The 144,179-nt window shown below is 42.1% G+C and overlaps 1 protein-coding gene across 1 annotated transcript; it reads right to left on the bottom strand.

Annotated features, from left to right (window-relative positions):
* Positions 1–50,736: 50,736 nt before the first annotated feature.
* On the bottom strand, positions 50,737–114,000 carry EFHC2 (EF-hand domain (C-terminal) containing 2). The gene is made up of 15 exons (XM_014938050.1): positions 113,878–114,000; positions 104,390–104,578; positions 99,989–100,139; positions 90,849–91,072; positions 88,134–88,385; positions 86,413–86,523; positions 85,949–86,087; positions 78,165–78,330; positions 77,023–77,165; positions 71,729–71,925; positions 66,749–66,882; positions 61,695–61,892; positions 61,024–61,116; positions 53,459–53,564; positions 50,737–51,026 (listed from the first exon to the last, which is right to left on the bottom strand). The coding sequence occupies exons 1-15, from the start codon at positions 113,917–113,919 to the stop codon at positions 50,931–50,933; spliced, it is 2,241 nt and encodes a 746-aa protein (XP_014793536.1). The 5' UTR covers positions 113,920–114,000; the 3' UTR covers positions 50,737–50,930.
* Positions 114,001–144,179: the final 30,179 nt, after the last annotated feature.

The raw sequence follows: 144,179 nt of genomic DNA on the forward strand, positions 1-144,179 counted from the left end.
AAGAAAAGGAAGAAAAGAAAGTGCAGGCTTTTTTATAACCCTGTTTTAACATCCAGTCTGAGCCAAACCTGTTTTACAGAATATGTTTCCTTGGGGGCTTATAATGCAACTATTACAGAGAAAGCAGCAAGATCTGACACAACATGAACTATTCAGCAGCCTGCTAAAAATATGAATAGCTCACAATGACAGGAGAATCAAACTGTAACTGCCTGGAATGTGAGATTATAAAATGTAAGATTATAAAATATTACGATCCAGACTGAAATTCAATATATTTGTTGAAGTTGTCAGCAAAGGCACACAGACTATTGAAAAAGAGTCCGTGCATTCCCTACAGTCGCTAACAGTGGCTTTTGGGCAAGGCAAGAAATTACAAGTTTAAAATAAAAATAAAGAATCAAAAAAATTACATATAATACGTATATTCAAAAATGGAAAATGCAACGGGAACCAAGTAGTGAAAAGCCAGCCCTGGAGGGGTGAACAAAGGCGACTGTAGCCTGTACCACTGATGTCTCGAAGGCAAAAGGTACATTACCCTTACCCTGCAGGGTCTTCAGAAGGTACTTTGCTGTAAAGCAATGCCCTTGCAAAGTCTGTGCTGCCTAAGGATTGCAGTATTTAAAGGTATTTGATATCAGAAACTCCTGGATTAGGTAATTTTACATGCACCAAGTTAAATATCAAAGAGAGAACTAACCAGGCTGCCAGGCCATTCACTAGTGTTAATGAAGGTAAGTAATAGCACTAAAACATCCCTAATCAGGTAAGCAGTTAAACAAATGTTTAGACTGAGCACATGACTTAAGCATTTACTTAAGCAATTTAATACACTGAAGCTAGATTAATGAAATTCAACTGCTATTCATCTCACCACGGAGAAGTGTCTTCCATAGCACAGATATGAAAGCAAATAAGATAAAAGGAAAGATGAAATAAGAAAAGAGGTGCTACTTACCTGTGCTATGCATTTTGTCTTTTTTATGGAGCCATTTGTAACCATTCCTAAGCATGGTTTGTATTAAGGCTGGATCACAAATGACACCTACCATGCAGCTGTTTACATCTGGCTCACAGGTGTTTGACTGGTGTTTGCCAGGAGCAAATGAATGCCTGAGAGGGACTTTTCAGGACTGAGATGCCGAGCCAGAGAGGAGGAAGGGAGAGGGTCTTTACTGTTCCCTACCTCTGTTAGCTTCTTATTAAGCCTCCTGTTATGAAACGCAAGTCAACTTGAATAGAAGTACTGGTTGGAAAACTCTCCTGATTTTCCTCTAAGGTAGTGACAAGTGCAGTAGTGAATACACAGTAGTGAATACAATACTGCAGGAGTGGAGAGCAAGTTGACTAGAAAAAAAGAGAGCATGAACAATATTGCGTGGTGATTCAGGCAAAGCCTCCAGCAAGAGGAACTCAAGGTACAGGCCTCACCAGTGCTGAGTACCCGAGTGAGTAGGACCTGAGAGGTGATCGTCCCCCTGTACTCGGCACTGGTGAGGCCTCACCTTGAGTGCTGTGTCCAGTTTTGGGCCCCTTACCACAAAAAAGACATTGAGGTGCTGGAGTGGGTCCAGAGAAGGGCAACGAAGCTGGTGAGGGGTCTGGAGAGTAAATCTTATGAGGAGAGGGGGAGAGAGCGGGGGTTGTTCAGTCTGAAGAAGAGGGGGCTGAGGGGAGACCTTATCGTGCTCTATAACTACCTGAAGGGTGGGTGTAGAAAAGTGGGGGTTGGTCTTTTCTCCCAAGCCACAGGAGATAGGACAAGGGGAAATGGCCTCCAGTTGCTCCAGGGGAGGTTTAGATTGGATATTAGGAAAAATTTCTTCACGGAAAGGGTTATCCAGCATTGGAATAGGCTGCCCAGAGAAGTGATTGAGGCACCATCCCCGTAGGTGTTCAAAAGACAGGTTGACATGGTCCTCAGGAATATGGTTTAGTGATTTATGGGGTTTTTTTAATTGCTTATTTCTTATTTATTTTTTTGTTAGAGTTAGGTTGATGGTTGGATTAGATGATCTTTAAAGTCCCTTCCAACCTAGACAATTATATGATTCTATGATTCTACAGCCTTTGGCTACACTGGGATTGCAGTGTGTCCCCTGCCCCAGGGGCCAGACATCGGCGCATTAGACAAAAACAGATGTCAAACGCTCCCGGGTGCCCAGCAATGTGATTTTGTTCCCACACCAAGGAGCATGAAAACTCTGGATAGCCCCAGTGCTTCCTTCTCTGAGTCTGTAACTGCTCTCCTTTTCCTTCATATCCTGGAGGGTCAAAATTTTAAGCATGTGTTGCCATTCTCCGAGTTGCTCCTGTGGCTGCAGAGAGGAGACGGGAGGAGCCTCCCACTGAATCCAGCCCGTGTTAAAAACCTTCCTGCATGATGAAGAACTCAGCTCTCCAGTTCCCCACGGGCTGAACAGCCAGTCCTGTTTTTGAAAGCCTGTTCACCATCATCTGCTGGGAGGCCAGTTGCCAGGTCTGACACCAGGCAAACCTCTCCAAACCTGTCTGGACAGCAGGACTTTTGCCCACTTGATAATGTGAAGCTGGTGAAAGACATGGGCTGCAAGGAGGATGCGCCACCACATCTTGCCCGCATTCTCCTGCCCTCTCTAGCAGGAAAGAGAAGAAAGCTATGGGGCAGGAGGGTGCAAGAGGCAGGACACCAGGAACAAGCAGGAATTCTCTCCCTGAGCTACCAGCATGGCACTTTCAGAGCCAAGCATGCCAGGGCTTTGGCAGGGTAGTTTCTTTTGAGAGGAACAATGCCACAGACATGGGTGTAACAAAGAGACCTTTGTGAGCACAACTGGCCCTTAGCACAGGATAAGGACTTCTTTTCAGGCTGGCTGCCTGGAATACTGAAACAGCTTCCCGAGTCCGAGTAATGCGGCTGAAAAATCCCGGGATATCCCCCCTCACTGCTCCCTGCCTGTGCAGCTCCTCGGCCCCGCAGCAACTTCTTCCTCTGTGGGAGGATTTGAGCCCAAAAAAAAGCGGGGGAGATGCCGGGCGTCAGGCAGCCGGTGGAACAGGCAGCTCTTTGCATGCGAGCACACATAGCACCCACAGCCAGAGCCTTGGCTGCTGCTGGAGGCCCATCAGCTGCCCGTCTCTGCAGGGTTTGGGAAGCCCTGCGGCACACAAAGGTTGCCCTGAGACAACAATTCTGAATTCAGTGCTTTTGCTCCCCTGAACCAACATCCCACAACCCCCGCCCACCACCACCAGCTTTGGTGGCAGATCTGCTTCCAACTGTCCATCACAAGGCGGAGAAAACACCCTCAGCCCTTCCTCATACAGAAAGCTGAGGATTTTTTCCATGGGCTGGGTAACACAAAGCACCCCAAATCAGCACCATTCATGCTACCACTGCCAAGCACCGCCTGCACAACAATATCCCCAGTGAGAGCATTGTAGCCTCTCTTAAAAACCTACAAAATACAAAGTTGTCACAGATTCCCAACCCAAGCATACCACCAAACTTACCCACTTCATCCCTGATTCCACCAATATTTTTTTTCAATAAATTCAAGCCATAGGCACCTAGTTTACCCAAAAAATATACCAACTTCTTTGTAACTAACTTCACAGAAGATTTTTTTTAAATAACTATGTCACCAAACCTATGCTTTAACCAACATTCAGCAATCACATGCTCACCATCTGGATTGGAAGCCTGTACTTTGTTTTCAACTCCCATTGCAAATTCAGTAATCAGCAATGCCATCAAGCTGTCTTTGAAATATTCTTACACTTCTATCAGCTTCACGGGCACTATCATTAGAGAAGTGACACACTAAATCTTCCATGCACAGGCATGCCTGAGGTCAACGCATGTATCTCCACCGAGCTTGGAACTGTTCAAAACATACTACATTGCTGTACCTTAGAGCAGACACTCTGGGACCACCAGTCACTTGAAGGAGAGCAATGATGGTACTAACTTCATTAGTGTAAGACTGGGTTTTGCTTATCAAAGAAACTACTCTTACTATACAGTAAATGAGCAACCAGAAGTTTACTTCCATGCAAAAAAACCAAACCAATTGACTGGCTCTACCCCTCAGTTTCACATAGTAAACTCTAATGGGATCCACATGGAAAATCAGCAAGCAACCACAACTAGAGTTAGAAGACCATATGTTTTGAAAGACATTTCTCCCAGTATCTATCTTCCTAACTTTTAAATAGCGCCCACCCTCAAAAAACTCATGCTCAGAAGCAAAACAAACTGAACCCCTCCTTGACAAATGAACAGGAACAACCAGAAAAAAAATCTGTCGGCAGCCCCTGCCACAGTTGCCCTCCAAGCAGCCCCATTGCAATCCAGGGAGCCTCCACATGCTCACCATGAAACGTGACACACACACACTATACCCATACACTACAGGACTTATGGAAACTATGCAGTTGGACAACACTTATGTGCTGGAGTGAACTCTACTGGACAATTAATAAAGGACCATAGCATCCAGTTACCATGCAGAGAATATTTTTTGCTAAACGTTCCCTCTGACCTCTCAGAGGGTCATCCTGAAAGGTGGCTTCTGATAGAACTCCAAAAGACAACACTGAAAAGGAAAATGCTTAACTCTACTAGAGTTAAAAAAAAAAAGCTATTGACAAAACAAAGTCAATGTATTTAAGGCATACTTTGATCTTCTTTCTGTCTAGCTGAATGATGCTCATTCCACATGGGCTGCCCACCGACCTGTTTGCCCCCTGCTTTGTTCTGAAGAAGTAAACATGTTATCACTTTCCCCTTGCTAAAACCCTACCTTGACCCCACAGGCTATAGCCACCCTTTGTCTCTCATGTTGACTGGTCAGCTAGTAAAACTGAATTATTATTGAAGAGTTATTGTCTCTAACCTGTGTTTTGTCTGGAAGATGATGCTGTTGTTTTCTGAATCCTGAGGAAAGAGCTGTGTGTTCACCAGTTTGCCATCACATCTGTCCATAAGCCTGGTGAAAAGCTGGTTATTGCACTAACCTTGTGTGCACTTGAGCCCTTCACCCCATGACAGGGTATCCAGGGCAGCTGTGGGAAGCACATGCCATGTGTGTGCCACAGACCAGCTTCGTTGGGCCACAAGAAACAAAGGTCAGGTAGTTCTCATGCCTACAGGCCTGCACTCAGCGAGAAATGGAAGATACGCTTAAATCAGATAGAAGTGGCTAGATATCCTGCCAAAAAACATTTGGGATGAAAAGCAATCTGTGACTCAGAGGGCTGGGACAAAGTCCCTGCTCCCATCCCTTGGTTCACAGGGAAGCTCTGCCCTCCTCCAGGGGCTTGGTTGCACTGGCTGTGCCTTGAGGCACCCATGGCGGTGGCTGCTGTCCCCACCATGCCTGTCCCCGTGTCGATGCTTCCCATGCAATGCTCAGCTTTGCCCAAGCCTGCTCCAGGAGCACGGCAGCCCCTCACGGCCAAGGCTGTGTGCCCCTTTGGCACTGTCTCGGCTGGTGGAACAGCTTTCCTGAAATGCACATCCTGAGATGTGGTGCTCTAGTTACTTTCAGGAATGTGCCTCTACCAAGGATTAAATAAAATAAATGTTATCCGGTTTTGTATCTGTGTTCATGTTTACATATGCATACCCGCCTCTAGCCCTCTCCAATGCTTAGACCTGCCAACTGCTCCTTGTTATTAGACAGTGTCTCAGTTTTACAGGGTCATTCTTCACTTTTCAAGAGCCTTTTCTTTAGAGGATGGCTACATCTGCCTGCTTCCATTCCCTCCCTCAGCTCACAGATACCATATATAGAGTTACAGTTTCCTACAGAAGTGCTTCAGAGACCATCTTTGCATCACAAAGAAGTAATGCCCCAAAAAAGGCAGTCATAACTGAAGAAGAATGACTCCTGCAAGACTTCCTTGGGTATGCTAGTGAGCTAAGGGTGTCCAAATATTTTTTCTGTGAGTCTTAAGTGAGCTGTCGTCTTATTCATTTCATTCTTATTTTCTTGCAGCATATTTTCTTCTCAGTCATCATAGCAGAGCGTCATTAAATACTGCTTTTCCAAGTCATTTTTCTTTAATTTCCAAGGAAAAATGGTCCAAATTTTCCACTAATTCTCACTGATGTTGCCAGTGGTATTTGCAGAAAGGTGCTGCCCCAGAGTTCAACCTCTCATCATTAGCAAGCCCAACAGTGCTGATTTTTAGTGGACCACATTCTTCCTCTTCCCCCACCCAAAACTTGCAGCCAGGACATTTGCTAGGCTTCTGCATATGAGAAAACTCCTGTTGGCCTTATGGGAAGAGACCAGGTTTCGAGCTTGGAGAGATGGGGACATGTACCACAGCCTCCCTTGCAAGCCCATTATGGCAATCTGCAAGGGAAGCACGAGGGCCTTGTGGCTCCAAAATTAGGGGTCATCATCTTCAGTCTTGTCCAATGGTATAAGTTCTATCACTCACACAACTGATTTTGTTTAACTGGATCCTTGACACTCTCTTGGTTTATGCCAACAGAAATTTTGGTCCAGAAAGTGCACATTATTTTAAAAATCACAGGCAGCTCTTAAGAAATGGCTATACCTTGCTTACCCTGGGCATTTCTGAGAAGGGTTCAGAAGTAGCTCCTCTGCAGCCAGGGAAACTTTAGAGTGGCTGCATCACCAGAGAAGCAGACAAATTTGCACATTAAAGCGTGTAGCTCTGAGAAAAATCCCCAGATGTTTTTTGCACAGGAGGTGTTTGACAGTGCTTGGGGCAGGACATTGTAGGTGATGCTCAATGAAACTATCTGCCATTGTTTCCCACGGAAAAAGGAGTTGAGGAGACACACACTACCTCAGTTTCCAGGATGGAGTAGCACCTACAGTTCACTACTGCCCAGACAACTTATTCATGCAAAAATAACTAGATTGTCACCTTTTGAATATTTATAAACTCTGTGTGTCAGGATCCAAATGAGAGGTATGCGGGGAATCCTGCAATTATGAGACCTTAATGAGTGTGCAAGGGCATTTGTTGGCCCCATCACTCAGCTAGCAATTTTGCCAGCAGCTCAAACAATGGTGCTCCAGAGTAGATTATTTCTTAAAAAAGAGCTACTGAACCTTTCAGTGGATGGTACTTTCAGCATGGCACTTTTCAAATGAATTGCAGGTGCAAACAAGACCATTTGAATTTCTCTTTACCTGCCTTGCACCAAGCTCAGCTGTGGGGACAGCCCTCGGAGGTGTTGGTGGCTGTTGCAGAGGGCCAGCAGTCCTCAGCACAAGAGTGGAGTGTTTGCTCTCCTTTCCTTTCACTCCCTCCACCAGGCTGTCTTCATTTCAGGGCGATGCATGTCAAGACCAGTGCAGAGGAGGGGACAAAACCCTTCCGTGTGAAAAAGGCTGCTTCATGAGCCCTGAGGAGAAGATTTGTACCAGCCAAGGTTGCAAGGTGGAGAAAAAGTAAAATAAAATAAAATAAAATAAAATAAAATAAAATAAAATAAAGCCATCCAGTGGATCTTGAGAACTGTCACCACGCCATTGGCAAGTCTCCAGAGCTGTGAGAAAGGTTTTCAGCCCCAGGATGTGGCAGGACATTGCCAGGCACACTCGGTGCTCTTCGGCCACGCACTCAGAACAGAAAGGATCCCAGTTTCTGCCAAACAAGCTGTGGGCAGGGTGCCAGCCTGCTGGTTTCTGAGTGCTGAGAAGGGGGAAAGGCTGCTCCTGGGAGGAAGGCTGGACCCAGGGGTGTGAGTTGGTCGCTGGTGATGGAAAGATTTAACCCTTCTGGGGCTGCTCCTGCAGAGAGTCGCGGGGACAGCGGGCACGCCCAGGCAGGTACCAAGACTCACCAGAGCGACAAATCCTGGTTTGCACAAGCCAATGAAGATCACTTCTGCCAGTCTTTGCCATCAAAGGTCTTTGTGCAGTAACTTCAGAGCAGGCAGCCATCTATTAAATAATCTGCAATATGGTGCCAAATGAAAGACACAACAGCAATTGTACTATCCCCAGACATTTAACCAAAGGCACTTACCAAATTTCACATGGCGGTGTTGCAGTCTCTATAACTGTTATGCAACAGTGTGGGCGATACTGCCCAATGGTCCTTTTTAACATTCCTTGTTCCAAAAGCTATGCATCGTCTTGAAAAAAATTCAATAGCCAGCTTGTGTAGCGCTTGCCAATTTGCTTTTCCTCTGCAGCCAAATGCAATTGATGTGAAACTTCAGATGTTAATTTTTAAGTCTGTTTTGCCCCCCTAGTTTGTTTGTTTCTTGGATGTGTATGGGCTTGTTTTGATTTTCTTACTTCTTTTATCCATCCACAGACCACCCGTCTGCTGCCTTACAGACCAGCACAATGTGTGCACCACAGAGTGAAAAGTACTTTCCTCTCCCTTCCAGACCCTTAGTTTTACATAATGCTAAGAGTTAAACTACAGCTTTATATTAAGAAAAAGTAACTGTAAAAACCCAAGAAACTACCTAGCAGGACACCTTTAACTGATTATAAAGGGAACAGTAAAAAACAGAGGGGCAAAAGAACATTGCTTACTTCAGAGAAAATGCAAAAAGAAACTTTTTCCCAAATTACACGTCCTTTGTAGCAACTTTATACATGCAGGAGGGCACTGATGCAGTCTCAAAAGATTGCACTATGTTTTACTAAAGGTATGGAAGGAAACGCTGAGAAATAAGGAAAAATTATTACTGGTCAGTTTGTTGAGTCCTGCTAAGGTACATGAGCCTCACGCAGTTGCTACAGCTATGAAGAAGTAACTTGGATAAGAGTCAATCCTTGATCCTTGGTTGCATCCTACCATTAATCTAGCCCCCTCAGGGCCGCCTGGGTTCCTGACCTACATCTCTGCTGCTCCCTGATGCACTCACACCATCTTTTCACACTGCAGAAAGTCAGCTCAGGGGTCGTCCATGCATTATGGATGATACATGCCTTCCTGAGCTGTGCTTAAGAGCCTCGGCGTTTGCTGCTCAGGAAAGCTCACTACATGACCCCGTGCCCTTCTGCGACTACCCATTAAAACATTTATCCTTCACATGAAATTATAGTTATGTGGCTCCAGAAATAGGCATTGGCGTCTGGTTTGGAGCTGTGAACCTTAAAGCATCAGCTGAGTGAGCAGGGAAAGCACTGTTTTTCTCCATTAATACGAAAAATTAATTGCCAAGGTGGAAGCTTATGCAGAGTAACTTGGCCTAGGGATGCCCATGCTTTCCTTTTATTTTAGAAGCAGATCATTCTGCTTTGAGTGTTGCCAACACAGCAAATTTGGGAAGAATTAAATACCAACGTGTTGTTTCATCCTCTTTTTTTAAGTAGTTGGTAGAACAAAATTTCAAATTACTATAGCAACAGGCTTAAACAATACTCTGGAACTTGTCGATATTTATCCCATGATCTAATAGTGGTTTCTTGATTGTGCTACTCTGCAAGGCTACGGCATTAAGTCAGAGCTTTATTCTTTTAACATATGGTCCCCAGGAAAGAAATCTACTCTTGCTCTTTGTACTCTGCACTACAGTTAAGTGCACCAACAGTAAGATTCATAAAGAAAGGCATTAGTTACCTGTGATTAAATCCCACAGCCTAGGTATGGATTTAAAATTTATGGAAATAAAATTATAGACATAAAAATGAGGCTGCATAGATCCAGATGAGTGTTAACGAGTATGAAGGCCTGTAGGAGTAATGTGTTATTTTACTATTATTATAACATATGTTTATCTTTAAAGAAGGCATCTGTAAAAGGTATTGCACAGGGATTTAAGTCAGGTGGGTAGGTGCAAGTAGCACAGGATTAGGTGGCTGGGGGACCAGACTAAGATCAAGGAAATTACATCATTCCCAAATTCAGAAAACTCAACAGTGAATCTCCAGGGAATAGGGGAGAACTCCACCAAAAGAGTGGTGAATGCAAGGATGTTGCACTATATATATATGTGTGGTTTTTTTTGTTTTTTTTTTCAGGAGCTAACTCCCTGTGATACTTTCCAAAAATACAGCAAAAGCCAGTGGTTCTGTTGGTCAGCTCAGGCATTGCTCCTGGACTCAGGTATGGAGACCCACCTCTCATGGGACAAATTCAGCTCCCAGAATTACTCAGCAGATTTTGACTTGACTTATTCGCAGCAGCCTTTCTTCCTATGACACCATTTCACTACTTTTGCTGTGTGGTGGAAAGCAGCAAACTGCTTTTTGGGAACACATGACTCACTGAATACTCTCCAGTAAGTATGTGTAGATCTACCTACAGAACTGGCCATGTACTCATTGCATGCTGCTGGTGCTCCTGGCAATCCCAGGGATAGTGATCCCTGTAAGCCAGGTTTGAATGAATTTTGAGATGCAGGATTCACTAACTGAGGGCAAAGCATGGTGCCTGGCTTCAGAAAGGAAGAGAGGACCACCTGGGGAATAACACAGCAGTCAACCAAAGTCTGAAACTCTGGAAAATACTCAGCCAAATTATTTGACAATCAGTCTGTGACTCTCAGAGGATAACAAGGGGAGGGAAAACAGCCAACACGGATTTGTGAAAAGCAAATTATGTCAAACCAACCAAATTTCCTTCTCTGGCAGGGTCACGGGGCTGGTGGGTAGGAGTAAGCTGTAGATATAGTGTATCTTGGCTTCTATAAGATTTTCAACAGCATGAGGCTGGAGAGACCCGAGCAGCACTTTCACAGACAAAACTGGAATCCAAAGCAGTCCTGATAAAATAAAACAAAACAGATCTGAAATCATCAGAGTGAAGCTCAGTGAGATGCATGTGGAGGGCGGCATTAAGGAAGGAAGACTTGGGTGCCCAAAAGTAGGACAAGCTGGCGAGATCGACTGGGCTGCTACGCAAACTGGTCCGGGGGTCAGATAGAAGCGGGGAGTGAGCATGAATTGACAATGTGATACTGTTGGAAAAAAGGCAAATGTCACTCTGGGACATGCCAGTAAGCACTGTAAACAATTACTCTGCTCTGCTCCATGCTGAGGAGCCCTGAGCAGCAGCCCTGTGCCCGGACCTTGGCACCAGGCTCTGCAGAGGATACGGGCAGCGGGAGCATATAGGAAAGGGGAATGAGAAAAGCTGCAAGGGACTGAAATGCATGATTTATGGGGAAAAGATGAAGGAATAATTCGTTTAGGCTAGAAAAAGAGGAGTTCCGACATAAATAACAGTCAAAACAATATTAAATGCTGAAATTCACAGACTTGCTGGCATGGGGTGGCTACATTGGGGATCTCTGCAAGACTTCAGGCACAGAAACGGGGAGCTGGTCTAAAATGCTTGGGAATGAGCAGGCTGCCAGGGGCGATGCGGATACACTTGGGCTTTCTTCAGAGCAGGGAATGGTCCCACTGACTTCCCAGACCACCCACCCACCCTCCCGGACTATGGCTTCACAGTCCCACCCTCTTCTTGATGAGATCCAAATCCACCAGAGCTACCAGCTTCCATGAAACCCCTCCTCTGAGCTGACACTGCTGGTGAAAGGAGCAAAGGGGACTGAGTCCCATGCCCTGCATTTCAATGCATGGATTTCTTAGGCAATGCTGAGCCTTCAAGGGTGCTGTGATGGGCTTTGGGAGTGTAGGGTGGGAAGAACAGGACCCAGCTGTCAGTTTCAGCCACACGGCACCCATGGGATCTGGGAGGGTGTGAAGAAAGCATACTCTACTGCAAAAAAACAGAAGACAACAGCAAATAATTTCTGGCTGTGGAGCAAAGGACGTCTGTGAATGGGTTAGCTCCATCAAAAGGGTGAATCTGACAGCTGAAAGGTTGAGCAGGTTGTTACTGCTGTTGGTCAGGACTCTGTTCCAATGAACAGGCATCAACTTAAAAGGTGAGGATGGGGTACCTTCCCCCAGCATCACTGACTGGGGTTGTCTTTGCCAAGTACCATTTGTTTTAAGGTGGGAGGGTTAGGGGGAGATCATGAGTGTCTCTGGCAGTTGCCAAAAACATGCTTGCTTGCCTTTGGAAAATCAAAATCCCACTTACTTGCCCTGTGCTTCACATGACATGCTTCTCTGTCTGGGTCTTTTTGAAAAATTGCCAAGTGACTGTGAAGTTTTTTTTACTTTGTTGCTCATGATAAAAAGTGCATGGTATTGAAGTTTGCATGCCATGCTGTTCAGACAGAAAAGCCCAGTGATTTCCTTACTCACACACTGAACCTTGGTTGCTTTTATGCTATCCTTCAGTCTTCCCTCACCCATACATTTCTTTCCCTTATTCTTCCTATGGAAGGAGATTTTTGATAAAGGATTCAATACTCCAGCCACCCTGAGTGATGAGGTGCCCTAGCCCCCAGAGATCTCCAGCATAGACATTGCAGTGCCATAGGAAGCCCAGCAGGGCTGTGTGGACCATCAAAGTCCTGGTGACAGGCTCAGGTCCTCATTTTGCACTAAGGTACACATGAAAAAAATAATAAATCATTTTTCACATACCACACTGTGATAGTGGTGCCCAGCGATAGGACAGTGGTGCCCAGGGATATGACAAGAGGAAATGGGCACAAACTTGAATATAAGAAGTTCCATCTAAAACTGAGGAGGAACTTCTTTACTTCAAGGGTGGTAAAGCACTGGAATAGGCTGCCCAGGGAGGTGGTGGAGTCTCCTTCTCTGGAGACATTCAAAAACCGCCTGGACAAGTTCCTGTCCAGCCTGCTCTAGGAGGACCTGCTTTGGCAGGGGGGTTGGACTAGATGATGTCCAGAAGTCCCTTCCAACCCCACATGATTCTGTGATTCTGTGACTGTCAGTCATAGCCTTCCTCAGCCAGGGTGAAGACTGGAACATGACATGCCAAAATTGTACCTTGAGCAATTTTATACTGTAGTATGTTACTATGAACCAGCAAGAGCTGTTAATGGTAACAGTGGTACCCTCTGCATCTGTTTTCTGTACTCTCTGCTTGACTGCTGGCCACAAGGTCACTGCAACAGGTTCTACTTCTGATGTGCCAGCCACATCGGGCTACTGGCATTCAGCAGGACCTGCAGGTAGCAACACCATGCAAATAGATTACAGGAACTGATCTCCTGCAAGAGCTTAGACTTCTCTGGAACTGAAAAGGATTATTTATTTTTTTTAATCGGTTTCTGGGTTTTTCATCAACTTGCTGTTTCCAGGCTGATTTTTTTGAGTAGCTGTCCTCTATAGTCCAGAACTGAATCATGTCAGAGAGATACACTGCTCTCTGACAGTGGACCAGCCCAAGGCAGGTGTAAACCTTCCCCACCTCCGCAGCGCAGCTCATACCAGAATACTCAGGACTTTCCATGAGCCCCCCACAGCTGAGCAGTAAATCTGTAGAACCAAAGACATGATCTTACACAGGGTAGAAATGTCTTTCCCACCAATAGACATGATTTAACGCACGTCTGCTACATTTCTTAAGTTGTGCAAAGAGCCGTATTTTACCAATAACACATCCTTCTGGGACTGTGCATCCCTTTGGATTCTCTTGGAAGTCTCCCATTCCTACATGGAGGAGGGCAGAGAGAAGTAATTTCCTCAGTGAATCGAAAGAAGCCCCCCCTGCCCTCACTCCCATGACTTTTTCCTTGTAGAGAACAAGCAGAGTATATAACCAGGGTTTCTGAGAATGGAAAAGAAGCATGTGACAGTGCTTTTAATGTCTGCTGCTTTTCCATGCCCTCCTCTGTGTTTGTTTCCTGGCGCTGTACGCAATCTCCAGCAAAGAAAAGATTTTGAGTAACCCTCTGAAAATCCTCCTCCACCGTGTCCAAGGAGCTAGTCCTGTGGGACAATACCAAGAAACAAAAAGCGCTATGGGCTTCCTACTCAAAGGAATATTCTCTAGCTTGAGCACACGTATCCATGGATGATAGAGATCAAAAGAAAAAAACAGACAAGCATCTCAGTTATTCTAACAACCACAAACGCTGACTCTCACAAACTTCTTATCTCCATTGATCGAGGTGCAACGTCAAACTCCCCGGGGGTCGGGAGTCTGCACAGCTGCTTTGACAGTCCTGGCAACACCACTGTGTTCATGTTGTGGGTTATGAAACACTGCAGTTGCTCCAGGCTTTTAGTGGGTTTGCTTTGTTGTGGCGTTACAGCCATTGGACTTCACAGTACGCTATACAGAGGAAACACACAGGGGCCCAATATTCAGCAACTGAGGATCTCACCCCATGAAATGCATTAATACACCAGAAAGGAATATGAAGTTGACAGATATATTCATTCCCCATTATATGAGTCTTCTGTTCCCATACTGGCTCGCAAATGCAAGGCTGTCACAGACAGGAGGGCACTGGCTCTTCAACAACCATATACATTGCAAATTAAAAAAAAAAAAAAACACAACGAAAAAGAAAAGTTACTGAGGTCAACATATGTTTTACTGCAAGTCTTTGCAGAGCAAATAACTTAGAATATGTGCTGCACATAAAACATTATTATGTAAAATAGCATGTATTATGTGTTTTCAATAGCTTTCTGCATAACTTCAGGATTGAATGGTAAAAATCTGTTGAATAACGTATTTTAGGTAAGAGCCCATTAAGAGATGGAAGATTTCCCACCATTGAGAATGCTAGTTGACTACAACATTCAAGAACTTGTTCACTTGGGGTCTACAAACCTATTCATGCCAGGCAGCCTTAGCACATAGCTGCAAGGGAGATGGAGTTGACCTTCCCGCAAAGACATAGCAGAAACTAGTGTCTTCTTTCATTTTTTTTCAATACAATATTACCCTAAAAGGACGAAAAACCAAAGGTCTGCTGGAAGACTGAGAGCTTCTGATAATTTCCTAACAGTTGCATGTAATTAGTGAATCATATTTATTATACAAATTAGAAGCAGGTAACATGGTTTCTGGCTGGACAGAGGAATGGCATTTCTGGCTAGAGATTTTTCTTGAAAATGTTGACTCAGATTGAAAAAAAAAATTCTAAATTACGTCCAATGTTGCCTAGTTGGACTGGTCAGAAAAATAAGACCTTAAAAGACCCTGACAAAGTGAAATAACAACTGAATGTTTGTAGTTTTAAGATTAAATGCTATGGTTTTGTCACTGGAAATAGGGTTCCAGCTTCACTTAGATACTTGTGAACTTTGATTTCAGGCACAATAAGCCATTTTGTTCAGCCACAAATGATTTTTTTTCACTCTTCCATTCATTCAAAACACTTTGTATATTCTCATTTTGGGGCAACCTGAAACAAAATGTGTTTTAGTTCTTTCAGTACTGCCAATGAACTGAAAAAAACCCCCTTATTAGCCAAGCTCTATTTGCAGGTCCCATGCTCTGTTTTAATCCTTCAAAGCCTTTCTGTGTTTTCTAGAAATTGTGGGTGTTTCAGGCAGAGGGTATGTGTACATTTATCTGTAAAATAAATTCTGGCACAAAGCTTTAGTATGATGGGAAAAGCTTTTTGATTTATGAGACTGAAAAGCTGCTTTGCTTTGTTTTGCTTCTTCAGTACCTGACTGAAATGTGGTAAAGACTAACTTAAAGAAGACTTAGGAAGGATATTTTATTTTAAACTAGGATTATAGTTGCTTTAGCTAATGATGTATAAAAAGATCCAAGTTTAAAGATGAGTTTTCTGTTTCTGTCTGAAATAAAAAAAATAATTCAAGTCTCATCCTTGCCCTAGAAGTTTTACTGACGCTCTGTATTTTTTATTTCTCATTTTTTACACCTATCTGTGGAGTGTCAGATGGTTTAAGTCCTTGATGGTTACTTCTACAAAGAAGTAGTCATTGACTTATGTGGGTGCTGACAGAAGCCAAACCCAAAACTGTCTGTCACCATAACAAGAGACGTATTGAATTAATACCAGGATGCCTTTTCAGCAGGGGAGAAATTCCGGCCCAGAGAAGTGCAAACCATCTGACTAAGCATCTCTTCCCTTCCAGATGCCCTGTGGTCACCCTCTGGTTTTTGTAACGTCACCACTTTCTCAGCTGTCCCATGACTGTAGCATCTTCCAGGAAAGCAAAACGTAGGTAATTTTTTAATTCATCAGCCCCAGCAGCCACATGAGAACAAATGCAGCACCGAGGCTTTGGGCCCAAAGAAGCCAACAAGCACCAGGCCAGGGCTTTGTTCACCCAAGAGTTATATACAGATGAGCGAAAGCTTGTCTTTACATCTACAGCTGAGTGAAATGGCAGCCCACGTGTGCCCTGTCCTCTCCCTGTGCCCCAGCAGTGTCACACCACAGCTCGGCATTGCTGCCCCTCTTGGTCACCCACATCAGAACTGATGCTCCAAGAAGTGGAGAAGGAACAGACCGACACCAGTGCAGGATTCTGTAAAACCTGGCCACACAGAAAAACATCCCTTATGAACCATAGCAAGGATGATATTAAATGAAGAAGTTTGGAGGATGCTTTCTGCAAGAGGGGAAGGGTAGAAGAAAAATTAAGTATGGTTGTGTCTCACCTAGCCCTTGACCCTTCTAGCACATGTACTTTTTGCAGGGTATTTTGTATGCAAAAATAGAAGTTGAAAGATAAGCAGTTTTAAAGTGTTAGTGTCTGGCAGCATCTGTGAGGAGGATGTGTGTATGGGATGTCCATCCCACCCGGGCAGCACTTCTGGGAACATAGATTCATTCACTCATCTCTTTCCCTAACAGATAAAAATGAGTGCAGAAAAACACAATGATATCTCCTAAATGGTGATTCTGACATGGAAAATACCTGATGTGCATGTCAGGTATTCCCAAATACAGCTCACATTCCCTGAAATAGCTGACAGAAGTAAAGGAGCAGATTAAATTGTGACGGCAGAATAAAAAATCCACATACACCCTTTCTCCTTATCTTTTCATAAAGCTGCTTTCATAGAAGTTATTTGCTCTAATACCCTGCAAACTCATACTGTATGGATACATGCTGTGGACAAGCATTTTCTATCTGTCACAGCTTCAATGACTGTAAAGGAAGCAAGAGCGTATTTTCTTTTAATCCAGTTCTTCCTCCAGTTTGACTGCAGGGTTTACAGAACTTAAATGTCTGCATTTGTCTTCCAAGTACTTTTGCTTTGGCAATATCAACAGCTGTATGAGACCGTAGGCTCCCAGCAAAATATGGTTGTTGCTCTGAGCTTGCTATGTCAGAACTAAGAACCCATTTCAGTGACTTAGTGATTACAGTGGAAACCGTCAGATGTAGGTGCAAAATTTGCTTAATTTGTGTTAAAGGTAGACAAGTTTAATCCTGATCTTACTAATGTCTATAGCAAAGCTCTTGCTGTCTTCTAAAGGGCCAAGCTTTCAGTCACTGTGGTTTTTCTAATGAGTGGACTGACAGTGTCACTCAAACAGGAATCTTTCTGTCCTTACTAACTCCTCTCCTAGGAAAAGTCCTATGAACATCCTCAATGTGCTACACAGCTGGCCACAGATAGAGAATTTATCTGCCATTTCTTTTGATGAGGCATAAAATATAATGCATAATATAGTTCATTTTACTGCCTCAGAATTGCGCTGGCTGCTCGGGGGCAGCAGAAGAAAAAGCCATATTGCCAGCCAACTCAGCAAGCCCGGCTTTGAACCAATGCAGCAAGAACATAGTGACTTCTTGGAGCAGAACTGCACATTATCATTTAGCTGGATGAACACATGAGACAGAAAAGTTGTTCTTGATTAAAAACAAATATCAAGCATGGCAAGAAAATGAGTAAGGATAAACAGATTAAGTGTGATATGTCTGAAGGCTTCCCACAGTATAAAAGCCATATGTGGGAGGCATGAGCCTAAAATTAAACTCCTAACAGTGTGAGTTAAAGTTTTTGAAAGAGGCACCTGACTCAGTCAGAGGGGGAAAGTCTGAGTAATTGGCTCATTGAGGGAGGTTCTCACCACTTTCCCATGATCTGCAGCTTCTTTCCTCTGCTGTGCGCATCCAAGAAGGAAAACACCATTCAGGGGTCAGACCAGAGAAGCTGGCTTACGCCAGCCCCGCTCATCCGAAGGAGTCCCCGCGCAGTGCCAAAGCAGGGAAGCAGCTGTGGGCAGCCCCAGCTAAGCCACGGCCCATTCAACGCCAGCCCAAGCCCCGGCAGGCTGGAGCTGGGATGAATGTTAAAGTCCATCCAACCTACTATCGGCTTCCCCTCCTTCTGCTCAGCCAACTAAAGCCCTGCACCACAAGCTCAGGTATGGGAGAAAGAGTCTGTTTTAAAAACTGGCCACAGATTTTTTTAACCATCAGTCACAGAGCACTTGCAACAAGCAATTGCTTGGGACAACAAACAATTAACACAGGGCCTTCCTCGCAAACAAAGAGCTACTGGTTGCTGTCTCTGTGCTAGTCATTGTGGGTTATAACCCCAACATGCTCACAAGCAGTGTGAAAAGGCAGTGGGGCACGTTTCTAAGCAACATAAATCTTTTACCGACTTCATTACATCCACCAAATTGTTTTCATTTGAGGCTGCCACATTTTTGTTTGCTTGGTGGTGCTGCAGCTTTGGCTTCCACAGGGAGCCTGCGCTGCTGAACGCTGGCTGGCTTTCCCACTGCCGGGCATCCGGCGGGGCGGCCAGCATCCTTGGGGTCTGCATCATCCCCCCAGCCTTTGGCCACGCAGCTGGCATGCCCGCAATCCCCCCTGCCAGAGGCTCCCTGATCGCCAGAGGATGCCAGGGAGCCTAGGGTTAGCGGGAACCCAGAGCCTCCCAAGGCTTTACGACCAACCGCTTTGCGCTGCCGCTCAAACCACATGTTTTTCAGTAACTGCACGATCAAGCAATCACTCACCCAGCCCAAGCTCAACAGCTGCGTGCCGCCTTCAGCTTGCAAGATGCTCAGCTCTGCTGGTTTCTTCCCGATTCTTCTTCTTTATAGACCCAGTCAACAGCATCTTCTCTTTTCTTCACTGAGGAAGAAATAAAAAATAATATAAATTGGAAGAAAAAAGATTCAGATTAGATCTCAGGAAGAAATTTTTTACTATGAGGGTGGTGAGACACTGGAACAGGTTGCCCAGGGAAGTTGTGGCTGCCCCATCCCTGGAGGTGTTCAAGGCCAGGCTGGATGGGGCCTTGAGCAACCTGCTCTAGTGGGAGGTGTCCCTGCCCAGGGCAGGGGGGTTGGAACTTGATGATCTTTGAGGTCCCTTCCAACCCTAACCATTCTATGATTCTATGATTCTATAAACCAGATCCAGCCAAGGTACATTTGTTGGTGACTGAGAAATTCAGGTGTTTTGTGCTCTCCCCATAACGTCGAAAGCCTGATCCCTGCTGCCCACCACCTCATCCCACTGCCAAGGCCTTTGCAGAGGAAGCCTCACACAGTAGCCTGGAGGCTTTTCCACTCCCTTTGGGCAAGTGCAAGGAGTGAGACTGCAAACATTCCCACGGCCACCCTTGCTCCTCCAAGGACCTGCTGTGACCACAGAAGAAATTCCTGCTCAAGTGGAGCATACAGGAGGGCCTGCACGTAACATTGTTTGCAAAACAAAGGTCTAAATTAACTCCACTGAGAGACAAACGGTGGGGAGACCAACCCCGAGGTGCCACTATGGCTCCCAGAATATGAGCAAAACTTGCCAGCTTCTGTCACCAAACCCTATACCGGTTATGCAGTTTTTTCCCTAGACTGTCTACTTAGGCAGGTGCAGTGCACTAAGCCCATGCCTGGCTACTGTTTTGGTAGCCCCAGGATCCAAGCTGTGGTGCTCGGAAGGATGCTGCACAGCCAGGGGAAAGGCACACAGAGTCCTGGTCCATGCCCTCTGGCAAATCAGTCATTGCAATCAGCTCCCATAAGCAAATGTAATGAATAGATTTGTTATTTAAAGCTGTCTGCCATCCCATGTCAGGCATGAAATTAGTAAATGATTGGGAAAGGGAGCTTTTCCTCTTCTCTCTCTGTGGAGGAGCTGTCTTCATCCAACTCTGCACTGCTCCAAGATGAAGTAATTTTGGCTCCCTGCATTTTAGCTATTTGAGATAACAAACTCAAATTTCTTAGTCATCCAAAGGCAAAACTGTTTAGCTCTTTGCTGGTGTTATGGCTTCATTTTTGCTGTAACCCATGCTCTGGGTGCAAGCATGTGGGTCAGCAAGACACAGAAGCTGCTCCTACGTGAGGCAAGTTTCCTAAATATGGTGGAAGGGCAAGAGGTGAAAGTCAACCATTATCAACAACATTTCCGTGCAGTGCCCACACAACCGTTCCTGGGAGGATGTAATTGTTACAAAGGATAACCAAGAACAGAGTGCTACGTTTTGCATTGTTGCTCACAGACTGCACTATAAACAGGGCCTGAAACAACGTGTGCACCTATGTTTCCTCCCAGGAGCTACGGGACATTCCAACCTGAGGGTGCACCTGACGGTTAGTAGCACAACTAGGAGATATTCTTCTCATGGGTGCCCCAAGAGTCACTCTGCAAGGTAGCGTAGGTGCAATTTTAAATATTAAGAAGTGAACCCTGGATGACATTTTGTACATATCTTCTTTTTTTCTTTTCTTTTTTTTTTTTTTAACAAGGCAGGGAAAATCTTGCCTTCAGAAGCACTAGGCAATCATAAGGCAATTTGTGGGTATTTCTGACTGGACTAAACATTGGGGAAAAAAAAAAAAAAACGCTAGCCGCTTACTACGTCTGTGTAAAATGGCTGTGCTCAGCACCACCTGGAGCTGGATGCTTGTGGCTCTTTACAGGGGCATCCTTTTAGGTTTTTACCTTGTGATCACAATCAAATGTTAAGGATAAAAAGTCAGGTCATCATGAAGAGTTATGATTTCACACACCTCTAGTCATATCTGTTTACCGAGGCTGGCCACAGCAAGGGGACTAAGGGAAAGAACTTCCCAATATTTAACTGTTACTAGGAACCAGAAGCCCCAGGATGCTCCAAATGCCGAGGGAACATGTCTTTTTTACCATCTATGTTGCACATAAAATATTCTTATACAGATGAGTGTACCTTCCTCTATGCTACATCATAGATACAGCTGGGCAATCAACATAGTTAATAGAAACCTTATTCTTTAGGCTGCACTTCCCTATGCAGATAGTAGAAGCATGCTAAAAGGCTAAGTGTGCATCATAAATATCTATTACTCACTGTGACCTGCTCTAGGCCAAAAAGATTAAGAAATATTTTTCAAAAGTTATCCAGAAAGTGTTGTTGATTAATGAACGCATTCAAAATAATGAGATCTCTTGGAAACACATTAAAAAGAAAAAAAAGAGATTAAATTCATCAGATTGATTTTTGCTGACAAATTATTACCCCAGCTTTGTCAAGTAGCAGTCTAACCAGAAAGGACTGTATGATCTGCTTCCCTTTAATTGACCTATTATTGCCTCTTGGTTTCCCAATCGTATAGAGCACATTTTCTCTTCATTCAAGTTTCCAAGAATCCTTCTTCATCAAAAAAATTGGTCTTGATTTGGCTGGTGTGAGGATGACTAATTTCCATCTACCTCACTCATCTTAATCACAGCCAAAATTTGGAATCCAGAAGATTGTGTCAAATCAACAAGATAATAAAGCCAGTTGATTTATTGATGGCATCTGCTTATTTAAGGAACTAGGCAAAAAAAAAAAAAAAAAGTATGAAGACCTGTTCTCCTGAAGACAGGAATAATCAACATCAGGAAAGGAATTCCTTGCAGGTACTCCTCATAACCTTTCTGGCTGGCAGCTGTTCCCAGAGCTCTCGGTGAGAGTTGCATTACCTCTCCATCCTCATCATCTCCTTCCATGGCGGTTCTTCTGGTGATCTCTCTCATAAACCTCATTACTCACCAAAAAGCCCATCTGTCCATAAAGTTCAAATTCCTGAGGTAGCTGTGGCTCTACTGAATCTCATAATTGATATATCTGTTGTCTCCTAAAGAAATGATGTCACCCAAAACGTTTCTTGCTGTTCCACCAAAACATTGGCAGGATGAGCTTTATGGATATCTATTAAGTTACTTGTTTAAAATATCAACAAAACAGTGGTGCAGTTATGTGTCAGCTCAGACAAATTGAATTTGTTCAGATTTATTTTAACCATCTAAACATGCGCCAAAAATGTGCGTGTGTGTGTGTATGCACATGTATACACATATGCACACCCACACACATGAATGCACTCAACCAATATATACACATATTTATCTGAACACACTGAGCATATTTTCCTACACCCATATGCACAAAACAGCTGAGTTCATCACTCTTTTTATTTACTATTTTACCACCAGGCAGAAGTTTGTTGATGTTAAAAATGTGCTAGACCCAGAAGAGAAGAAACTGATGGGTGCCGGCCAGATTAAGATGAGTACAGCTGGTGAGGAACCTGAAGGTTTGTGGGGATGCTGCTGCCACTCAGAGCGTTTGGCAGGGCAGGGAGAAGAGGAGATCATACACAGATGTGCCCCATCACAGGAACATTAGTAAAAACTGAAAGATAACATTCTTCTTCCAACTGGACAAGACCATGTCTTATCAATACACTCTTAATCAAAACTGTCCTCTGGGGAAGGTCCTGCTGCTATTTCCCAGTCTGAGGTCTCCTGTTATGAGATAGCTATAAGATTTTATGACCAGCTAATGTAGTCCAGGATGGTAAATGCCCATATTCCTCACTTTCCCACCATTTCATTTCTCTGTCCTAAGGAATCAGAGCATGGACAAATCCCATTGACGTAAATGCTGTGGGGTAGCAAGAATGTTTGCCACCAGGCCATGCTCTGGAATGACAAGTATGCAAGAATTAGCATCTATAACTCTCCATAAACATTGGGGTTAATCTCCAGGGTTTACAAGACTCTTTAAATGTGTTTTAATAGGACAATATGCTTCACACAGGACCCATCCAACACTTTACATATCAGCAAAGTTTACAAGAAGGTAAACCGAGCTGGGGTAATAGTTCAGATGTACAGCCAGGGCTATAATGAGAATGCCAAAGTCAAAGTAATAAATGGATTTGCAAGTATAATACCTTCCCAAATGGCTGAAGAGCATTCCAAGTCTGGCAGGACAGTCGGAAGGCAAGAGCTGTGAAAATTGCATTGTTTTCTCTCTCATATTCTGAAATCTAAACAAATGGATCAAATCACCACGCATTCCATGCAAAATGATGGGCTGGCTTAGACCTGCACTCTGCCAATCTCACCCATCTTGGGCAGGATTCCACTCCTTGGGCAGTCCTGCTGCGGGGACCGGTGCTGCCCGCAGTTCTGGGCTGCTGAGAATGAGTAAAAGTGGTTAATTAAACCTGAAGACTCTGTGGAGACTTGTGTGGACACCTACTTTAGGAAGGGAAGCCAGAGGCCTTGAACAAAACTGCTGTTCTCCACTGATGACAAAAGCAGTCTGAGTGCGTCGCAAATTTGCAGGCACATACCTGCTAGCTTCCTAAAGCCAGGTGAGATGAATCATGCCCTGGGTCTGTGCAAGCCTTAGGTGTCTACTTACTTCAGGTAGACTCCACCTCTGTGGTCAGAGCAAGCCGTCAGCCCCAGGCACAACTTGGTTTCATTTTGGAGAATGATTTTCAAGATGACTAGTCTCAGCCTCACCATTATTATCCAACAAACCGATACAAAAAGCATACATTAGCCTTTGCTGATAGATGACTGCTTTGTTTTGAGTTAACTTACTCTTTTTTCACTTTTCACCCAAAAATGAGTACCATCAAGAAAATAAACCTAGGAATTTCAAGAAGGGACACATTTCCATTAAATCAATATGAAAACCAGCCTGACTATCCCAATAAATGTAACAAATAATAAATGTAACCTCATGTTTCACTTCTTTATCCTCACCCAAATTATCACGGAACATTTGCACAACCTAGACTCTCTTTCTCTTCTGCAAAGACCGGAGGGGACTTTCTGGAGGGAGCCAGCCAATATTTTAGCTGCATTTGCTATTGTCTCCGTTTATCGCTTGGCACAACCCTGTCAGAGTATGGGTAGATTGGCAGTAAAAGGATGATTGCTTCATTATAATAATTCAATCTGCACTGAGACAGGCTGTCTCCTGTGCTACGTGAGAAACAGCTAGAAACTTTATTTCATAAGCAAAATTACCACTGGCCGTTTTAAAATGCCAAGAGCAGCTATCATTAGATTGTGGTTCGGCTGGCTCTGTTCTCTGGTGCAGGGGCTGCAATGGGCCAGGGAGCCTCCATCTCAGGAAGGAACCGACCTTCCTGGCATGCTGGAGCAAAGGGATGACAACCAAGAGAAGATCCAATCGTTCCTTTAGCACAAAATCAGAAAGTTCAGGAAAAACATCTTTATAGACCAAGAAAAGATTTTCTGTAATTGCTTTTATAGTGAATTGGGAACAATTTTTGCTCCTTTAGAAACATAAGCTTGACCTGGTCGCTCTCGCCGAAATCTGGCGGGAAGATTCCCATGGCTGGAATGTTTAAATCAATCTTTATTGAGTACTTCAGGAGGATCAGCTGAGCAAAAGCTAAGAAGGAGTTTCACTGTTTCTGAAAAGGGTTTTGGCCTACTTCCAAGTTTTTAGCAACTCTGGAACAAATGTTCTCATATTGTTATGAATTAGTGTCCTCAGAAATGGTGTCTGAGATGGGTACAACCAGCATCAATTCCAAAACCAACAGGGAAGAGTGAATTTAGCTCCCTGGATTATGATGCATTGGGACAAAAAACTGCATTGTCGTGAGTGGTGCAGCCTGTGCAGTGCAAGAGAGAGACCTCCCATTGCACCTATCAACACATTTATGGCATGTCCAGACTACAGAAGACATAGCATAACTTAAATACATGCAGTGTATTACATGTAGTGTGTAAAATCTGGAGTGCAACATACTATCTGTACTTTCTTTACAGGCTACCAGCAGATCAGACAGTGCAAAGCAGCAGCTGTACAGATACAAGCCACCATGGTTGGATCATGTTTGCTGGGATCATCATCATATAACCCAAACCAGGACTGGGTATTTTGAAGAGCCTGGCTTCAGAAAACTGAAAATATCACAAGGGAGAATTTAAAGGGAGAAACGTGGATGACTGACAACTGCCTAGTGACAGCAGATCAGTGACAACTAAGATTAATGAATCCTGAGTTTGTGAAGAATGTCTTTCCTCACTAAGTGACTATTTATATCTGATAAGGCTTGGTCAAATCTTTGCTTATTGTTGGCTGTTCATAAGGGGTCTCTCTGAGGTGGGTCCTCTGATGTCTAATAAGTTGAGAACCTGTAGTAAAGAATTTCATCCAGAGGAGTCACTAATTAAAAAAAAAAAAAAAAAAAAAAGTAAATTGATAGTAATGAATATGAATTGTAGGCTCTAAATTATAGTGGTAGTAAGAAAGGACACAAGTATGTATCTATGATCAGCAGGAGTTTTAAAAGTATGTTAGTTACAAATAAGATCATCACAAAGGTACCACATTGTTTCTAAATGGACATGCTAAGACTGCCAACAATAAATCCAAAGAAGTAAAAATGTTGAGTAAATATTTCCCACTTGTATTTGGGGAAAAGCCAGATAACGCATTGCATCTTATATAAGAAAAATAACCCTTTCTTTTATAACAATAATTTCTAAACTTAGAAATTTTTAATTGGCAGTTCCTGAATAATTTGCATCCAAGAGACAAAGATGTTCACTGAACCCCTGCTGTTGATTTTGAATAAGTCTTGGAACACTAGAGAAGTTAGAGATGTGAAGGAAAGATAATGTTGTGCCAGCACTTAAAGAGAGTAACTAGGATCACATGAATAAATATAGGCTTGTCAGCCTGACATCAATCTGAACAAAATAATAGTACGGTTATTTGGGGACTCCATTAAGTATTAAGGGGGAAAAAATAGAATTACATTGAAATTACCAGGAACTTATTAAAATGAGACCCTATCCAAATAGTTTTATAATGTTGGAGCATGTACAAGTACAACTGGTAAAGGTAAATGATACTGTTGGACTATTTTACCAACTGATAGGTCCTCACATAAAACTGTCTTTGGGGAATCAGCAAATCTCATGAGATGGGTTCTTGGCCCGTCAGACTTTAACAACCATTCCCTGCTGATGGAGCTGTCAAATAAGACAAAGACTGGGAGGGACTGGCAAGTGTCGAAGATAAAACAGCCAATCTGGGAGACGAATCCGGTTTGCTCTGTAACCATGACACAGCACAAGGGACAGCAAAGGAGGCCAGACTTACCAGGTGAAGAGATCAGTGATTGTGAAGAGAATTCCAGATCCTGGTAGAAAGTTAGCTGAACATGAGCTCAGTGTCTAAGGAGATCAAGAGCCTTTGGCTGTGCAAAGCGGGGTCTGTTAAGGATCAAGCTATCCTCTGTGCTTCACAACGGTACGGTGGCTTCTACAATTGTTTTGGTGTTCAGGAAAAGGGTCCTGGGAAAAAAAAAAAGGAGATGATTCAGAAAAAAATCACACTAACTCAATTAAAGGATAGGAAAGCATGCCTTCCTCTGAGACACTCAAGAGCTCAATTTATGTGACGTCCAAAGGAAGGCTCAAGGATGACTTGATACTAATGAGTTACAGCCACACAGACAGCAGAGCTTTAACAAAGATGGGCTTCTTCACTTATTGGACAAATGTTTAATGAATCTCATGGTCTGATGCTGAAGTTAGATTAATTCTGACAGAAATGAGACACTGTTTTCCAGAGAGGAAAATAATTAACATCCAGACTTACTCACTAATAGTCTCTCTGTTATTGATCAGTTTCTAATAAAGCTTGGAGGAAATTGGAAAATTTCAAGCAGGGAGAAACCCAGGTAGGTCCCATGGGTTGTGTTACAATGAAGATCTGTCTAGAAGACCCTCATGTCTATCCTAAACTTAAAAAATCTGAGATAATAGACTGCCAGTGATGACACACACTTTTAATGAGTCTTTCGCCAGCAGATTGTCTCAACACTGCAACAACTAGGAAGACCTTTTTTACATAATAGAGTGCTCAAATATTCCCAAAGTTACTGTTTGCTTTTACCAACTAGATGCTTTTCCAGATAGATGAAAAAAAAAAAAAAAGATGTCTTGGCTAGTGCAGCCACCATATTTAGAACAAGCTTTTCAGCAGCTGTTCTTTTAACTCTGTCTTGAGAGTATGGCCATTTCCCCATGCTAAGAGGACTTACAGCTTTGTGAACATCTAATAGCAAGGAAGCTAGAGGTTCAAAACCATGTATCTGGTTTCTTTGTGCTTCCCAGCTCCTTTTGTGGCCTTGTAGAACTTCTTGCCCACTGATTTTACAAAGAAGCCGGATGCATCTCTTGCTGCTTATCAGCTAGAGAGCTGATCTGATGGGAAGCATCTTCGCTGCATTTGGTGGGAAAGTTTCCATTTGCAGGACTTGTTCTTTTGGTTCACACGGCCTTGCAGCCTGTCAGGTTGACCAAGTCTAAAGCCTTAAATCACCATTCAAGCAAAATCACCACCATTTTCCCCCTTTTCACATTAAAGATTTGTGAAACTACCAAGTTTTCCATGGCATTTCCCCAAAACCACAACCTGCTGCAAATTCGCTGAAAAGTAACTCCAAACTTAACCCAGATTAATAACACTTCCAATTGGCATGGCCAAGTTTTGCAGTTTAACAGATTAAAAATTGACAGATTTCGTGTCTCTTTGTGAACATTTTGTTCTACTCAAACCACAATCCCACAACAAATTATTTCCGCCAAACGAAAGCTAGGAAAAAAAGGCCACCTTTGCATTTTGAAAACTCTACACTTTGATGGAGTTCAGATCTGCAGTTTAATTTTGTCCTGTTGCATAAAGATGGGAGGAACCTGCTTCTAGATCCAGAAGGGTTTCCAAGTCATAACCCTGCCCAGATCAGGATATTTGGACCCATATGCTTTTGTTTGGATCCTTTGCTATTTTTTCCTTAAAATGGAGGGCGTGCTCAGATCATCTGCAAGCGTTTCAAGCTAACATGTTTTCAGTTGTTAACCTTGCTTTAGCCGAAGATCATTGCCTCTTGACTGAAGCGTAATATCTAGCCACAACTCCCTACCAGTGCAACGTGAAACAGGTTTGCTGGCCCACCCTCATGGAGAGGAAGGAGACAAGAAGGGAGAACACCTACAAAGATGCTAATTCAATTGTTTGTGATCATGCTGGCTACCCCCTACATTTTTCCAAGGTTGGTTTCTTCCTCCTGCTTCTACATTCTTCTCCCTAGGTACGATATCTGGAGACAGAAACATGGGCTGATGATGACTGAAACCACACTCCCCTGAACAGGATGGCCCTTGCATCTTCTAGACCAAAGTAGTCTCTGAGACTGTGCTGAAAAAAAGATTTATAGTTTTTAATCTCCTCATAGGGTATGACTTTAAGTATGCTATAATATATAGGACAGGAATTAATCCTGAATTTATTTAGTATTTTTTTCTTATTTCATCTGTCAAAAGATTGCCATTTCAATTATTTATTAAGAAAATTATGTTTTTCAAGGTAAATGCATTACTGTTGTTATCTGCTTTCAATTAGCTGGGAATTCACTATGTTCAGCCAAATGTCCATTCATCAACAAATTCCAGATTCCTGGCAGTCTGAACAAATTCCCAATTTTCTTCTTTTATGAGTAGAATAAGTGAAGATATTCATGCCTCATGCTAAATTATGGCTGGGGTTAGACTAGCCTGGAGGGAGGAGAAAACAACTATGGAAGGTCTTGAAATAAATTAATCGATGTTTTGATAGAAGTAGAGCTAAAATACTTCACAACTTTTTTCTTCAGGTGCTTTGTTAAGTTAACTAGATGCCCTCCTGCCCTCCTTCATGGGAAACTTAATGAACTGAGATGGTCACCTTCCAAAATGCGTGGAACAGGTTGATGAGACCATTTCTAGCTGCAGGGCTATGCCTTCCACAGGGACTGCAACTCTTCATGTCATGTCCAGTCCTTCCAATTAGTGAATTCACGTTTTCAGTGCAAAGGCTGTGCAAAGTAGCTCCAGCAACGTCATGGGCTGCCCCAGGGCCACCTGTGCACTCTGGAGGATTGAAGGAGCAGTGAGCAGGGAGAAGTACTTCCTCAACTGTTGTCAAAAATCTTCTGTCCTGGTCACCTCCTATGGGTCCCACTAAGTCACTTTGGATTTGTGCTGCTCTTCTCTTTCCCAGGTTAGCCATCACTGACTCTGACTACATTTGCTTCATCATCTCTTCTTCCTTCCTTTCCACTCACAGTGGTTACTTTCTGCTCCTTTTGTTTTCTCTTTCCAATGATTTGTGATCAGTAATGCTTTCCTTGCACTGTGGAGCAGGACTCTTCAGCCTTTCTCATCATATTCAGGTGCTTGTAGGTCTCTCCCTCTCCGTGAACGCTCTGAGATCGTGTTCTCCTGTGCACCGTATTTTTCACCATGTGAGTGAAGAAACAGAGTCACCGCTCTGCCTCTTGTTCCCCAGGTCCTGCAGAAAGCTAACCGTCCTTACGTGGGCTGATGACTTTCCCATCAGACGGAGGAGAGGCAGGAAGATGAGATTTTTTTCCTTACGTGACTTGCATGCATCTCAGCCAGATATTGGCCTCCTCATGGCAAGATGACTAGGCTGATGTTTTGCTGCAAAACCTGTGCCACCTTCACATCTTGGTGACGCAGAGCCCTGAGAGCCACCTGAGTCCAGCAGCCCTGACAATGGTAAGTGCTCCGGCTGAGAACAGGCAAAACCATCACCATCTCTTTAACATCTGTCTAATGTCCTATAGCCTAGGCAATTGTGAACTCATGTGTTTATTTTACTGGTAGAATACACCTGCAACTTAAATATTGTATGATAAGCAGATGTTCACTTCTATAAATTGAACAGCACACAAAGATTTATAGACCCCAGAGGTTCAGATTTAGCGAGTGGGAGCCAAGGTCACAACTGGACCTTCAGGTTCAATAAATCTTGACATTACTGGAGCATTGGGGGAGGGGAGGAACGCATCATTATAGACATATAACAATTTTAAAAGTATGCCAGTGATGATCTGCAAAGCAGATGTAAGTCAGGCTGATTTTGATATGCTAAATTGATCCTTCCAGGCAAAAGATGAAATAACTCAGGATTTTATTTGGAGTCACATATGGAATATAGGAGTGGAAATGGTGATAATAAGTCCCTGTTCAAATGAGAAGCAGAGGGCAAAAAAACTCCATTAAAAAGGATAAATGTTTTGTTTTCATGCTATAAGAAGGACACTGTTGATATCATCAGTGCTGGATTTATTCTAATTAAGGTCATTTAAATGACATAACTGTGTTGTATTTTTCTTTCTTGCAGTGCACTAATGAAAAACACTGGTTTAGCTACAGAAAAACCAAAGTCCTGCATGAGCAGAGTAAGTACCGACTGCACCTCAATCGTGTCTCCCAGCTGAGGAAAAGGTGTCGCTGGAAGTATTTGAAGACCTGGCAAAAAGAACAGGTTGATAGAATTAATTCAGTCTCTGATGTCCCTTCAGACCCTGGTCTCTGCTGGAGCTTTAAACACAGGCTGGCAGCAAGGATGGAGGGGAAAGGAGGTGATGCGTCATGGACAACCTGCACCAATGTCACTGCGGAAGAAAGAGAGGCTGGAACTGGAGAGAGTCAGGGAGAGTAAGAGCCAAGGAGGAAGGTTTTAAATGGGCATAAAGATATCCTGACACGGCTGTGTTATAAGCTCCTTCACAGGGGCAACTCAGTAGCCTTGTGACAGCTGCAATACAATAGTGCTAAGGGTGTAAATAGAAGTGGATAAAATCTGAACTGCTGGAAGCAGCCTGAACTGACCCCTGCCAGCCAAGAGCCCAGCCTGGGCTGTGAAGCCCACCAGAGAAGTAGCACAACTTCATCTATTCCACACTCCATGGCATACCCAGTGGCTCCCAAGTTAGCCCAAAGTGAGCTTTCATCAGCCGACATGCCGTCGGAGCCTGGGCTGAGCAGGGAAAGTGGGAGCTGCTGCCGAGGTACACGGGGTGTACGTGACCGGCTCCTCCTGCACCCCCTCCAGCCTGTGGGCACCCGGCCCGCTCCACACCTGCAGTTTGGAACTGCCAACAACGTTCTAAAACATACAGCTCAACCAGCCCATCCACCGGGCAATTCACGGTTACAACAAAAACCCACATGGAGGTTTCCAACAAGCAATCACAAATTACGCTGGTGTAATTTACATTGGTGTTTCTGCCTTTCTGTTTTGAGTAACTTACAGCAGTTTATGAGAACCGTCTAACTAGCAATTTTTAGGGACTTCCAAAACATGTAGTTCAGCCAAAAGCAAAGCAGAAGAAACACTACCAGTAAGGAATTCCCCAGTTACTGAGTAATAACTAATAAATACAAATACCCATTACAGTAGAAGATGATAGACACAGAGAACACAAGAGGCAGCTAAGAGAAAACAAATATGAAAATGTTGAACTGACTTTTTTCTCGTTGAGGAAGATATGCATGTGAACATCTGCCCCAGACTCAAATATCTGAAAGCAGAGCTGCCTGAAGCAGAAGCATTTGATGACTTCAGTGGCAATTGAAATGAAAAATTTGGAGCCAAATTGAAGTTATCACTAACTGCCAGATACAGTCTTTGCAAATGAGAGTGCTCTCTCAAATAAGACCGTAGCATATACCCTGGCTGCCAGTTGTAATACTGATAAATAATCTTATCATCCAAAAAGCATGACATGCTGAAGCACCAGCTCAAGATGCTGTAGACGTCCATGCACAGCTACCTGCATGCCCTCCTGAAAGGAAATCCATTGGGAAAAGCTGGAGTCAAGCCAGGGTGGTCAGGTCCCAGAGCACTACCCTCTCTTCCTCTCATCCTAGCTCCAATTTTTCACGTCTGGCACAGGGCTCACTTTAAGTCTCACACCCACGTGTGCAAGGTCGGGGTATATTTTGCTTCAGAGGGTGCAGTGAAGCTCACAGTAAGTACAGGCTTGGAAAAGGCTGCTGTAACAATCTGATGTACAACAAACCTTCTGTCAACTGGTCTTTCATGACTGATGGTGTGTTTTCTGCACCCAGCTCCCAAGTTGCAGGATGAAGGCACAAGGATTGATTACCTGCCCCGGTGCTACCCAGCAGCCCCCTGCAGTGATCCCAGTCACCACATCCACTTGCCTGGAGATTTTTTCCCCCATGACCACAAGCTCCAGGGTCATTAAGGAAAGGTATTTCTCAGTGGTTTCTCCTCTGCTCCTTGTGAAAATCCTACACAGCCGTGGCAATGGGGAAGTGTTCGCACCAGCAGGGCTTTGTTCCAGTATCTTTAAGCAGCAGCTTGAAAATAATTCTCATTTCCATACCAAACAAGCACATTGTGGTTTCTTTATGGTGAGGAACAGCCTAGGAATTTCCCTTCCTTGGAAGCTGCAAAAGACAGCTCTGGTATCTGCAACATCTTTTAAGGGAGCTGGGAGCTTTCATTTCCTTAATGAAAAACTCATTTAGGGTAAATCAATATTCGGCTTCATTGTCATCCTGTATCAGATGGGGCTGCAGGTGAAAGTGAGTTTAGTGGTTACTATTTATTCCCAGCCGACTACTAATCCCATTTCCCATTGCTGAAATAAGGTGTTAAAAATCAAAAAGTAATCTCTCATTGAAAGGAAAACATTCCTAACAGCTGTATCCTTCAAAGGCTTCGGCCTTTTCTTTCCCCTTACCGTCTCCCTAGGTAGCCCTCTGGGACACACGGTTATGTGGGATGCCAACTGCTCACCATTCATCATAGCCCTGCTCTCCAAGGGGCCATTGACTTTCAATAATTTATCACTTGATGTTTTGTATGTTGCTGCAGAAATAAATCAGAACCGGGAGCACCAGATGCTCCCGCATCCCATCGTGCTGCATTAATTTATTAAAAAAGGGTTTCCTCAGCCCAGCCATGGGGTGCAGGAATCTCCTCCACAAGGAGCAGTGAGGATGGGGGTTAAGGTCCACTGAGCCAAGCGTGAGGAGTGATGAGAGAGAGAGAAAGAGGGACTTCAACGTGGAAGCACATAAGCTTGGAAACCCTCGCAGGGTGAGCAGGCGGTCGGCTTTCCAAGCTGAGCTAGTGATGACAGCGCTCCAAGAAAAATACATTTAGTCCTTAAGCGTGTAGCTTTTGTTCTGGGCTCACAGGCTCTTTTTTGTTTCTTGGACTAGGTCTCACACCCGGATACGGCAAGTAAATATCAAGCCATAAATCACAAATTCGATGCTTGCTTTTCTTTCCTCAAGGTTGTATAATATAATGCAAAAGATCAAGCAAATGCAAAGCTATTTTACTCTGCACATGCAGAGTGCAAAAGGCCCTGGGTCTCTTCCAATGACCCCGCAAGAATGATAGGCCTCCTGCTAACAAGAAGATCTATTTTTCTGAGGCATCACACAAATCCTCTCATGGATTGAAGAGTTTCTCCTGTTCTTGTTTTCTTTAATGTTCTTGCAATACAGTTAATTTAACGTATAATGACCCTTCATTCAAACCTTCTGCACATATATATTATGGTAGTTTCATCAAATGTGCCTCTGGCAGAACAGGAAACACAAATTTCCTACGTCCCTTCCCAGAGTCCTGAATGCATGTCAACAGCTTTTTGGTACTTATCACCCTTGGTCATTTCTCATCTCCCCTTCAGAGGGGGAGAACCACGGCGGCTCACACACAATCTTGCCTCTGACGTTACCGCTGAAGCACCGGGTTGACCCCATCTGGAAGATGGAGGGTGATCTGACTTCTCCTTGAAATTCTGGGACCTTTTCCTTGAAATCCAGCCTTGCCAAGGTTACACACTCAGTTCCAGCACTCCCTAATGCAGCAGGGCCTGAAGTCACACCACTGGGGCTCTTATAAAATCAGTTTCTGGTTACCTGCGAGAGGAAGACCCAAAACAATAATGTATGATTCTTTCTATTCCCAAAAACATTGTTCAGGGTAATTCCTCTTCTCTGGGGTGGTGCTGCCAAATAGGAATTGTATAACGAGAAAGGAGCATTCCCAATACTGCTGACACAACAGCAGCCTCTCTGCTCGTCTCTGAGCATGCAAAAATGGGACTTTAGAGCATCGCACAAATAAATGACTGCTAGTTTTTGTGGCGAGAAACCACTTCCTTGACACCATCTCTTTTTCCAGGTTTCAAGTCTTTGCTGCACCTCCAGAGGGACTTAGCAGCCTTTACGGGAATGAGCTGGCAGGTGGGTTGTAAGCCCTCATTTCTGTCTCCCTTCCCTCCTCCTCCTCAGAAGTTTCAATTTGCATTGACATTTTCCCAAACTTGTAAGCTAGAGAAAGATGTGCATAATTCTAGCCTGAAGAGCTAAAGTTTGCCAATGTTATGAGAAAGCATAAGCAAGATCTTATAATGGGAAGTGTTGGGCAATCCTGTCTTTACTGGAGGCAAAATCCCCCGCTGTCCTGCCACCAAGATTAATTCCAGATTTTCTTAGCTTTTGTGACATGCACTGTGCTGTCCCAGCAGTTGCTAAGCACTATCAGGTCTAATGCACTCTTTTAAATCTCTCAGCCATGCTATCAAGAGCATTATTCTGATGAGATTTTTCCTGAAATCTTCATGAGACAACATTGGGAAATCCTTATTAGTCAGTAAGACCATTGTTTATCCTCCTGGTAAAACACAGCTTCCACTAAACCAGAGCCATTCTCTCCTTGAAGATAAGCAAATGTTAGCAAAATTACTGTAAATCTTGAGATTACTGGTTAAGGTTGCAGCAAAACACGATTTTGCATCTTAACTCTGCTTTCTCTCATTTACAGCCTTCTTCAAATGTCTTCTTTGGCACTGGAAACATTTGTCGCAACCTAAAAGTGAACTTTGGAGGGGGGAGTCTGAATAAAAACCCTACAGCTGTTTTTGAATTATCCAGGAAGAAAAAAATGCACATTTCCCAGTATAAACATGATCTTGGTTTTATTTTGGGGTGTTTTTTTTTGGTTTTTTGTTTTGGGTTTTTTTTTAGTTCAAGGAGAACATTCAGTTTATTTAGAGTTAGATTCTTTTATTTTATTTAGATGTTAGCACAGCACATCTGTATTTCTCAGTGGGACAGAGGAACATAAGAACGGCTCTGCAAGGTCAGACCAAGGGTCGGTCCAAGCCCATATCCTGCTTCTGATGGTGGCCAGTAGCAGATGCTCAGAACAAAGCACAGAGAAAACAGGACAAACTCCCAGGGACCCTTCCTGGTGTCCTTGCTGAGCTCCCAGTGCTCAGTGGTCGCAGGGCTTCCTGAGCTAGACCTGCAGCTGGACTGCTGTGTTTGACAGTCCCCAATGGCCTGGTCCTCTCTGAATTTGTCTAGTCCCCTTTTGAGCCCATCTACCCTCTTGGCCTTTGCAGCTTCCTGTGGCAAAGACACAAGCACAAGGCAGCTACGCTGCATGTGAAAGTACTATTTCCCTGCCCTGTTTTTAAACCTGATATTGTCCTTGGAAGACTCTTAGTTCCTACATTACAAGGAACACAGAATAGACTCTTTCCCTGAATAGGCCTTTTTTTATAAGATGTTTCATCACTCCTCTTGTTTAAGCTTGGTCATAGCCCTCCTCACTCGTTTTTCTTCTCTCTGTACCTCTGGGTCTCCTGTACCTATTTTAGGGGGACTGAAGCATGGTATGGCTTGAACTTACAATTCAAAAAACAACTTCCTTTCCTGGTAGTATCCAGTACTTAATTTGCTTATTTTTGTCTCCATTGCCAAGTAGCAGACAATGCTATGAGAGAAGTTTCCATCATTATTCCAAACTTCTTTGTAAATGGCAGCAGCTTGCTGAGAGCCAACTGTCGGGTAATCAGTGGTCACTTTTTTGCTTTCCCTCTATTTCATGACTTTGCACTGACTTCTCCTACCATTTCATCTCCCAGTCACTCAGCAGTGTGAGATCCTCCTGCAAATGTTTGCCGTTGGCTCTCCTGAAGAGTTCTGCATCATCTGCAAACGGAGTTAGCTCACTATTTATCACCTCTTCCAGATCTTCGATTAATACATCAGATTATGCTACATACATCTACAATGTTTTCTAGACTGGAGCAGCTCCGCAAGAAGATGTGGGCCTTTTTCTCTCAGCAGCTTGGCTTTCCAAACTGCCCGGGGCAAAGTAACATTTTTGGAGAGCTATACACACTTTATTGGTGACACCTTGCTTAGTCACATTCTTACTGATCTCTACAAAGGCTGCCAACAGATTTGTCAAGCCTGACTTTCCCCCACAGAAGCAACATTTCTCTCCTCCCACCATCTATTTCACACACATGGGACCCATCCATGTCTATCAATTCTAATCTGTGATATAATTTTCCATACCTTGCTCAGTATAGAAGGCCAGCACGTTAGTTTGCAGTTCTTAGGTTCATTCTTGAATTATTCTAGCTAATGTTAATACATCTGGAATAAAAGGTTCAAATGTGAGTTTTTATTAATAATTAGAAGGACAACTAATACTCCCTGCAGACAAGTTCAGTTATCTTTGCTAGTTCCCCTGTAAAAAGTGCAACTTCTTCCACAAACTGGGCCAAAGTATGCCCAGAACTAAAAGATCTGGAAAGTTGCCCTTGTTCCTTCAATAAAGTGTTGCTCTAGTTTTTGCACAGCAAAAAGCACTGGCCGTTTATTCCCCCATAAACTCCATTTTTGAATTCACAATTTTGCTCCTATAGCCTCTTGTGAGTCAAACATAATACAAGACATTCAGAAGTTGTCACATAGTTTGGCATCTGCAATTAACGCTGTGACCTGAGTTAGCAACTAGTTAGAGCCCTCTTGTACTAGGAAATGAAGTAGCATTATTTTCCTTATATAATTTCAGTTATATTGGTACAGTTTTACATGTGAACACTCCTTTCCTGGAATAGTTGTGCATATTTGCTGATGTTTCATCATATTTCCCCTCAGCATTATTATCCTGTTTTACAACGTGGAAATTTGCATACTTTTAAAATGCAGTCAAATGTATAACATAGGGTAAATATATGCAAGTCTGTATTTGACTTATCTGTCTTACCCACCTAGTGTGTGTACGTGCATGTGTGTGCATAACACTGCATGAGCATTCAAGTAGAAATTAGAGAAGGTGAATGCATAAACAAAGGTACGTGTACAGAAACTGTGTTTTCTTTCCAAAAATGCCAAATAAGACCTGAAGAGGTAGAAGTTCCCTATAGTAATGAGGGCAACAAGTATTTAGTCATGAACATAAGTACAAATATGAAAGCACTGACTGTGAAATTAATGCAACCTATCAGGCGCTTTAAAAATAGGCTCACGCTTAAATATTTCACTTACCCAGGGCTTTCAGGAGTATTATCACAGTACCATCGAGGTAAATAAATGCAGATTAATGGAGGGAGTGTGGGTGCTTTCACCTCTCTCCCTCAAAATTAGCAGCACCGCTGCACCGTGCATTCCCACATAATAATACATCAGGGCTGTGCAGCCTTGTCTCCACCCTTGAGTCAGTTCAGGGCTGTGTTTGCCTCTGTGTAATGTTAAATTTAGGGCTTGTGTTTCAGGACTACTCATCTTCACTTCGCAGCTCTCTCAGCTGCAGTATATCACTCACAGGCCAATACCCTTAACCCATAGGGGGGTATCCCATGTGACATACACTAATTTATAAATGAGAATGATATCTGAATGCGTCACATTTCAGTGAAGAAAAACAAACCTTATGCACTCTTTTAAGGCTGTGATAAATTAGAATGCGCGCGGTACAAATATTTATCTTGCACCCTTATTACAAGTATTTCCTTCTCACTGGTTAATTTAATTAAGAGGTGTCCCTTTGGATTTAAACTTTGTAAGATAGATATATTTTTCTCCAAAACATAATTCATTTTGAATGAAGAGAGGAAAACTCATAGCTCCTGAACTTATTAATAATGATCTGAATTAAAATACATTCCTGGCTTCCTTGAACACTTACGTATGTTAAGGGATAGTTGGGAGTGGAAGCAAGAGGGATTATTTTTGTTTTCATGAGAAGGACCTGATCCCAGAAACACTGTGGAACACATATGATGAGGAGTTAGTCACAATGATTTCTTTGGCAAGGGAGAAAGCAGCAGAAACAAAAACAACACTGGCCCAACTTTCTGTCAAAGAGGGGGATGGGGGTGAAGGAGCCGGTGCAGGATCATTCTTCTCTCCTGACGCCCAGGATCCCATCTCACTCCAAGAAAGCCTCCTTGTACTTGGCAGCCTCTGGCTGTGAAGGAGACCAAGGACAGGAGCAGAAGTGGTCAAACCTGCCTTGAGCGGCTCATGGCCCAGAAGGGGTCACCCTCCTGCATGGATGGCCCCAGGAGTGTGGGGGCCTCCATCGTGTCCCCCTCGCCTCCCCTTCTCTGTGTAATGCAAATTGTCACCCAGCATGGGACACTGGGACTCCAGGAAGGCAAAACCACAGAAGACCCCATCCCAGTTCAGCCGGCAAGTTCTGGGCCAGAGTAACCATCCTCTGAAGATGTTACCTGGACTGTAGACCCAAAAAGAAAAGGGGAAACATGAATCCACTGGAGAAGGTGCTATTTAGGGGTTTGGAGGGTCAGGATTTTGCCTCAGGTCTCCTGTGCTAATCTTGGGTGTGCCACTTCATCTCATTTCTCAGGACCCTTTCCCAATTAGTCTGACCTTCTTCAAAGGCAATCTCTCTGGATCACAAGCCAGCTCCTGCTGTGTCTGTGCAATGAGACAACGAGGCTCCATGCACAATTTTGCTGACATACAGGCATTACAGAGAGATGATGACAAAACTGCAACTGTTTTTCCAAAATATCTGCTTTGCCTCCACTAAGGGCAATTCCTAGAATTGTCCATTAGAATGTCAGTCCCCAACTCAGTCCCTAGTGATTTCGTGCCTGATTATTTCTTCAAGGGAGAGTTTAGACATACAAATGTTTGGGAGACACCTATTTTGAGAGGCCTCTTCTTCCACAAAGGTTAGCATTTACAACTTCCATCGCTGCCTCTGTGGCATGCTGATGAAGGATGATTTTAATGACATTCCAGGTTGAATAACATAAAAAGGCTTGTCATTCCACTTCCTCTTTACAGGAGAATTTTCTGATCAGTTTTGATTATCATGTCAATAACTCCTCTCATATTTTCTTTCATTAAAGAGCTGACCAACACTAGCAGAGTTATTAACAAAACAAGGGGCATCACTGCCAGAAGAAAAGGCTACTCAAATGTAAATACAAAGTCTAGCAAAACGTCTCAAGCATATAAGCTTTAACTTGAATCATTGCCACAAGTGTAACTGAAGGGGTTTCTCAATACATTATTCAAATCCATGTCGATGCTGTTTTGCTTCCCACTCCCCTCCAGCACCTGCAGAAACCTCTCTGCTGACCCTAAGACCCTTGGTGAGATTCAAGCCAGAGTGTCTGGTGAATGCCAGCTCTTACATCAGTGACTGGCACCCCTTCATGGCTCACACGTCCCACTTTTAAAAGAACAATTACGGCCATGCTGTGAGTTGAATGACAAAACTCAAAGGAAAATGAACTTGAAGATGTTTCCCTAGCAACTGTGTGCAGCAGCGTTCCCACCAGTCCAACATTACAGCATCACACTTTGAATTGAAAAAAATAGAGATTTAAATCTTTACCACTTAAATGGCAAATGCAGCCTGGGAGAGACACTGCCTTCCTTGGTCACACCATCCCATACCCAGCTCATAATGCTGGCTTTCACCTTATGTGGAAGGCCACTCCGGATAAGGAACAGCAATGGCCATGAACAGAGGTTCAGGGAGCATAGCAACCTCAGGAGCTAACCCTGAAAATTAAAAAAAGCTTAATTTCAGTAGTGGTAAAAGAAAATAAATGTTTATTATCTCTTTAACCTTCCCTTCCTGATCATTCTCACTACAACATTACAATAATTTTCACAACTTTGTTAGATAATTTTGTTTAGATACTTTAGTTTAATGAGTCCCCTTCAGCCATCTGACACACATTGCCTTTCTCGAAACAAAAGCTGTGAGTTCCCAATGGGCAAAGCAAAACTTACTCACCTAAATATAATCATCTTCCTGTGGCAAATATTTCCCAGTGCTTCTGTGGTAGGTTTCTGCAACTGGGAGGAGCAATCTAGGAGGGAAAATAAGAATAAAAAGCTGAAACCTCTCCTTGGTCAGAAGGCAATCCTGCAATTGCTGGGCCTGCTTTGGGAAAACATCCCCCCGTTGCCTCCCAAGTTACACGCGGAGACTTGGGCAACCCAGAACTGGCACTCACCTACAGACTTCAAATGAAGAGTTTCCAACCTGAGAGAAGGACCCTCTCCCGCTCCCTGTAAATGACCAGGAACCTCTCAGAAGGCTTTGGAGCATTTCTTAACCACACAAAATGCATTCAAAGCCTGAGAAGTCCAGTTTTCTTCTCTATTATTCAAGTAACGGCCCACCCACATACTTAGATTAAGGTGTACTTTAGGATAATGAAAAGTCATTAATTCTCTTCTTATGAGAGTTTGTTATGAAAATTTCTCTGTTACTCCATCAATCCCCTTTGTTGACACAAGGCGATAGAGATGTGGTAGATCAAGCAGACAATATTACTGACATTTTTCCGTGATGCAGAATCTCAGATCCTGTCCTGCTCATCAACATACTCACATGGCATCAGCAAGGTTATCTCATACCTGGGAATCATTCCTTTTCCCATCCCTGTGCAGTCTTGCTAGCATTGCTTGCAAAACCTCCCCACTCACAGGCTGGAGCTGGCACTGGAGTCACCATCTGTCTTTCCTGTCTGCACAAGGCTCTGATCCAGCCTCTCATCTTGTTAGGAGCCAGAGCACGGCTTCTCCTGGCTCTCTGTCCCACCAGGTGCTGGGAGCCAGAGCCATTAATGCTGTGGCCACGGAGGAGGCGGTGTGACCTGATCACGAACAGGCGATTTAGATCACTTAAAGAACCACTTTCAAAGGTATCAGCAAAAGCGGGTTTCTCAAAATTTGATGTTGTGAAAGTGTAACTTAGCAAAGTTCGATGGCAGAGCTCCCTCTGTTACTGCACTGCCCAGTCATTTGAACAATGATTCAAAACTACTAAGGCAGAAACTACAAAGTTACCAAGGTAAAATTAAAATTACCAAGACACAAATCAAAGTTACAGAGACACAAATCAAAGTTACCATAATACAAGATTGTGTGTGATGTTGGTCACTTACCAGAGATCTTGCCGTTCATGAAAGGTCTCTCTGCCTTGAGGAGCAACCCTGAGAGGTGTCCCAGCCCAGGGGGAGATCGCTGCCACCCAGCCAGCCTGCTCAGCAAGGAGAGTTCAAAGGCGGCTCGCTAAGGCTGTCATATCCATGGAATGAAGTGGTTGGCTTAAAGCCAAATTACATGTGATGGAAAAGGTATGCATGAGACTCCTTGAACCCACAACTTTGTTCCTTCATAAATGAATCTTGGAAAAGTCACCCACCGTTCACGTGTTAATCACATTATCAGCATTCCAAGCTCATGTGCATGGATGCTCACTGCGCCACTCTGCTCTCTGGTGAGTTTTCAGAGAACAGGTTGAACTAGAGAACTTCTTGGCCTGGTTACAGTTTAGGCCTTTACCACCTTTGGAGCTTGCACCAAACTACCACTAGTTTGGTTAAGGGGTCACGTGCATCCATCACAGACTCCCATAGCTGCGTACCTGCAATGCTGCATTTGGAGCTGGGACGTGCCACGATATGACCCAGTCCTAGAACCTGGCTGCTGTGGCTGATGCATACGGCCTACCTGTTTGTGTGCAAGGGTAAGAAAGCAGCAAAGCAATTGCCCTTTCCCATGAAGTAAAGCCAAACCCTGCTCCTGCAGAAATCAATGGTGAAATGGTCAGGACCTCAGCAGTGACAGTTCACATCCTTCATGATTGTCTGCCTCCTAAAAGGAATTTTGCTTCATGCAAAAAGGAATTTTTGCTTCATGCTAAGCCTTTCTAATTCTAATATTTGTTTTGCTTTGGGTCTTGGGTTGTCTTCATGATGCGGTTGCCAACAGGGAACTAAAAGGGGCACCTCTGAACCTGCTGCAAGGCTGTGAAACTTTACCAAGCAAGTGTTAACATGTGGGATGAGAGCGAGTGGGCAGGCATGTTCCCAAGGGAGTGCCTCCCTGTTTGACACTATTGTTGTGGAAACTTGAAACTTCAGGATAAACCAGGAAGACCAGTGAAATGCAAATGGCACAAAGCCCAAGAGAGACTGTATTTGCTCACCACTCACCACGCTTCCGCAGAACAAATTATCTGAGTTTCTGCCTTTGTGAAAACGAGTTTTACCTGGGATCCTAAAGGCCAACCTCACTCATAGGCATGAAGGTCAGGAATCCAGCAGTGGTGAGGTGATGGACATGAACCTCAACAGCTACTTGAGATGCTTACTCTGGAAACAAACTCTCAAACAAAAGTGGCAAAACAGAAGACATGACGCAAGAGCAAAACAAATGAAAAATGTGCGTTTCATCCCAGTTTGAGTTACCTGCTGGGAGAGGGAGGGCAAAAACAGTGGATCCGTTGTGTACCTCCAGGTTTTCACGTCCACTTGAACCCAGTCAGCTATGACTAGCAATGACAAAAACTTCATGCATTTTGATGAACTCAAACAATATGATTTTAACAGCACAGGAAGAAACATCCTTCAGCAGTGAAGTAAGTGACCAGTAGAGGTGGTTCATTGCACAACAATTTGCTAAGCAGAACAGCGCCCTACCACACCGCAAAACAAAGCTCTTCCAGACAAAGGAAAAGGTTCATTTTTTCTGTTGCAAATGGCTTAATCACTTCCCTCAGCTCCAAGTGGAAAGAGGCTTGAGCTACAAAAGTGCTGCTTGTATTAACCTCCAGGCAAGCAGACGCTCTTCCCTAAAATTCATTTAGCTGTCAAAATGGAGAAAAAATGCCAGCAGCAGAGAGGTTCAAAAACTGTGAAGCCCAGGCACTCCAATGAGGCTTCTCCTTTAAAAAAAAAGAGGAATATAGAAAAGTACACTGAAACCTAACTCTAGAGAAGATTTTGTTCCCAATTCTCCAGAAGGGAGAGGTGGGGTGAGGATACCACCAGCGCTTTTACATGCAATCCTTTCATGTAAATGATTTCAAATGGGAGCTCTTGCTCTTGCCTGCAGACAAAAGCAGAATGCATCACTGTTGCCAGACCACCTGGGACACGGGGAGGAGAGGAAATTTCCAGATGGGGTTTTAAGACAATTCATTTGTATTTATATAGCCAGGATAAATGTTTTTTTTCTGAGATAGCATTTCCCTTTGCTCTATCTAGACCACCAAGAAAAGAGGGAGGCACAGAATTTCTATTGCATTAATAGTCCTGGTGTTTACGGTTTTGGCTTTTATGAACTTGTGGGAGCTGTTTATTGAGTCATAAACTCTACTAATGGGGATATTATCTCTAAATTACATAAGTACTACAGTATTCGGGTTAGTTAAAAGAAAGGTTTAAAACAGTTACACACTTACAGTTTATCTCAATTACCAACATGATCCCATAATGGGAATTTAATTGCTAATTGCTAACTTATATTGCAAAAGAACTACAATAACAACACACAATATATAGCCTACATAAACATGTCCAGACAATTCTATATTACCTCCTTTCACTGCTACCTTCTTGTATGGTGGAGTTTTGTATTACAATGATTTAATTCCTAAATGCCTCAAATTAGGAATTCCGCTTCGTCGGGAAAGCATTTCCACCCGTGCTTAATTTGATGAACTTTAGCAAGCCTCCTGCCCACACTTGAGTGGCTTTGTGCAAAAGGGACAGCCTTATGCATACGCTAAATTAATTTGCTAAATTAGATTCTCAGAGAGCTCTAACAAGAGACATCCTAGTTCCATCTAAATCAACTCAGCTTTTCTTGTTTACCTGCCTGGAGGGAAATCTCACCAAGGCCCACTGGCCAGAGCCTGAGTCAAGCTCATTGAGGACAGCCAGGTCCTCCCCCTAAGCATGGCCCTGAGTCTCTGCTCAGTCTAAGCTCCTCTGGCCATACTCCTTGAGAGGGATCGTATACATGGTCAGCATGTAGTGTGGACTCATGCTCTCCTCTGGCCAGTCTGCCCAGCTCAACCCAGACTACTCACAGCTGCCTGAAGCTCAACCCTTCCTACACGTACCATACTGTACTCACTGCAGTGTGGCTGCAACCTGCAGCCAGGGTGGGGAGCAGCCAAGCTGTCACCACGCCTGACCTCAGAGCACCTCTAGCAATGCTGATGGACCCCAAGGGTGGGATTCATCTCACTCAACAGCAGTACAAACATCTACATTTAGCTGGTTGTTTTAAATCCCTTCCCAGTCAGTGCAGAGGGAGGGGCAGTGTATGGACATCATGACTCCTGTAGATATTCCCTCAGGCTAGTCACTCCCTAGAGGTGCCCATCACTTTTCCATCGGCAAGTAAGGGATCCAGAGAGCTAGTGCAGGTGCAGACATCTGCACTGTAGACCTCCGAAGGCAAGGGATACAAGTCTCACCCATAAACCTCACGCTAATTTAGAGGAGGTTGTGTCCCACCTATGACAGCAGCTCTGCAAAAGGTCTTCCCCTTGTTTTTCAAGACAATGCCATGATTCTAATAGATTTGCCTGAGTGGGAGCTCTCTCAAGTACTGTTAGGTGATACAATGAATTTTTGCTGTTACAGATTATCCCACCATGCTGCTTGCCAAGGATCTGCATCAGATTTCGGAGAAGTTTGTGAATCAGCTTCTTTACTTCTCTTTGTTTGTAGTTCTTAATATGAAACTAGCCTGACGAAAGAGGAGAGCAAAGAGGACAGACGGCTAGGGTGAAGGGCAGATGAGGATAGCTAGTTTATTTGTGTGCAATACACACCAGAAGAAACTGTCAGGTGATTCAGAAATGCCCAACTGTGCAGAGAAAGAGTTTATACAATCTATAACCTTAAGATACTATATTTGTGTTAACTTCGTTCCTCATCAGCTGGTTTAAAACCAGCTCCCTCACTGGTTTTAAATTTTACATTGGAAACTGGTAGGGACACGGACTTCCCTCCACACCCCTACCTGGCTTGTTTGACCACTGCCTAAACCATGAGTGCTGCTTCCAACTGGGTCTGAGTCATCACCCTAAACAAACAACAATGAGAAATTAATTCAGAGCAAACAGCACCATTAAAAAAGTCTTCTTTCAAGATACGTTTTCTCTCAAATGTTGTCTATACTGCCCTCTAAAACCTACAAATAATTTAAAAAATCTGACTGAACTCATATTGTATTTTTTCCTCCTGATACTGTAACTTCTTCACAAACGTGCTGACATTTTGTCTTTCTCATTGTACTGAGGCTTGCTGGCTAAGCCACCTCAAAGATGAAGAAATGCTGTGAGTAAATATGCAATGGGTAAGTTACTGAGTGTACAGGACATTACTGCTTAAAGAACTAATGTTTCCCTCTGTGTCACTGACTAACCTACATATGACTACAAGATGTTAAAAACTGGAAAATTCTTGTAATAATTAGTTCCATGTCTCAAACCATGGGAACACGTAGAAGGGTCCAGCAAGCAAGAGACCAGTGAATTACTATTAGTGATACATGGACTACTGTTCTCTGAATGCTGTTAAGTGATTGAAAACATCTAATATTTTGGTTATTGTGGAATGAGCATCCCTGCAGTTTTCCCACAGAAAGTTAGCCTCTGGGTGGCAGAAATGTCTCCTGGGCTGAAAGGACAAGACAGACAGAGCAGACATAGGAGTCAACTGAGCCCAAAGTTCTTCTGTGAAGAGCTTTCCTGACACGAAGAACGATCAACTCGCATCACAACATGAGGGACAAATGCAGGAGGACTTCAACATCTTTTCATTCATGTAGATGATCATCTGTCTGATGTTGGTACAATTGTCTGTGTCTAGAAATATACAGCAGATGCTTGTATGACAGGCAGGACATAGGAAAATATTGCTTGGAGAGGAACTTCATTTTTGTCCATAGATTATAGATGAACATCTGTCTGATGTTGGTACGACTGTCTGTGTCTAGATGCTTGTATGACGGGCAGGACACAGGAAAATATTGCCTGGAGAGGAACTTCATTTTTGTCCATAGATTGCCTATGGCTGCTTGCGGCTACCATGTCTGAGGGGGCACATCTGCTGGCAACCAGAGCGGGCACTCTGAACCGGACAGGAGCCGAAGCTGATGCGAGGCCATGAGCTAACCAGTGCACTGCTTGCACACAAGGACTGGTCCTCTTTACGGCTGCAGCCTGCCATTTGCTTGCAGCAGCAGCTATTCCAGAGAACTCAAAGCCTCTTCTTCTCAAATGCCAACTTGAGGAAATAAACATTAACACTGAACACGCAGCAGACCCCAGCAGTGAGATGGGGAGCCGGCACTGTAATGTGAATCTCTTCGCTCCTGCCGTGGACAGCACAGATACTCGTGGAAAGAAGATACCTTTGGCTCCCCTACAGAGATCGAGAGCTGAGATTAATGGCAACTGCGAGGGCTGCCTTCCCCTTTATGCGATGCATGCTTTAAAGCTGTGGCCTCCTGCCATCTTGAAATATAATCTTGTGGTATTGTCTTCATTCAGGCCCCTCATCAGCAATGTGAAAAGAGAGAAGAAGCTGGTGGCAGGATTAGAGGAGAGGTTGAAATATTCTGGGCAGCATATGCTGTAAGTCACATTATACAAAGAGTATTATTGGACTGCTCATTGGCTAAGGCTTTCCCTTCTGGAAGCACCGCTGCTTGTAAAAAAGAAAACCTGGTGAAAAGTGTTTATAACATGTCAGATCACAGTATATGACATATTGTGAGCACAGTGACAAGCACTGAAAATATTTTTCAGGCCCTGTCTGCCCTGTTTCTAGGAGATCTTTCTGTGCTCATCAGGGTTATGCAAGACGCATGGGAAAAGAGGAGAAAGAGAAGAGAGAATTTTAATTCAGAAGAGTATTCATAGAATCATAGAATTGTCTGACTTGGAAGGGACCTTTAAGATCATCTAGTCCAATCATCAACCTACCTCTGATAAAAAACAAACAAACAAACAAACAAACAAACAAACAAACAAACCAGCCATCATTAAACCACATCACTAAACACTGTGTCAACCTGTCTTTTGAATACTTCCAGGGATGGTGCCTCAACCACTTCCTTGGGCAGCCCATTCCAATGCTTATTAACCTTTCAGTCTAAGAATTTTTCCTGATGTCCAATCTGAACCTCCCCTGGTGCAACTTGAGGCCATTTCCTCTTGTCCTACCATCTGTGACTTGGGAGAAGAGACTGACCCCCACCTCCCTACAGCCTCCTTTCAGGTAGTTGTAGAGAGCGATAAGGTCTCCCCTCAGCCTCCTCTTCTCCAGGCTGAACACCCCCGGCTCCCTCAGCCTCTCCTCATAAGACATACTCTCAAGAAACTTCACCAGCTTCGTTGCCCTTCTCTGGACCTGCTCCAGCACCTCGATGTCTTTCTTGTAGTGAGGGGCCCAAAACTGGACACAGTACTCGAGGTGAGGCCTCACGGGTGCCAACTACAGGGGGACAATCACCTCTCAGGTCTTACTCACCACGCTGTTCCTGATACAGGCCAGGATGCCGTTGGCCTTCTTGGCCACCTGGGCACACTGCTGGCTCACGTTCAGCCAATTGTCGACCAACACCCCCAGGTCCTTTTCTGCCGGCAGCTCTCCAGCCACTCTGCCCCCAGCCTGTAGCCCTGCATGGGGTTGGTGCAACCCAAGTACAGGATCCAGCACTTGGCTCTGTTGAACCTCATCCCATTGGCCTAGGCCCATGGATCCAGCCTGTTGAGATCTCTCTGCAAAGCCTTTCTACCCTCCAGCAGGTCGACACTGCCACCCAGCTTGGTGTCGTCTGCGAACTTAGTGAGGGTGCACTCAATCCCCTCGTCCAGATCATTGATAAAGATGTAAAAGAGAGCCAGCCCCAGTACCGAGCCCTGTGAGACACCACTCGTGACTGGCCGCCAACTGGATTTAACTCCATTCACCACCACTCTCTGAGCCCGGCCCTCCAGCCAGTTTTTAACCCAGTGAAGAGTACTCCCATCCAAGCCATGGGCAGCCAGTTTCTCCAGGAGGATGCTCTGTGAGACTGCATCAAAGGCCTTGCTAAAGTCCAGGTAAACAACGTCCACAGCCATTTCCTTATCCACCAAATGAGTCACTTTATCATAGAAGGAGATCAGGTTTGTCAAGCAGGACCTGCCCCTCGTGAATCCGTGCTGGCTGGGCCTGGTCCCCTGGGCATCCTTCATGCGCTGCATAATGGCACTCAGGATGATCTGTTCCATGGCCTTCCCAGGCACCGAGGTCAGGCTGACAGGCCTGTAGTTCCCCAGATCATCTTTACGACCCTTCTTGTGGATGGGCATCACATTTGCTAGACGCCAGTCAGCTGGGACCTCCCCAGTTTGCCAGGACTGCTGGTAAATGATGGAAAGTGGCTCAGTGAGCACTTCTGCCAGCTCCCTCAGTGCCCTCGGGTGGATCCCATCCAGCCCCATAGACTTGCTTATATCTAGGTCTTGGAGCAGGTCCCTCACCACATCCCTTCGGATTACGGGGGGTTCATTCTGCTCCCTACCCCTATCTGCTAGCTCAAAGATATTAATAAGCACGCTATAATTACTGTCATCAGCTGACCCATCTCAGCCTTAAAACTAACTGAGTACATTAGTCTCCAAAGGCTGTTTGAGACCCTCATTTTAGAAGTGAGAAATCACCTGGTTTTATCCAGTTTAAATTTATTCATGGCAAATTACACCCATTTATTCTTAGACTACCAATGTCCTTAACTGAAACAGATTATTTTCCTTGCCTGGCCATAATGTGTTTACAAAGAGCAGTCATATTCTCTCTGAGACTTGATTTTATTTCACTACACAAGCCAAGCTCCTTTAGTCCCCTTTCTTGGTTATTTTTGGTCTCACCTTTCTAGTTATTCTCTGCACTGGCTCCAGTTTGTAGTCTCCTTTCTTGACCATTACTAGACCAGATCATGACTGATCAGACCTATACACAGGGTTCCACATGAAATTACAAGAAATTATATATCTCGCATTATTTTTTTTCCTGAAAAGAGGCTCCTCTTTGTCCTATACACATAAAGGAAACAAACAAAAGTGAATTTCCCATCTCTAAAAGCTATTTGGGAAGTTCTAAATGTTCAGAGTCAATGTTTCTTGGAAACCCTTGGTGTACAAGACTTCCATAACTGAAATACAATTTTCTGAAATCTGAGCAACATTAAAAATATACAAGGGCAACTGCATTCATTTAAAATGACAAGTTTAGTCTTGGTGGCACATTTTTAAAATCTTCAGCTTTCATCAAACTGACTTCGAACACAAGTTATTATTGTTTTGGCTCCTGACACTATCCCCATGGTCAGACATTTTTCTTGTCATGTAAGAAATCATTTTCCTCTTTGGATCAAAAAGCAGTACATGGTCTTGTCTACAACTTGGAGCACTTAAACAAGTTTTCACAGTTTTCTTTTTGACCTCCTGGACACAACCATCATTTACCCATTTTGTTGCAAACATCTTCCTAAGTAGCAGCAACACACATAATTATGCCTTGCCTCAAGTGCTTTTTTCCTGATGAAGAAGATAAATAGCTGCTAAAGCTTCATATTTTGCCACATGGAAGGAAAAGAATTTCTTCTCAGGAGCTGGGGGATGGCTAGAGAGAAGACATACAATTAGAAGTTTCATGCAAAAGTACAGCAAGGTACTTCTAAATGGAATCATAATTCTAAAAGGGATCTCCAAGTTTCCAAAAAGATACAAATTCACTTAATTAAGTTATTCTTTGAACTATTGTCCTTTCCCCAGTTTGGAGATATACATACGTTGAATTCTCATCCTTCTAAGCCAAACATTTCCTCCATGAACTCTAATTTCAGATTATAGAAAGTGCAGGGTTCTCAGTCTACTGACTGTGTGACTTTCTCAGCCACCAGCAGAGGTGTGTTGGCTCACACCTCCTTCTTCTTCCCCTGTGAAATCACTGTGGATGAGTCAACTCCCCCCTTTCACCTCAGCTTTTCCATTCTTTAAACTGGGGTAATTACTTCTCTCACAAAAGCATGCAGTAAATTCAGATCTAATCATGGCTTTGAGCTGGCATAAGCTTAAAAAGATACAAAATTCTAACAGGAACTCCATTTAGTTACTGTGATTTTAAGCAAAGAGAAAGGCATCAATTAATTTTCAAAGGGTGAGTACAGTGCTACTGCAAGAAAGCTGCACACTAAAATTATACTGAAACATCTTTTTTTCATACGTGTCTCATCCAAGTAAACTTGGGTGGCTACTAATCAGAGTCACACTGAAAACAAATGCTAGAGCTGATAACTTCTATGCCGTGGCTGCAAAATATTTACTTCTACATTGGAAGGCTGTAATTATCACTGATACCAGAGCAACTTTATACTGTGCTAAAACCTTGCTAGTATTTCCTCCATAAAATAAGGAACTTTGATGCAAACAGTACTTAAGCATCACCACATGGATATAGCAAAAACACAGAAATAAGCTAAAGAGCAAGAGAGGAAATTTGAATGGAATTACCTTATTGTGCTAATATAGTCCAACCAAATAATTTAAGAGGTTATCCAACAACCTCTTTTGTTTGCAGAACAAAGCAGGGTCAGTCAGATTTTGCTCTGTTTGACCCAAAGATTTCTCAATACTTGTAAATTCTACATATAACCAGACACAAAGATTAGATGATATGGTTTTAATTATGCTTGTATAAGTATGAAAGAGTACTGTTGATTTAGAAGGAGATACAAAACCACACAAAGTATACATCTCTGTTGGTATAAGAAATTAAATGCAATAAAACTTATATCTGATTTTCTTGTTTTACAAGGAATGTTTTCAGTATCTAAGTAAGCTTTGGAGCTGAAACACTAATCCAAAAGCAGGGTTTTGCACAGATCAGATTATTCTTCCTTGCCAAACAGATCATCCAGAAGACATAAGTATTTGACCCCTTTCACAGGAAGAGATGGTGGTTGTCCGCTTGAGTCATCTTCATTCTGAAATTAGTAACCCAGAGAAGATCTTTAATATAATATTGAAACCAAGAATAATTAAAAGCTGGTCAACATAAGATTGAATGAGCTGTTTCATTTCCAAATCTGTGAAAAAGTGGACCTTTATATAGCACATCCTCTTAAAAGATTACTACGTGCTATTTTTATCAATCTTGCAGAACACTCCATTAAAAATATTTTCTATGATTAGCCCTTTTGCAGATATTTTCAAATTCAACAATGCTGTATTGTCTTCATTAAGATGCTTGCATGTGAAAGTCTTGCAAGTCATCTATGTCTCAACACCAAAAATCATACAGAATAATGATATATAGAGAAAGAAGAACAAAATCAGGTAAACAAGCACAACTCTGTTGCTGAAATCTGTTTGTCAAATACAGGAACTGTAGCCCCAAAATATTGCTGTTAATTCATATTAAGTCATGATCAGAATGACAATTGGATTCTAAAGTTCAACAAGATTTAAATCCCTTTCTTTCTCTGTTTTTTTCCATTTTGTATTAATCCCTTCATTAAAATATTGTATTATACTCAAGATAGTCTCAGTATTGCAGCTAACTACAAAATAATAAAGTCAATAAAGCTGAATAAAATATACTTGTACCAATTTAGGCAAAGTTCATTAAAAACAGTGCTGAATGTCAGTACGACAGCAAGGCTTTGGAGCTGATGAGGAACTGATTATCCTAGCGTGATGATAACTGATAATAATTTCTATTGATTTTTTCTTCCCTTTTGATTTTAGCTATAACCTTCCTCCCATAACTGCATGTACCATCCTCAGACAGAACTCTTAGGCATCAGCCACTCCAGGAAAGCCCACCCACTATCTGTCCTCCAAGCAAAGATCATGTCTTCTTCATACCCAAACAAAACCTCATCTCTTATGCTGATCAGAACATATGTTTCACCACAAATGTCCTTTCAACCTCCTGTTTGTTTCACAAGAACCTTTTCCTCCACACTTTCAACTTGTGAGTCTAGCTCTTCGTTCCATCTCCACTTGCACCCCACCTTCACCCCAGCTCCTTCCCTCACCTCCCAGAAATGAGATCATGCTCATTTAAGTCACAGGATAAGCCATCCTGTGAGGGGAAAAAAACGGTCAAATCCATTCAGCAGCAAGTGTATCTGAGCCTCTGCTTCTTTCACCCTTGCTTTTTGGTACAGAGCTCAGCACCATCTTCAAGGCAAAAGTCCTCTGGCCATGGGCTCTGACCTTCTTTTTATTTCTGTGGTACTGAGGTTCATGAGGCCCCTTATCCTGACACAATCTCCTGAGAGCAGTCCCTGTATAAATATTGATTTATAACTCAAGCACAGAATTCTTCTGTAAAAACAAAGAATACCCACTGAACAAAACCTAATGCACGCTTTTTAACCACAGGAAGGAGTGCTGTATAAAATACTTGGACGTGCTTTGATTTTATCTGTACAAGATAGAAAAATTCTTCTCAATGACAAAGGGAGAAATAAACCACCATGGAAAGCAGAGCAAACCAGCAGCAGTGGGCCCTCATTAGACTTCACTGTCAGTTTGAGATGCTACCAGAAGAAGAGCTGGTAAGCCAAGTAAGAGAGAGGAGTCAGGTTAACAGCACAGTACTTGAAGAATATTAGTTTAAATTATGCCACCATTGAACTTGAATTTAAAGCAATGCTATGTTTCTAAACAGTCTGAACACAATCAAACACATTCTGCACAAGCACAGCAACACATTGGCTGGGCCAGAACAGCAAATCTGCATGCTGGCAGAAGGGCTTTGGATTTATCTGTTACAAAGTTTTTAAAAATCAGAATAATTACCATCTCTTTTTAAATGTCCCACTCAGCACAAGATGGCAAGATCAGATTTCTCTCTGCAGTTTGTTGATACTGCATTTTTATTTACCCTAAGTAGCAGGCTGGTGGAGATATACAAAGCTGATCCATCCATACTGCTCCTGCTGTACACCTACCCATGATGTGGTGTGTTTTGTACAAGTTTCTATGGAGTTATAAAAAATACATAGCTATTTTCTGCAGTGTCAGTGGAGTTTAAAGTATTGCCTGACTATCTCAGCAAGTGAACAGATTGTTCGATGTGACAATATTTGTGGGTGAAGTAGTATTCACACCCAGTGTTCATGTACAAATACACCTGTTTCTCCTTGTCTTTTTCTTTCTTCTAAAAAATGACACAGAGATGTGACAGTATTAGGCATGGGGGTGTTACAGGGCTCCTTGTCCTTGTTTGACTTCTGCGCTTCATTCTAAACCTCCCAGAAAAAAATTAATTACTTGAAGAAAATAGGCACAAATACTCAAATATGAAAACTGTTGTGGTCTCCATTAGATAAAGCACTCATGTTAATGTTGGACAAATTATATCAATATACCATACTGATCCTTTGCTCAAATACACTGGTTTTACCTTGAGAGGAACCTTTATTGTCTGGAAAGCAGGGATTTGATTCTTTCTCCAGTTCAGCCCATCCACAAACTTTTTATATTCCACTTGCTTATGGTCATCTTGAAACCTAAGCAGAATATCCATTAGATGACTCAAGGTTAAAGGAAATTTTTAACAAAGTTGTATCATGTTATCTACAGCATACTAATACATTACATTTTAGATAATAATTTTTCAAGCCTTTATTACCAAACACTCACAGGAGTACAGAAAAACACTACCAAACCCTCAGGACTTCTACATTATACATTCTATTCAATATTCTCACACTTTATTATTGTCTCTTCTAGTAGAATTCAACTTCTTCAAGTTTTATTACATTTCAACTAATTTCATTTTACTTTGGAAGCATTGCCCAACCTTTTCCAACAATGGTATCTCACAACTGGTGACAATTATAGAGGTGGGATGATCACCAAGTGATTCCTTTGTGCAGAAAAGAAACAGGCAGAATGATACGAGAGAGCTGTGCTATACCACAACTGACCTACTTTATTTCCTGAAAATAAGCAATCCTTCAAAAATGCTGCTTGCATACACCTTTGGATTAACTTACAATTGAAAAACACAAAGCTCTCTAACCTATCAAAATAATAGTCAGATTTAAAAATCAAAGGCTTGTCATTTTGTAGTTGTCTTATGGCATTGTTTTTTATTCCTGTGGAATAAATATATATTTGTGTCAGTTATGAGGGCCCCTAAATGCATGAAGATATGTATGCTGCCCACTAAAGTCTGTGCTGTCTCCCTCCCTCAAATTTCTAAAATCATTACCCTGCAGTAATAAACCCCATGGGAACAGATTTGTAAGCCATGTGATCCTTCTGCTATTGATTTGGATGAAGCAGCTTCAGAAAAACTTCCTCAGTTCAGCAAAATGCTGAGGTGATTAAGGCACTTGGGAACTGCAGCTATTTCAGCGGGCCTAGTCAAATGCTTGAAAGATAGCCACAAGCTGAAGCTACCACACAAATCGCTCTTGAAATGAACAGCTTAACTGCTCTGCTATAAATACTGTATTAGCAGCTTCTGTGAATGACATCCCTCTCACCTAACACTACTTACATACAAAAAGGACCTGGTTTAGGCATATATGCACACCCTGGAAGTGTCTGTGCTTCACTGGAGTCCGTGAAGGGTCATACACAACGAGTAAGACTCAATACCTGTTCTTCAGTGGGAAACGTCAGGTTAAAAAATTCTGCCCCGTAATCTGGTGAAACAAATACTACTGCACAGGAGAGGGATCACCCCCAGGAAACAAGTCTTTTAGAAAATAATTTTATCTTGTCCTTAAAGAAATAGCACTGCTCAAAACATGGGCCTTAAAACCCTTCAAACACTGCAGAAGGTTCTGGTAAAAATTAAGCATGAAAGTACTTCAAGGGAGAATTTACAGCACAAACTGGGAAAACAATACCAGAGAAGAGGAAAAATAAATCTAGTGACAAAAATGAACTGCAATAAACTGCAACTCATCCTCTCCTTCTCCTCCCCCCACACCTTTTATTCAATAGTCAGCAGGAGAGATAATAATAAAATAGACTAACAGCCATAAACAGAGATGCTAGCGATAAACTGGAACGTTAAGTAGAGTGAGTTATGCTTCAGATGAAAGCAGAGTCAGAAAAGAATGCTACTGTTACTAGTATTAAAGAGGAGCCTGAAACACTGCCATGAGAAACCCTCCAGTGATAGCTTGCTTGTTTACAATAGCTCACACGCAAGTTAACATTTTCATAAAGCCTTACTTTTGGGGAACATATCCAGTATACAAGAGAATTATCATTCCCACATCTAGGGGGCTCTTGTTTATTTCAGGTTTTTTGCAGGTAGCAATTGGGAAAAGATAGAAGTTTTGCATTAGAATTAACAAGACAATAAAAAAGCTCATACCTCTTGGAAAAAAACTATGGCACACACATTTTGAATTTTAGAACTATAATGGCAATAACTTTTTTTTTCTTTTACTATATACTATCTTTTGCTTGTTCTGCAAAGTCAAAGATTAAATCTACTGCCAAGATGCAGAGCTGTAGAAGCAGGATTTTTAAATAAAGTGAAAGCGTGTAACTACTTACACTTTAAGGTAAAGAAGCATTGCTTCTGCTTTTGACAAACATTAACAAGGAGAAAAGTCCTTTGATGTGACAGCACTAGCAAACTGAGATGACAACATGGGCATGAAGTTAACTATAGCCAAAGATTTTAACATGGGCAGAAGAAATGGGATTCCTAAATCCCATATTTAAATAGCTACAGAAAGGAGCTTTAAATATTACCCTGGAATAATCCAGAAATTAAAAAAAAAATTAAAATCTACTATTTAGATCTCTTTCCTGTTGTGACTTACTGTAACAATCTACTAAATGCACACACTTGCAATCTGGCACAGAGTATCCTGATGGACTGAGAAGATGTTATCAATTTGTGCATTATTTGAACAGAGATGTCATACATTTCAGTGGCTGGAGTTAATATGACTGAAACTGACAGTGCTCTTCAGGAAAGGAAATTAGATTTGTCTTATCAACAAGATGCAACAAAGATCTCTTAAATCCATGCTTCTCTTCAGTTTTGCCCTATGACTTCACCATTGCATTTGATTTTTGACTGTGAAAGTCACTCCTCCATCCCTATCATAGTTTGCAGATGTTTTTTTTCTCTTTGACATTACAGAAAAAATCACAGCTTTCTGCTTCTAAAAATATATTCATAATTAAATACTCCAGACACGAGAAAAATCTGGTTAAATCACACTACTACTATTCCTGAGGATGCTTTGGTGAGTAAAGCCTACTTAGTAATATTTATTCTTTCCCATCAAGAAATCTGGAAACCAAGTATTTATGTGAAAAGTCAATGTACATGCAGAGGTTTTTAATAACTTAGTTTTGAACAACATTTATTAAGAAGTTCATCTGATAATAATAGAGGAGAAGTACCGTGCTGTTTTAATCTTAGAGAAAATGTTGGGATTCTTCAGCCTGTTTGATACACATGTATACATCTAAATTGTCATAAAGTGCTCATATGCGAAGACTTGAAACAGCAAACATGGACAAGTCTATGCAGCTGATGGGTATGAATGAAGTAATGGCTACCATCTTGTGTATCCAGCTATTCATGACTTGAACAACTATAAATGGAACCATCAGTTTCTCAGCATGCTGAATAACAGAAATAATTTCTTTTAAGAGATCCAAACATTAACCACAAATGGTATAGGGAGTCTCAGGCAGTAAAGGTAACGAGCAGAGGACAGAGTGCAGGAGAATAATTTTGTGACTGTTTCTGGTCTTGCTCCTGCTACCAGGACACTTGCTGTAGCAGGAAAAAAGGGTTTGCCCTGAAAAAACATCACAGATAGGCAACTATGTAAAAAATTTTAACCCAGCCACAAACCAGGGAAAAGTTGAGCATGCAGGAGTGGCCTGGCCTATCCCATTCATGGAATCACAGAATTGTTGGAGTTGGAAGGGACCTCTAGAGATCATCTAGTCCAACTCCCCTGCCAAAGCAGGGTCGCCCAGAGCACATCACTCAGGACTGCATCCAGGCGGGCCTTGAAAATCTCCAAAGAAGGGGACTCCACAACCTCCCTGGGCAGCCTGTTCCAGGGCTCTGTCACCCTCACCGTAAACTTGTTATTCTCATCTTTGAATGCAACTTTCTATGTTCCAGCTTGTGCCCGTTGCCCCTCGTCCTATCGCTGGGAACCACTGAAAAGAGTCCGGCTCCATCCTTCTTCAACCCACCCTTTAGATACTTATAAGCATTAATAAGGTCTCCCCTCAGCCTTCTCTTCTCCAGGCTAAAGAGTCGCAGCTCTCTCAGCCTTTCCTCATAAGGGAGAAGCTACAATCCCTCAATCTTAGTTGACTCTTAGTTGACTCTCTCCAGTAGTTCCCTGTCTCTCTTGAACTGGGGAGCCAGAACCAGATGCAGTATTCCAGTTGCAGCCTCACCAGTGCAGAGTAGAGGGGGAGAATGACCTCCCTTGACCTGCTGGCAACACTCTTCCCTATGCAACCCGGGACTTCAGAACTGCAGTGATGATGTAGGATGCTCATTGCCATCAGGCACCGCTACCTGGGATTAATTTTTTCAAAACAGCAAGCCCAGGGTCCAACAGACTAACCCTGGTACTGTGAAGAACTGAAGAACTACACAGCTGCTTTTAACAGAAATTAAAAGACATATTTTAAAAAATATGGGACATACACTTAACAACTAAACTAATGCGGAATAATCAACATGTAACACTCGTAAACTTGTCATCCATTCTTTCTTCCCTCCTTTTTTGCTTTCCTTATATGCCAGCTGTTCATATATCCTCTGGGGAAGGATTGCATCTTTTAAAGTCCTTGTTAGCACACATTTAGCATTGCAGTAAACAAAAATAACTGGGGAAAAAAAAAACCTAAATCCATTACTTAAGCACTTTAGCAACATTTATTTATTAAACAAACTATAATTGCTCATTATGCCTGCATAAATTTAAAGAAATGCTTATAATGACTACTGTAGTTTTCTGGTAGAAAAAATGCATACTATATACATTGCTTAATACATTGGGATTAAAATTCTGTATTGCCCTGTGAATATTGGGATTGAAAGTCTGTTTTGAGAAAATGATGGAGAAAGGAAATACTTTTTAATAAGCCAGCTCAGGTAAATTAAAAAAATAAACACATCGTCGGGTACCTAAATCCTACTATTCCACCATACCACAATTAAAAATACAAAATTACTCGAGACAGACAATTTGAATGGGTTTTGTAAAACCTCATTTGTCTTTGTGCTAATTGTCTCTGTGGAAACTCAACGGTGTTTGGGTACAGTAAAAAAAAGTCTTGGGTCATCTGGAGGTGACCACGAAATTAGATAGTAACTTTTAGTCCCATCCCATTCTTTTAATAAGTGACAGATCATTGCAGTATAATTTTCAAATGTAAATAATAAGTACTTTAAGAATACTACCTTTCAAAATGGAAAAATAGAACCATTAAGTCCTACACTTACCACCTAATCTCAGATAGCAAAGCTGAATAAACATATAGCTTCACTCTTCAACTACTATCTGATTGTCCAGCATCACTTTATAGCTGAACAGGGTCCAGCTAGTGCATTAGCTGTACATACGAATTTTGTGTGAATCAATCCAACAACTTTTATTGTACCACTTTCTTCATAAATACAGATACACACAGCAGAAACCCACAACTGCTTGCTTCAGAAACATCAATGGACACAAAATTACATGCTTCCTCATCCAAAAAAAAGCAGGAAAAGAATACTGTTGAAAATTTTGCCCGCACTGAATTGCATACTCCCCAGGAGTGAGACTTCTTCATTAACAATAAACCTGCCTGTTTCATGATTCCTCAGTCTCAAAGAAGACTACAGAAAGCAGAAGGAAAGGAAAAGTCTAATCTCATTCAGCCAACTCTACTCTTCAATTTCCAGATTCCTGCAAATTATGTCCTACTAAATAGACTTCGGAAAAAAAAAAAATCTTTCCCTGACTGCACCCTCATGAAACAATAAACTTACCAGGCAGTGCCAACTGCACCCATTATTAAGAATGTGAGAATTTTCCTCCCTACCTGCAGTGCAGTGACCCACCACATAAAATGCTGTTTTTTGAAGCTGCTGATATTGTAACTTAGAACTGGCATTACACACAGCACTCTATCATATGAAGTACTTCTCACACTGATTTTTAAGGCCCAGCTTCACACCATTTACCCTTCTCATACAGAAAGCTGCAGTACTGTCTGGCAACAACCCCTTTAGAAACAAAGGAAAACGGAGGGCAATTTAGAAATGCAGCTCTTATACAAGCTGAGGAGATAACTCTCCTCTTCTCCATCGCCTACAGAAAAAACTTAAAGCAGCTGAATCCTAATTCAGCTGTCACGGGTACCTGCCTAGAACTGGGTGAAATCCAACCCTTAGTCTCCTCTTTGCCTTCTAAGCTTATCTCTAATTTTTATTGTAGTGTACTGGGCTTTTTCTTTTTAACTGCCTACACTGGGATTCTTCAGGAGAGAAGAGGTTCATCTCACAAAAGCTTTCCCTGGTATAAATTCACAAACAATAAACACACCTCTGGAGCCTATGTTGTGTCAGGCTTGTCTGGTTTTCATCAGCATTGAGTTAGTACATAAAGGAAAACCCTCCAGTCTCTTGTCTGTGCATCTATTCAATCTCAGTTTTATGATGTGGAAACTATGAGAACTCCTTGTCTAGTACAGGATGTCAATTGCCCTCCAACACTTTCTGTGTTAGGCAGCTTAGTGGGAGTTCTAAAAAAATGAGCTTTAGATTAATGCTAAAATTCAGACTTGCTTCTGATGACTACTGCTTGTAACCAATTGTCAGAAGTGATAAACAGCAAACAAATTGCCAAAGTCATCTATCTGGCTACTGCAGGGAACTATTCTGAAAATTTTTTTGCCTGGAAACAGGGGCTTTATGAAAAATAGCCCCATAGGTTTCTTAAAGAATTCTTGTTCATACTGATTGAAGGAGGAAGTCTTACTTGCAGTACAAAGATGCTTTATTAAAATGGATTACACATTTCTGCCTGACAAGAGTTTTTTCATTATTTGATAAAACCAGATGCTTAGTTTGCAATTCCTCCTGAAATCAAGAAGCGTATCTACCTGAAAGCATCTAAACATGACAGAAGAGAAGACCTGCGCCTGCTTTTAACACAGTATGAAGGTACAGACAAAACATTTAAAGATTTCCCACAAGGGAAAGAAGAGACCAACAGGCATGCATTTAAACCTATTTTCAGAATATCTGACCATGAAAACCAAACTCCACATGATATAAGTGTTCAAAACACCACAGGATACTCTGAATTGTAGTTTTTAATACAAGTGCACCGAATTCTAGTTCTTTTCTCTTCTGTTCCCATTAATACAGCTAGCCAAGCAATTTGTCTCTGAACAATTAGATGTGCTATGGAAAACTACCAAAACCATGTCAGCAGTCCTTTTCTTTTTTAAAAATTACCATAAAATATGTTTCAGATGAGATTAATAGGAGTAGCAAACTGCTTTTTCTTTCCTACTGATGCTGTCTACTTGATTCAAGGACATTTGATTGTATTCATCTTGGTACGTTTCTTAAAACTCACATCACGTGCTTTCATAAGATTATTTTTATCTTACATATACACAGGAACAACTAATGCAAAAAAAGTGAATGTCATTCATAATGATAAGTATCAGTAGCTGATTCCCATAAGACTAATTCCATATAATTCTGGCAAAACCCAGATGATCTTCCTTTCCAGACAGAATGAAGAGAAGTTACTAAGGTGGATGCCCCTCAGTTGATTACAAATATTCTCTAAATAGGAAAGTCTGCATGTGTAAAGGGACAAAATCAGCATCATTAAATTATTAATAATACAGAAATAACAAATTCTTAACAACTCTGCCTGCAATAGATACTTAGCACTAATTTGCATCCACGGATGCAGGTAATACTATCAGCCCTTGACTTACATGGTCAGTAAATCTTGCAGATCATCATTAGACAGTGGCAACTTAAAGGACTTGCAAATAGTCCTGCATTTCTCATGGGGCAGCACTCCTCGTCTACATAAGAAAAAAGAGAGGGGAGAAGTGTATATTAGGTATTTTCCAGATTTATTTCATGTGAATGTTGCTGTGAATAGGAAAACGTGAGGATTATTGGGGCAGAGGGAAAGAAAATAAGGTTTTATGAAATTTCACTATTACAAAGCGGAGAAGAACACATGGTGGCCTGTCTACCCCAGGCTGAGGTCCTTAGTGATTCTCTGTGACTCTTCATCTGTGACATCAGAGAACAAAAAGGGCAAATGAGCCACATAAAGAATCAGCTACAAATTCTTTCTTTTTCCCCTTAAATCACTATTTTTCCTTTTTGATTTAAAATACTGTGTTTTGCCTGTGAACGGGCATCTGATTATGTCACAAATCGTTCAGTACAGTAGCTACAACAAAAAGTCCACAAACAAAATGTGAGACAAAAAGGCTATCCTTTTCTCGTCTGCTGTCAAATGCTGAGAGAGACATTACAAATAATATTCTTCAGCCACAGTATATCATTTACTCAGCAACAAACAGAAAGTAAGTAGGTTTACAAGCACAGCTTCCCAAATAACAGCTTAGGATAAACAGAGGAAACTTACTTCTCACGGTCGTTGTATATAAACACTGCAGACAGTTGTTCAAAACTGTCAAAGCTATTTTTCTTTAGTTGTTCCTGAGCCACTGCAAGGAGGAAGTGAAGGTCCATTTCATGTTCCTCTCTCACCCTGTAATAGCGTGCGAGAGTGATAATTTCATGTTCCGAAAATGCTCCATCAGTGATGCTGGCTATCAAATTTCTGTTGACAAAAACAACAGCCTCCATTAGTTTTAATTAAAGGAGTTATAAACCTTTAATAATCAGTAAATTTCAGGAGGAAAAAATATTAAAATGCATTCATTACAAAATGCTGTATTTAGATCTTTAAAGAACGTATCCACTTAAATTTGAAATCCAGATCTGTTCAAGGACGTAAAATGGAAATTACCTGAACTCTTAAACTTTTGCAGGATGCCCACATTTCCTTAGTAAGTGGCTATATATACAAAAATACATAATAATCATGATTAAAGCCTTTTACTTGCAGATGCCCTACTGGCATGGAATATTAGCATAGTATTTGTGATTGCATTTATCCAACAAGATAGTGAATTAACAATGTATTATCCTGTTTTGTTCCTAATTATATTTTGCATTCTATAGCACTTAATTAATTATCTGTAAACACAAAGCATGCACAACAATTGCATAAAATAGAGAGAGAATTAACAATGGCAGAGAAGTGGGGCAGAAGACTCCAACAGAGAACAGAATATTAATCAAGTGTCAAGCCACACTTCACAAAGACTTTGGAAAGCTGGCCCTGTTGGGTAGCTTTCAGGGGAAAGCTGGGGGAAAGGAGGCAGAAATTTCAAGGATTGCCAAGAATGGAAGACAGGAGGCAGTAGCAAGACCAGTTTATGCCTGGTCCCTGTCAGCAGAGAAACAGAACCCATGCAGCAAAGAAGCTGAGATGTGCTCTGGTAATAGAGCTGGAGTGATTTCTGGGTAAGCTCACATAGGCAGTACCTAAAGGGGGCCTACAGGAGAGATGGGGAGGGAATCTTTATCAGGGAGTGGAGCGATAGGATGAGGGGTAATGGTTTGAAAGTGAAAGAGGGGAGATTTAGATTAGATATTAAGAAGAAATTTTTCACTATGAGGGTGATGAGGCACTGGAACAGGTTGCCCAAAGCTGTGGCTGCCCCATCCCTGGAGGTGTTCAAGGCCAGGCTGGATGGGGCTTTGAGCAACCTGGTCTAGCAGGAGGTGTCCCTGCCCAGGGCAGGGGGGTTGGAACTCGATGATCTTTGAGGTCCCTTCCAACCCAAACCATTCTATGATACATTGGCGTTATGATCCCAAACATCTGCCTCTGGTGAACTCAAGTTCACTAGGCCTTTTTTTAACAGCAAGCATCAGCACAGGCCTGTGTGCTTCAGTCAAAATTTGATTAATTATAAGTAGTACTTCTGGATAAACTGCACTAAGAATAAACTTCACTGTAACTGCTGATGCAGTTAGAGCTGTACCCTGTGGTACCCTTGAAGGTACTGCATCGCTGTGATTATATACCAATCCTTGAAAACAAGTGGGAGAAATCATTAGTGATGCACAAAGTTCTGACACAAGGCTCAAACCTCTGACTGGAGAATAGTTAAATTCTTGAATAAGACAATGGATCTCTTAACATCCACGTGTGAACTGGAAGGACAGAAACTTAGTACTCATTCAAATTGCAAAATTTTATCAAGAAACATAATTTTTCTCTTCCTTCCTCTCCAAAGCTTGTGCAGTGCTGTTCAAATGAAGATATCTGTTCATAGAACATGATTTCACTTACACAGCTGTTCAAAGAAGGATAAATACGCTGTAGCGTCTACTTTGATTTAGCTGCTGCTTTTTTCATATTAAATAAATCCGAAAGATCCTTTATTTGCAGTGGCAGGAGATAAATCGTAAGGAGAAGACAAGTTGTTGACAGTAGCAAACCTTATTTGAGATGATGCAAACTCAATGATCAAAACTTGGTCTGTCTATTAATGTTATCATTCTGTTGCCAGTATTATTATTATTCCACTTACTGAAAATTGTTTTTTATACTCTAACAGTATTCAGAGATCAGTATTCAGCCAAAACTGGAGCCTCTTTCCTGGAGCCTGCAGTAACACTACTGCAAACACAAAGAAGAGGACAATGCTGCCTGTTAAGCCTGGTACTCTTGGGCTGGGGAAGCTGAAAGCACGCAGATAACATCACCCAATATTTCCACAGACACTATTTCCACACATGGCACAGATTTTGCCAGTGTCAGGATTTTAAAGCTCTTTTATTTTCTCAAGCCAGTTAGTGACAATAAAGTCACCAAAACCCCCAGATAAAATCATTGTCTGTTTGGGAATTAAGGCATATTCTAGCGATTGCTAGGGACTAATGAGCAATACCCAAGATTCGCAAACAGAATTACAGCTAAACTCCTCCTGACAAAATGAAACAAGCTGCAACAATTGTTTCCACAGCTTAGCTATCTTTTGGGTTACTTTTTTTTTGTGTGTTGTTCTTATTGTTCCAGAAGAGTAAAACAGATTGCAATCTGAATTTGCTAGAGAAAGAAGAAATAATAATTAACTGCTTAAGAGAGCTGTTTCTCAAGCTGAATTGAAGACAGGCATCTTTGTTAAACCCACATGCTTCTTTGTCTCCAAAAGCCAACAGTCTTGCCAGTAGCTTATGAGGAAAAGCAGTCTGGATAGGACCATCTGAAGCACAGGCATCGAAGTTTTAGCTATTTTTTCTTCTTTTTTTGAACAAAGCTTTCAATAGTTTTAACAATAGCTTGGGGAATAGCTTCAGTGTACACCATGTATTTATTTCCTGGATGACGTGCCATAGATTTGGGTTCTGAAAGTAGTTGAAGCTTCACCTCATCATACTTAAAGGTGTATTTTTAAATGCAGCTCATATAAAATTACATAGGTAGAAAGGAAGAAATCTGAACAGCCAAATTCAGAGCATGGTAAAGCTTTGCTGTATTTAAGATAAGAGGATTATCATGCTGGTTGAAGCTGTCCCACAGATAATTGCCTGTACTAAAAATAATCGTTTGTAGTTAGTTATAATCATGAAATGCCACGACAGATTAAAAATAAACAGTGACGTACACAAAAAATTACAAAATTGAAAGAAAAATACATATTCTATACACAGAAAAATATCTGACTTTTCATAGATGCAAAGAACTGTTCTTGCCTTCAGCTTTAAAAATGTTTCTTTTGTTCTAAAATAAGATCCACAGACCTTTTTTTTTTTAAAAAAAAAAAAAGTAAAAATGGAGCCTTTAGATGATTAACAGAAACAAAATCACTATAAAGGACAAAAGTTAAACGCTCCTTAGAGGCAAGTTCTTCCTCTGGCAATGTGAATGCTTCCTGTTAGACCCTCTGTGGTCCCCCTGCAGGGGGGATGTAGACCATTAGTAGGTGCTCAAACTGGTACAGGTGAGCACTGAGGCCAAGAAAACATTTATTTCGTGGGTTCTGCTGCTTTCTCTCTTGCTCATGGAAAGGGCTCCTGCATTTTTGTTGTTGAAACCAAGTGCCTCAATACCATATAACTAGATACATCTTACTGCATGCCACAGAACAGCATTACTCTACATTAAACAGCTGGGCTGTTCACAGCTGCACAGAATATGACTGTGATTAAATTTACACTCAACTAAGCCTCTCCTTAATAAAATAATTTTTTTCCCTGCCCAATTATCTCTTCTAAAAGTGTGCTCCAACAATTTCACCATGCAAATGTTCTGAAACTGTGCCCTGCTCTTATTGTGTGCAAGAAGATAAGGTTTTGCAGATGATTCTTTCATAATTTGAATTAAAACCAGAATTACTTGATTTTAAACAGTTATTGTGTAAATAAATTGAAAACGTTTTCCAAGTGCTATAAAGTTTCTCCAGATGTACATTAACTTTCCATTTTCTCCCGTTCTTACTCTAGTATTAACATTTTCCCTCTTAATGCAATTAACAATTCAAAATCTTGCTTCTGTGGAGTAAAATATCTGAGTCTAGAAATATTTGGAGCAAAAGCTGCCAATAACTGTGGTTTCTCTTAGTTTAAATCCTACCTGTTAATCACTTATTTTTCATTTCTAAATACCAATTTGTTTTCATTTCTCATTACTTTCACTTTGAATTGCTAGAAGAACCTTCTGCTGATCTGTATCTCTTCCGGGACATTTCAGAAGTAATTTCTACCTTGGTTAACATTCCTATAGGGATGACATTTCACGCAATATACATCTACTTATACACTTTAATTATTATGACAGTTCCTAAATATATACTGTATTACTGCTGTGAAAACCAAATGCTTCTAGGTAAAATTTCTTCTTCTGTTCCACATCATTAACTTTACCAGCATCCAACACCATTCATATGCTCAAGTATTCTGGCTCTGGGATAAAGTGAAATCAGCTTGCATCTGAGCATGATTTCGTCTTTCAAGTATCTATACATTTGTCCATTGCTATTTCTGGATCCTTCCCAGAATCCAGATTTCTGCTCCCCCTATCTGTGCTGAAATTACTATCCAAGCATTAATTATTGCTCTCACTACTGCTTTCCAGTCTTTTTTAAAAGATGCTTACCACTGCATCCTACAATTTCAATACACCCTGATTCTGGGAAGACTCTCTTTTTTATCAATGAGTCAAAACCCAAATAACACCATTTTCAAGAGGCAACCCAAATATTCCTTCTTGAATTTCAAAACTACTAATTAATTTGTTTGAGTTTCAGAACAGATTTTCCTTATCTTTCAGTGTACATATTACTGCTGACTTGCCCTTCTTCACAATACCCTGTACCAGCTCCATAAAAAGCCGACAGATTTTAGCTGCGCTTTTCAGCTTACTTGAAACTATTACATTTCTCCTTTTTTCTAGGGCATGGATTCACTTTCTTTTCACACACAGTCTTCAAGTAAATGCAAAACAAATGTACGCCATTTGTCAGCTAACACATGCAGAAAGCATCAGAAACAGCCATGCTCTATACATTTTGGGGGAGTGTGCCTTCATTAAATATCAAAATAAAATATCTGCTGTCTTACCTGAAAGGTTCATACTCAATCACCTTACTATGTGCAGGGTCAGCAGCTGCAAACACCTGTCTGATTTCTCGGGAATGAGGTTCAGCTTTGTCTTTTAGCTTCTTGAAGACGATACCAATATCAGCCTTGGAGAACTTAACAAAGGAAAGCAAGGCATAGATTAGAGAGAAAGGCACTATGCACGTACCAGCAAGAGTTGTCAAGATGCAGGGCAATGCTGAACTGCCAAGTATTATTAGTTTCTTCACTCTCTCATTTCAAATGCATAAATCAGCATGCGTTAAGTTTGGAGGGAAGCGTGCTACTGAAAAAAATTGCTTCCTACTGAGAATATAAAAAATTAAACAAAAATCATCAGATCATGCACTCTCACAAAGCTTATTCCAACTACATAGATAGACATCCACCTTAGCTTCAAACATTGAATTGTTAAAGCAGAAACATTTAAAGTATAATTGTAATAACTTGGTCCTCATGTTATGTTGGTGCATCTGACTGAATTCTCAATTAATAAAATCCACCACGTTCAGAATAATCTTTTCACCGTTGGCTCCGACAAACTGTTGAACAGATATTCTCATTCATATTAGACTGAGTGTGCTGTTTTACATACTCAGAATTAGCAGATTGGAAATTTGTTAGGAACCAGTTTTTCCTGCCTCGTGAGAAGCATGCTTATTTCTTCTAAATATAGGCCATTGAAGTAAAATGAAATCTAGTTAAACAGAACTGGAGCAATTAAACTTCCACCTTACATTCAGATTGTTGTGTTAGAGCTCTACCAAAGATTTATTTTCTACACTCGTTTTTAACACAAAACATCTATGTATTTAGTCATTAAATAGAGGTTGAGTCCAAGCATGAATATCTGATGTGCCCCTACATCTGTCATGCTCTACCTCACTTACAAAGCACAATGAACTGTCCAAAAATAGGGAGCTTTTCCCTATTTTTTCCAGTAAGCAATGTTGTTTTAACTAGCAATTATTTGAAATTTGGTATGACTGGTATTAAGGACACAAAAGAGATTGAGTCTCACTCTCTTTATGCTGAAGTTTGTTAATAGCATTGTATCAGTTCAAATGGATCTAGAAAAGGGTATTTAAAGTTCTTATGACACTGCTAGAGCAGTATAAAGCGATCCAGGTTTAATACATCAGTGGTTGCAGGGAAGAAACTGTTGATGCGTATGCCAAAACTGCTCCAGTTACAACCCTGGCATGCAATGGCCCACAATGCCGTGGTGTGGAGCAGCTGGACCAGCAAGCAAAAAAAGTTTTAGAAACAGCAACTTCTTCTACTCTCTCTCCCCAAGCTGTTATTGTTTGGGCCATAAGCCCACAGCATTTTTAAAAAAGCAAGGAACAGAGATTGAGAAAAGACTGGGTAAAAGGAATCAATCAGTAGAGTATTTAAAGATGGACAACATGTTCTGTCTATTTAAAAACCTGCCTTCTCTACATTATTGAAGCAGTTATTTTTACTTCTTTTTTCTAAACTACATATTCCAAACACCTACATAGACATCAAGTATCCAAGCAGCATGGCAACAACCCTTTAATCCCTTCCCCCTTTCCCATGTAATTGCTAACGTTAATAGTCACAATCTAGTTTTGTTTGATTGTCTTGCTTAAGTCACAGGTAATTATGTTGAATTCAATGGAAGTAAAATAAACCTCCTTGTTTGTGCTGCAGAAGACTACAAAATTTGAACAACTGAGACTGTTCCAGATAAATCAATTTCCAAGGAGGCACAGGGAGGGATGCCTTGTTTGAAAGAGTCCTCCTCGAACCTGGATAATACTGGTAGGACTGTGTACAACACACATCTTCTGCTTTGGAAGCAAATTTATGCTTTCTAAATACATCTTTTTTTCTGCAAATTGTAAAAGAAACTAAAAATCTTGAAAAGTTTTGAGAATTAGATCTGTAAAGTTACTTTCAGTACAGGTGGCAATCAAAATGACAATTCTCAATGATTTTTCTCTCCCCCATAACTTAAAAACAATCACTAAATACAATTTCAAACCAGAAAATTGAAACTTTCCAAATATCTTATACGGTGTCAAAATGTTTCAATGATAGTAAAATCAATTCCCACCTGCACTATGTTTGCCTAATCGAAATTTCATCTAAATCAACAAATGCCTATAGAAATCTGCTCAGAATGGCATTTCCCAGAAGACAAACATTCCATCTGGATTTCTTTCACCAGAAAGGAAAGAAAGGAGACTGCTGAAAGAAAATCTCTGTCTATTCAGAAGGAAAATTATTTATTTTCTAATTTTAGAAATAGCCGACAAATAATCATCTTAAAATTGTTTCTCCTTCTTCCAGTTCTGCTTTTCTCTAATAATTGCTTAAGTTCTTGTGATTTGAGTATGCAATCACCCAATGAACTGAGGCAAACAAGGTGTGCCCTTACTTCTGGAGCTGTATTCAAAGTGAATACAGCAATTATCACTGAGAGAATAAGCCTTTTTTTCTACCAGCTGTTTTAAAATCCTAACTGTGCAAAGAACATTTTAAAATTCACTTTAAAGAAGTATTTTTAGAGTTGATTCTTCCCATATTGTGTTTTTATTTTGATAATACACAATCATTCAGTCTGGAAAAGTAAGATCTCATCTGTTTGATCCAAGACAAGCAATGCAAAAAGTAGTCCCAAAGAACATTTACAATCTAATGATGTGCTCTGCATTTTGGAGAACAGCTTTGGTTTTGATTCCACCACTAGGAGAAGAAACAGTCCAGCAGTAAGAAAACATAACTTATATAGCTTTGTGTTTTACTGCTTAAACCATTTAGCAGTCATAGCATTTTACATCAAGCATTTCACAGACCTTCCTCATTATTCCAGGGAAGGCAGGTGGTGCTAACTCCACGTTAATTTACAAAAGAAACTGCACCTTCCTGCTATTTTCATTTGAGTGAAACCAGCGCATGTGGCCCAAAGGCAGCACAGGGTCAGGTTGCATCTGCCTGTGCTTCAGCAGCACAACGGCATTGAGGCTCACAGTCCCCATGAATGTGCTAGGCCTACTGGCATTTTGGGTGTCCTCTAGGTCCACTGACTTTGGAGAGCAAGCAGGCAGGGAACAATTAAAACTTGCACTAAGAACCTTCTCCTTTCCACATTCACAAAAGGTCTGGACAAATGGAAAGAGTATCACAGCTTGATAAATCACAGAATCACAGAATGGCCTGTGTTGCAAGGGACCTTTAAGATCATCTAGTCCAACCCACAACCTAACTCTGACAAAAAAAACCAAAAACCAAACCAAAACAAAAAAACCCCACAAAACAAAAACAAAAAAAATCCCACACCATCACTAAACCATATTCCTGAGCACCATGTCAACCTGTCTTTTGAACACCTCCAGGGATGGTGCCTCAACCACTTCCCTGGGCAGCCCATTCCAATGCTTGATGACCCTTTCCGTGAAGAAATTTTTCCTAATATCCAACCTGAATCTCCCCTGGCACAACTTGAGCCCATTTCCTGCTGTTCTATCACTTGTGACTTGGGAGAAGAGACCAATGCCCACCTCTCTACAACCTCCCTTCAGGTAGCTGTAGACAGCAATAAGGTGTCCCCTCAGCCTCCTTTTCTCTAGACTGAACAACCCCAGCTCCCTCACTCTCTCCTCATAACACTTATTCTCCAGACCCCTCACCAGCTTTGTTGCCCTTCTCTGGGCCCACTCCAGCACCTCAATGTGTGGTAAGGCCTTCTGCATATTTTCCTTAGGCACGTTCTCAGCAAGTCTAAGCAAAAGGGCAGTTCTAGAGAAGATCTGCTGGAGACAATTCATGATGCCACCCCTCCTTGAGGCATACACACTACCCCAAAGTCCTCACAGCACAGTCTAGTCCAAAGGCTGATGTTCACTATCACACTGTGACAAAGCAACAATCCAGAAGAGGGAGCAGGATGCAGAAATGCCTTCTCTCCTGAGCATTCTTATGATGCGTCTCTGAGTGACTGGGTCAGAGCTGCATATAACAGGAATTTCCAAGTACTATGGGCTACATTTATTCAAATATTGCAGCACAAACTTTAGTAAACAAACATATAATTCCACGAAACACTCTGTGGCTCTTCTGTGGTTCTCCATCCCTGTATCCTTTCTTTTTTGACCTCTGTGATAATTGCTATAGGATAATCAATTTCCTCTATTGGAGTCTTTGGTGAACAAGGGCTTCTTTATGCTAGAAGTCATTACACAAATGGCTGGTAAAGTATACATCAGCAGAATCACCACACCTCTCCATTTATTGTAGCTCTCCCCTCTAAAGGCAACACCAAAAGATAGTGGAATGCAGAACAAAGTCTAAGCTTGAATTCGTGATTGTGATATGAATTTCTAATATTAGAAAGGAAATGTTTTGGCAGATTAATGTGTATGAACCCAAAAAAACACATCAGGGAATAAAACAGCCTCATTGGTAAGACTCTAAATTGGATGTGCCTATATCCTGAGTACTGTGCATTGTTCCAATCTCCACATCTCACAGTTGCCTTGCATGGACAGACTATAAAGGGTGAGAATCAACTGGATAGGATTAGGCTGAGGGGGAAGAATGTCTGAGATGTACAAAATTGTGAAGGTGGTGCATAAGGTGAATGGGGATTGAAACTAGTGGGAGGTTGGTTTATAACAGATAAAATAAACTTACTCATTTTATCGTTTTTTACTTTTTTTTTACATAGCTGGCAGTGAACTCTTCAACTTGCTGCCACAGAAAGCTGTGGATAATACAATAAGAGTGGATGCTGAGAAACTAGAGGGGAATGGACGGTATAAAGTGGCCAGGCTTGCATGTACTCCCTAGCCAGCATCTCCTGAATCCCTTGCTAGACAGAGAGTGCTGGACTGTGAACTTTGGGTGAAGAAATTAGGTATAAACAATTCTGAAAAATATATAGATAAGGTACAGTCCTTAAAGACAACAGAAAGTAACAAGACCCTGCTTCACCTCATTTGCATGCTTCTCCATGTAGTTCAATGTGTACTGGTCAGCATCCACCAAAAGAAAGTTGTGACCATGGAAACAAACTCTGGCTCCAACAAACAGATCTTGAGCCTTGAAGTACTTGGATGGCTCACTCTTAAAGAGCTCCTGCCCAGGCTCCTTAATGCGACCTCTTTCCAAGAACTTCCCACCACGTATCCCTATGAGAACAGAATTGTAAATAATTAATAGTGGCCTTACTTGGAGGAAAAAAAAAAAAAAAAAAAAAAAAAAAAAAAAAAAAAAAAACAAAAATATTTTTCCTAGAACTTTTTTTTTTTTTTTTTTTTTTTTTTTTTTTTTTTTTTTTTTTTTTAAAAAAAAAAAAAAAAAAAAAAAAAAAAACCACAAAAAACACAGAAGAGAATCAAAAAGACACCCTAAACCAGCTGGTTTGTATTTAAACATCAGTTTTCATCCTTGAGTTTCTTGTCCCATGGTATACTCTCCCCTTCACTCTCATTACTCAGAGAACTGTCTCTGCTGGTGCCCACAGCAACAGTTACATTGTGCATATTCTGTGACACGTCTCACTTGAATGCCTGCCAAACACCTTCCCTTTTTCCCTTTTCTTTAAAATGGGGCAGAAATGTGCCTCTTCAAATCGTTCCCATAACCCTGTCGCCAGCCTTGAGACTGACCCATGAGAAACGTAAGAGGCAAAATGTAAAATGCAGGCAATTATCCTTGAACAGTTAAAGCAAAAGAAAAAAAGAAAAACAAAATTCACAATTTAGGACAGCACAGCCCTATGAAGATAATGAATTCTGGTGCACTGTAATTCTAATTTGTTTTTAAGGGTTTTTGAATGTAAAATAAAGAGTAGGACTGATATGACACTAAATCCCACATACTGTTCTGCCAACCCAGTTCAATTGCAGTCTGTTATTTTCTTTGTGACCTGGGTATGTCACATTGTTTCTTTTCACATTATAATTATTTTATTAGTGCTACTGGAAACCTCATGCAGTGCTCAAGGATATGTAAGATACTAAAAGGAACCTTTCGCTTTCCAGTAATATCTTCTGGTGCTCTACAAGAATGCATTGCATGTTCTAAGCTTTCTAGAAAAGAGTCTGTCATGTTTAGTTTCATCAGAATATGTGCCCTACAACAACTCCGTAGTGCCTGGGGTTCCTTTCCTGTTTATATCTGAGTCTCCAAGCTGAAAGCCAAAAAGTGTACTTCAATAACATTTAATAATGTCTTACATATTAGATAGTGATGCAAGTCCAATAAAAGGCTGATGAACAGTGTAATAAAATGCCTCTTATAGTCAAAATTATAGATGCATGTGAAACCCAAACTACTTATTAAACCAGAGTTTGGATCAGATGTCTGTCTTAATTGCTTTACTAGCACTGTAAAACCAAAAGACAAAAAATACACCATGGTAATGGTCAGGTCTAGCTTGAATAAAAAAACTGTTCAAATCACTAATGTAACTCTAATCTTAACATATTCTTTTTCAACCAGCTATTAAAACAAATATGAAATTTTAGGTTATATAACCCTGGCAACTCTTTGTAATATTTAAACAAAACTGGTCTCTGTAAGATTGGAATTTCACTCTTGTCTCTCTATTTCCCTGTAATTGTGTACTTAGATTAGAAACTTACCTTAATACCTCTGTCCCAACACTGTTTTTCAAATGTTACAAGTTGGTACATTTCACGTGGTATAAAGAAAAACAACCAAAAATATCTCATTAGGTTAGAGATTTTATACTGAAACCTGATGAGAAATTTTGATGGAAATCTACAAGAGCCAGGCTCAAAGCACAAAATAAACACCACAACCAAAGACTCTCTTCCATTAAGATCAGATCAGACTTTGCAGGTGTTTGTACAGCTGTTGGCTTGGTCTTACACTGAGTAAAAAGGGAGTTGTGATCTTCTACATGGGGAGCCAAAGTTCTCATGCTTTGACCCCCATCTCAACAAATGCTTCAAGATGTCCAGCCCTGTGCATTTCAGAGACAGTTTTGCAGTGTTACGAATAGTGTGAAGTACTTCCCTGCAGCCTTCAGGTTGTTGGACTGAGAAAAGTAAGAACAACTTTATTACCTCCATCTCAGGAATGAGATTTGGAATTTTTTTACTGGCCAATTGGTATAAATTCATTAAAAGAAAAAAAAAAAAAAAAGGCAAAAATAGCCCTTTGAACCTGTGCACAAAAGGGTGGTCAAGTTGTTATTCTGGGAGCCATTTACTGTTTTAACTCATCCCCTCTCTAAGATATGCTCAACCTTACTCTTCTTCTCCCCTACCCACTTCAATACTTTTCCATCTCACACATGCTCCTTTCTCCTAGCTGCTCTTATCCGATCTCTGCAAAACCTTCTCATTCTTAACCTCAAAGAAACCCGTTCACTTTTCCTTCAGACATGACTAAAATGAGGGAGGAATAGAGAGAGGGAAGAGAAAAGGAGATGAAAGAAGGAAGACGAGAAGAAAGAAGCTTCTGACGTCCCGGACTGTTCCAACTGTTGCTCTACCTCCCCCCCATCCCTACTTCCAGTCCTGCCTCTTCAAGGCTGTTCTCATCAAACTCTTCAGTGGCCAGTTCTCAGCCACATCCTTCCACCACCTCTGACAGTCAGCTACTCCATCCACCTAAGTCTCAGGGAAATTAAAAACCCATTTACAGATACTTGTCCTTCATACACATCTTAAGCATTTGTTGTTGCTGGTATGCAAACTTGCCCATTTATTGTTTCACATTTTCTTTGACTAGCAATGTTCAGTGGGCTCCCAGCTGCAATCCTAGCACATATTCTCATCCCAAAATAAAAGGAAGCCAGAGAGCAATCTCTGACCTGGCACCCATGCTGTTGAGGGCTGTGCTGCAGTCCAACAACATCGAACTGAGGGCATGTATCATAACCCCTGGGTGTGGCAGAAGGACCTGAATTTCTGAGTGTGCAAAACCCCCTGGGATAGCATTAGATGACTAATGAGGGCAGAGTAAGCTGGACCTGGTCCTTACTGCCTTGCAGGAGAGTTTTCTGGAGTTAACCATCCTCCAGGAGGGGCCCCAGGCTCTCTGGGGCCTTGACTAGTTGGAATGGTGCAAAGGAGAAGCAGGAGTGACCTAACAGGCAATACATACAATTAGGGTTCAAGGCTCAAACAGTTCCCTGGACTTCTTTAACAGTGCAGCTGTACCCTTAGCATCCTTTATACATCTCCAGACAAAGAATGCTGATCAAACATGTCATTCAAAAGTGGAGAGCTGAGTTGCTCTTGAGCCTCGTGGCAGCATTACATAATACATACATAAGTGTATGTATCTTTAGCTGTAATAAAATAAGTTGCATAAATTACAGTCCACTGGATGGCAGGACGCTGGTAAAATAATGACAGGACTCTGTTGCCATAAGCAGAGCTAAATCTTGATGTTGTAGTGGAGTAGGGCTAACTGGGAATCCTCATTGCTACTTGTCGTGGTTTTGACCAAATTGACCAATCAGAAAATACCTAGACAGGTATTCTACCCATTCGCAAAACATTCTAAGAGAAGTGTTTGTATTTCAGTTGGGGTGAGGTCCCTATTTATGCATTCACAATATAGTTGGATACAAGCAGGGATGCCATTAGAAGTTCTTGGCACTGGAAAGGCTCAGGCCTTCTCGAAAACCTTCTCATGTGCAGGGCACTCAAAATGACTCAGTAGCACCACTGACACAGAAAGAGTTCTCTAGGAATACAGAAGGGTCTAGATATTCACCACATCCTCATTTTTTATGGATATGATGTTCATCATAGGTCTAAACATTAGGATTAACATTGGAAATAATTTTCAGTGTAGGCTTAACTGCAGGGTCACAAGAACACTTAGTCCTTACCTGTAAGCTGAATAACTGGACCTCAGAAAATCAACTGCTGGCTCCAGAGCCTGAAGCAAAGAGGAGTCTGAGAAGAACAGTCCTCTTTGCTCTAGTCTTTGCTCTAGACAGTGAGCTGGGAGTACCAAATGGGCTAGTACTGAGCACAGCGAGCTGGTCACCGTTGCAGGGTGTACCTGATATACCATATACTGAGGTGCTTTGTGCCAAGAAGCTGATACAGGGCAATTGAAGCAGTATCAAAAGAACCAGTCACAAGGTTCCACAAGAGCCTAACACAGTAACTACGGAAACCTTACATTATTCTTTTTCCATTGTCTTTGAAAGAATGTGATTTCCTGATTTTTTTCTCCCTATTGTTTTATCAGAGGCTGACAGCAGCTTTTAAGAGTCAGTCCTTCGACTGCACATGTTGAGAGGTGCCAGAGCACTTCTGGATGTCAACTGCTCTGAAACTGTTCCTATAGATGTTTTGTGGGCTTCACAGAAATACAGGAACCTATCCTACAGCTTCATGCTTTACCAAGGCTTCCCTATCTCTCTGAGTTACAAAATGACTTCCTGACATCCTTCCCAGTTCTATGTCCTTCCATTCGTGTGCAAGACACTCCAAGGAAATAAACAGATGCTTCAAAATCACATAACCTTTCATATCCTCGGTTGGAGGCAGCCTACAACAAACAGCAGTGGTCTAAAGAATTTAACCATGACAATATTTTGTGACCATCCTCCAGCAATAGGATAAATGTGGTCAAGCAACTGAGAAATAACAAAGCATTGGTCACTTAAACACTGGTCTTGAAATTCAGTTCAGTATTATGCACACCCATATGTACAGACACTAGGACAGGGCAATCTTTGCTCTATATATGCTCAGCAATACATGATTCATAATAAAGTATGTTAAAAAAAATCACAGCTGTTTTGCTTTCATGTACATTTGCTTCTGTACAATGGATGCTTATATAGATATCCGAACACAGTAACACAATCTTGCAAAACAGAAGATTTAGTCTTTTATTCTTGATGTCTTACATTTCCTGTCCCTATTTACATCAGTTACAATACAATTCCTGTATGTTATCCACAACAAAAGCAAATGTTTAAAGGCCAAATTTGCAAATTAAAATGTAATAAAAGTTCTAAAGCATTAAACTTCCAGTTCCCAAAGGATACGGTCAACTACTGTCATACAATGAAGAGCATTATTCTGACTGATGAAGATCATAAATTACCATGGCATACAACTATGCATGACAATGCAGTAGACCTGCTGATTTAATTCCCATTGCATTTAAAAATTCACATCCCTGCTTCTGCTACTGCTGAGTCTGGCCACAATGTTTACTGCAAACTCTAATCAAACAAGCAGGGCAACTGGGACTGATTGCAAGACATCACTGCATCTTACCTGTGTTTTGCTGTGCCTGTTCAAAAACTGAAATGGTGTCATCACTCAGGAAGTAAGAAATAATGAATTTCCGATCCTTGTCAATAGGACTATCTGTGACGAGTTTTGCAAGAAAGCACAGAATGTTACTTTCCATGCCATTTCTAAAAAGCAAAAGAATAGGTACAAAATCAAAAACAGAGTATGAGAAAAGTTTTCATCACTAAGAGATGCATTCTCCTGAGTTTTGTAATATACATTAATTGTGTTATTTCTGGACCAAGAAGAGAAATAGCATAAGATTCCCTACTTTGTCAAAAACCATTTTCAGCTTAAATTAACAGAACCAGCTAGAGTCAGCCAGACAGAAAGGAATCATTTTCAGGGAAAAATTACTTCTCCGCCACGGGTCTGGAATGAATTTGTATTCAAATTCAGTTGCAAATCAAGCTCCAAGTTTCTTTCCAGAAAATGTATAAAGGAAGAACACATTCAGATATGTATATTCTCAAATCAAATTCTGATTAGCAATACATACTAGGACTATCTCCACAAAACTAGGCCCATCAGATGATCTTACTGGTTGGGTATTTGTTAAGTGATTGTGTTTTAAATGTTTTACAGTACTGCTATATTCACTATCAATACATTCCCAAGCCTTTTTCTAAAAGCTTTCTTATTTTACAGAGGTTTTACAGGTGAATCTCTAGCATGTGACTTTGCTTTCCGCTTAGGCTTCAACAACCACTGCCCGACAAACCATTTCATACTGGAAAGTAGAGGGTTAATGCTTTAATATTGCTACAGTAAACTGCATTAAATTCAGCAAGAAAAAAAAAAAAATGCCAGAAAGTCAAACAGAAAAACAAATCAGTGTTGGACTGCTGAACCATACAAAATTCCTGACTAATTCCTGGACTAAGACTTCCATCAAACTCCCACTGAAGACAGCAGAAGGGAAGGAGATAGGGTCAAAGAAGAAATTTTGCTGAGTTTGAAAAAAAATGCAGTACCATGTTACTAAACCAGTCTTCATACACCTGTCCCTTAAAAGTCTGATGAGATGCATATTTTGCTGAAAAAATTATGTCCCTACTTAACATTTATCTCCTTCGTGAAAAGACATTAATGTAAAGATTTGGAATTATTTTTCACTGAAATACCTGTCTTTCTCCATGAATTTCTTCAAATCCTTTTTGGGACGCTTGAGAAGCAGACCCATACAGGAGCACAGAGAATCCTCTTCAGAACCAAATCCAGTATAAGGAGGAAACGTTTTTTCTGGTTTAGGGGGTGGTGGAGCCTTATATGTAACTGGAGTGAAATCCTCTACAACAAAGACAGCAAGACTTCTTTATTACTGTTTGGATGAAGGCATTCCATTAAAGATTTAAACTTTTGATATGAATACTTATTAGCCTATTTCTGTAACAAAGCACTGATTAAAGTCAAACCAGGATCCCTCCTACTGTTCCAGCATAGAAAAAGACTTCATAGAAACCACCAGCAAAATTTTTGTTTCTTTAAGGGTTTCAGGATTTCATCTATAATCTTAAAATGTTTGACAAATATCATTAAGATACACAGGGAAAAGGAAAGACAAATATAGTTTCAAAATGGGATAAAATAATAAATTAACAATTCTAAATTAATTTTTCAGTTTTATCCTTTGAGACAACATTATTAAGTAAATACTTGGCTTATGAGTTTCCTGCCTTCTGCTTTTTGCTAGAGGAAAATAAATACATAAATAAATAAAATTTTATTCATTATTTAAATCATACATATATGACAAGATTTTGGCACACTGAAGCCAATAGCTTCAGTCCACATCTCACTTTATCCAGAGTTTTGGAAGCTTTGTTTTTATGCATTTTCCCCAGTCTCAAGTCTTTCCTTGTGGTGACCAATGGTCCTGACTACCACAGATACATAGCAGGACCTCTCCTGACTCAACAGACACACGTCTGCCCAGGAACCTGCACTCACTTCCCAGAGGGGTTGCTTCCAAAAGCCCTGCTGCCCTATGGTCCCTCCTTACTCCTCTTTTGGTGAAAATCTTGCTGTACCATTTGGCCCCTTGTTGCATCCCTGTGCGGCTCTTTCTCTGAGACACAGCTGCCAATGGGGTTCACATAAAACTTACCAGTAATACAGTCTGCTGGTTAAACAAGGTTAATGGAAAATGGAAAAGGTGAGAGGAAAAAAGTAATTTGTATATGGGAGAAAGTAAATGGGCAGACCTGAGGGAAATGAAGACATAAATCATAGGAACACAGGATAATTCAGGGTGGGACCTCGGGAGGTCTTTAGTGTGGTCTCCTTGCTCAGGCCAGGGTCAGCCCCAGGCCATACCAGGCTGCTCAAGGCTGTGTCCAGTCAGGGCTTGGCACCTCCCAGGACAGTTTGCACAGCCCGCCCTGGCAGCCTGCCCCAGGGAGAAAAGTTTGTCCTGATATCCAACTCAGAGCTGCTCGTTTCCACTTATGCATGTTGTCTCCTGCCCTCCTGCCGTGTACCCCTGCGAAGAGCCAGGCTGCCTGGTCTCAGCAGCCTCCCCAAGGCTCCCTCAATGAGGTCTGATGAGCACTGAGCAGAGGGGAACAGTCACTTTCCCCAACTTCTGGGCAGCCCAAGGCTGTGGTTGGCTCTCTTTGCTGTGGCCCCAAGCCCAGATTGCTGCTCCCTGCAACATTCTTCCTTCACCAACATGGGTGCAATGAGAAGGTCAGAACGAGTTGTGGCCCGAGAGGCACAGCATTGCCTTCATGGAGTCCCATCACCTCCACACTTGGGCAGGCTGGAGACGCTGCTGAAGGGAAAGCTGGCTGGGCTAGCAAGTGAAAGGCAAACACATGAGGCAAACTGGTAGGAAAATGGATCACAAACCCCAGCCCAGAGGGCAAAGAGTGATGTAAGTGACCAGAATATAAAAGTGGATCCCATGAAATACGGGTTTTTTTACTTTAAAACTTAACTTTTCCACCCAGAACTGAAGAGAGATGAATAACCTACACTTGAAGCATGGGTTTCTGCACAAAGAGAGGAGAATGACAAAACTCTTGTCACTTGGGACATTTTCTGAATTGGTTTGTGATTAAAATGTTTTAAACATGACTATATCAGAAGATGAAAGCAACATACTCTCTTAAAATTTGACTTGCCTGACAGCAGTATGAGGTTGAAAAATACAGAAAGAATATAGAGTCCGAATTTTTCTTTAACTTGAAAACATAATGAGATCTCCTTTGGACATTACCTCTTAGAAGATTATGGTCTGCTTTGAAAAGTTAATACCTTCACCTGAGTCAGTCAAAAAGGGGGTTTGCAAAACCGTGTCACCATTTTTTCTCCATAAAAGCTCCATGTGCCTTTTCTGTGACTCGAAAGGACGAAGGCCAAGCCCAGATGCAAAAGAAAGCCCACTCAGAAATTTTCAAAGCAATCTTCAGCGTGAGGGAGTATGCGTGTATGCAAGCACGCACCAAAATGGCATTTTTTAAACACTATTTGCGAGAAAATCGCCTCCTGTGACATTTTCGGTGTGCCGCGTACATAATTTACATGCGCCGCTCCTGTTACAAATACACACGGCGTGTTCGAATGGCCATCCCGGGAGGGCAGAGGGGAAAACCCCAGCGGCCCCAGGTGAGGCTGGGCTGGCGTGTGCTGGGTCAGTCGCCAGGCGACCACCATGGCCAGGCGGCGGGGACGGCGACAAGGAGCGGGGGTGGGGGGGGACGACCCCGAGCGGGCGGCTCCCGCGCTCCCGCAGCGCCACCTAGCGGCCGAGCGGCAGGGCAGCCGCTCCCCCCCACCCCACCACTGAAGTCCCCATCTCGGGTTCCTCTAATTAAGGTCTTGGTGCTGTTGATTGATAAACCTTAACGTTAATCTTTTTTTTTTTTTTTTTTAAATTACTCAATATGTTAATCTGCACTTATATCTTCTCCCGGGACGCCCGGAGGTTTGTAAGGCTGTATTTTAGCAAAAACAAACCCCTTCTTCTTACGTGGCTGCAAATAAGGCGCTTCCTGCCAAAAAGAGTTTGGGAAGGCAGGACGTTCAGTTATGAACTCAAAAGACAAGCTAATGTGTTTACATGCAGGTCACAGTGCACGCACATTAACACTCACCCATAAGGCACTGATTTAGAAACGCTAAAGCATTTCCCTTTGGACGTACTTCAGCACATATGGATGAAAATTAGATTTATAAACTCAAAGGAAACTACGAATTAAGAGGAATATTGCCTTAGCCCCAGAGAGTATAGTAAACCCCTCATAACCCAAGCTTGGAGTAAACGAAGTTCAAAGAGAAGCTCAGCGCCCTGGATGGTTCCCATCCTTTCCCTGCTGTAAAACGACCTTGCTTCACTCAGATACACCGAACACAATCAGCCAGCCTTGGGCCACATACAGTTTCCAGGATTTTAAAGGATTATGTATTCAGATTCTCTCCTGTGAATGAGGAAACTCAGGAAGAAATTGCCATGGAGAAATACAGTTTATGAAACTAGTTAAAAACTCATTTCTGCAACTTTGGAACAGGGGGCTAGCTGCAGTAGAATAATAGCCAGCCCAGCTCAAAACTCATTTCATCTTTCCTCTGCCACGCACCGTTAGGGTGGAATCAGACAGACAACTTGCACTCACACATAAAATGCACACCTCTCAAGGTTATCACCGGTTCTTAAGAAAATTACCTCTGTCCAGTCTGAAAAAGGAATCAATGCTCTCTTCCAGCCTGTCCCATTTTCAACGTGAATTTACGCTGAGTAGAGGGTAAATGGAAAGTCTAGGATTACAAATTTCTACTTCCAGAAAGAATGGCACAGATATTTTCCCCATGGATAGTTTCACCCCTTGCTACTGCATCAATTGATGCCCAGCAGGAGGTAGGCTGGCACTGTGGTGTTTATTTCACCTAGTATATCAAATGTGTATCACATACTAGCAACTGTTTCTCATGACATCAAACCCAGAGTGAGACTTGGAACAAGCACTGGAAACAGCAGGAAACAAAACAGCTCCAGCCACGTCTTTAGCATATAAACAATTTGAAGATGGCATAGTCTTCTTAGTAAGGAAAACGAAATTCCTCAAAAATAATTTGTTGCCACAGAGGCAGCATTAAACCAGCCTGAATGAGCTTGTCTGCTTTCAGTTTCAATATACACTGTAAGATCTTGATATACATTCTAAGATTACCTTTGGCCCTCGGTCGAAGAACTGTAGGAAAACCCTTGTGTTAGATAAAAGCATATTTCAAGGAAGATTCAAGAGGTAGATATTTTGGATCAGAGTGATAACCATACCGAGTATCACTATATAACAGGCAGGCAAGAAATTCTGCCTTCAGAGGAAGAAGACAGACACCTTTGAGCTTTACAGCCAAGAACAGGCAAGAGAAATCCCACTATAATATAGTGGGCAATATGGACAATATAAGAGGTGGCAACAACCTGAAGGGATGACATTGTAAACACAGTGTTCTCTCTACGTAAGATACATAACAAACAGCTGAGACCTGGTTTTTGTGAGAGTCTGTTTCACAATTTAGGTAAGAAGTAAAATAAGATGGCAATGCCACCATCTTCACAGCTTCTATGTGCAGGATTAAAGAAAATCTTGTGCTTATAGAAGTGTCCACGCAGCTAAAACATGACAGTAGTTATTCTGATTCAAAGAAAATCTCCTTTTACAGAGTCTCACTTCATGATTATTCCAGTTACCTGAGGAAAAAAGGCATCTGTAAATGCACAAGTACATTTAGAAGCCGCTGCTCAGCCTCCACCATGTGCAGCAGCGAGGTTAGACGCCAGAGAGGCTCTGATCTCTGACGAGTCCAGTGAAAATTGGCAGGAGGCTTTAATGCCCCCACTGAGGGAAAAGCAAGAAGTCAGCTGTTATCCTGCAGCAGCTGCCTGGCCAAAAGCACACACGTACTGGCCAGCAGATCACCCCACACGCTCCTCTGCCCAGGCAGCAGGTCAGAGAGGGAGCCTGAGAAATGAGGGGGTGGGAGGGTGAGGAGAGCTGGGACAGGAGAGGGATCGCAGGGTGCTGCGAAAAGGCGTAACAGACAGGCTTGGGAGGTGCCGGGACATTGAATAGAAATCAGTAGGAAACCAGATTTTACTGGTTTTATTCCTTCAGGAACAAGCTGGGTTTTTAAGAAAGAACATTTTATACTCAACTCTACACTTTATACTCAACTCTGTGCTAAGATATTGTATTTAGTGAGAAGAATGAGTATCAGCTTCCCCCCGCTGCACATCAGTCAGTGTATTTCAAGTTTCAGCTGAGTGACCACAACACCTACATGGCTATAGAATATTTTTCTCCTTCTCTGAGGCTGCACTAGCAAGTCAGGACAGATAATATCACATGTTAAGGCATATTCTCTTGCACTCATAGTGCTGCTAGATGACAGTAATGTCATTAGCTTCCTATTGAAAGGCATTAGCTATTGTTTACCTATGGAAAAACTCTCCCTTGCTTTTCACAAACAGTGTCAGGAGCAAAACAGGCAAAAACAACGTTGGAAATAGATCAGAGAACATAATCACGCACTTCAAGGGAAATCTAAACTGCCCTTAATGCTCCTAAAGGGCAAATTCCATCAGCAAGCAACTTATGCTGAAACTGCAGAGTCAAAAAAAAATGTCGGCCTCTTTAATGGCTTTGGCAGAAGAGCATAAATTGAAGGCAAGTAATGTGAAAACACAGTAACAAACAGCTGGATTGACTCCATGAGGTGCTGAGCACTATGCCTCGATGTAAGAACTAATTTATCCATTTGCTTACTCTTACTCAAGTAAATGGCCTCACTGGACTCAAACTGCAATTAAGCACGTCTCAGTGTTTAATTGGATGGGAGCAAAATGCTGGGTACTTTGTGGGACTGAGCCCCCTGAGAGTATGTTGTACATCCACCAGACACAAACAAAATTTGTAACTCACTAAGAATAAAAGGTGAACCCTCAGCCTTTCTCTCTCAAAATCTGCTTCTAAACCAAAAACTACCATGATTCTACCGATAGCTGCTTCCGGTTAAAAAGCCATACCTACACTATGTCAGTCCTGATGTGGAAAACAGGAAAGAACTTCACAGCAAATTGTGAGAATCCCTTAGCTCTAAGAAAGTGTGCATTTTCTGTGAACAAGACAGGCTGTATCAAGATGGATGGTTTTTTCATGTTAACCAGAGTCTCTTCCCAGTTTCCCAAAGGTCTCAGCTAGAGTACATCTTTGGGTGTTTTGTGTTAAGAAGGCAGATAAACAGATGGTACTGAGCAGTTGTTCTCCATGTCCAACAAAGGTAAGACAAAAAAAGTTACTCAATTCACACAAACCAGCTTCAGAGTAGCTCTTAAGCAGCATTTCTAACTATGAGGTTAGGACAAGATACTTCAGGAGGGAAAAGATTTCCTGTACTGGAGGATGCTGATAAAAGGCTATATGAACACCCATCAGGGACCATCTCTGTATATAGACTATCCTGCCTCAGAACAATGGGAATGGACTAGCTCGCCTATGGTCCCAATTTTCTAGAAGTCTGCACATGAGCAACTTTACTTCTCCTAAATTGCAAACCACCTAACTTTAACATCCAGAGACAAAACCAGTAATTACTGAGCCAGTGTTATAGGAGGGGAAGAGCGTTTGCGTTTGTGTAACACTTGATTGCATTGCTTGGTTGATACAGCATGGCCAGCTGCATTTCATTTATTGCCTGCCGTGAGTAAGAAATCCCCATTCAGTGTTCCAGGATATTTTGCTCAGACAGAGGATATTGCTGCCAAACAGCGGCAGCAGTCTTGGCCGAAAAAATTCTCAGGGAAGAACCCCCTGTTTTGCATCTCTGGAGTTAGACTCACTGTTATTATAGATAATACTATGGTTATTGAATATGGCTTCCTCACACATTGGCAGTACACAAAAAGATTTATTTTGGTACAGACATGCCAAGCTATTAATAAAAAAAAGTCCTGAAGAGACATGTTTTGCCAATTAAGAAATTTAGTGTTGTAATGGCAACACTATGTCATTTAATTCCCCCAATGCAGCAGACAAGCTTTGATCCAAACACTACACTCCATCTGATCACAAGGCAAGCTAAAAGAAATAGTTTACCCAGCTATTTTGTTTCACAATGTCAGAGAAAGGCCATAGTAGAATTCTTCCAACCATCTCTGAACAGTCAGTCACTTAGCTATATTTATTGAATGAATAAACTGCCAGAAATTAGCTTAGCTGTTTTTGCAGGAAGATGTCCATAACAGAACCGTTAGCAAGTCTGACTGAGGGAATTCAGAAACAGATAAACTAAAGCCCCTATTGTTACACATTTCCAAAATGCTTTTCCATTATGGATGTAGTTGCTAAACATTTCCAGAATTCAGCTCTGCAACTTCACAGGATACATACTCTAATGGTCCAGAATACATAAAACTGCATTGTAAAAACCAATAATGTGATAGACTACTACTGTTGCGTCAGAAAACCTTATTATGTGAGGATTCTGACATCCATATAAAATGAAACATAGCATAATGGGGAATAATTGAGCTCATTCTACTTACTCACTCACTACATGCTCTTTATTATTTTCTGACTGCAAACACAGCTATTGGAATGGGAGCGAGAAGGAGAGAAGAATTGGCAGTCTATCCATATGACTATTTTGTCATTCTAGTTTTAAAATAGAGGCAGTTAGGAACAGAACGTGTAAGTTATGTGTTATTTTTCAATGGAGTAACATATAAGAAAGCCCTTCTAGATCACCTGCAAAATTACTGCTTTGCTGTTAACAGCCTACAACAGATTGTTATTGCTAAAGGTTTTAACGAACATGTTTTGTCAGTAATAAAATTCAAAGACAGCTCTGTCAAACTCAGGAGTATAAAAATGCTCACAAGGAAAGGATAATTATCACTACTTACCAATTCCGTACTTTGTCCTGTAATATTCTTTAGTGAATCCATCACAATCACAGAGCATTATCTTCCTTCCCCAAACATTAATTACTGCCCCTATTTTCAGGTCACTGTCTCTGTAAAATTCCTGATGCACTGCTCCTGTCTAATAAGAGGGAACATTTATACGGCAGCTTCATAAATCTCAGAATCCCACAACCTTTCTTAAAATTCAGGTAATTTAGTGTGTTTTAAAACATAACCTTCATAGTCCATTTGCATGTATTTTTCACCCCATTCTAAGCTACCTCACACTTCCACAAACGTAGAATTTACATACAGTAAATCTCAGTAGTTTTCATTTGAGCTATTGTCCAGCGGCAACACAATTTTATAAATAACTCTCTTTGTTGTAGAGGATAACAGGCACAGAAATTACAAAAGCTACTATAAAGACATTCAACAGCTGGAGGCATTCAATAATATCTGACCTTACGATTGTCCAGAATGTAACGGTCTCTGTTTCCTACCAACTTTCCAAACACATTGAGAACGGTGCGACTGGTGATCGTGCCCGGCTGATACAGCCCGGTCGGAGCATACTGCAAGAAAAGACACCAACTCTCAAATACAGTTAACAGTGAAGAAAGAGAACTCAGTTACCTTAGAACTAGCAGGGTTTTTTACAGACTTACTGTTATTGTAATATTGTAGCATTATTCTTGGGAGAATTTTTAGTAAATTCTAATGCAAGATTACACTACCAAACCTAAAAGCCAGTGTATATGTCAAAAGACTGTATGTATGCCAGAAGAAGCATTCAGAATCTTACTGTATATCCAAGAGTAAAGCCTCCTTTTTCTTGGAAGCAAACAGAAAGCAAATGTTAGCACATCCAAAGTAACATATCCTTGTCAACATCTGCTCTAAGGGCTATTATTTTGATTGGTAATAATGATAAAAACATACAAAAGAATGACTCAGGGTTGATCCTACTGTGCTAACTGCTACTCAAATAGAGGGGATTCAAGTCAGCATCATTCTATAGGCAAAATTGTTAGTATTTTTGTTTCTACTTTAAGTTTCAAAATTACAATAGTAATTTATTGCAGTAACAGCAAACTTAATATGCAAATGCACTGATTTTTTTTTTTAATTATTAACAAACTGCTGATGGAGGCTAACAAATGTGGGTTATTTTGTCACACCACCTTCCCTGAGATCCCAACTTCTGAATGATCTGCTGTCCTTCTCAAAATTTCCACTGAATTCACAGGAAGAAGCCAGCCCTTAAAATTGCAATGTGCTCTTCAATGGTAGAAGGGGTATGTTAACATAGAGCTACTGCCAAACCAGCATCTCAGAACATAGGATGCACAAGGTGAGAAAAGTGCAGTATTTCGCTGGTAGGTTTTTTACTATAAAATCTCATGTACATTTTTGGCATCACAAATTGATTACCAGTATTAGAAGAAAAGGAGGGAAAAAATTCCCCAGTATTGTACTCGATCTTTGGGTTGATGTTATTCTATCATCAGGATTCGTCTGGAGCGATACAGCAGTGTATCCAGCTCATTAATTTTATAATCATAATAGGTTACAGAGGACTCAAATCCCTTGAAGATTTCTCTGAGAGGAGTCTTCTCAAATAAGCACCTAATTAATGCCTGACAAAGCTAATTCACGGATTCCCATTGATTTTAACTAGCTTTGCATAAGGTTCCCAAATCTAGGAACTCAATTTTAAGAAATCACCCTAGGTTTGCTACAAAGAAGTAATGTTATGGAATACTAAAACTAAACTTTTCAAAAGGTTCCAAATACAAGTCATACGGATCAAATTTGAATGCACCACAGTTTTACATTGGTTCATCTATCAATATTAATTAATTTTCTGGACTTCTGTTACTGCAGAGCTGTATTACTACATTTACCTTAATACATTAATACTGGAGAAAAGAAATCATAGGATATATTTCTGCCTAAATTCTCTCTCCTTTTAATTTGACAAGCCTAAACTTATTTTTTTCATCACCTATTAAGTTATTATATGAATATGTGTCCAAACCCTAAATCATGTCATTATGATTAATACTCTCATAACACTTTCTAAATATCATTACAAGCCTAATACAGGATTTTCAAAACAGGGCATTTAATATTTCTTAATTAGTGAAAGAATTTGAAATAAACTGAAATTTTCATTCCTCACCTTTGGAAGCTTATCTCTTCTGAGGAAACGTGGAACTGCATCCCGGCCTGAATTTACTGGCATAATTTCTTTTATATCAATAGTATCATCAGCTAAATAATAGCGCAGAACAAGTTCCCGTGGGTCATGAAACATGGATTCTGGGTCATCCCACACACAGAAAAAACGTAAAACTTCTCCATCATGCTCCAGAAATTGTTTCAAAGTGTCAATGCGCTCATAAGGGCGCCGTGGATTCATACTTTCCAGAGTCTGCAGATAAAGGAGAAATTAAGAGAAACACCTTTTTAATTACTTGCTCTTAAAAAGAGGATACAAAACTGCAGGGTACTGTCTAATCTTAGAATATGCTTTTAGGATTTTCAAATAACACCACGCAATTACAATACATGAAACACTATTTATGCTATTATGAACGAACTATTTACAGGGTTGCTGTGCCCTCAGAAAATATATGAAAACAATTTTGGAATGTTTTGATCCTTGTTTTTCTTGCAGTAAGGTCCTCCAGATCAGAGAATTGTTAAATTATTTATAGTACAGCTCACATTTTCAACAAATTGCCCATGGTAATCAGACAACCAGAACTCAAATAGCATCACCCTGCCTGATTTTCTTCCTTGAAAATTATTTTTTTATAGATGATGTGGTATAAAGAATTAATTCTTTAGTTTCCCTTTGGTGTTTTCTTTCTTTTAGCTTTAAAACATAGTTAATTAACTTTTGATTCATGTCATACAGCTGGTAGGTGCTTGGTATGTATGTTCTCTCAATACACACACACAGAGGTCTGATAAAGAATAGCAAATTTCCAACTGAAGAGCATCAAATCTCAAAATACGGAGAGCGGAACCAAGGTTTGCCTGCCACTGCCCTTGCTGATCTGCAGCACTCTTCCCATTTCAGGCATCATCATGCTCGTATGCATGGTATTTACCATCCTAGTACTATCTTTCATCCTTCCTGACCTTTGAAGATGCTGTGAGCAACCAAATACAGCCACAGAGCTATCATCCATGGAAAATCATCTCCAACAACACAGAAATATGAATCTAAGGATCTTCCTACATTTTTCATTGGTCTCATTTTCTATCTCATCATATTCTTTCCTTTCCTTCATACCTTCATTTTCTGGCCATCTGCACTATTAGGAGTCTGGTGCAAGCCCATTTAAATTTGCTCAAAGCAGTCCAGAGCAGTTCACCCTTAATAAATAAAAAAAATTACCTTCCACAAATTAGTCACACGGAAGTGAGAGCATAAAGCAGCCAGAATTTGCTAGGTAACTTTTCTGTAATTTCTCAACAACTGAGAATATTAAAAGACATAGATTCCAGTAATTTTTGGTCTTCTGATGCTCTTAGTTCTCAAACATCTTTTTCCCCACTCCATTCTCTTTAGATACACGTGCACAATACTTGGAATGTTTTGCTTGTTGTTTTTACAAAAAAAAAATAAAATAAAATTAAGCAGTTTATGCAGTACCATATATAATGCTGACACGGTCTGCCAATATCAAGACAACTTAGCATGTGTTAATACATACAGCTACCTACAAAGGCCTGAGTAAGGGAAAAGCAACCCATGGCCTAGACTGAGGCACCACTACTCAGAACCAGGAGATGTAATACAAATACTATTCTTCACTGGGGGATGGCAAAAAACCTGAAAGCATGAATGAAGTGAAATCAACACGTTGGCCTGAGAGTGCCACAAAGATGTGCAAATGGTCCTACACATCTCAGTGACAACTATCTTCAGTTTTTGCCGCTGAGAGCTGCAGCAGTTTTCTCAATAGGAGGATTCAGTTGAATGCAACAGACACATGGAGTATTTGTTGCTTTCAGAGCACCAGGCTGGATCTATCGCAACAGGCTGCATTTCGTGGGCCACCATGAAACAGAGTCAGGTCAAGAAAAACATACAGTACCATCTGCACTGAAATTAACCATGAAAAACAGAAATGAAAGAAACTGTCATTATCTTATCTCCTACAGAAAACATCACTCCCACTACCATTGCCAGAGAAAAGACCCCAAATTCTGCAGAGAGGAATCCACATAGCGTTTAGGAGCTGCAAGTGAGATTTTTGGAGGAGATGCGTATGCGTTCCTCTACACTCATAAAAGAGGGAACTGCATTGAAATTAAACCTCACCATTAAACTGCAGACTGCTGGGTTCTGTGCGGCAGTAGAATTTGCTTTACACATGCAAAGAGCTGTTAATAACATGTCGGGTAGAGATGAAAATTGACATATGAATAGACCAAGTGAGTGAGTCTGCAGAAAGCCATAGATATGCTTGAACCACAATTCCAATTAGACCTTCCTTTAAGCACTTTAAAAGTGTTTATTATCATTAAATTAGCTCAAGCAAAATCCTAAGTAGAACATATAATAGGTTCTTTTTTTTTCTTTTCAGTTTAATATGGAAAGATTTATTTTATTTTTACCAATTAATTTTATTCTGTTTCAACAGAGATGTGAACACATGAGGAGAAAATCGTTTATATCTGGGACTTCACTATGTGAGTACAATGAACCATATAATAAAAATTTTAAAAGCAAGTTTTCTCTTGTGATTCATCATGTTGAAATAGCTACCTCTACATACTTTCTATTTGCTATGAGAGGAATACTTTATATAATGCATATTACTAATAGAAATGGCACTTTTCTTAAAACCAAGTTTTCACTATTACTGCCTCATCTGACCTGTTGCCGCTTTTTGGTGTATGGGTCATCTGGACGATCTGCGGGAGGATTTAATCTAACTCCCATCTTCCTCAGGAAATTCTTTGTAAACTGATCACAATTTATAATCTTATATCTTCGGCCATAAAAGATTACTTCTATGTTGATATTAAAATGATGTATAGTATAGAACTGATCTTCATGAGGAGGTGGAAGTGGAATCCGATGCCGTCGAACAATAGTTCCTGTAAAAGAATTAGAACAAATTCATGCCGTGAATATCATCTGCTCTAAGGATCAGTTTATAGACTTGCTAATTTTCTATGCTGATACCACCAAAACAGATGAAGTCACATGGGATAAAAAAATTATCCTTCATTCAGCTAAAAAACTATTAGCTAAGAGGATCCTTTCTATTAACAACAACACTTCCACTGATTATCTTCTAGAACTTTGACTTAAATGAATACAGAAAATGAGCACCTTTTGGAGCAAACAGGAAACCACTGGAATAAATCCCCAAGTGTTGCTGGAAATGTAACAGCTTAGTATTTTTTCAACAAGAATAGCACAAACACTGCTCTCATTACGACAAGAGATGTCTTCTTCACTTTTTCTGAGAAGCAAAGCAGTACTCATTAGTATTATTAATTTTTCTTTTTAAGAAACACACACAAAAAGTTGTGCAAAAAAACACGTGGCAGGGGTGTATAGGAGGGACTAGATTTGTCTGTGCTCTGCAGGGTAAGGAGACCCATATATAACTAAGGTTATATAAGGTTAGAGAAGCTAAGGTTAGAGAAAAAAAAATGCCCTACCAAGGAAAAAAGTATCATCTAGCAAGCATGGAAGAAGGTGCATTCAACTTCCTGAAGGAGCAAATTGAAAGTAGAAACAACTGAGATTAGCTGGGCTGATTGCTGGGCTACAGTAGAGAAATGTATATATTGATCTATCTCCAAAATTGAGAGCCAGGAACTCATAACCCATAGTCTGACAGGAACACTATCCAAAAGAAAAAGAACAGGAAAATGAAAGAATAAAGGAAAAAGAGAGACATTTTAACTTTGTTAAAGTAAGTACACACTTAAGTTTTCTTCTTGACAGTATTTAAATGAAAGTCCTGTTATTCTGGGAGCACTGTATTTGTTTACATGTACTGCATTAAAAGCGAAGGAATCTACTATTGGTCTATCAGCTGGAAACTCACAAATATATTGCTGAATTGGGTAATGCTTCAAAAGTACTCACTGATGATGATGAAGAGACCATCTCTCATATGGAAAGGTTGAGAGAGCTGGGTCTGTTCAGCCTGGAGCAAAGACGGCTCAGGGATGAATCTTATCAATGTTTATAAATACCTGATGAGAGAGCATGAAGAAGACAGAGACAGATGCTTCTCCCTGGTGCCCACTGACAGGACAAGAGGCAATGGGCACAAATTAAAAGATACAAAATTCCATTTGAACACAAGAAAACACTTTTTTACTGTGAGGGTGATGAAACACTGAAACAGGCTGTCCCAAAAGGTTGTAGAATCTCCATCCTTGGAGATACTTAAAACCCAACTGGACACAGCCCTGGGCATCTGGCTCTAGCTGATCCTGCTTTGATCAGGGGGGTTGGACCAGAGAATCTTAAGATATGCCTTCCAACCTAGACAATTCTGTGATGCTACAAATATTTTAGAAACAACTTATAAGCTACAGCCTCAGTAGGTTAAACAAATGTGTAACACGTACATGAAAGAAAGGTATGCAGCTGCACGTATGACAAGCTATGATTTATTCTGAGTGAAGTTAGGAGTTCACAAAGAACAGCAGATTGGCAAAGCTGGGACTAATATCTTTTTTTCAACATTATGAGAGAACAGAAAGGACAACAGTGGAAGTTTTGCCACATCAATACCTCAGTATAGTTATGTGAAAATACCCTGCAGAGAATAAAAAAATGGCTCAGTCTTCAACCTCAGGGTTTTTGCTCTGTTTATCAACCCAGACACCTCTGCAGACCAGCTTTATAATGTGGATTAAGAACAGACAGACACCACCAACCCATACTATTATAATAATTCCTCACCACCACAGCTTCCCAACAACTTTAAAACTACAACAATTATGAATGATGCAACTTTAGGACAATTACAGTAAACACACAAAAATTCCAAAACTAAAAATAGTTCCAGTACTAACCTACTACTACAATAATAGTTTACTAGACACAATTATCTAAAAGGTCTGCCTCATTATCTCTCACTACAGAGCTGGATCTCTTTCCAGTGCCCTTCAGCTGTGCATCTGGTAGTGTTTCCCACTGAGTCCTGTTTGATGATTTTCCAGCAGTGCTATTTCATTTTGGGGGTAGGTGGGGGTGGAGGAGAGCCCGGGGAGAGAAGGGATGAAGAGAGGCAGAGGAGGAGGGAGAAAGATATTGCTGTGTGGTTTTGTTTGGTGTTTGAATGGCCGCATTTCTGAGTTAGTCCATGGAAATTCTTTATTGTTCATTTTATTTCCCTAGGGACTAATCTGTATGAAATAACTTCCACTACTACATTATCAGAGTTGTTTGTTAAATTCTAACTCCTACAATGAGAACATACCCTTAATTTTTCAGGGGAATAAAGCAACAAAGCAGATTGACTCTAAGCTCCCATATTTAAGACCCAGTCAGCATCCTGATGTTTCACATGTACCAAATGTGACATTCTGGTTACTGACCTTTGACTGAAAAATAAATTAGAACCTCTATCTGCTTAAACATATCTAAGATGCATGCTCACAGAGATATTAGTTAGAAAACATGGTAATTTGCACATTTTAACATGATGCAAAACTGAATTGCATTACCATTAGCAAAACCATATACTTTAAAGTGTTACCTGATTTTGGCTAATGCTTGGGTCACTTCTACAAAAATCAACAGGTAATGTGCTAAGTCAGAACAGTCTTCTGCATAAATCCAGAACAATGCAAATCCTGTTGAATCATCATTTTAGTGAAAATATAATGGTTGACAATTTTCTAATATGAGGTGTTTTCTGAGGGTGTATTCTAAGGCTGTATTTCTGAGGGTGTATTTGTACCTGACAAATTTGGTGGCCTTTTATGATACTGCCACATGCTTGGTGGACAAGGGCAGAGCAACAGATGTTGTCTACCTGGACTTGTGCAAAGCGTTCGACACTGTCCGGCATGACATCCTGGTCTCAAAATTAGAAACTAATGGATTCGATGGATGGACCACTCAGTGGATAAGGAGCTGGCTGGACGGCTGCACCCAAAGGGTTGTGTGTGGTCAGTGGCTCAATGTCCAATTGGTGGCCAGTGACAAGTGGTCTTCCTCAGGGGTCCGTACTGGGACCAGTGCTGTTCAACATCTATGTCGGAGACATGGACAGTGGGATAGAGTGCACCCTCAGCAAGTTTGCCGATGACACCAAACTCAGTGGTGCGGTCAACAGGCTGGAGGGAAGGGATGCCATCCAGAGGGACCTGGACAGGTTTGAGAGGTGGGCTCGTGCAAATGACATGAAGTTTAACCAAGCCAAGTGCAGGGTCCTGCACCTGGGATGTGGCAATCCCAGGCACAAATGGGATTGGGCAGAGAATGGCTGGAGAGTAGCCCTGAGGAAAAGGACTTGGGAGTGCTTATGGACGAGAAGCTCAACATGAGCTGGCAATGTGCACTGGCAGCCCAGAAAGCCAACCACATCCTGGGCTGCATCAAGAGAAGTGTGGCCAGCAGGTCACGGGAGGTGATTCTGCCCCTCTACTCTGCGCTTGTGAGACCCCACCTGGAGTACTGTGTCCAGCTCTGGAGTCCTCAACACAGGAAGGACATGGGTCTGCTGGAATGGGTAAGCGGAGGGCCACGAAGATGATCAGAGGGATGGAGCACCTCTCCTATGAGGACAGGCTGAGAGAGCTGGGGTTGTTCAGCCTGGAGAAGAGAAGGCTCCAGGGACATCTTATAGTGGCCTTTTGATATCTGAAGGAAGCCTACAGGAGAGCTGGAGAGGGATTCTGTCAGGAAGTGTAGTGACAGGACAAGGGGTAATGGTTTTAAACTGGAGGAGGGGAGATTTAGATCAGATACCAGAAAGAAATTCTTTACTGTGAAGGTGGTGAGACACTGGAACAGGTTGCCCAGGGAGGTCGTGAATGCCCCATCCCTGGAGGTGTTCAAGGCCAGGCTGGATGGGACTTTGGGCAACCTGATCTAGTGGGATGTGTCCCTGCCCATGACCTCAGAACTGGTGAATAAGCCTTCAGCTAGTTTTTCATATCACTTTTCAAACCCATTTTGTTCTGAGGGATAAGAATTTCTTTCCTAATGGAAAATGTCTGGTAAAGATAATATCCGTAGCTTTGCTTTTATTAGGTATCACTGTGCCTGATCTGCACATGTAGAGGATGCATTTTGTATTGTTGAATTTCAAATTCAATAAAACCTGATCAGTTGAGGTTAGTGCTCAGCATTTTTTAAATTGTCCTTCCTTCTAGAAAACAATTCCATTTCTACTTCTAGAAATTTACTACAAGTTGTCATAGGAAGATCTGGGCATGTGCAACATGGCTATTCTTGGTGTTTGTTTTGTCTTTTGTCAGTTTATTGAGCAGGCTATACTACTGGACCACCACAAATATTTTAAATATTTGCATCTGGTCAGCTCTCCTCTACTGTACTCTTGCAAAGGGAGTTGGGGGTATTGTTTTTCTCTGACACTGGTGGTGGTGGCATCGCATTCCCACACCATAGTTTGTAGCATATCTTCTTTTCTCTCAGGGCTTCTGATTATTTGGCAACTACAGCAGCAGCTTAAGGAGGCCTTAATAGTAGTGAAGTCCTTTTGACTATGGGGCAGCAGCTCATGAAGCTGGGCAGCAAATAATTTGGTCTCTGCTGCTATGTTGCTCAGCAAAAGAAACAAAGGGGTATCAAGAACTGCCTCATCAGAGCTTTCTGATTCCCTCTGCAGTACTTGAGAGTGCATTAAAGAGAGGAGAGGAGTGCGTAACACCTAGAATTTGACTGCTTGCACAGAAAGGAGGAGAAGCAACCACTACTATTTCACCCCAATAAATAAGGGATCTTCTTACATTCACTTAGTTACCCATCTCAGCACATAGGAAAGTCATGACTTGGCCACCATCAAGTATGGCAAAATCACAATTATTTCAAAGCCTCAAGGGAGGTCTTAAACTCTTAGATAATGGGTTATACTGGAGGAGCTGACTGCAACTTCACTTTCCTGCTTGTACTTTCCTCTTCAGCCAGCCGGCCTTGGGAACCTAGCCAGCAGGCAGCTCCACTCTCTTTTTCAGCTGGCTGACCTTGGGGAAACCAGCCAGCTGCTCCACTCTGCTCTGGCTTGCAGAGCCTGGATTGCACTGGAAGCTACAGTCAACCCCATGGGACAGAAATGACCTTTTGATAAGACAGTATCAGCCAGCCACAGTCCTGTTAACTGGGAATTAGATCTACAAAACGCTTGCACTGCCATATCTTGCCTCACTCTCTATGGGAGAATTTCTTTTTATATGGGAAAAATAATGAGCATTCTGGCTCTGGAAGAACACGAGTTAGTTATGTGGTCAAGTTTACTGTCCTTCTCTTCACTCTGTACTCCCTTATCTTTAGTAAGTTTTTGTGGACTGTGATTTTCCTAGTATTTTTTGCTTTGATTCTGGTTTCTCAAGTTCAGGTTAGCCTCTGTATTCCTTTGTGTTTGGCATTGAATTTCTCTGTTTGTATAGATTTCTTCAAATGCTTCTAATACTTTCCGAAGTTCAAACTATAGGAAGGCAGTTTCCAAAATTAAATGAAGTTTAAATTTCAGTTATTTGATAGCAAACTTATCTGTCCAAATTCATGACCAAGTACAGCAGCCGATTCCATAATGCCCTTTTTTAAAGTCTCTGTAATACATTTCCCAAAGATCGTTTACTGTGTCACTCTGAGATTTTGATCAATGATAAAAGCACATTTTTCCCAAAGCCAATTTCACTTAATTTTGTAACATCGTAACTTGTTTGACAGCTGTTCCTTCACCAAATCTTCCTGCAGTTCATAAGCCACTCTAAGTTTTTCTTCTGCAAAGCCACAAGTGCTACCCACAGTGGAGAGTACAGTGGGAAACAGCTACATTTCTCTGATCTCACCATGCCCAGGGACACCCATTCTGATGATCAAGCTCTCATTTGTGGGTTATGGCACAAGCACTGGTAATCCCATGGCCTCGAGGCATTAACCAGCCAAGCTAAGAAGATCTACCTTTGATCTACCCTACCACCTGCCTTTTGATCTACCCCACTACTGCTGTATCTACTCTGCAAGAAGACTCCTGAGAACACCCATTTGAGCTGTCTATTTTACATCTTTTCTGCCAGGGTAACATCCAAGTTGAGGTCACCATCACCTTCTGCCTTCAACAGTTCAATTCCACTCTTTCCATCACGTTTTTTGCCATTCCTCCTTTACACAACCCCTTTCCTGCCACTGCAATTTTCCAATGGATTGTCTCTGCTCCTGATGTTCCTACACTTCTTTCTTCACCCACATCCCCACATCTGTGTTCTTTTGTTCAGTGCAGTCTGCCTTTCAACAGCCCACGATCTCCTACAGCTGAACTCTCCTCTACAAAACCCTGGCCTTTCAATTAACTGAAACTTATTTCAGCAGGCGTGCAGAGGACAGCATTAGGGTTAAGATCCTCAACTTCAGGTCAGTTCTTCATTCTGTTAATGACCTTTTCTGCATGATCATAGGCAAGATTTTCACTCCTTTTTGTTTCAGTTTACCAGCTTTACAAGGCAGACAGTTACACTTCTGTTTTTCCCAGGCCTACAAATTCCCAGTCAGGACAGGGAATATATATATATATATGTATATATATATAAAAATAGAAGATAATAGATAGAAGATATATATAAATATAATAAAAGGTGCAATGGGCAAATTTTTAATTGAAAATGAAATAAGACTAGCAGTTAATGGTTTGGGATTTCTTTTTAAGAAACACTGGTTTTGCATATATTTAATATATCAAATTTAATAAATTTAATATATAAAATAAATTTAATATATAAAAAACAAATATTTAGTGCCTTTAACATAAGAATTTTTTGGTTGTTCTTCAGTTAGGGAGCATGAAGCTACTGCTCAAGTGTGTGTGAGTAAGAATCCTCTGATAGGCATCTCCACCACCTTTTTCCCTCTACATCATATTAATCTCTAGGATAATAACAATATTTATGTAGATGTTTATGATAAAAGTATAGGCCCCAGATCTTCTCATCAGCTGTGAAGCCTAAACACATCCCAAATAGTCCTTGGGCCTTGCAATCTACAGTATGTCTTCCTTCCTAAACACAATCAATACCAGCAACAAATAAATTAAGTGCACTTTTGAGATCCTGGAATGTTTATTTGTAATCCCTCAGTTTAATATGCTGTGTATACTCTTTCATCCCACACAAAGCAACCATACAAAGCCATAAAGGCCTTCAAAACATCCTTGCATGGAAGACTGAAAGAATTCTTGTTTCTCTCTAACACTATTTAGTTAATCCAAAGGTGACTCCAAAACCATTGACATAAGATACAGCCAAGGAAATAGGGGGAAACTGTAGCCTTCCTGTCACCCCAGGGTCATGACTAGACTGCCAGGAACATCAGGCCTGAAGGGGCAGCCTGCACAACCCATACAACAAAGATAATGAAATGACTCATTGCCATAGCTAGATTCAAAGGAATCGGCTTTGAATTTGCTTTATCCTGCCCTAATGAACCTGGCTTCCACCTTCCCTCTCAAGGACGACACCTCTACCTCTCAGGTTAACTGTACTTCCTTTGTTGATAGTCATTTGTTCCAAACCACAAAATCCAGAAACAGCCGCTCCCACTCCCATGACACACAAGTCAAGGAAAACCTAAACCCGATGATGTCTCCAGCCTTGTGCATACGAGTGCAGGGAGAGGATAACTAACTTGCAAGTTCCCAAGAGATCCAACATGCTTTTCTTCAAGTCTTTAAAAAGTACTTGCCCAAGTAGGAGTAGGATGAAGTTCCTCTCAATTCAAAACCAGTTCCTGCTGAAGAGCCAATAAGATTTCTGGCAATAAGAACACTCAGCACAGGGAGAATAAGGCCTGAATTACTGGTTTAAGAAAAGATTCCCAGGTAATTTCATCCCAGGTCTAACAGTAATGATGCAAGAAACACCTTTAAATATTATCCTACTTTGTAGACAGAGAAATTGATAGCATCTGCTCATGTTGGAAAAGAATATGGCAGTTAAAATGTTAACTTATTTTTGAAAATTGCTGTGCTAAGATCCCCTAGAACATACAAAATATCTTTGGGGACTGGGAGGCGCAGACATCCCAAGACATCCTGCTTATCTGGACTATATCCCTTGAAAACTTTTTTAATTCTGGCAATGACCCATAAACACCAAGAAGCAGCAGCTGTGCTCCCCTTCTGCAACAGGATGTTGACCGCTACATCATGTTTTCTTAATGTAAACCAAGTCCATTAATACTCTAGTAAATCAGCTCGATAAACCCTCCTCCAAAAGTCCTCAGGCTGGTCCAAGTGCAGTATTGTGACACTGAGGCAAGGCAGCTTCTTAACTTAGAGGCGTCAAGGAAAAATTCTTGTGCCAAGGGCGTTTAATCATAAAAGAACCAACAGCCAGAGGCACAAAAGGCACTCTCCTTCAACAATGGCAGAGATACTGCTGCAGCTAATAATGAACAATTACAAAGCTGCAGCTAGAGAACTTACTGCCAGTGCCAAGATGGGAGGAACCAGGCTGAGGAGTGGAGATCTAGAACAAAAATGGTTTTTGCAGAAGTGACATGACACTGACAATAGGCCCACTATCACATGATTTGAAACAGTTATATTAGAGAAAAAAATGTATCTCTGAGTGAGGGGGGGGTTTCTGCCTTAGAAATCCTACATCTTCAGAAACTAAGACAATAAAAAAGTTCACATTATGGTTCATAGCAAGAAAAGACAATTATAGCTGTTCACTTACAGCTCATTTTAACTATAAGAAGTCATGTTATGTATCCATTAGAATGGACCAAGGCTGTACTGAAGAAAGATATAAAGGGCAAAAAAAAAAAAGAAAAGTGCTATTAAAAACAGATACCTTGAGGTATGCCACTGTTTTTCACATGAGGTTCAGTCACTTGAATTGTATCATCCTCAAGGTAGAAGTATATTTTACAATGTCTGATTCTATATAGCTCTTGATTTTTGTCAGGCACTTCTTCCTCAAAATAGGCATCAAAAGACAATACCTATTAAAAACAATAAATAAATTAAGGTAGCAAGATCTTCAATGCTTTTCCAAAATAAACTTGTATAGATCATAGGTAACTAAATATATGGATTTCAGAAGGTAGATTTATTTCTCACAAATGTAAGAATAGAAATACACATTAAATCACATAAATTTGGAATTCTTTGTTTGGCATTTTTATTATCACAACATCTAAGCAGAGATAAAGAAAGAAATAAAATAGAAAACTATCAGCAGGCTGCTTGGAAAATCTTCCGGGAAAAGCACTTTTGATAGCACAAAGAGCTACCTAGGTCCTGAAGCAAATTTTAGACTTCAATGAATTGCTGGGAAATAAAGTGCATTATGACAGTAATGGCTTTACCATTGAGGTAAGTGGAAAGGAGAGTTCTTTTAAGCAGATCCTGCAAGATGTCTAATGAATGGTACTGAAGATTATCACAGAGAAATTATGTTTTTCAGGAGTAATTTAGAGCTGTGCAATGTTGTCATTTCAAATCTTACCTGGTTCTGCAATGTAGCAAGTGGGGAAATCTCAGAGACCATACCAACTGCTCTTGCAATAGCAGTAATGCAAGAAAAAAACACCTTCACAGGTGAGATGTTCAGTGGCCTTTATGTCTGGAGGTCTTAACTTAAGCTCAGCAAACCATTACACAGTGTTCTTCTCGGTATCATTTATGGTTTTTAATGACCGAGACCAATTTTAAGGGAATGTGTAAGAAGTACCTAACTAGAAGTACATTATCTATCAAGATACTTGCTGTGGTAAGTATATGCAAGGAGATAATAATTAAAACAAGCTTTCCATCCTGTCCGCCCCCTCCCAACATATTTAGGTCAAATCAGTCCTAATCCATATTTCATTTTTTGCAATGATTCTATTTAATATCTTCAATTACCTTTATTCTTGATTCATTAGACAAACCAAAGCATTGGAAAAAAGACAGCTTAGCTGTTCCCTATGTTTCAGTGAGCATCTGGCAGACCACGGCTTGAAAGTGCTTGAAATCTAGTGAGCTAGCCAAGATCCCTATATAACACAGAACAGACCGGTTAATAGTCTGTATTCCTTTGGCACGTGCCTTTGAGAACCTCAAAGTGCTTCCACGAATACTAATGACAGAGATTTTAAAACACCCAAATAAACAAATACAACCTCTTTTTCTACCTCTGGGGAGAGAGAGCTAATGGCTTGCTCAGGAGCACACAAGAATAGCCACCCTGTGTCCTAGTCAGATTTCTCAACAGGCCGCTCTCCCTTCTCTCAAGCAGGGTAACTGCAGGATGAGAAAAACTACATTTCCACAAACTATTTCAAAGGCTAAGATCCCACTGATTGAGATGCATCAAAAAATATGACAGACACATTTTTGGCATCAACTCTCCTGCACTGTGACCCGCCACTATTAGAGAAACAAAACTTAAATTATAATCAAATGACATAACTGTTACCTGTTAAATCTGATACCATTAAATCTTCACACAAAAGAACCTAGACACCATATGTTATATTTTAAGTAGTACAACATGCAAACTTCTGAACAACCTATAGAAGAAAGAGGTGAAAATAAATAAAAATGCATCCTGGCCACATGTCATTTTTAACTGTGGATTTCACTGTTTCATGTATCAAACAGAAAAACACTGGATAAAACATCTGACATACAACAGACCCAACACAAAAAACTCTACCATCCTTTAACATCTCTTCTTCCTTCCATTTGTCTAAACATTGGTGTTTTGTGCTATTTGGAGTGACCAAGGTATCCTTCCTGGCCTTCAGTTACTATCGCATAAATCTCTTGACTATTCCAGGGGACTTAAAAGGTACTGTGGTGGAACCACTGAATCCCAGTCTGAATATCCTGGGGTTCAGCTGACATGGAGCTGAATTTCATTCCTAAGCCATGCAACCATTGGAAGCTTCCTTAGATGCTGCGCTCTCTTCTCCCCATTCTGCTACTCCCACTGGAGTATAGTTGTTTGACAAACATATTGTTCAAGTGCCCCTATTTGATTACTAATTGTTCTTAATTTTGTCAATAACCTTTTCTGACAATGGTTGTCTCATGTTTGCATAGATCTCCGAGCACAATCAGGTCCTAAATACACTGTATTTATTTCATTAACTGAGCATACACCTGTGTCCTGGTTTACTCCATTTGAGGAGTTTGTGCAAGTTCTTTTGCACTTAAACTTTATTCTCTTCATACCCTTAACAACATGCTAGTGTAGGAAATAATATGCAGCTGCCAACTGCAATCTTGCAGATCAAAACAGATGATTCAGGAAGGGTGAGGAGGAGAAGGAACAGAAAAGAAGATCACTTTTCATTTTAAAGCAAAGTTAATTTTAAAAATACTTGAAATGTAACGCTTCCTAACTCACATATTATGTAGTACATTGCTATGTGCAATGTTCCCATTCCACTCTAAAAAAATAAATGTCTGAAAAGCAAAAGTAACAAATATTGAATAGACTCTGTGGCATTTTGTAAACTTGGTACAAGGTTTCCCTGGCACTTGTGGTAGTCAAATTATAAACATTGTTTCAAGCCCAGAAGGCCTTGCATGTGTACTTAATCATAGAAGAAATTAAATTACAGCTGCTTCCTATTAGGCATATGAATTGCAAAAACTCTTTATTAACCGACTTAATAATGAAGTTTTATGCCTCTCCTTCCTCCAACTACTATGGTACTGCTGAAAGTTAGAAACCATAGAAAAATGGTAAGAAAACAGACTACATTAAAAAAGATAAACACCTCCTCAAACCATTCTTCGTGTACTCCATTTTGCTGAGTCACAAACTGCAGCACTGGAGGAAATAGCTGCATTCTGGGCTCTTAACTGGGGACACTAAATTAGCTGGGTAGTACCCCTTAACTGACTGCATTTAATACAAACACATGAGCCCTCCAGAGGCCAATTCCGAATCTGCAAACTCCTCCCCTGTATTGCCCTGTGGAGGAATACCCTGATTACAGAAGGAATTTTGAAAGGCTAGCTCTCATCTGCCACGTTCAGTGGCAAGTCCCCACTGTGTCCCTACCTAACCCCTTTATTTCATAAACCCGGGCCCAAGTTTAACTTGGCCTAACAAGTTTAACAAGGCTAACTTAGATATGGCCCACCCTGAGAAGCCAATGCACACCTCCTCGTTGAAAGAAGGGAGCAGATAAAGCAAGTCCAGGACTGGCTGAAGCCTCAACACTTTGGCACATCAGACCAATTCATACTTGAGCACGTTGCTGAAAACTGTTTGAGCAATACTAACGAATTCAGAGGTAACGCTAACCAAGGTCATGTGTATCTATCTGTTCAAGCCTTACATTTTCTTGCAGTAGTTCTGGTCTGCCAAAGAGATGAATGCATAATTGCCCTGCAATTACCTGCACAGCTTTTCTTTTAAAGCAAAAATTATGAGATTAGCCATTCTTCCCAATATTTAAATACCACAATCGTTTAGTCATGCAAGATTTCTGTGATCTGCTGAATGATTTCTTTTTCTGGATCATGTTTTCTTCTCTGATTACAGGCTTCTTGCTTTAGAAATAAAACATCGCTAAGTAGAATTTAATGTAAATTTAAACATGAAAAGTACTGATAGTGTGCTACAAAATTCATATCATCACAGATTACAGTTATTTGATAACCCTCTAAATTTAAAGGTTTCACTACATTCTTACAAAATAAAAAAAATATTAATTTTAAATTCATGTGTCTGTAACAGACACAATCAGCTATATTACACATGAACAGGTTACACAAAAGTCAACAGGACTTTGAGCAAGCAAACATGATGGCATAAATGAATTCCAAGCCTTTAGCACTCTGCTGTGGTTAATGGTTCCCAAGTGTCCATACACATTTTCTCCTGGACTGGGGCCTACCTTACATTCATTCTTACCTTGTTGCCATATAATTTGTTTACTGTCATCATTTTCACTAAAAAGAAAAATATCAACCACTCCCTTATTTTTATTATATCCAGTAGGAGAGATAGCTCAATACATAAATATTTTTATATGTTGCTGTATGGCATGATACATGTTTACATTAATTGTCCAATATACCAATGTGATGGAAAAACAGATGTTACCACTCTTCTTATCTATTTAGGAGCTCTTCTTTGCGTACACAAAATAATCTTCTGAAGTATTTGACTAACTTCATTTCACCTTTACACGTCTTTGTCACATTGTAGCCATTCATAAAAACCATACAAATACAGATTTCTACATACCTGCTTGTCAAATGCTACCCAAGCAGGAGCATCACTTCCCATCCCTTTAGGAAAGACACTGTATTCAGGTTTCAGCTTCTGACCAGGTAACGGTTCACCTCCTATTCCAGGTTTATCTTCTCCAAGCAGCATAGCAACATTATTGCAGTAACCCCAGTGCTGTGACTTGTGAAACTTTTCTTTCCCTATCTGTCAAAAGTTTGGAAGAAAGAGAGAAAAAAAAATCTGTGTGTTTGTTTTTAAATCCGTAAGAGTTAACTATCTAGGCAAGGGGGATTAAACATGCAAAAGTTTCTCTATAATTACTTTTAATACAGAGTCTAAAAACTCGTAACAACCAGAATGCTGCAAGTGAAGCAACGTATTTCAGTGGTCAATTTGCCAGCCTTATAGATGAAATGGAAAAGTATTCCACAAATTAACCCGGGCTGACAGACAGGATGATACAGGCCATTTCCCTCCCCCTCCTTCCCTGCAACAAGGATTGAGGTGTGTGGTAGAAAGAAACAAGTCACCCACAAGAACTGTTGCAAAAGGTAGAGGGGAAAAACCTTTTCTATAGATCACCAGAGGACAAATGGAAACAGTTCAGGAGTACTCAGAGAACAGCCTGCTCTCATTACTTATGTCAAAGATCTTATTTACACTTGCGTCCCCGAGCGCAAAATAAATAGCTCTGTACTAGTGAATACACTTGAATTTCGGACGGTTGGATCTGAATCAAAAGACAGAATATTCATTCCATCTGGGCTTACTCCAAAAGAAGGTCTCTGTAGTGATTTTTTTTATATTATTACTATTTTTTCAGGCAATTAAGGATGGAGCGTTTAAAAAAATATGCACAACCAACTGCAAAGAAACCTATCTTGCCTGCTCGCATTTCTTGGCTGGGGCTGGAGCCAGTCTTGAAGTGATGCAGAAAAGCCTGTGACCTCAAATGAATATCAGTCCTGTCTGTGGAAATGTCCCTGCTAATGAGCTGCCTGCTTTGCTGGCTAGTTCCCTCGAACAGAGCCGTGAGCTGCACTCGGGCAGCAATCCCCCTAACGACCCCACACATCAGCCGCACACCAGAGGACAGGGAAATAGGAAAAGCCAAGAGAAAGCTCCACTAACCCTTCCTCCCATGAGCTGACTCATTAGCTTCTCTGACTCTCCTATTCCTCCTCTCCTTGCCCTCTCAAACCCTTAACACATTTTGCCTGGGAAGGCAGAGAAGGGCCAGTGGGTAGTTGCACCCCAGCACACCTGGTAAGCAGAGACAGAGAGTACCACAGCTGTGCCCTCCCTCTGCCTGGGACTGGGTGAACATGAGGGAAACTGAGGCCGAAGAGGGAGGAACTGATGTTATGGGTGAGCACAGAAAAGGCCCTTGGTAGAAGAAAAGGCTGGACAGCAAAATTTTTACAGTAGCACCGGAGCAGCTATGTCAGCAAAGTAGCAGAGGGCCAAAATTGCCTCTCATTTGGAAGACTGAGCAACACTAATTATCACACACATATATATTTAAAGCAGTGCTCCCTCAAAAGGTGTAAGACAACTCCAAGTTATTATCAAGAATCAAAAAATGACCAAGAAAAACAACAAAGAAAAGGAACAGATCATTGTTTTTCAACACGGCAACATTCAAGTGTTCCAAGATAACGTAAGCCGCTCAGCACAGCAGTTCTGGGAACAAGGGCAACCAGTGAAGCAGTAAAACCTGAAAGTAACCAAGTAGCTATCTCATTCTGACCATATGAGGGTGAGGAATTTGAAAGGCAGCTTACTCAACCTCATGGCTCATAACATTCAACGCGTGTATAGGCTACTGCACACTGAAAGTTACCATCTGAACCTTCCACCTCCCTTGCAGTGCTCTAAATCCAACGACATAGGGTGGAGAGCTGCCCTTGACACGAACAGCTCCATCATACTTCAGCTTCACCTTTGCTTAAAACCCTTTTATGTACCACTTGTGTACTTCTGCAAGGACAGCGGTATGAAAAAATAATAAAATACTTGCTATTTTTACAAATCATTATTTTTAATACCATAATAATCGATGGCCATACCTTGCTTACATTAACAAAAGCTGGGCCAGCCAGCACCCTTTGGAACAGTCACTGCGAAACGAGATAAGGTTCATATACTGGGGACAGGAATGACTGGGAGTATGGGAGCACTTCCCCAAAGAAGACATTTAAAAGGTAAGCAATGTTTTGAAAAGAGGTGAATAAAGGGGCACATGGCAAGTGTCATAGTTTAAAGAACAATACAAAGGAAAATAAAAAGTACTCCTGAACTATATGTTTATAACTCAAGAACAAGGGTTACCGAATAAAAGACAAAATCAATAAAAGGAAATACTGAAATACTTGTTTGTGTAATGGCTAGTTAACCCACAGGCCCCCCTGCCACACTGCATTGCTCAAGCCAGGAATTTGACAAGATTAAAGAAAGAGCTGCGTATTTGCAGGAATAATGCCCCAAATAAAATATTTCCTATCAGCACATTTTTTTGAGCTGTGATACAAAATTTCATGCTGCGGTGCACAGCAGTGTAAGCGCTGCTATTCAGGCATTAGGAGCAGACCTTCATGTGGTCATCCCACCCTTCCCTGAAGAAGTGAACACAGGCTCTCTCCTGGCACAGGACACTGGAAGGGATGGGCACTGATGGGGTCTGGCACTCACTTTGTAATACATCTGCACTCGGGATGGTTTTTTCCCTCTCCTTTGGGCACTACTGACCTGCCCTTTCTTCTTCTATTGCTTTTTATAATAATTTTTTCCTCCGTAAGCCAATAAAGACTTGGGGAGAAGTCAAAATGGGAGGGAGCCTTCTGCATTTATCAGTTCAAGTGTGGAATAACTATAGTCAAGCTGAGTTTTAAAAGGGAAATTTCTAGGCAGAAACATCTGATTTATACTGAAGGTGCTATAGAACAGATCAACTTTTTGGCATGGCAAATATTTAATTATTTTCTCCCTATTACCAAAGCATGATCTGGGGAAAAAAGCATAGTTATTAAGGCACAGTGAGCATGGCACTTTTCCTGAGCAAAGGAAAGCTTTTCATGTCCTCAAAGCTTCTTGTTGAAGCATTTGCTGTTCAACTGATTCTGGGGCTTGGTGAGCTACAGTGTGGTAAAGTTTTTAACAAAATAATATAGGTTTGCTCCTGCTGGAAATTTTCCAGAATTTAGGGATGAAATCGCAACATCATTCACAATTTGATATGAAAAATACACAGCGCAATAGCTGCAATTCTGCTAAGAATCTTTTGTGGCATTCTCGTTTGACAGAACGGTTCTATTTTAGATTCCTAATCATAGAATTACTTATAAGCCCCTTCTCCATGAAAAGCACCTAAATCCATATGCAAAATAATCTCTTCCAAAGTTCTGTACAGTTATTTCTTAAAATAAAACAAAACATAACAAAAGAACAACAAAAAAAAAAAAACAAACAAAAAAACAAACAAAGGAGAGTTTAAGAAAAAGAGCAATTATAAATGAAAATTACAGAAGAGAAAAATGACATTTGGGAATGTCATTCGTGGCTAATGAAGTCAGACCACATCCAGCCTAAAATAGTGACAGAACATCATGTTACCTCCACAGTAATACTAAATGACTTCTAAAAGAAATCTGTGAGAGCGCAGGGAAAGAGCTTTACTGTGTCTTCTGTGCTAATGCAGTTAAACTGAGCAGGCTGTAGATCTGCTGAACAAAGCTGGCCACTTTCTGTGCAGTGAGCCTGAAATAAATATTGAGGATACACTCAATAGTGACTAATGTAAAGGTCAGGATTCTCTGACTGCAGCTATTGGCTTTGCAAACTCAGCCACTGCAGTCTTGGGGGAACGCTTGCTTGTGCTCTCTCCATCTTGCTCTTTAATACTCTGGTACAGAGTCACTGCAAACTCAGAGCTGCACATTTCAGTTGAACCAAATATGACTTGAAGTCTCTTCCCACAGTGGCTGGAGTGATGAGGGAGCCCTGTGACACACGCTGTCTCAGAAGCTATGTGTTTTTAACCAAGTCCCACAGAGAGTTATGATAGAAGCCACTGGTAGGAGTCCGGTTCCCTTCCCTGTATCCACTCTTAATTCCCACCTTGAGAACAACAGCTGCACTGTGGATGCCCTGCTCAAATCCCGTATCAAGATGAACTGTGATGTTTCTGAACTACTCTAAGCTGCTAATACACTCTCCTGGTTGCTTCAGCTAAGCAATAGAAATAAATGCGAATGCTGCACACTGTGCTGGTCAAACTCATGTGACCTCCTGCCCTGTGGAAAGTGCAGGTCTCCACCAGACAGAGATGAGACAAACAGCAGAAGTTCCTGCAACACTTATAAGTAGCATCTCTCACAAAGTTAGCACCCACTGCTTCGTGAAAAGCCATATTTCAGCTACCAATTTTCAAATCTTTTATCATTCCCAGCTTTATGCAGAGGTTGAATGGTACTGAAAAAGGAGGATTACCTTAAAACATTGTTTCCAGCAACTGTGGTGCCCCTCTAACACATACCAGAAAAAGGTGCATCCACACTAACAGCCTGCATCAGTACAGGAAAGACATGGACCTGTTGGAGTGGGTCCAGAGGAGGGCAACAAAAATGATCAGAGAGCTGGAACACCTCTCCTGTGAGGACCAGCTGAGAGAGTTGAGATCATTCAGCCTGAAGAATAGATGGCTTCGGGGAGTCCTTATTGTGGCCTTTCAGTACTTAAAGGAATCTTACAAGAAAGATGGGGACAAAGTTTTTAATAGGGCCTGTAGTGATAGGACAAAGGGTAATGGATTAAAACCAAGGGAGGGTAGATTCAGACTAGATATAATGAAGAAATTTCTGAGGTTGCCCAGAAAGGCGGTAGAAGCCCCATCCCTGGAAACACCCAAGATCAGGTTGGTGGGGCTCTGAACAACCTGATCTAATTGAAGATGACTCTGCTCATTGCAGGGATATTGGACTAGGTGACCTTTAAAGGTCCATTCCAACCCAAACCGTTCTATGATTCGATGATTGTATTAGCTTGCTCTTACTGCCTGAGCTGGTACAGCCTAAGAGAAGACAAGAGATGGATATAAAGCAAAGGGTCCAAAATGCAACCCAGACGGACAGCTACAGGAAAATTTGGGTTTGGGGTTTGTGAACGGAGACCTGGGGGAGTGGGGCTGAAGAGCAGGAGGTAGCAGAAGGGGTTCAGGAAAGGAGGTCTGAGCAAGGAGAAGGAAAGGCACAACAGGCAGGCTTGCTTATAAAGAGGTCAGCAAGCACTCTGCCAAGAAAAGCTAATGTCCCTTTTTGGCACCAATGGCTAGAGCAGGAGGATGACTCAAGCCAGGAAACCCAGAGACAGCAACAGTAGTGCAGTTGAGGGCAATTCCAGGGTCCTGCAAGAAACAAGGAAGACGGGGAATTTGCGCTGCGCCACTACAGTTTGAACAGAAACTGATTTTCTTGAGGCTGAGATCTATAAACTCATTGTCGGATTCTCTGAGAAATTCCATGAGGAAATGTTGCCCAGAATTCTCCCTTTGAGAGGGATTTCATACCTCAGGCACAAAAATACACCAGTTAGCTAGCACCTGGTAAATCTGACCCATACAAATATGTGGACCTCTCCATTAGCTGCTGATATAAAGCAAGAAGCTCAATCTGGTATCAGAAGGGGCAGCTGCCTCGGACAATGGGAGGTGGACCAGTAACACTAACAAAGGAAGTAAGGATGCTGTTTCATTGCAACCAGTGTCATTCCTAACACAGTGCAGACTCCAAATGCACAAGCTTCTTCCTGCAGTAACAGAGTAAACCTATTATATGCTACATTTCCACACATGCAGGATTAAACACAGTTATCGAGATCCGTGATTTTCCATCCTGACAAACAGGTGACACGCATATAACTTGTATGGACAAAGCTGAAAATCTCGCTATTGCCCAATTTCAACATCAGTTGGGCTCTGCAGACAGAAGCTACAGTACGTAGGTCTCCCCAGGGCTTTTAAACATTGGCTTCAGTGGCAGGAACAAAAGAAAAGAGGAACTTCCTTTTGCAAGGGTACACGGAAGGTAGTGAGATTTTCAAAGAGGTAACGTAGGAGTTATTGTTTGTGAAAATTAAGAAATGAATAAACTCTTGAAATCAACAGGACAGTAAAAGATGTGTGAGTACCACATTCTGCCACTGCCAGGCAGACAAGGGCTGTCAGGACAGAGAAGCACCAGCCTTGCCAACGGGGGCAGCAGCACTCCTGGCACAGACTCTGGCCTCCCCAGCCTTGGAGAAGCAGAAAGGCTGACTTTGGCCCATTAGCCAGCCTGCTGAAGAGAGGGCCCTCACAAGTGGCAGAAGGTGGGCTAATCTGTGCACAATATACCAGCCTGCTCTATCCTTCCATCTCCTGATTGCCCACATGTGAACGTCAGGAACTGCTGAAGAGCAGATTATTTCTGGACTTCTGTTCAAGGAACAGGAGTTTAAAGGAGGTGAAGAGGGGTTATTTGAGGAGCGGACATGTGTGTACACAAACTACTGCAATTCTGATTTTAAAGAAATTTGAAAAAATAGGAGTGGTTCCTTTCACTCTATAGATTAACTTTACTTTTACTTTAATATTTAATGCTCCCAAAGCCTTCTTCTAGTCATCATTCTTCTCCATCCCATCAAACCAAGCATCAAACATGGCACTACTTGTGCTACGTCTACCCTTGCTCTTCATTCAGTGCAAAAGAAACGTTACCTTACGTTACCGTAGGAACCATTTCTGCTGTTTTAAAAGTGCCTATCACCCTATTTCCCCCCAGTCTTGTTAGCTATGATGCCCAAGCAGCAAGATTTTGTCCCAGCTACACAGGACTGCTGCTGAATCGGGCACCAGTCGGTTACAGTTAAGGGAGGGAAAACCAGTAAAAACCAGCCAGCGGCTGCTGCCTTTCACGGTGCCGGCACCAGGGGCAGTTGCGAGCTGCTGTTGCTCCTGGAGGCTTCTGCTCCTGGCTAGAGAGGAAGTGCTCTCGGTTGAGCTAGCTACAATTAATAATACTCATCACAGAGGAGTAATACAAGGGTTAGTGGCTCTTAGATCCAGAGACCTAAGCACTGCAGAAGGATTTCTTCCTTCTCATTTGTCAGTGCAGTCCCTGCTGCTCTCAAGTTAGGTTCCACATCCATAACCATCTTGAAGCTCTGATTTTCCAGAGACAGTCCAGCCACCTTATTAAACACATCCAAGGAAGACAAAACGCCTATGTACTCCTCTTCCACTGCCTTTCGTGGGGCTACATATGAGGCAAGTGGAAGCATTAGGGGCAGAGAAAAGAGGATTGCAGCAGTAGCTTGAACAGTGATAAGAGTGGAATTAATACCCATAATTATAAACCAAGGGCTGACAGGAACAGCAATCCCCTGTCCCCTGCTTGTCCTCCTTCGGGGCATGCTTTGTTACTGTTGTTTCTGTGCAGGAAGAGGCATTGATGGCAATGCTTAGAGTACTGACATGGGAAAATACTTTTTTCCTTTTCAATTTATCTATAGCAGTGGCGTTTTTTTCCTTTAAATGGGCTCTTCTTGGCCTCTCATTTGTGGAACTATACGAAAATAAAACTAATAACCAAAAACTAAGTGGAGATCAGAAATGCTTTTCAAGAAAGGCAAGTTATCAGTGTTAACTCCACTATCCTAAGGACTGTCAAAAAGAGCAATTTGGAGCCCTGACAATGGTATAATCATGGTTTTGTAATGCTGTCTTGTGGCAATCATGACTTGTTTTTGACACCTTCAGTTCTCATAAAACATATACACACTATATGTACTTCAGCATGAAATGTTCTGGATACATCTCACCCTGGACTGTTACTCCATAACTAATAACCCCTATTACTTAAACTAAAATTTGGAGAACAATAAAGTCTCAGATAACACCGAGCTGAGCTATTCTGCTTCCACCCAGCAGATACCAATGGTACGCACCTATTTCAAGGTTGCCAATATGCCCACTCAGCAGCTACCTGAAGCATTATACACACAACCAACTCTCTACAAAACAAATTTGAATTCAGCAAGAGAGTCTGAGTATTTACCACAAGGCCCTTTTTTTTTTGTTGTTTACTTTTCCTTCTAAAACAATGGCACCCAGCCTGCTGTTTGTAGGGACGAAGTTGCCTGAGAGCTCATCACTTCGAGTAAGCTGGGCTTTTTCCATAAGAGATCCTGTATGTGCACACACATGTGCAATGCTGACACACCAAGTGAGGCTGGGGAGATCACATATTTCTAGGCAATTTCATGTTGCCTATACCAGCACCTAGGCAGCTACAATTGCCCCTACCAGTCTTGTTTTTTTAGAGAGCTGCCAGATGTTTTACACTGGACCACTCTCATTGCAAACTGATTCACAGCTCATAAAATGGGCTCCCAGATGCTGCTAGCATGGGGAAGTCTCATATTGAGGGGGTGCTGATGGTTATGGTATCATTGCCATTAATACATGTGACTTGATGAATCATTTGCAAATTGTACCTGAAATTCATTATCATCTTCTACACTCTCCCTCATTGGGTGGACCAGACTCAGGTGCTAGCAAAACACCTCAGCAGTCAGGCTGCAGAAACGAGGGCTCTAACGGCCACAACTTGTTCATAGTGTGAAAATAGAGATTCCCTCGCAGAAATTTTAGCATCATTAAGAAAGTCTACACTTTTTCATCTGCCTCCTGAAGGCACCAGCTACAGTGCCATGCCCAAATCCTTCCTTACCTCCTGCACCCTTTCACAGTACGGAGTGTATTCAGGAAATTTCTAGCCACCCTTGATGAACAAGTTTGAAGTCGTGACGGGAGCCTTCTCTTTTGTTTGCTATTGCAGCTCATGATAAAAATGCCATCTTATATATTCAGACTGCCATCGGTATTTAATAGTACTGGCAACTCTGAAAACAACACATTAGCGTTCCTAGCGTTTCCCCCTCCCCCCTGCAAAAGGCTCTTGTTTATTTAGAGGGTCTCTGCCTCTCCCCGTCTGGCTGTTAGAGACGCAACAAGAGCTCCAACTTCCCTACAGCAGCCACCAGATCCCTCAGCCCCGGCCTGGCTGCAAAATATTCCCCCTCCAAAGGTAAAACCGGAGGAGGTTTGTACACCACACACCAGCTCGCCTTCCACCTGCCGGGTAAGGAGGCTGGGGGGAGAGAGGGGAGGGGGAGGCCTCGCCGTGGTACCGGCGCTTGCTCGCCACCCCCGGGGCCGACTCCGCAGGGAACGCCTGCGCTTCACCCCCTCCCCTCCTGCCGGCCCCACCGGCAGCCAAACCGCGTCGTGTTCCGCCCTCGTCCCCCCTCAGGCCAGCCCTGTAGAGACCGGCCTCGCCGCCGGCCTGGCCTGAAGGGGGCGGCCGGACCAACGGACGCCGGGGCCAACGGACGCCGGGGCCAGCGCCGCCCCGGGAGAAGCCCCGGAGCGGGGATGGACAGGGCCGGTCCCCTCCGCTGTCACTCACATTCGGGTCGCGGGAGACCCCGGGCAGGAGCGGCAGCGCCATGGCCGGCCCGGCCCGCTGCCAGCCCCGCACCGCACCGCGACGCTCCCGGCCAGGCCCGCCCGGCCCCGCTGCTGGCGCCGTTGCCTGGAGACCGCCCGGTGACGTCACGAGGAGGGGGCGGGGCGGGGCGAAGGGCGGGCCGGGCCGTGGCCCTGGCGGTGCGGGCCCCGCCGGGGCTGGGAGCGGGATCGGGAGCGCAAGGCACCGCGGGATCAACCCCTCCTCGCTCCCGCCGCCCCGCCGCCGGTTCCCCCGGTGTCACAGCCCTCCCGGGCGCTATGGGAAGGGGGCAGGCCCTGCCCTTCGTCCCCAGGACCCCCGCGGGGGCGCGGGCCCAGAGGCGGGGGCGAGGCGGGGTTTGCGGCCTTTGGGGCCGAAGCTGAACTAAGTACGAATTCCTTTTTTTTTATTATTTTTTTTTTTATTTTTTCAGGCTTCACTGCTGTCATCTTCCCAAATCTCTCCAAATTACTCTCGGGCCCAAAGCTCTGTGTAGTCCCCTCCTTCCCTCCCACCCTCTGGGGCGCAGCGGCCTCTGGACGTGGTTCCCCCCCAAAAAAAAAAGCTCTGGATCAGGAGCCAGGGACGGGGACAAATCCCACCCCCTCTGCCACCTAAGGCACGAATTAATCACAGAATCACAGAATCTTCTAGGGGCCTTTGGGGCCGAAGCTGAACTAAGTACGAATTCCTTTTTTTTTATTATTTTTTTTTTTATTTTTTCAGGCTTCACTGCTGTCATCTTCCCAAATCTCTCCAAATTACTCTCGGGCCCAAAGCTCTGTGTAGTCCCCTCCTTCCCTCCCACCCTCTGGGGCGCAGCGGCCTCTGGACGTGGTTCCCCCCCAAAAAAAAAAGCTCTGGATCAGGAGCCAGGGACGGGGACAAATCCCACCCCCTCTGCCACCTAAGGCACGAATTAATCACAGAATCACAGAATCTTCTAGGTTGGAAGGGACCTTAAAGATCATCTTGTCCAACCGTCAACCTAACTGACAAAAATAGACACCCACACAACAAACAAGGAGCATCATCACTAAACCATACCTCCCAGCACTACATCAACCCGTCTTTTGAACACCTCCAGGGATGGTGCCTCAACCACCTCCCTGGGCAGCCCATTCCAATGGCTGATAACCCTTTCAGTGAAAAAATTTTTCCTAATATCCAGCCTGAACCTCCCCTGGCGCAACTTGAGGTCATTTCCTCTCATCCTGTCGCCTGTGACTTGAGAGAAGAGACCGACCCCCATCTCTCTACACCCTCCTTTCAGGTAGTTGTAGAGAGCAATAAGGTCTCCCCTCAGCCTCCTCTTCTCCAGGCTGAATAACCCCAGCTCCCTCAGCCTCTCCTCATAAGACTTATTTTTTCATGTTTTCCATTTTGCAACTCTTTTTGATAATGGCACATTTTCCTTCAGGGCCCTGGTGGGCTTGGGGGAACAGGAGGGGGTGGGATGCTTTTACATCCTGATGTGTGTTGTTTTGTTTGGGTTTGGTTTTTTGGTGGTGGTTTTTTTTGCATTTTAGTCCACCGGGATGGTGAAACTAGGTCAGTGGGTTTCCACTTTCTGGTTTCCCAGTGCTGTATTATGCACCTGCATTTGCATTTGGTGCGGAAAGGTAAACATTTAAAATGTATTTTAATTGGAAATAAAAGGAGCCATCATTTTAATCACATTCATTTCATACAGTGGGTGGTATTACACTCAAATTTAAATTTCAAACAGAAAATACACTGAGAGTTTCTCACGGATGGCTTGGAGGGGGAAGGGTTGTTTCTTTCTTTAATGGAAGTAACATTTTCCTTGTTAATAAGGGAGGATGCATTCCAGATCGCCTCCAAAGCCTGTTCCAGAGAACAACAACCGTGCTACGTTATGTTCCTCCATTTTACATAAAGCTGTTCATGAATGTTTTTTTTTTTTTTTAATTAGAACTGCTTTTTACAGAAAAATTAGTTTGTGGATAAAATAGTTAGCTGAAACCCAAATATTTCCATTCTGATATGCCATCACGCTGTCTCAGAGGAGCTGTACTTCAGTTGCTTAATGTCCTTATTCTCATAGATGGAGTGGATCTCCCCTGCCGTATTTCATACTCTATGATGCATCAGGCCATGAAATTCCCCTAACATATCATCTCCCCTCCCTGAAGCAGAGGCTGCTGGAGCAGCATGGGCGATGTGTTCGGTCTGAGTGAGTCGGGGAGGCGCTCCCCGTGCAGCTCCCCTGGAGTGCTTGTGCAGCATTCGCTCTCTGAATTGATACTGGGCCAGCATATCCTGATTTCAAAAATGGTGATTTCAGTGAAAACTCCTTTTTTATTTTTTGCCAAAAGCTAGGGAAGGGAAGGGAAGGGAAGGGAAGGGAAGGGAACTGTGCAAAATCTGAAAAGGTTATTGTGGGGCATATTGCAGTGAAGCTCTTCATCATCGCCCGTTGTTTTTGCACATTGACTCAATCCTCTGATATCATTTCGATATGTCTTTATGTACCTGACAAACGTTGCATGGGAGACAGCTGGCATACTCATAAAACATACCTTTCAGTTTTGGCAGCTGTCATTAGAGAGTGAGGATCTTCAGAAAGTGGATCCAAAGCATTTTATAATGTTTATGTGCCAATGCGTCTCTCTGAGATTATTGAACCAGCCTAGCTGTGGCTTAATGCAGAATACTCCTAGGCCCCTTGCAACTAATGGCACAGCTTCTCATTTGGGGTGGTAACCACTGTCAAAACACAATAACAAAGAGTTAGTGTCTCTTTTCACTTCATTTTTGCTCCAGAATTGGTATCTCCTGTTTAGTTTTTGTGGCTCGTTACATAGCAAGGTGGATGAAATGTCTTGATACTCCTCTGATATCAATAATAAACTGTTGCTCCACCAGGCACTGCAGGTTAGTGAAGCGCAAGGCATCAGTAGAGACTCCAATCCATTTCCAGAAGAAAATCCCATGAAGTGTCCCTAACTTTCAGGTCAAATCTTTCTGCATAGGATCTCCTGCCTCACTCAGCAAAGAAGCCACAGAGAGCTGTGGAGAAGGGGAGCATCTTCCTTGTACACAAAAGCATGGCTGCGATGTGGTTTTCTACTCGTCTTCAATCTTTTTTTTGCTTTCAAAAGTTAAAAGAACAGAATTATTTCTTTCAACACTACCTTCTCTTTGGGGTTTCTCTCCAATGTTTATCTTTTTTGTTCCTTGCTATATTCACCCAAGAATATAGTTCAAGTGAAAACAAATGAATGCCTTTTCGGGGAAAAATAAAAGTACTATAGGAAAACCATTTTTGATAAAAGCTTTTTATTAACCGAAGATTGTTAATGACAACAAAGGCAAGCAGTTGGCAGTAGTAAATTAACTATATATTCTGACAGTACTCTACAGATAATAGTGCTAAATATATGTAAGGCTGCATTAGTTGTACAGTTCAAAGGAGGAAGAAAGCAGGAGGAAAGCTAAAGCTGGGGGAAACATTCAAAATACTGGGTTTGTGATAAAAAGACAGAGAATCTAGTCTCTTTGTATTGGGATTGAGTTTTACCAGGTAAAGGTATTCAAATTGTAAACTTCTGAGCAACCCAAAACTTTCCAGAAAAGGCTTAATCTTTTTAAAAATACTGGTTTTTTACTCTGAACCAAAATGCTGTTGGCTCCAGGCTCTTGTTAGTCCATTTGTCTGAACGGAAGACCAGATCTTCCACTTCCAAGTTGTGTCAGTTTAGAATAGGAAAGTTTGGAAAGTTTGAACTAAGATTAGCATGATTTAGTGTCACTTCACTGTGAATACGTGTCTTTTCTTCTGTCATACATGTTACTTCATCCTCTATCGGAGACTGGTTTTACAGGCCGTGTTATGGGGGGATGTCTAAAATTAGATTGTTCCCAGGCTGCCTAGTTTAAAGTGAATTGTGGCCCTGTGTGGATCATCACGCAAGCACAGTAAAACTTGAATGTAAGTTGAACTCGGACATACTCTTAATTAGGTACCAGAAATTAAGAATGGAAAATTATTATCTATTAATACCTTCTTCTTTCAGCCTGCCTTAGAAAAATGTCAAACGCTGTAACAGTCATCTCAGAAATCACATCAGGGATAGGAGTAGAGGAATCAAACACACATAGAAACACATACACACAGAGAGAGCTACAGTCCTGCCTGTAGCTACCGTGGGGGAAAAAGGGCAAATCCTGAGGTGGCTGTTCATTGCAGTGGAGTGTGGGTCAGCTGATACCATCAATGAACGATCCTTGGAAAGATGATTCCTTATGTTTTCCCATGTCTTTTATTACCTCATTTATTTTGTTTTCCCTGGTCAATGAAGATGTAGCATATGAAGATGCTTCTTCAGTGGCCAGGAAACAATGCTCAGACCATAATTTTTGACTGGAGCTGCGGAGAGCTCCAGACAACTCATACAGGGAAAAGCAGGTATTTTTGCATCACATTATTGCTGCAGCTGCACACTGCCCCAGGAAGGCAATCTACTAAGTAAGAATTTCCACAGCTCATGGCCTACAGCCTTTTTCTCCTGGTGATGCTGGGGACAACAGGAGAACAGAAAAGCAGTTGCATCCAGCCTGGTCTCACTGGAAGATTTCCTTAGCAGCAATGACCTTTCCATGGCTAATTGATCCAATTCAGCGTGTCCTAATAAGGCACATTTGCACATGAGTCACCTCGCTCAGATCTGCTGTGCCCGTTGGGGAGGCGTTGGGCAGGGAGAAGGGTGGGAACCATAGTACCCCTCTTGGTGCTACCTCCCTGGTGCAGCCTACGTGCTAGAGGTGGTGCAGGAGGCTGGTTTTTCTCCCCTTCTGTCCCCACCCCATCACACCATCTCCCAAATTTGTCAGCCTCCAGAAACTTGATGGAAGAAGTTTGCTGCCTCACAGAACAAGCTCAGTGGGCGCGTTTTACTTTGCCTGGCCTGTTCAAAACATCTTGAAGTCCCTGCTCATCTGATACCCAGCTCTTTTACATAAGGTGTGAGCTTTTCAGGGATGTTTGCAATCAGCCTGACTTCCCTGTCATTGAAGTCAGGGAGAATATGAGGGGCTGCTTTCCTAAGTCCCCCACACTTCTGAAAGTACATGAAAAGGAAGTATTCTGGGCCTGGTAAATACCTTTGAGTTGCCCCCGCTGTATATATTCAGTGAGATCCACAGTACGGAGTAGCTGTTCGGTTCCTTTTCACCCTCCTTATGTGGGCTGATTTGAGATGCAGCCATGCTGGTGAAATGAACCTGACAGAAAAGCCTCTAATTCAATTCAGAAGCAAAATGCAGATTTTTTTTGCAATTAAACCGAAGGCACGTGTCCACAGCACGCAGTAGTTGCTGGGAAGAGTAGGAAAAACCCGTAATAAGTAATGCACCAAACAAAGCAACAGGCAGAAAGTACAAATACAGCACTCGGTAGCAACGTAACCATTTGTCAAAATGCAGTGGAGGCCTCCAAGTTGTGTTGTCATCTGTGCAAAGAGCAAAGCACACGTTCCTCCCCCCAGATAGCATCTATTTCACAGTGAAGACAAATTACCTGGGAACGCAAAGCTGCGCCACAGTAACTGTCTAACAGGCACGGTGACTGTCTAACAGGAGCAGCCACCCCCAGACAGCCCCATGAACGTCAGGGAAATGCTGCTGTCACCTCAGCCGCAGCGTCCAGACACTTGATGAAGGTGTCAGATACTGCAGAATGGCCAGTCACACTCATGGCCACAGGAAAGAAGAGAGGCAGCTATTTCTCTCCTGGCTGTATTTGGTTTCTTCTTTACTCCTGACCTGTTTGGGATGCCAATGGGACTGAATCCATCCATGTCATGAACATTTCCTGACTTTCCTCTTTTTGCTGTCAGACTGCCTTGCTGACAAAAAAGGAGGGTTTGGCTCAGCAGAAGGTGTCAATACACAACTTTCTGTCTTTCCACCAGTGGTGTAACTTGCCTGTAGCCAGCATCTCCATCCCCACTGTTAAAGCTCTCCCATCCAGCCAACGAGGCACCACAAGACACTCAAAACCCCCAGCCCTGGTTCTGTTCAGCCAGACTTACCAGTCTGCTTCCTTCTGCCTAGGAAAATTCTGTCGGCATTTCTCCAAGTCTTGCAAGTTGCCTCGAGGATACACCATCGGTTGAGGCTGCAGGACTGATCAATTCCTCCCTCTCCTCCCATCCTCCATTTTCCAGCTTAATCTTTTCAGCTGATAGATAAAACAACAAACAATCAAAAAAAAAAAAAAACCCAACAATTTTTAAAATTCCCATGGCAATAAATTGATAGATAGATTACAGTCAATTACCAGAAACTGCTATTGATCAAGGCTGGTTTAGAAGTATACTTGCTTTCTACAATCAAGCGTACAATACAATTTGTCCTGCATTCAGCATCTATTTCAATTAAAATGAGAGGGGAGGAAATGCCACTTATTTTAAATAAAAAGCTTTCAAGCTATTCTTGCAGGCTGCTTTGAGGATCTAGGACAGATCAAAGCTGCTTTGAGAACTCATCCATTCTGCTTCAAACATGATAGCGCATTGTCTGTAGAAAAAAATAAAGCAGTGTAGGATATCAAAGCAGCAAGCACATTTTGGGTTCCCAAGCAGTGGTCTCAAAGCTGGTGAAGTCTGCCAGAATAATAACAGAACAGGAGTGACAGTAATCCCTTCCATCGCAGAGACCAAAACATTGGCAATTGCAGGCACCGAACCAGAAATTGTTTCTTAAATTAATCAAGCACTGTCTTAATGATAGTGAGGTCATCTGTATGGATCAGAAATCTTGGGTCAATACCAGCTTCTCAAAACTGACTGAAATCAGTCAATTATGAATAAGTTAGGAACTGAGGTTTGCCCCAAACCTAATCCCTTTGCTGATTAGGACTTTATTCTAGCTTTCAGCCTAAAGGCATTCATGGGAAACATATCCTTTTCATCCTTGTTTTGGCATTGTCCTTTGAATAATGTGTCTCTTTTTTTGCCGCTCGATGCCTACTCCTTACGTAATGGCAGATAGGAATCTCATCTCCTTTCAGCTTTTTGCCAAGTTAAGCGAACCAGACTTTTTGGCACTCCACTCATGTGATAGTTCATCTTTCTTCTGAACACCCAGGTCTGCTTTTCTGCTTGCCTGTTCCAGTCTGAGTGTGTCTTCCTTGAATAAAGGTAGCTATTCACAATAACCTAAAAGAAGTCTCGCCAAGGTGCTGCACTGTGCCAGTCGCTCTCATCTCTGCTGTCGCTCTGCTGTGTCTTCCCCATATTTCTTTCTCCTGTCTTTCTGCTTTCTTGGGTTTTTGCTTCCTCCTACCACTTATTCCCACTTGTACGGCTTTTGGTCCTGCTTCTTTTCTTCACTGCTGCTTTTCTCATTGAAGGCCAAAATAAGTAAGAAAAGTGTCAGGTCCCCTTTTCCAAACCTGTTGATTGAACAAGTTGAAGAATAAGTGGTCTGTGGGGAATAGGATTTATTGGGCTGTTAGCTAGAATGTCTGGTTCAGCCTGTCGAGTCTCTGAGCACAATTTCTTACTGCACGGCTCCACTGCTGCTTTTCCTCTCTCTTAAATGCACTTTGAAGGGCTTTTGTATCAGAGTGTGTGGAATATGGGTAAGACCTAATTTAGAGGATGGGAGAGGCAGACATCGCTATTTGTCAGAGGTAGTTTCATGCCCTTAAAATGTATTTTTCAAAGCAACCGGTCCTGATGGTGCATACTTGTCTAACTTGGCTAACTTGTCTTCCCTCTGTTCAAATTAGAGCCACTGTCCTGTTGGGGTTTTGTCTGTTTGGAGGTAGCCCATCTTAGCACAGAGACAAATGTCTTAACTTGAAGTTCAGTTGAACTTCTGATTAAAGTCTTTTTTTTTTTATGAAGGAGGTACCTATTCTTATTTGATATGGTCCCACCTTAAAGATGGGGCAAACTCCAGATCCTTGGGATCCTCCTTTAGGATTAAGGAGTTTCAAATGAGAGATGAAACCCTTCTGTCATGCTAAGGCATGAAATAATTAGCTGGTCGCGAGCACGTTCCATGCCACAGTGAGGCCGTATTTATTTTTGTGTGCTAAATGCTGTAGCAAGGATAATTATCAAATAAATAAATAAATGAGTTGAGGTTGAATCCTTAAAGGAATTTCAAGTGGAACAAAAACTAATGTGAAAGTTGAGACTTTAACAACCTCGACAGTGTCCCTTTAAATTACACTTAATAAATACCACGGAGCTGAAGTGTTCTGTGGTTATGCATATATTTGTAACAAACGGTTGCACAAATATTTGGCTCCTAACAATGAACTAAATGGCATGACATTTGCCTGGGAAAATTAATTACTTTAACATGTGTTGTATAAAATATGAGAAAATCATGTAATGTATGTGTAAACTGTAGAGTGTTGCTGAGTGACTAAGTTATTACCAAAGGAAATTTATGAGAAATAAACAAGAAATACTCAGAGATGCTGTAAATGTCATGTTATGCTCAAGGGCCTTTTGCGGCTGAATAATTTTTATGTGGATGAGGAGGACGGGATCATGCAGCGAAAAGTCAAGATGGAACGAGTTAATCTTTGTATTCGCACGCAATTTTATTGGTGTTTAATGTAGCTATGATGTTTCTGTTTCAGATTGTAGGGTCAATTCATAATCAAGAGGACAAGATCAAATCAGACTACACTTAGTGATCCAGCATGTTCTCGGCTCCAAATTTTAAACAGTTTATGATCAAGAAGAAAAGTTGCCTATTAACGAAAGTGGGCATAAAGCGGTCCTGATAGTCAAATCATGGCTGCTGGGCTGGGCAAAATCTTACTGCCTAATTTATGTGACTTTTTGGAAGGGTGAAGTAATCTCCTGAATGGGTCTTGCCTGTGAAGAGAGGCGCTTCTCTGTGCAACTGTCACGTCTCACAAGCAGGGAAGGTTCAGAACTGCCAGAGCTCTGCCCTCCCCTCCCGTTAGGATGCTCCACAGACTCTCCATGAGAGCGCGTACATGAGGAAGAAATGGAAAGCAGTGAACTGGAGAAATATGAACTGGCGAGGGAAAAGCAGATACGTACATTTCTTCTCAGACAAAAAGTGTCGAGTGCAATGGACCTGATCTCTAAATAGTAGCAGGAAATAATGCAGTAAAAAATCACATCCATTACACTCATCTCCTTTCCCCTAAATAAGAAACTCAGATAGATGAGGCTCTTTTGTGAGCAGCCACCAGAATAATTTAAAAAAACAGGACTGATTGGTTTGGGGGGGGTGGGGGTGGGTCTTTAACTACTCCACCAGTTATGAAGAACGTGCTAAACTAGGGCACAGCCTGCTCAGTGAGTGTGTCACCAGCCTTTTATCACGCAGCAGCACAGAAAGCAGCTTCCCAGGTGGCGATCCTGGAGCCGGTTCCTACCACAGGAGAGGAACCGCTGAGGAGTGTGAAGGTGGAGGACAATGTTGGTGAGAGAGTTACAGGATTTGTAGGCCTTGGGGAATGAAGGAAGGATAACATCATAAACCTGAAAGCAAAGGACTTGAAGGCAGCAGACTTTAATGAACACAGAGGGTATTAGCAGGTAAATTCCTCCGGGGATCAAATCTGTGGAAGAAAAGAGCTCCAGAAAGAGCTGACGGTTCATTTAAAAAAAAGAAAAAGAAAAAAAAAAAGAAACAAAAGACAGTAGGAGCAGAATCACAAAATATCCAAGTGTGTAGAAAGAATAGAAAATGCAGTAAGAGATATCTGTGAAATCACAAGCTCTTCAATGATCTCAAGTGCAAGAAGAGAGTGTACAGAACATAGAAACTAGGTCAAATATCTAAAAATGAATGTTAAAAAAAAACCTCAGCATGAGCATACAGAGACAAAATCAGAAATTCTAAGGCACAAAATAAAATACTTCTATTCTTTGCTTATACTAATAAGCCATTTTAAGGGCATTTTTGATAATAACAAAAAGGGAAACCAAGGGAAGAATTACTCTATGGGTAGGAAAACTGGGAGATGATGCTGAAAGGCTCAGAGAGCTTAGTTACCTTTTTGAAGAAGACCAGAAGAGGACAAACGTAGGGTTTCTGTTAAAAGTAGAGGCAGGGAATTGTGGAGCTGGGGAATTAGAAATAATCACCATCCCTGTAACACCTGAGAAAAGAATAAAACAAACAATAATATTACAATAATAATATAATCCCATGAAATTTAAAAATGAGATGCAGCTTGGTATGATTTGCCTTTTTCCAAATCCACCAAATCGCCTTTTATGGCAAGCAAACAGGCATTGTAGGTACAAGAGAAAGAAGATGGTGACACACAAGGTTGTGTGTGTGTGTGCTGGGGGTCAGGGGGACCCTGTCCAGGCATACCACAAATACGCTAGGAGGGGGCTTTCAAACAGAGGCAAAATGTGAGATTCCCCTCTGGTTCCTGCTACCAGAACTTGTGCAGCTGCCTGTACTGAAGACTGTGTGGTCTGTAATAGCTGTAAAATGCAAGGAGCACCCGAGCTGAAGGGAGCTGGGGGCGGGGGGGGGGAAGATGGGAGGGGGGGGTGAGCTCTTGCAGTGCTGCTGCAGCTGGGGGCAGTTGTGGCCTTTTTTAAAAAAGAGGATGCACAGCAAGGAGGGGAGGATGCAGGGAGCGCTTGGAGGCCGTTTGCTGCCTGGCTTTGAGCATCCTGTGCTTCTGAGCTGAATGGCAGGAAAAGGAGAAGACTCCAAAAGCCTTGCAGGTAAGAAGGAGCCAACCTTCCTAGTGCTGACAGCATCTTGCTGTGCTTCTGTGTGCTGGATGCTTGGGCCAATGCCTTAAGGAGAGCACCAACTGCGCGGAAAAGGTGCTGCATGTAAGAAAGCTCAATGTGCAGACTATCTCTCTGGAGGCCATAGTGGATAAGAGTAGACAAAAAGTAATCCAGTTACAACAGAGGAAGGTACAAGAGAAAGAAGATGGTGACACACAAGGTTGTGTGTGTGTGTGCTGGGGGTCAGGGGGACCCTGTCCAGGCATACCACAAATACGCTAGGAGGGGGCTTTCAAACAGAGGCAAAATGTGAGATTCCCCTCTGGTTCCTGCTACCAGAACTTGTGCAGCTGCCTGTACTGAAGACTGTGTGGTCTGTAATAGCTGTAAAATGCAAGGAGCACCCGAGCTGAAGGGAGCTGGGGGCGGGGGGGGGGAAGATGGGAGGGGGGGGTGAGCTCTTGCAGTGCTGCTGCAGCTGGGGGCAGTTGTGGCCTTTTTTAAAAAAGAGGATGCACAGCAAGGAGGGGAGGATGCAGGGAGCGCTTGGAGGCCGTTTGCTGCCTGGCTTTGAGCATCCTGTGCTTCTGAGCTGAATGGCAGGAAAAGGAGAAGACTCCAAAAGCCTTGCAGGTAAGAAGGAGCCAACCTTCCTAGTGCTGACAGCATCTTGCTGTGCTTCTGTGTGCTGGATGCTTGGGCCAATGCCTTAAGGAGAGCACCAACTGCGCGGAAAAGGTGCTGCATGTAAGAAAGCTCAATGTGCAGACTATCTCTCTGGAGGCCATAGTGGATAAGAGTAGACAAAAAGTAATCCAGTTACAACAGAGGAATGCTCTAGTGCTGAGGGTGGTGAAGAAGTGTGTCTTACCCCTGCTGAGCAGAGCATCCTCATCTTCTAGTGCTTGTAACAACAGGTTAGACAGATTTCTGCTAGGTGTGGTTAGGTACAACTGATCCACCCCAGATTCAGTGGGATGTTGTAAATGAGTTTGTGTAGTCTCTTTCAGCACTGTTTTTCACCCAGGAGATGATGGAGTGTATCCACAATAATGGCCCAGCAGAAACTCCACTGGGGTGGTGAGGGGGTGGGTGGCCTCTCAGTCACAGCAATCTGGCTCGTCGTTTGCTCCGAGGTGCACATTCAGGCTTGTCCCTGTGGTCTCTTTTCCTTCTGCAGCTCAGAAATGACTGAGGAGATCACAAGACTGATCCAGCGGGTGGGATATTTTGTCTCCAGGGGCAGCTGTGCCAGACGCCTCAGGGAGAAATGAAGAGGCTGTGCGAGTGGGTGAATAAACCGCTCATTGGTGGAAGAAGGGCAAATATGAGAATCCAGCTTCTACATTAAGAAGTTAGGTCGTAATCTCAAGCACAGCTGCCCAAGCCCTGAGACTGGTGGCGTTTAACCCTTGCTGTTAACTGTTGGTAATCTCGTCAGTTGTGGAGTGGATGACATTTTTTAAATCCTGCAAGGCTTTCGAGTCAATGAAGCCTCACCCCCTCATTGAGCAGAACAGCCTTCCTCTCTCATCCTCTGCCTCTCAGTGTCACTGATAGGTTTTGCTGCCTGATTTTGAAAAAGTTGGAAGGTCTACCTGCTCTTGACTTCCTTAGCTTGTATACTCCTGAATGCTCTCTGTGTAAATCAAAGAGCTTCCTTCAATCTTAATTTGGTTTTTTCCCCAACTTCCCTAAGAGTTTTCATTAACTGTGCCTTACATTTCCATGTGTCTTGATAGAGGAAAGACTAACGTTAGCGTCTGTTTTAATGGACAAAACCAGCTTATTCTGAAGGATGGTAGAGAATAGTAACCTATGGCGAGATGCTTGAAATGCTTCCTAGGAGAAAGCCTAAAGCCCTCTCTCCTCTGTAGTGGGGTCTTAAGGAAGAGTAAGCTTCTTAAGCTACATTAGCTCTTCTGAGTAGGTTTCTGTAGAGCATTAGGCTGACCAGAACCAAATGTGTTCAAGGTAAATAACTAAACCTTAATGGCACTGTAATGTCATAATATTGGGCATATTTTCCATCCCATTCCTTATGTATCCCAACATCTTGATTGTGGTTTGACTCCTGGTTTACACTGAGCTTCCAGGTGAATGTCTCGGTCTTTCCCTGACTTTGTTGTCTGTGATTCAGGACCAAGCACTGTGCAGAGTGCTTCAGGCTTCTCCATCCGCTGGACATGATTTTGCGTTAATGAGCACTACCAGCTTTATCATCCCACTGCCCACATGCTCAGGCCAGACAAAACTTTTGGGAATTCTTTTCTCTCCATTGGCTCAGCCTAACCTAAATAACTTTGTATCACCTTCAAACGTTGCTCCCCTGCCTTTTTTATAGATCACAAAGAGGTACTGCACATACTGCTCATCGTGTTATACAATTCTTTGGCATATTAATACAGAATCTGAAAAAAAAAAAAAAGAAAAAATAAAAAAGGAAAAGACTGAAAAAACATTTCTGTTATAAAGATAGGCGATGTCAGGATTAAAGCTTCTTATGGAATTGTGATCTAAATCCCTCTGTACAGCAATATAGGCTTTAGTCATGGGTATATAGAGGATTATTTGGAGGACCCCTTCTCATTTAGGAGGCAGTTTAGATTCTGGACTAGATGGACTGTTTTTCTGACCAAGAATACAGTCTCTGGGCAAATGTACTATTATTATGTGGACAAAGAGAAAATGCAGCACCGTTTTTGATCCACGCTGGCTGGACAGACAACATAAAAGGGACTTCGAGATGCAGTAGAATATTTTTTCCTGGACTTCATTTTTTTTTTTCCTATTTGGTATGAAAAAGACAGGAAAGAGGCCATGTTTGAACTGCCTTCTTTAATACTGAAGGAACGTGTTGTGTTCTGTGCCAGTTTCATCATAGTTATGATGGAAAAGTACATTTGGAAATGTAAAAATTTGTGGTGCTTCATAGCCATCACAGCTAAGCTATGGTATCAGCCCAGAGACTAGACAGTTTTGAGTAATTTACAAGAATATAATTCATACAGATTAGTATATTAAAATATGTGTTGTCTGTGAAGCAAAATACTTTATATATGTACGGTTTCTTAGGAATAGATTCTTATTTTTTGATTGTCTACTGGTCAAGGAAAACAAAGTGTGACAACATAGTCAATTTGAGATTAACATTATGTATCCCTAAATGGCATGAAGACTTTGTCATTGCTACTGCAAAGTAAATGAGTAATATCCCTAATCAAAGGCGTTTTTGCCAATAATCAGTTCTGTTAGTTTTGCAAAAGCAGTTCCACTATATACTCAGTAGTGTGACTCTATGACATGAGGGAATTACCTGCAGATGGGTAGAGATAGGACAAAGGACCTGCAAAATGTGCCCCAGAGTGTGGCACATCACACAGAAGGAGAAACATGTGTGTGTGTTTCACTAAAGGGGGAAATTACAGGGGGGAAATTACAAGGCTCAAATTTAGTCTGCCACGTTTTTCCCCTTTCACGTTTTGTCCCATATCTTGTTCTAGGGGAGTTACTGCTCACCTAGAACCTGCAAGTAACCTTGCAACAGCCAACCGTGGTTACACAACACCAAGTACCCTTGGCCAGAGGGTAACTTGTTTTCTCTGGGGGTAAGATGGCAGCAGAGAGGTGGGTTGGGGGGCAAAGCTTCAGTCAGGCTGATCCCACCTGTGGGAGATGCCTTGCCAACAGCGAGTGTTAAAGTAATCATAGGGTCACAGGATAACACAGGTTGAAAGGGGCCTTGGGGACCTAAGAGCAGGATCATCTCTGAGATAATAGTTTAGTGGTGGTTTTTTATCAGAGTTAGGGTGATGGTTGGACTAGATGATCTTAAAGGTCCCTTCCAACCTAGACAATTCTATGATTCTATGATCAATCCATGTTGCTCATGTATTGAGAAAGATAGGACTTGGAAACCTCCAATGATGGAGCTTGCGCAGCCTCTCTGGAAATGCTCTGCTTTGGGCTTGTCCTCATAGGGAACGAGTTCCTCCTTATGTCCAGTCTGAACCTCTCTCATTTCAGCATATGCCTTTTGTCTCTCTCCATCCTGTCACGCACCCCTGTGAAGAGCCCACCTCCTCAGTGGCAGCCCTGTTGGTGTGGGAAGGTGAATGCTAGATCCACCCAAAGCCTTCTGTCTTCATCAGCTGTCTCAAACGGGGACATGCAAATGTCAAGAAGCAGCAATCTGTATATTGTAACCATTGTCGCTTCCTGTTTTATTTAATTAGTTGGACTTTATTGGTAGGAGTCAGTGAGACTCCTATCCCAAGGATATAAATAAATTCATGATTAAGTAAGGCTTTTTCTTAGACTGTCATTTAGAAGTAAAGTAACAACCAGTTGGGTGTATGCACAGATGTGACCTCATGCTTGCTAGCAAGACATTTATTTGTGCAGTGCCCTGGGTATTGCAGGTGCAGCTGGGTCTACCACTGCACATAGGTCTTCTGTGGGGATGGGGTGATGGAGATAGCAGACTTTCAGCCCATGGGCCTCCATAGCTAAACACAGCCAAGAGGCCCATTCCCTCTGCTCATATCTTTGCTCCTGAAGTACCTACCAAGCTTCTGACAAAATGCTGTGTTCAGGCTATTGCCATCTCACACATTTCCCCTGCGCTGGGAGTCTCCCAACAAGAAGCAAGCATGCAACTGAGGCAAAAGCAACCTGGTCTGGTTTGTGGTACCCGGCCAGGGTGATGGGTTGACAGCTCTACACAGAAGATCCCAGCCGCAATCCCCTTTACCTCCGATCTGCCTCCACCAGGGCTCCTTCACCCTAGCATGATCTCAAAAACAGCAAAAGGAGAGGCTGATTTCTTGGTAATCTTTACGGTCAGGAAATTAAGCACTCCCACTTTCTTGTTCCCTGTGGAGAGATCAAGAGGCCTACATTCTCTTCAGCATCTGTAAACAGCTGGGAAAGGCCAATCCTTAAATTGTGTCCATACCGCTTTTCTTCTGGATTCCTCACCCGGCAGTTTGGCAGATTTCATTAATTTCACTTTGGAACAAACTCAGATTCACTGAAATGAATAGCAATTTTATTAAGTGTTAAACATGCAGCTGTATTAAATAAGTAAAGTTAATTTAACTGTAAATAAGAACCAAAATTCAGTAAAATCAGATTAATACAATGAACTATAATAGCATTCATTGAAACAGAATGATGCAATATCGACTGCATTTGCATTTTGTACTGATCTGGAAAGAAAAAAAATAATGTACCTAGGAAGACTGTCACCAGAGTATTACTGAGAGTTTTTTCTGTTGTGTAATTTTTTAAGAACCAGAACTATTTACTTGTCAATTGGAAATTAAACCGGTGAGACTCAATTAATGCATGACACTGTTCCCTTTGAGTACAAACATGACTCAGAAGCAGCTCATAAAGAAGACAAGCTCTTGCTTAGTTTAGCTACATGACCTGCTTAGCTCTCAAAGGGACCCATCAAAATGAAATTAGGCAGTTAAAAAAAAAGTCATTCTAAATAAATTCAGGAACTAACAGACCCTAGGATCCCTCTGCTAATTTATATAGCTTTGCAATCACATTTTCCCAATTTTTTATCAAGTTTCTCTCTTAGGTGAGAACATGAAGGTGAGGGGAGGCTGTCTAATCGCAACTTTACAGTCTGCACATCAAGTGACAAGTCACACATAGCATGATGTCAGCCCATTATCAAGAAAAACAGATCACAATTTTTCCTCTGCTACCACTGACCACAGTTCTTTACATTTTCGGTGCCTGAGAGACTCCTCGGGCTGCAACATTTGCTCTATTTTGCTGCAGATTGTTTACAGGAGGTTTGAGTAACTATGATGATACTTGGAAAAAACCAATCCAGCCCCTTTTTTAAAAAGCATTTCAGGCTCAGCAGTTTTGCATTTGGGAAGAAGACAGGTTGGGAGTTGGTTGCATGTTTTCAAACAGTTGTATAGAGGTGAGGGTGAGGTTCCTAGCTGTAGAGACAAACTGGATCTCTTGGGGCTATGATTCAGTTGTCTAAACAGAGGCATCCTGTCCCATGTGAAACTCTGTGGAGTACCCAGGTCATCCATCTATAGCTGGTAGAGATGACACAAAACCCCATATGGACGGCTTGGATATCCTGAGGTATCCCAAGGCCACTAGACCCCACCTGTTCATAGCCCTGCCTCCTCTGTTGCCCCACCAGAGATGAGGCGGCACCCAGATCTACAACATCCTGGACAAATAATTGCATGAATGTAGGGATGGCACTTTTTACTAAAGAGGTCCATCAGGTGAAATTTTAGGATGCTTAAGAGGGCAAAATGCCTGAAGGACTTGATTATACCTCTATGAATCCCTCAGCAACACTAGGCTCCCTGAAAAGCCTCTCACTGCATCAGATTAGCGCATCCCAAAGTCACAAGAATTCACAGCTGGAAGAGACACCATCCCAACCCTTGCCACCTCCTGCACTGAGAGAAGGTTGAACATTTCTGAACCGTCAGTGCTGGATGTTTCCATGATCTTCTGTTTGAAAAGTTGAACAAAGCATCCCTGGGTTATTTCTTCCAATGCGGCACGACTGCTGTCATTAGGAGGTTTTCTCTATTGCCTAGCCTAAATCTTCTTTACTTCAGTTTAAGCTGATTTTTTCTTGTCCTTCTTCTGATGGACATGATGAGCAGTTGATCATAATCCTCTTTATAACAACCTTGTACGTACTGGAAGACTGCGAGACAGATTTTCTGAGTACTTGGTTTTGGCCTTAAAATAATTCTTCCAAATTATTTTGCTTTTATACCACTTGGCCACAAAATAGGCAGCTTTCATAAAAGAAAGAGACAGGAACGATCATTTGATAACCATCTCTATCCCTCTGCAAACGCAGGTTTTAGTCCTCTGAGAGGTGACATGTCAGACATTAAACTGATACTCCTATTTATCAGTGTCATGTGTAATCTGTAAATCCTTCTAGTGAGATAACTGTTTGCAATTTTGTTCCAAGAAAAATGTTTGGAGAACTAAACTGACTGGTGCCTCTGATCCCTTATTGAACTTGCAGTGGCCTAAGTGACTAGTTGCTGAGCCAAGGAAAGCTATATTAGGTAATCTGGATAGTAACACAATAGACTTCCCACTTCTTACAAAGTTGGAGATTAAGAGAAGTAGTGCAGATAATCAACAGAATCAAAATACACTGATTTTAGAAATCACTCAGGCTAGAATTTTCTCAGCCACGTAGGACTGATGCTGCCACTTCGGCCCTGCATGTTTGGCTCCTGGTACCGACCTTGGGCTGTGCGTGTCCACGTCTCCTCCTCCCTTCAGACAGAAACCTCTTGTACAAAACTTGGTTTGCCTTTTCTGAAAAATGAATCCTGTTTGTCAAGGCACAGGAACGTTGTCTGAAATCCAGAATCAGTTGGTGCTGCTGCTGTTCATCCATGAGAAGCACTGACAGCCTCTGAAAAGCAACGCAAAACCTGTGGGTGCCTCACTCTACCATTCCAGTTTAGATTATGGAGCTGGGGAGATCAAGTCTGTCACTGCTTATTATCTTGAAGGGGATCAGTTTGAGGAAGAAGCAAGAAGAAAACAAGATTGTGTGTTTCCTGCTGTTGAGCGGGCTGGAAGAAACTCAAACCCAAAATTGAGAATAATAGACATTTGCAGGAATGCTATCGCTTTTGCCATTTGTAGAAATACTTGTGCTCAAGTTTCACTCAGAAAACACCAGTTTGGCATGTTATATGGCTCCTCAGTGGTGTGACATGACAGCGAGGAGCAGCAAAAGTGGTAGGTGACAGCGGCGGGCGCTGCCTTGTCCACCCCCAAATCAGTATGAATTGAAACAACGCTTATCCATTCTGCGACCTGAGGAGTAAAGCATGGTTTTGGGCTGGGTTGTCCTATAAGATGGGCAGTGCAGTGCTGTCACCCCCCTATCTCTGTAACCTCCCCCCAGGAAGCTCAGCTGCCTGTGTATCAAGGACCCAAGGCCCTACTCTGATAGGGCACAGCTGCTTAACCTTGAGTCAGGCAGCTGAGAAAGAGCCACGAGAAAGTCAGCGTGCAGATAAGAGAGGTAAAGTTACAGTCAGAGGTAGGGATGCTGAGATGGGCTTGCTGTGCAGCGCAAGAATTTAAGAGGGAAAACAACACCTGCAGGGAAAAGAATTGAATCCTTTAAAAAAAAAAAAAAAAAAAAAAAAAAAAAAAAAAAAACAATTTTCATGTTGAGTTTACTGACTTGAACAAGATTCAGTGGAGGTGAATAATATCTCTTAAAAGAGATTCTAGTAATACCCAGCTACATGGACCAGAAAGTATACAAATGCCATTATAGTCATCAAGCTTTTATATTTTCTCCAACTTCATTTTTTGTAAAGCAGATGCTCCACTTGCTTGTACTTAGATATTATATAAAAAAAAAAAAAAAAAAAAAGAAAGAAAAAAAAAAGAGTGAGGTTGGTTGGGGGCTGGTCAGAAATTAGGGTTGCATCATTGGTGTCACCTCCCACTGCACGGGGATACTAATTTTTTTAAAATGCCTGTCATCCCTTGCAGTAAAGATTCTGTTTTATGCATGGAGAGATGCTGCTGCAACTGCACCGGCGGTGTGCCCATGTCCTGTCTGAGCAGCATGCTGTGGAAAAGCAGGCATTAATTTTGACACCTTGAGGTGAAGCAAGGATGCAGGTGGGTCATACTTGCTGGACCAGTGCACAAACTCTGGGAACATGGTACCCGCCTAGATGTACATACACGTGCACACACACAAAGCCACTCACTGAGTCACTACCAGATTGTCTGGCCCTCAGCCGGCTAATCCCAGCTGGACTCAGTTGTGTCTTTATTTTTCCCCAAGTCATGAAATTAGCCAAAGATGAGTTTGGACATCCAGATTTGCACAGCAGCTGCCAAGCAGAGCAGAGACCATGGTGGAGGATGAACTGATAAACTGGGAAGCTGAGAAGGAGGACACGGGGACTGCCAAGCTTCCAGCCTTGGGTGGCTGTGTCTCTAGTCGTCCTGCCAAGGCTGACCTTGGCAGCTCTTTTGCCACTGCAGTGCAGCTGCACAGTGGTCCCACAAGGTCTCCCAACCTTGAGCACATGCCTGAACCACACAAGACTGCAAGTGTTTAATGAGGGTCATCACTCTGCAGTGACAACCATCTCCCATTGACATCCACTTAGGATATGGGCCCGCACAAGTCCTGGAGAAGAAACCCCTCATGGCAGGTGCTATGTAAATGTGCTGGGCAGGGTGGTCACTGTAGATGGGAAGGGCCTGAAGGATGCCTTTGTGTCCCTGATTGCTGCTTTCATTTCCCCAGTGGTGGTTATTCTAACACTCTGCTCCCAGAGCTCTCTCCTCACCGGTTTTCTTCAGCTAGCCCAGTCAGAGCAGTGCTGGGCACTGTGGAAACACTTTGCAAAGCCACCCTTTGGCTGGCATCTTCTGGCAGATGACTCCTCCTGCCAGCTGGAGATGGACTGCTTCATTCAACTACTCTCTGCAGAGGCTGCTACCCTCAAGAAGTTCAGATTTTTCCAGCCCATTTCCTTATCTTCTTTTTTTTCCCCCCTTGAGCAGAGATCCCCTGGTGCTTCCTGAGGAAGGTACTACATGCAGCTCTAGGAGAAAGTAAATGAAACACTCCAGAACCTGTGATCTTCTTCCTACCCGGTCTCACTTCTTCAGCCCCTCTTCATCTCTGGAGATGCAGGCTGATGATGAGAAGGAGCTCATTAGGGAGCCTCCTTAGGGAGCCACTGCCCAGTGCAGACCCTCCTCCCAGTCCCCACCCAAGCTGTGGTGCAGCCCTGCCCAACCTTGGGCCCAGTCATCCTGAGCCCCACGTTTCCGACCCAGGGAGATGCCCTAGCGCTCTCCCATGGGGACTCCCCCACTGTCCCCATCACCTGGGGATGGAGGTGGGTAACAGGATCTTGCCCCCCCTGGCCAACAGAGGATTTAACCAGCCCACAATACCAAGCAGAGAAGTTTGCCCATTATTTTTATTTTATTTTTGTTTGCAGCAGTTAAAATATTTCATGAAGGAGTCACATTCCTACCTAAAATAGATCAAGCAATAAAAACGTGTGGAGACCAGGCGAGGGAAGGTGTGTAGCATATGGAGAATTTCTATTCCTCTCCCTTCTTAATGAACCTGTGGATGATAAACTGGATAGTACACATATTTAGAGAGCTTTGCAAAAGGTTAGCAGTTACCTCCTCTACAATATATATTTATGTAGGGAAAAACACCATTTGAAGCTGTAGAAATGTCAGAAACCCTTTGGAAAGGTAAATCATGATCATAACATTGCCAAGACCTCTCCTTGTATTGACAAGAAAGGATTTGCACTGAGAAATCCTATTAATAGAGATTATTTGCATAAATCTTTTGTGCAACAGATTCCAAAACATTTGCATTATATGTGCTTCTCCCATGGCATGTACGTTGAAATGATGTATTTTTAATAATATATTCATTTTGCCACTTACAAACATACACAGCCATGACTCACCAGCATTTAGTTTCTCCTGCAGAAATGGAGTCAAGCTTACAGCTCTGTAAATGCTGGAGTTGCGGTGCTCGCTCTCGTTTTTCCGTGTGAACTTCATTAAACACTCACCAGTTCTCAATAATTCCCTTTCCAGTAAGTTGTCACAACTGCTCCACAAAAGCTTCCCAGCATCTCCCTCTCCCTTTACAATCCTAGGATGTGATTTATCACTCCAGTCTGGGTGCGCTGACAACTTTTAATAGTACTAATTGCCTTATTATCCACTCCAGTGCAAGAGTAAAACCTTTTGACATTTTCCTTCCTTCCCCGAGGAAAACAAATCCCAGTTCCTGGGATATTGCCTTCTGCTGCCTCTGTGATTACTGGGGCGAGGAATTCCTTTAGGCCCTTTGCCTTATCAACCTCATCTGTCACCAACTTTCCATTCCCCTCTCCCTCTCGGTGCTCCCTAATCACTTTGCATCTTCTGCTATTTTGTGTTATTTTTTTTCATCTTCCTTTTTCATTTGCAATGTCAATCTTCATCACGTATTCTATTCTTTATTTTCTATCAAGGTACTTTTTCACATCAGGCTCTGTGATACTTACCTTGCTCCAGTTTACTATTTTTAAATTAGTGTAGGAGTGCCTACTAAAAAAAAAAATAATTCATTTTTCTGGCTGTTCCATATTTGAGAATGTGCTGCAACAACTCCAAGCAAATCACATACATACACTAATTCCTGTGTGTCACCTACCAGAGGATCTTAATTTTCTAAAAGCAAATCTGATACCGCAAAACCAGGCAAGTCTCTAACCTTTCCAATGCAGATATAATAAATGAATTTGCTTCTTTTTAAAAAAAAAGAAAAGCAAAAAAATTGAATTAATTGCAGTACCAGATAGCCTCAGCATCTATTTTTCCTGCTCAGTGTGAATAGTTAGAAGAGACCAGCCATAGCAGAGCATTTATGATGTATATTCAGATGTGCAGGAACACAGAGCTAAACCCGGGAGAAAGACTTGAGGGGCTGAGTGGGATAACATCTGATTTTCACAGTCCCATAAATGTGCTACTTGGATGGGACCACTGGAGCCTTCTTCTCACAGCAGGATGGTTTGCTGTTGATCAACACTGGATCAGATCAGTTGTGGCTTTGTTCAGCCAAATCTTGTAACCCCTGAGGAGGGAGAACCCACACCAGCCTTGGGTGACTTGTTCCAGTGCTGCAGCACTGGAGGCTCTTCCTGGTGGAAGAGCTTTTCCTAATGTCCAATGTGACTCTCCCAAGCCACAATTTGTGGCTGCTGCCCCTTTTTGAGAAGGATTTGGCTCCATCATCTTTGTAACTCACTTTCAAGTAGTTGTAGGCTGCCTTGGATTGTGCCTCAGCCTTCTCTTCCCCAGACTGAACAACCTCAAGTCCCCTTGTAGGTCCTATGCTTTAGGCTCCTAACCAGCTTAGGTGTTTTTCTCTGGGCACTTTGCTATTTCTCCACATCCCTCTTGAACTGGAGGGCCCAAGTGGTCACAGTATTCCAGGTGTGGCCTCACCAGCGGTAAGTACAGACAGGCGGATCACAACTTTCTGTAACTGCTGACCATACTCCTCCTAAGGTACCTCAGTATGTGATTTCCTTCATCTGCAGTGAAAGTACAGGGTTCATTCAAATTCAATTTGAGGTCCACCATAGCCTCCATGCCCTTTCCAGCATAGCTGCCGCTCTGGCAGTGGCTGTCTATGGGGTTAACCTACCCCAGGCACCAGACTTGCTGCTTCTCCTTGCTGAACTCTGCAAAATTGCTCTTGGTGCAATGTTCAGCTTCCTCAGATTTGCCTTTGGATCTAAACTCTACACTTGAGTGTGCCAAATGCCTCTCCTGATTTGATGTCACCTACAGATTTGTTACAGTGCTGCATTCTGGCCCATCACACGGGTCTGATGAAGATATTGAACAATATTAATGCACGCGCAGTCCCTGATGTAGTCTGCTTGTTACCACCGTCAGCTGGACACCAAGACATAGAGTCATAGAATCGTCTAGGTTGGAAGGGACCTTTAATATCGAGTCCAACCATCAACATAACACTGACAAAAACCACCACTAAAACATGTCGCTAAGCGCCACGCCTACCCATCTTTTAAATACCTCCAGGAATGACAATTCCACCACTTCCCTGGGCAGCCTGTTCCAATGCTTGATAACCCATTTGGTGTAGAAATTTTTGGTGTAGAAATGATCACTGTCCTTGGGGGCTGGCAGTGCAGGCAGTTTTCAGCCCACATAAAAGTCCACTCCACCAGCCTCCCCTTCTTCATAGTCAGTCATTTCTTCAGAGGAGAACAGGCTGGGCAAGCATGATTTGCCCTTGGTAAATCACCATTCTTGTCCTTCATGCCCTTGGCATGGAATTCATCTTACCCAACCTTCAGTACCTACAGGTGAGCAAGTCAAAGCTTGGGCTGCCTTTAAAAACAGTGAAGAAAAGTGGGTCCTTCTGGGTTGGATTCTAAGTCACTTTTAGATGTCAATTTTAGAGCGAGGAAAACTTGCCATAGAAGTGCCTGTTTCCTTAATTCCTGTAAGCAGGCTATAGGGTACCTCGCTTGACATCGATATTCAGACAATTTCCACTTTTTTGCCTTACCTTTAACCCCTATACATTGCGCAGTCCATGGTTTCCTGATTCTCTGAAGACTACCTGAAGGTCTCAAAGCCTAACTAGAGATTTCTGTAACAACATGGAAAGAGAGAAAAAAAAAATGTACGTATCACTTCCAATGTTTGTTCTACCTTTGCTTTCATATACAAACCAGTTAGTCATTGAAGCATATGCTTAGCTTTACTTGCACAAGCAGCCTGAAAACAAAGCTCTTACAGGAGCCAGCATGCAATTTAGCTGGCTGAAGAAGCTTTTAGGTTTGGAAATTAAGTATCATATTTGATGCCATGGAAATAGGAAAAAAAAAAAAAAAAGAAAGCAATGTTTCAAAAGGCAGTTTCTCAATATTTTTTAGATTTAACAATCATACGCTGTTAGAGGAGCATTGACATACGGACTCCCTTGTCGCTGTTAATTTTCATTCCTCCTCTTTGTTGTCCCAAATGGATTCTGGAACAACATTTGGCAACAGTTGATTTTGATACATTCTTTTCATACATCTGCAGGTTTTTCTTACATTTATAGATCTGTTCAGATGTATTTTGGCTTAGATCCTGTCTGAACAACATCAGCTATCAAAGCATTTCCATTGTCCCACTGGAGGGGATTTGAAAACTGAAAATTAAAAGCTGTGTATTTGGCCGCAGTGTGAGTTTGTTGTCTGTTAAACACATGAGAAAACAGCATAACCTTATGTCACAATTAATACTTCAAGAAAGTAAGATGTTTAATTAAAAATCATACTAGATATGTAGGTTCTTAATTCCCTAGGTCCCATGAGTGTGTATTGGCAAGTGTATGTAGATAGCCTCTTGTTGCGATCAAAGTATCTATGTTAAATAGGAATTGTAGGGTTCAATAGCCATTTATTTCCTTTGTGGATGTTAATATTTTCTATTAAGTATTTTTAAAATACACAGCACACACATGCAGAAATGGTATTTCACAGCTTAAGGCTGTGAGCAGTTGATTTTGTGGGGGTTTGACCGCGAAGCCAAAAACCTCTTGTATCAAGGATGAGATGTGTGATAATATATTCCAGTTCTCAGGCAAGCATCCTACCAGACAGACAGCAAAATATCCCAACTTCCCTCCCTCCATAAATGGAGTCCTTCCTTCCTCCCTCCCTTCTAGAGCATTTCCACTTCAAGCAGCACATTTCACTATTTAGCAATGATTTCAGGTAAACTTTGAGGAGACGAGACCCAAGTTTCTGTCCTCGCTCCCATGACTGCTGAGACACATCCCCACAACAGAAGGCATCAGCAGGACAGGCCAAGGATCTCTCATACTGAAATACCCTCTGGTTTGACAGGTAGGGTACTGGTCAAGGAAGCAGGAAAGGTTTCCCTGGAAGAGGTAACTGAGTGAGGTCTCCAGCTCCTTTGAGCTCTCTAACCCAGAATCACAGAATCTTCTAGGTTGGAAGGGACCTTAAAGATCATCTTGTCCAACCGTCAACCTAACTGACAAAAATAGTCACCCACACAACAAACAAGGAGCATCATCACTAAACCATACCTCCCAGCACTCCATCAACCCGTCTTTTGAACCCCTCCAGGGATGGGGCCTCAACCACCTCCCTGGGCAGCCCATTCCAATGCCTGATAACCCTTTCAGTGAAAAAATTTTTCCTAATATCCAGCCTGAACCTCCCCTGGCGCAACTTGGGGCCATTTCCTCTCATCCTGTCGCCTGTGACTTGAGAAAAGAGACCGACCCCCACCTCTCTACATCCTCCTTTCAGGTAGTTGTAGAGAGCGAGAAGGTCTCCCCTCAGCCTCCTCTTCTCCAGGCTGAATAACCCCAGTTCCCTCAGCCTCTCCTCATAAGACTTATTCTCCAGACCCCTCACCATCTTTGTCGCCCTTCTCTGGACCAAGAAGTACTAGCTGGCAGATAGCCCAAGAGCTGGATTGACTTGTGGGATTCATTCCCCAACTTCATCCCATTTTCAAGCTCTCTTTTTCACTGATCAGCTGTAGTGAATGCTGTGGGGCTCTATTCTAGGCAGCTGGGGAAAAAAAAAAAAAAAAAAAAAAGAAAAACAAAAGCAGGAGGTAGGAGCACACTGAGAAAGTGAGGTCACAGGGGTCGGGGGACAAGAAGAGGTGGTGAGGGAGGCAGAGGACCTCCTTGACTGCTGAACCCTTGAATTAGTCAAATCTGTTAACATTATATTGGTTTACCCAAGCCATATATTGAGCCAGCTCGGGTCCAGCAAGGTTTCTTGGCTAAAGCACGGCACCACTTGGGCCAGGGTTGGCCCTGCTGTTTCCAGTCCAGTGCGCGAGCACAAAAGCCCCCATTAGGTCTCTCCACCACGTTCCTCAGCACTCCAAGGTTTAGATGGTCTCTAGGCTGGAATGTGGGGCCAAACCCAACCGTGTTTTCAGGCTTTGCCGGATCAGCACTACCTGCTTTGTGGCAACCTACCCCACAATTATATTAATTAAAATTGGCTTCTGGTCTTACAGGTCTTGAAGGAATGTCTCAGTAGTTAAGAACTCACCACCCACTCCCCAAATTGCCCCAAAATAACAAACATCAACTTTTCCATTTGTCCCAGTACTGGGACATCCCCATGTGGCATCAGACCTGCTTCCTAATCAGACCAGACAAAAACCAGATCTTTAAGCTGATCATTCCAGTCTAATTTTTGAACTATAATACAAAAAAAAAAAATCTGCACTGGCATAAATTTTGAATTACATTATTGACTTCTTTGTTCTACTGCGTATGCATCCCCCCTTCTTAAAACCTCATTACAAATGCGCTTGAATGCATTAGGCATCTATATCTTTAACTACAATATTTTAATTTTCAATCTGGCTGCTAAAACAGAATCAGTTTTCAAAGATTTAGCCAAATTCTAACTTCTTAAAATTCAGTCATCAGATCACACTGGTTTTCACCAACCATCTCACTTTACATTAAAACTTACTGCCCAATGCTGCTTTAAGTAAATAAAAAGAAAAATCGGAAAAATTGATTATGCCATTAAGATAATGCAAAATAAATAGATTATTTATTAGCAATCTCTCCCAGAACTCATTTAGTAATCTTTCAACAGCTATTCACTAGAGGGATATATTGTATGCCTTAGTCAGTCATTTAACTTAGTATTCCATTTTGAAAAGTGACTGGTAACAACTCTTTGACGGGGAAAAAAATAGACAAGCCAGTAGAAGGCAAAGGCAGGATAATCTGATCCCTCGAATGATTTTATCATGAACTTCAACAAACAGTATTAGCTGTGGCCAGAGAAACCTGAAGCTGTTTTTCTTGCATCTTTAGATATAACTGAGCACTCCTGCAATTTCCCTCGGTGTTGCCCCATCTTTCCCTGATGGGAGCTCGTTCCCTGGGTTCATTAGCACACACTGCAAACGAGCTCCACGGACCAATCACACCTCCTCTGAAAAGCTGTTTCCCCACGCTCAGTTCACGTTTTTCACCTTTCAGTTAAGCTTTCAGCTATACAATAAAAAGCACAGAACTGCTGGCTCAGCCCTCCATTAATTTACATATTTCTAACACTTTCCTTCTTTAAGTATCTGCTTTCTAACATTGAAGTTCTCCTCCCCCACATGCCCCCCAAAAAAATGCTCTTCAAAATTTTTTTCTTCATTTCACCTTTCTCTGAATCTTCTTAGTCTGCATTAGTTTTTCTGAGGGTAAGAATAACTGTGAAATAATTCCAGAGAAGAACTTACCACCAGAAACATAGTATTTCTGTTGTGCTCAATTCCGTTCTCAATAATCCCATTCTTTTTTCTGACTGTAACTTTATAGAGCATTCCCTTATGCACAGAGATATACAAGACTCTCTTCTGAGCTGACACGTATAAAATCTCAGGTGTTTGCAAGAAAAGTCGCATTTATGCCCCTCAGTACTCTTATGTTTATCAAAGTCTGCCACTCCATCAATCTCCTCACCCTGTCAGCTCCAGCTGCAGTTCCTGGCAGCATCCCCTCTACCTCACCCACCTAAGGAACCCTTATCAGAGAGCTGAGTGAGTATTGCTGTGCCAGCAGTCACTCTCCCCAAGTCATGAATGCATTTACATAAAGCCAATCCTAATACAAACCACCACCATTCACTGTTTCAATTACACCATTTCTCCCCACTTCTTTTGTCCCTCAGACAGTTTTACATCTACAACATTGCAGCTCTTATTCCAAGAGCTTCCAGAAATAATAAAAACCTCAATTATATTTAATTCAATCAGTTCTTTATTCATTGCCTTACCAAGAATCTCAGATTATGGCAAGAGAATAATAGTGGAACAACTTTCCTCTGCAGAAATCAGTCTTGCATACTTATCTATGTAAGTTCTTTTTTTAATTTATTTTTAAATTCTAACTATGAAATATATTCGCTGGTCAAATGACTGACCCTTTTAGCAAGCACAGTAAAAGGTGTGTGCTTAAAATCCTTCCACAGAGTACACTTTTTAAAAAAATACAAGCTCACGGGTTTGTGCTGCTGAGGTGGATGCTACTTCATCCCTAAAGCCCTTCAGAACGCCTGAGCTCACTGCAGCCGGGGTGGGTGACTCAGGTCAGTTGGCTTCAGCAACTCTTCTGACACGCCAAAAATCCATTAGCTTCATCGGCAGAAAAGAGCTGACTCGTTACCTTCCCATTATCCTTTGGGCTGGACACTAAGGCAAAGCAACTTTGATGTTTAACATTTTCATCTTTCGGCATTTTTCTTTGAATCCCAGATGCCCCAGCACTCACATTCCTCCTTGGGCTTCCCGCTTCCAATAAACTGCAAAAGTTGTGTTTCCACAGCTTTACATATTCACCTTGAAACAACACATTTGGGATGCTAGCATGTTATTTGTGACCTTGGTTTTGGTTTGGTGCAGGGGGCTGGGTGTTATATTTTACTTTCAAAAGTCTTAAACAGGCTTTAACTCACCCAAACCCTTACACCTCGCAGATCCCCCTGACGTGCTTTCTGATCTTGCTCACCTTGGCCACAAGCCCGCATGCATGAAGTCAACGTGTAACACAGGTCTCTGAAGTCCACAGAGGCGCCAAATCTAAATATATACTGGGTTACTACGTCAAATGCCTTTCACGTACAGCCCAGCTGATGGGTGTGCACCCCACCTCCTGTGCATCCCAAGTTTATATCCATCCGTCTGATGCTAACGAATCGCTATCGTTGTTCAGACACGCACCCAACGGAATCTGCGTCAAAGAGACTCCGTATCACATCAACTTGCTGGTACAGTAAAAAACAGAGAAATCAGGGCCGAGCAAACAGTGCTTCTTGGGCAGAAACTTCTAAAAGGTTCACAAGTTTGAAGTGCAAAAAAATGCATTAAGCCCCTGCTTGGATTCTCAACTTCTTTAGAATAACCTAGTAACAAATTACCAAAACCACCTTAAAAACCTACTTGAGAATAAATTTTCCAGCCCATCCACAGCTATGCCTGCAATCTCCTTTAGAATCTGCTTCCTGCTCTGCTCTGGCAAAGGTGAAAGCAGCGATCGCATTGAGGAAATGAAGCCCCATTTGCTTTCTGAGACCTCCCAGACGTAACACTCTCCCAATATGCTCACTGAAGCCAAGCCGTACCCTCATTTTTCCATAGCTGACACCCTAGACAGTGAACGTCACAGAATCACAGAATGATATGGGGTTGGAAGGGACCTCTGGAGATCATCTAGTCCAACCCCCCTGTCAAAGTAGGTCTACCTAGAGCAGGTTGCACAGGAACGTGCCCAGGCAGATTTTGAATGACTCCAGAGAAGGAGATTCCACCACCTCCCTGAGCAGCCTGTTCCAGGCTCTGCCACCTTCAAAGTAAAGAAGTTCCTCCTCAGGTTTAGATGGAACTTCTTATGTTCAAGTTTGTGCCCGTTTCCTCTTGTCCTCTTCACTGGGCACCACTGAAAAAAAGACTGGCAAATTTTGAATGACTCCAGAGAAGAAGACTCCACCATCTCTCTGGGCAGCCTGTTCCAGGCTCTGCCACCTTCAAAGTAAAGAAGTTCCTCCTCAGGTTTAGATGGAACTTCTTATGTTCAAGTTTGTGCCCGTTTCCTCTTGTCCTCTTCACTGGGCACCACTGAAAAAAAGACTGGCAAAAAGTCAAATTAAGTGACAATGGAGGAAAAAAAGAAATGTCTAAGTTGGGGAGAACATAGAGGCAATAGAGGTGAATATGAAAGTGAGCATCATTTCCAGCTACAATGGACTGCAAGAGCAGCCTTCTGTTTGTTCCAGGCGCATTGCACCCACATCCTATCGAGCCCCACCAAGTACCGGCCCTTGCAGAGCGCTCGGACAGAAGCCTCATCTCTTCATCTCACCAACTACCGACATCCGAAACGACCTCCGTGGTTTACTG

The sequence above is a fragment of the Calidris pugnax genome, unplaced genomic scaffold, assembly GCF_001431845.1.
Source record: "Calidris pugnax isolate Ruff unplaced genomic scaffold, ASM143184v1 scaffold25, whole genome shotgun sequence".
Lineage (NCBI taxonomy): Eukaryota > Metazoa > Chordata > Aves > Charadriiformes > Scolopacidae > Calidris > Calidris pugnax.

Coding starts and splice junctions, on each gene's coding strand:
- EFHC2 (XM_014938050.1), bottom strand. CDS start 113,919: ATGGCGCTGCCGCTCCTGCCCGGGGTCTCCCGCGACCCGAAT. Junction 61,893..66,748: donor ATTGAGTATGAACCTTTCAG/GTAAGACAGCAG, acceptor TTTTGTCAACAG/AAATTTGATAGCCAGCATCA. Junction 53,565..61,023: donor CTGCAAGATTTACTGACCAT/GTAAGTCAAGGG, acceptor TATTCTGCTTAG/GTTTCAAGATGACCATAAGC.